This window comes from Mesoplodon mirus, assembly GCF_964341445.2.
Source record: "Mesoplodon mirus genome assembly, chromosome: 3".
In the NCBI taxonomy this organism is placed as follows: Eukaryota; Metazoa; Chordata; class Mammalia; order Artiodactyla; family Ziphiidae; genus Mesoplodon; species Mesoplodon mirus.
In genome coordinates this window covers 146,451,612-146,587,709 of record NC_138978.1, presented here as the reverse complement: position 1 = coordinate 146,587,709, position 136,098 = coordinate 146,451,612, and the positions used below count along the sequence as shown (strand labels likewise).

At 43.8% G+C, this 136,098-nt stretch overlaps 5 protein-coding genes across 11 annotated transcripts; 3 read left to right on the top strand and 2 right to left on the bottom strand.

Annotated features, from left to right (window-relative positions):
* The first annotated feature begins 12,574 nt into the window (after positions 1–12,574).
* G0S2 (G0/G1 switch 2) lies at positions 12,575–13,580 on the top strand. The gene is made up of 2 exons (XM_082615573.1): positions 12,575–12,717; positions 12,876–13,580. The coding sequence occupies exon 2, from the start codon at positions 12,907–12,909 to the stop codon at positions 13,216–13,218; it is 312 nt and encodes a 103-aa protein (XP_082471699.1). The 5' UTR covers positions 12,575–12,717; positions 12,876–12,906; the 3' UTR covers positions 13,219–13,580.
* Positions 13,581–35,399: 21,819 nt separating this feature from the next.
* HSD11B1 (hydroxysteroid 11-beta dehydrogenase 1) lies at positions 35,400–67,563 on the top strand. Of its 2 annotated transcripts, XM_082616008.1 has the most exons (6): positions 35,400–35,583; positions 36,327–36,457; positions 37,206–37,317; positions 37,448–37,639; positions 65,274–65,417; positions 67,027–67,563. In XM_082616008.1, exons 1-6 carry the CDS (start codon positions 35,496–35,498, stop codon positions 67,242–67,244), a joined length of 885 nt encoding a protein of 294 aa, XP_082472134.1. In that variant the 5' UTR covers positions 35,400–35,495; the 3' UTR covers positions 67,245–67,563. The 2 variants fall into 2 exon arrangements, with proteins under 2 accessions (XP_082472134.1, XP_082472135.1); XM_082616009.1 differs by lacking the exon at positions 65,274–65,417 and having other exon boundaries at positions 35,401–35,583.
* Positions 67,564–78,215: 10,652 nt separating this feature from the next.
* LOC309799734 (TRAF3-interacting JNK-activating modulator-like) lies at positions 78,216–105,326 on the top strand. 3 transcript variants are annotated; one of them, XM_082613217.1, is made up of 16 exons: positions 78,216–78,322; positions 80,716–83,269; positions 84,232–84,339; positions 86,810–87,195; positions 88,831–88,978; positions 89,111–89,174; positions 89,445–89,469; positions 89,732–89,761; positions 89,855–89,950; positions 95,383–95,454; positions 97,726–97,866; positions 97,989–98,126; positions 99,927–100,062; positions 102,160–102,219; positions 103,266–103,399; positions 104,852–105,326. In XM_082613217.1, the coding sequence occupies exons 4-16, from the start codon at positions 86,869–86,871 to the stop codon at positions 104,966–104,968; spliced, it is 1,488 nt and encodes a 495-aa protein (XP_082469343.1). In that variant the 5' UTR covers positions 78,216–78,322; positions 80,716–83,269; positions 84,232–84,339; positions 86,810–86,868; the 3' UTR covers positions 104,969–105,326. The 3 variants fall into 3 exon arrangements, with proteins under 3 accessions (XP_082469343.1, XP_082469344.1, XP_082469345.1); XM_082613219.1 differs by lacking the exon at positions 78,216–78,322 and adding an exon at positions 100,593–100,655 and having other exon boundaries at positions 80,412–83,269; positions 104,152–104,941; XM_082613218.1 differs by lacking the exon at positions 104,852–105,326 and adding an exon at positions 100,593–100,655 and having other exon boundaries at positions 102,160–103,393.
* LOC309799735 (UPF0739 protein C1orf74 homolog) lies at positions 104,999–107,479 on the bottom strand. Of its 3 annotated transcripts, none has more exons than XM_082613221.1 (2): positions 107,132–107,479; positions 104,999–106,433 (listed from the first exon to the last, which is right to left on the bottom strand). In XM_082613221.1, the coding sequence occupies exon 2, from the start codon at positions 106,336–106,338 to the stop codon at positions 105,547–105,549; it is 792 nt and encodes a 263-aa protein (XP_082469347.1). In that variant the 5' UTR covers positions 106,339–106,433; positions 107,132–107,479; the 3' UTR covers positions 104,999–105,546. The 3 variants fall into 3 exon arrangements, with proteins under 3 accessions (XP_082469347.1, XP_082469346.1, XP_082469348.1); XM_082613220.1 differs by having other exon boundaries at positions 107,136–107,479; XM_082613222.1 differs by having other exon boundaries at positions 107,058–107,143.
* A 3,791-nt stretch (positions 107,480–111,270) lies between these two features.
* Positions 111,271–126,220, bottom strand: LOC309799869 (U3 small nucleolar RNA-associated protein 25 homolog). Of its 2 annotated transcripts, XM_082613475.1 has the most exons (11): positions 126,046–126,220; positions 125,324–125,739; positions 124,881–124,920; positions 123,940–124,173; positions 121,772–121,942; positions 119,310–119,398; positions 117,196–117,606; positions 114,992–115,211; positions 113,845–114,237; positions 113,012–113,130; positions 111,271–112,352 (listed from the first exon to the last, which is right to left on the bottom strand). In XM_082613475.1, the coding sequence occupies exons 4-11, from the start codon at positions 124,013–124,015 to the stop codon at positions 112,128–112,130; spliced, it is 1,704 nt and encodes a 567-aa protein (XP_082469601.1). In that variant the 5' UTR covers positions 124,016–124,173; positions 124,881–124,920; positions 125,324–125,739; positions 126,046–126,220; the 3' UTR covers positions 111,271–112,127. The 2 variants fall into 2 exon arrangements, with proteins under 2 accessions (XP_082469601.1, XP_082469600.1); XM_082613474.1 differs by lacking the exon at positions 125,324–125,739.
* Positions 126,221–136,098: the final 9,878 nt, after the last annotated feature.

Genomic DNA, 136,098 nt, shown 5'->3' with positions numbered 1-136,098 from the left:
CCGGGGCACGAACCCGTATCCCCTGCATCGGCAGGCGGACTCTCAACGACTGCGCCACCAGGGAGGCCCTCCCTGATTTTTTTTTTTTTTTAATTTCTGATGCCCAGGTCTGACCCCAAGAGAATTAACTGGTCTGAGGTGGGGTTGTGAAACTGGTATTTTTTAAAGTTCCTTGGATGATTCCAACTTGCAGCCAGGATGAAGAACCACTGACATGGGGCCTTATAGACAGTCAGAGACAGAAAAGTGAATGGTGGAGAATATGGACCCTAGAATCAGACAATCTAGTTTTGAATCCCATTTCTGCCACTGACTAGCTGTGTGATCCAAAGCACATTATTTAAGCAAAATGGAGACAGTAGTTTACTTATTCTGTAGAGTTATTTGTAGGATTAACAAGCTAATACATACAACGGTCTTAGAAAGCATGTATTAAGGATGCAATGACTTCTAGCTTTGGCTGCTCTATGTGAGCGATAATGGCAGCTTGGCGCAGGTTGGAGGCACTGGAGGTGAAAAGACAGAGTCAAATTATATATTTGGAAGTAGAACAAATGGGACTTGCTGAAAATTGGCTGACAAAGATGAGGAAAAGAAGGGAATAGCAGGCTTCCCTGGTGGCGCAGTGGTTGGGAGTCCGCCTGCCGATGCAGGGGACACGGGTTTGTGCCCCGGTCCGGGAGGATCCCACGTGCTGCGGAGTGGCTGGGCCCGTGAGCTATGGCCGCTGAGCCTGCACGTCCGGAGGCTGCGCTCCGCAACGGGAGGGGCCACAGCGGTGAGAGGCCCGCGTACCACAAAAAAAAAAAAGAAGGGAATAAAGGATGGTTTCCATGTTCGGGACTTTAGCAATTGAAGTGGTAACATTTTACCAAGATTGGGAAGACTAGGAGAGGAACAAATTTTGACGAAGAAAATCAGGAATTTCATTTTTATGTATTAAGTTAAAGACACTCTATTAGATATCCAAGAAGAGATACCTATTAGACAGCTTAATATGTAATCCTGGAGCTCAGAAGAGGAATAAATTTCAGAGTCATTAACATACAGTGCTGTGCTGTCCAATATGCTAGACAGTAGCCACACTTATAAGGTTATTTGATTTAAATTTAGATTAATTAAAATAAAATTAAACATTAAGTTTATTAGACACTTTAGTCACATTTCAAGTGCTCAACAGCCACAAGAAGCTAGTGGCTACCATCTTGGACAGAGCAGATACAGAACATTTCCATCATTGCAGAAAGTTCTATAGGAAAGTACTGAGTCTCAATCCATGGAACTATAGGAAATCATCTATGAAGTGGTTCACAATTCTGGCTACACATTAGAATCACCCCAGGAATTCAGAATCAATTCATCTTGGGGAACTCTCAGGCAATGGTAGTTTTTAAAAGTTCCCAGGATGATTCTGAAGTGGAGCCAGAGCTGAGAACCACTGATCTAAGAAAATAATGTTGGTAGGGCCCTAGGGTACCCCAATATTAAGGGCAGTGATTCTCAATCTTGGCTAAACATTGGAATCACCTTTAGAGCTTTAAATATTACTAATGCCTGGGTCCTGCTTGGAGAGATTTCTGATTTAATTGGTCTAGTGTGCAGCCTGGTCTTCAGAAATTTTAAAAGCTCCCCAGTTATTCTAATGGACATTCAAGGCTGAGAACCACTGATTGATAGAGGAGAAAGGTGTAATGAAGAAGAGCTAAGAAGAATAAAATAATGCAATACGATGAAAAACAAGAGAGTGCAGTGTCCCTGAAGCAAAAAGAAAAAAAGTGTTTCTAGAAGGAAGAAATGGTTCTATCTGTTGAATACTAAAATTCAGTTCATTTAATAAGCATCCCATTGGATTTTGTTGGGGTAGTGCTAATGGGAGCCAGATGGGAGTGGGTAAAAGAATGAATGGTTGATGAAGAAATAAATACAGTGATTGTAGACAACTGTTAATAAACAGTTTCAGTTATGAAGAGGACCAAAGAATGCTGGCAGCAGTGGGATAGTGATTTGGGGTTATGGACTAGGTTTTTTAAGACACAGATATTAGAGTATGTTTGTATGTTGAGGGATACTATAATAAGGAGAAAATGATTATTCAGGAAAGAGGAAGGATCTGGCAGGAAGTTGACTTCCTATCCAAAATCCCTACCCTCCTTCCTCCTTGCTTAAAGATCCCCAGTGTTTTTCAAGTCTTCAGGGCTGTTGTTCTTTCCCCAGTTCAAAGATTAGCCTTAGCCAATGGTTCTCAAACTTTAGCATGTGTCAGAATGACCTACAGGATTTTAAAAACACAGCTAGTCCTGCATCCAGAATTTCTGATTCAGTAGGTTTGGAGTAGGGCTCAAGAATCTGCTTTTCTCACAAGTTCTCAGGTAATGTTACTGCTCTGGTCCCAGGAAGAATCTTTGAGAACCACCGGTCCAAGTTCATGAAGGTTATCCTTTCCTTCATAAGTAGTCTTAGGGATGGGCATTTAATGCAGTTCTGGCCAATGAAAGGAAGTCTCTAGGAAGATTCTAGGAAAGGTTTCTTTGCTGATAAAAGAAAAAAAAAGTCTCTCTCCTTTCACCAGATGTTATCATATTGAAAGCAATGCCTAGAACAGTGGCAGCTATCTTAGAAACATCATGTGAGCCAGACTGTGCCAATCTCCACAAGATGCTGAAGAAAATAGACTAGAAAGATGGAAATAACCAGGTTTTTTTTTAATAATGTTACACTACTGAATTAATCCTGGAAACCCTGTCTTGTGAAATAATATACTTGTCTTATTGTTAAATCATTTTGAATTAGATTCTTACTTGCAACCCAAAGCAACCTAAGTTTTGTGTAGATTCCCAAGACCTTAAATAGTTGAGTCAGGATGAGATGTAGGGGCACCTCTATATAGAAAGAATGGAGGATGCTTCCTCCCTAGTAACGTGACGGAAGGTAGAGAGTGTGGGTACTGATGCAGATAGATTTGGTGGTTGAAAAATGAAGTAGCTCCTGGCTGATTCCTTCTATCTTACCAGGGCAGGAGGTATCAGGGAAGAAGAGGATATACCCTGTTTAAGAGGTGGGGAGAAAGTGTGGAAAAGTCTTTTTAGAGAATAATAAAAATAACTGACTGGGAAAACATAAGTTATAGCTAACTGCTCATTTGAGATTTGTGATCTTAAATTTATAGAAAATGAGCAGTCAGCCTAGTTTGACAAATTTCTCCAATTTCTTGGGTGTAGATTGATATAGAGCAGATGGCTGACTCTACCACAGTTAAGTCTTTCTGGGTAAACATGAAAGAAACAGAGAGGACAAGGAAGGACAAGGTGTCTTCAAAGAAGTGCTTATGAGGATGGACCATAGAATCAAAGCCAGATTCTCCTCATCCCGGGGAGTCTTCCCCAATCTCATCAAGTTTTGACTGGGTTTTTCCCGGGCATCCCAGCAAGAGCTCCTAGCATACTGCTTGTATTAGTTGTCTATTATTGCACAGCAAATTACCACAAACTTAGTAGCTTAAAACAACATTCAATTATAAGCTTTCACTTCTGTAAGTCAGAAGTCTGGGCACAGCAGCTCAGGGTCTCCCAAGGCTAATATCCAGGGGGCTACATTCTCATCTGGAGCTCAGGGTCTTCTTTCAAGTTGACGTAGTTGCAGGATAATTCAGTTCATTATGGTTGTAGGACAGACATCCCATTTTCTCACTGGTTGTTAGCTGGGAGCCACTCTGGGAGGCCACCCACATTTCTTGCCACATTGCCTCCTCCATCTTCAAAGTTAACAAGGGAGATTCTCCCTCACTTTGAATCCCTCTCACACTTTGAATTTCTTCTTCAGGAAAAGCCCAATTCCTTTTAAGGGCTCACATAATAGATCAGGTCCATCTGGATAATCTCCCTTTCTTAAAATTAGCTGTGCCATGTAACATAACCTAATCATGGGAGTGACTATCCAATCATATTCACAGGTCCTGGGAATTTTACAGGGCTTGTTCACCAGGGGCAGGAATCTTTGGGCCATCTTAGAATTCTGCCTACCACACTAGAAGAGAGTCCTTTTAAGTGGGGGAGAATAGACAAACCTGACAGAAGAATCCCAGATAATGTAGATACTCTCCCCTCCAGGAGGTGGAACATAACTCTCTGTCCCTGAAATGTGAGCCATGCACAGAGACTTCCTTTTAATGAGTACACTGGAGAAACCTGACAATCACTACCTGAGCCTGAAGGTCAATGTCAATGTCAACAGTGATAAGTCACATTGATGTCATGTACCCTTGATATGCTGTGATGGGAATGTCACCTTACCTTTGTGATCTTCCTCCCCCAAACCCATAACCCCAGTCTAGCCATGAGTCTAGCCATCAGACAAATCCAAATTGAAGGACATTCTACAAAATACCTGCCCAGTTTTCTCAACACTGTCAAGGTCAATGGAAACAAGGAAAGTTTGAGGAACTGTCACGGTCTAGAGGAGCCTGAAGGCATATAATGACTAAATGGATTGTGATATTCTCATGGGACCCTGGAACAGAAAAATGACATTAGGCAAAAACTAAGGAAATATGAATAAAGTATTGGCTTTACTAAAGAAAAAAGAAAAAGAAAAAAGAAAGAAAAAATGAAGGGAGAAGGAAGGAAGGAAGGAAGGAAGGAAGAAAGAAAGAAAGAAAGAAAGAAGGAAAGAAAGAGAAAGAAAGAAAGAAAGAAAGAGAAAGAAAGAAAGAAAGAAAAAGAAAGGAAGGAAGGAAAGAAAAGAGTACTTTATCACAAGAGGGCTTCTGACCTAGATTCTGGATATGAAGGGAGAAAATCAGATTTTGTGATACATACCCCTAGAACTGAACTACTCTGGAAGCTGATTTAGGAAATAAAACCTATGGCTCTGCTTCACTACCAGCCTTATGCAAGCATCGAAGTTTCCTCAATCTCCAGACTTCCAACCTTTCCCTCTTCTCTCTGTCCCTTCATGGGGTGATCTCTCCCATTCCCAAGATCTCATCCATCCTCAACTCACTGAAACCTCTCAGATCTTCAACTCCAGACCTACCCTCTCTCCAGAGCTCCAGATTCATGGTTTACATACAACTCTCTGCTGACCATCATTGCCTGTATGTCCCATAAACAGCCCAAACTTAATACATTCAAAATGGAACTCATTCTCTTCCTCACCAAATGTGTTTTTCCTCTTCTCTTCTCCAAGCCTGGGAGTTACCTCCAACTCCTCTCTCTTCCACAGTCTGCCAGTTTCACCTATAATTTATGACTCAGATCTTTCCCTCTGTCCCCACTGCTCTGTCTTGGTCCACTCCCTCACCGCTTCCTGCCTGAATTATTCTAACAATACCCCACTGGCTGCCTCTAGCTTGCTCCATTCTCATGTATTCTTCACTCTGCCATAGTTATCTACTTAAAATGGCAGCCTTGTTGAACTCTTTTGCTGCCTAAAATTCATCAGTGTTTCCCATTGCCTGCAAAATAACCAATTCAATATAAGACAAATTGATAGTTATGATTAAACACCTCAAGGAACTATGCATTGTGCTAGTTCTGAGAACAAGACAGAGGTAGTTCCTTCCCTCATAGAGTTTACAGCTCTGTAATGGAGATAGATGATAATTATGAAAGGGAAAATGAGGTGACTGTGTGGACGTGTGTAGCAAAGAGAACTAGCCTCGTCTAAGCAGTAGGGAAGGACTCCCTAAGGAAGTGGGAGTATAGTGACACTTGACGGATGAGTAAGAGTTCACCAGGTCAAAGGAAAAAATGAAGGAAGTGTTCCAAGGGGAGAGAATAGCATGAGGAAGGATCTGAAGTTGTGAAAGAAGACAACAGTGTGGCTGGCACCTAGAGAGCAAAGGTTGAAGGAAATTATATATATAATGAAACTGGGAAAATAGACAAGGACAAGATCATGGGTGAGCTTACAAGCCATGCTAAGAATCTGGGACATAATCCAAAGGGCAATGTGGGGATCCACTGAAGGGTTTTAAGGAGAAGAGTGACACGTTTTGCTTTTTTTTTTTTTTTTTAAGATTGCACTGGATTGGACTGGATTGGATTGGGTGGGTCAAGACCCAAAGCAGAGAGATCAGCTGTGAGACCAGTAATAGTCCAGGTGAGAGGACAGGGGCTTTGACTAGGAGGATGACAGAGGGGATAGAAAGCAAATAAAAGCAAGAGATACTTAAGAGGTAGAATGACAAGTCTTGGTAACTGTTTGCATATAAGAGGTGACAGAGAGAGAGGAGCAAAGGATGGCTCCCAGGCTTAGGATCTGAGACACTAGGTAAACAGCAAAGCTTAGACTAAGAAAGATAATGGTGCAAGTTTATGGAGTAGAAATATTGAATTTGGCTTTAGACATGGTAAGTTTGATACCTGCAAGATATCCAAATGGAAATGTAGACTAGGCAGGGAGACACACAGGTCTAGAGCTCAGATTTGTATGTCATCTACATAGAGGCAGTAATGGAAGGCTTGGGAGTAAACTAAATTACCTAAAGAGAGTACGCAGAATAAGAAAAGAGGCTTCGGGACTTAGTCCTCAGAAATGCTGACATTTAGAGGTTAGATAAAAAGCAAGAGTGAGAAAAAGAACTAAGGAGTGTCCATAATAGGACAGCAGGAAAACTAAGAGAATCTGATATCATGGAAGCCAAGGAGAAGGTATTTCTAGAAGGGAGTGGTCAACAGTTCCTAGGCATGGCATACGTCGTGATCATTTACAGAATTGTTCATTACCTGCCTCCTGCATACTACTTCCTCCTCATTTCCTGCCATTTCCCCAAACCCATCCTTTATGTTCTAACACCAATCTTGTCTAACTTCTCTTGGACCATGCAATGTATTCTCATGCATCCTCCCCTTTTCATGTGAAGCCCTCTCTCATTCCTGAATCCCCACCCCTGAGCCCCTCCTTTCCCCACCAGAATCAGCAAACTCTATCCATCCTTTAATACTCTAAGCTGCTCAGACATCATCCACTCTTAGGCCTTCTTTGACCACCTCCTCCCCAAAATGAATCAATACATTTCTCATTCTATTTGTTTACCTGGTATATAGTTCTATGATTGTGCTTATCCTAGTATTCAATATATTGTCATAACTTATTTAATGTTTGTGTCCTCTACTTGACTATGAGCTACTTGAGGGCAAGGAGAACTTTGTATTCTGCTTTTTTTATAGCTATACATGACATAGTATCAGACACACAGCTGGCTTCAACAAAGGCTCTGGACCCTATTGCTGCCTATACCACCTAGGGAATGCAAATGTCTTGGGCTAGGATAAAGGACCACGGGAATTGCTGACATGGAGCAGGAAGCAAAGACAACTGAAGCATAACCAAATAATAACTGAACCAACTGCTTCATTGGTGCCAGACCACTAAGCCCTTCATAGTGCCCTAGCTCAGTATTCACCGCACCCCTTAGTTGGTGTTAGCATCATCCTCACTTTACAGATGAGGAAATGGAGGCTAGAGAAGTTAAGTCACTCATCCAAGGTCAGACCCTGACAAGAGGAGCCAGGACTTGAAGGAACGCAAGTCTGTTTGACTCCAGAGCCCCATACTCTTAAGTCCAGCTAGCACTTGAGCTTGAAGGAAGTTCCTTGCACTGATTCAAACTTGTGACAGACAGTACTGGGCTTGTGCTATGTGGGCATCAGGGTGCCACTGCTCCCAGCCCACGCTGCCCGCTCCAGCAGCTAGTGGCTCTGCTTGGCCAGAAGCTGTGAGGGACAAAAGCAAAATGTCTGTGAAGGGTCTCTCCCTTGGTATTGATTTGTCAAGGCCCTGGGGTCCCGGGGGCAGGTAGGAGGGATTCCAAAGAGTAAGCCAGTCACTGCAATGTCAGACATGAAGTTGGGAATGGAAGTAAAAGGTGAGGGAGCCAGAGTGGAGAGGATCGAGCCAAGTTGCCAGGTCTTGGGCAATTTCAAGCCCAAGGCCCTGAGCCAAGGACAAGCCACTGTGCCTAAAATAACCTCCCAAGAGAGTCTTAACTGACCATTTTGTAATCATTATCCCAGTTCTGACTTTTAGGTCAATGTCATTAGCATTGATTGGACCCTGATTAGACGTTAGCACCGTGAAAGGTACAAAGACCTGGTCTTCTGCAGAGACAGGGCAAGCGACAGGACACAATGAGAGCGCTGTATAAAACAATACATAATGCAGCGCCAACCTGTGCGGTCCCAGCCACAAAGGCAGCTGGAATTCACAGAAAGGAAAGAGCAGAGTGTGCTGGCACAGGCAGTGGGGGCTTCTTGGAGCACATGAAGGAAGACAGAGTAGAAGAGAAGAGCTTTTCGGGTAGGAGGAAGAGGGGGAGCAAAGGTGACGCGGCAGCAATGAGAAGGAACTGTTTCTTGGGCTGTATGAAACCCATCTGTGGAACAAAGGATTCTTGTTGGAGAAGAATGGGATCTGAAGTTAGATGAGTAGGGAAGATCAGATGATACAGGTCCTGGATCCAAGAATATTGATCAAGTAAATTTAACGTGCAGAATCCAAAAGTTCGTCACGTGGGCAATGAGAAATCATCCGGGCTTTGAAAAAGGCAATTAAGAATAAAAATTTAATTTGAGGAAGATTTATTTGGTGGTAGTGTTTGAGATGGATTAGAGATAAAAGGACTAAAGGCAAAAACAACAACAAAAAAAAAACCAAAAACAAAAACAAATAAATCCTGAATGCTTCTTGGGTATACACTAAAAATCTGACTGCATGCAAACTTAATAAACATAGTCTATCTCCTGCCAGTCCAACGAGGAAGACATTCATTAATCCCATAGTTACCTATTAAGGACCTGCTATGTGCCAAGGATTATACTGGGTCCTGGGGATGCAGTGAAGAATAAAACAAAGCTCTGGCCCTCATAAAGGTTAGCCTCAGGTGGGTGTGGAAGACAACACAAAAGCAAACCAATAATTACATCAATGTAAAGCCAGGTACGAAGTGCTAGGAAGGAAAATAAAGCAGGGCATTGGGCAGGGAATGGTGTGATAAAGAGGTCAGGGAAGACCTCTAAAAGAAAATGTCACAATATTTCAAACCCAGAGAACAGGCAAAATGGAGATGCCACCACTAGAAATAAGAATATTGAGAAGGTGACTCAGTTTGGAAGAGTATAGAGAAAGTGGGGAGTCTTGTTTCAAGTGTGGCAGGCTTGTGTTAAAAGCAGGATATCCACACAGAAATGTCAGGATACTAGAACTCTAATGTACAAGATCAGAGGAAGATAAACATTAGCCATGTAGATTTTAAAATCATCCATTGATATTTCAGAGATAAGAACCTTCTCTCCAAAACTAATTGACATGAAATGTAAGTAACTCAAGGACTGAAAAAATTGGAGTATAAGATACACAAATAGTTTTACCATATCTCCTGTGATGATCCCCATGCTCCAGCCTCCTGGAACCTCAGGAATTGGGCAGTTACTATTTTTTTTTTTTTTTTTTTTTTTTTTTGGTACGCGGGCCTCTCACCATTGTGGCCTCTCCCGCTGCGGAGCACAGGCTCTGGACACGCAGGCTCAGCGGCCATGGCTCATGGGCCCAGTCGCTCTGCGGCATGTGGGATCTTCCCGGACCGGGACATGAACCCGTCACCAGGGAAGCCCTGGGCAGTGACTTTGATAGGCAGCAAGCTAGTAACAAAATAATAATACTAATAATTGAGGCTTATACACAACCAACCATCCAAAAGATGTCTGTCCCCTGTTCCTTCAAACCCCTAAGCACGGTTGCTGGGATAGCTCTATCCCTCTTCCGTACTGACTCCTTGGACCATATGTTGCCCCTTTGTGATTGCTTCTTCTGCTGACAGTTCTGAACATTTTAATGTTTGGGAGAAAGGGATTTAGCAAGCAAAATAAACAAATTTTAAACTGACCAATCCTGCCTTCCTAGAAATGGCAGGAATTAACGTTGGGATAGACTCATAGGCTCCAGTTTGCCTGGAACGGTTCCAGTTTCGGCACTGTAAGTCCCATATCTTGGAGAAACCCCTCAGCCCTAGACAAACTGGGATGGTTGGTCACCCTACAACTGGTATGAACTTGACTGCTATACCCTATGTCTGACCTGCATGATGCAACACAAGGCTTTACATCTCTAAAGAGAGAAGAGCGCAGTCATATCACGTGCTTAGTTTCCCAAGCCCTAGCCAAACTGCTACCCTAGAAACTGGGTACTCTTTCCCACCCAGACAGAGGAGCTGTGTCAGAAATTCCTAGGCATGTGGTGACCCTGGATTCCTCAGCCTTCTATTCCCACCATCTCACACTCAGCTCCAGCTACCACCTAAACAAGGAACACCAAATCCACCAGTGACCCCAATCCATGGCACTGGCCACCCTCTCTGCCCAGCCCTGGACAGCAAGCTGGTAGGGCCTGGGGGCGGTGGTCAAAGTTGGATTATCAGAGAGGGAAAGAGGGGAACCCATCTGAGATGGTGACGTGCTGTACCACAGCAAATCACAAGAAAGGGGAACCCCTGGTAAATTACAGTCTGCTGACGTTGGGAGACGTGCAGTTTGCGTCTTTGAGTTACAGAAATACTAGAAATGCTCACTGAACAGTCCATTTCGGAGTTTTGGGTCCAAAGCTCCAAAGGGCTGACTCACCTTCAGATCAGAAACCACGTGAAAGCCCTGGTATTAAGGTGTACAGCATACGCTCATTCAGAAGCCGTAGTATTTGAAACTCACACAGATCTTGGGATTGCTCACAGATCATTTCCGCCAGTTATTAGAGGCTTCTCCAAAATTATAAGGAAGATTCAAAGAAAATGCCAAGACTGATATTCATCCCCCCTTGTAACAGAATTTTCCTGCCTCACGAGGTGAAAAGAATAATAAGCAGGGGACACAAGCCTCCAGGAATCATCCCTATTTGGCCCTTTGTCACCTTGACTGCTTGTGTACATATTAAAATGTAGAATTTCAAATAAGCTCTTTAGGTATCCTTGCCCACTCTGCACACACAAATCCTATTAACTGAACTACTAATAGCCAAGGTGAAGGGTAGGCGTAATTGTTGCCTTTTTAAACTGAATTGTCTAGGAAATTACCTCAGACCCCAAAGAAAGATTACTGTTAAAATTTCCAAGGACCCAAATACGTGAGCCCTGCCACAGCCGTTTCCTGGTCCCTCCCCGCAAGGCTCAGCCTGACTGACTTCGCTGTTGCAAGATTGCATCACTGACTTTTGCAATTTTCTGGCCAGTCCAATTTCCCCCTCCTCTCTTTGCCCTCTCCCTTTCTCTGCTTGAAGCGCTTTTAGCCCAATGTCTCTCCTTTCCCCTACTTGCTAACTAACTCTGGTGTATGGATAACCAAAGCTACCCCAGAACACCCGCCGCAAAGGTGATGAAGTTTAATCCTAGTTGAAATCAACCCCACCCTCCTCATGCTTCCTAGAGCGCTCTCTACTCTTTCGCTTCTTACCCAGGCTGCCTACTCTCACTCTTCTGCCCCTAAACTGTTTCTATGCCAAGTGGAGCTGGTACGGTGGTGTTGCCCCCCAGATCCAGGGAAGTGGCATATAATTACTGAGGAAAAACCAGCAGACAAACTTTTACCAACGACCCCCCCTCCATGTTCACCTCTCCCTAGACCCCAACTTCACTTCTCAAGTGGGAGTGGGGACAATTTGGATTTAATGGCAGTTCCCTGATACACAAAAGTACAGATACAAACACCTACAGGCACAGAGACTGACATCACTCACACACACACACACACACACACACACACACGCCCCCATCTGTGCATAAAGGGCACCCTCAGTGAATAGTTATCTATCAAGTGACCCTAGCAATGCAAGCACCTATGAATAAAACCAGTCAGACCAGAAATAAACAGTATAAGCACAAACTGCATTATGCAGAGCCTGGAGACCCGTTCTGATCATTACCCGGATCCCTCCCCCTTGCCTTCTACCTCGGATCCCTATACGTGTGGGAAGACGACAAACCTCCCGAATAAAAACTAATTTTTCAGTTAGGTAGAACCCCAGGTGTCCTTATAAGGGGTCCTTCCAGGCTGCCCCGGACGAGGGAAGCTGTGACCCACCCACACGATTAGGAAAGAGGTCAGGGGCTTCCCTGGTGGCGCAGTGGTTGAGAGTCCGCCTGCCGATGCAGGGGACACGGGTTCGTGCCCAGGTCCGGGAGGATCCCACATGCCGCGGAGCGGCTGGGCCCGTGAGCCATAGCCGCTGAGCCTGCGCGTCCGGAGCCTGTGCTCCGCAACGGGAGAGGCCCGCGTATCGCCAAAAAAAAAAAAGAAGAAGAAAGAGGTCAGAAATGGACGTGCATACCTCCCTGGGCTCCGGGTCCTCACCCTTGTACACCCAGGACCGCCCTCCCCCGCACCCCGGGCTCACACGGCCGGCGCGACGTGCACATCTCGTGGCTGACTCCCCCAGGGTCCTTGCCCCGCTCCTCCCCCACCCTCCTCTTCCCGCCCCCTCCACTCTCTGGCCGGTGCAGCACGGGCCCCAGCCCAAGGAGCCCAGGAGGCGGGGCTCGGAGAAAAACATATAAGTGGCCCCGGGGCGCTGACCAGGTGTCAGTTGCGGAATCTCCATCCGGAATACCCGCGGCTGCCGAGCAAGGGGAGGAGGAGGCGGAGGAGGAGGAGGAGAACGCAGAGCCGCGGTACCCACGCACACCGTGATCGCCCACCCGGCTTGCGCTGCCTGCTGCTCGCTCGACGCCCCTAGGTGAGCCCGGCGGGGAGAGCGCGGCGGGGCGCGGGGTCCAGGGTGGGCTCCCCTCTCTGCAGGCCTACCCCGAGAGAGCCGAGTGAGGGCTGCTCGGGAAGATGCATCCGTCTTTCGGTGGTTTAAAGGCCCCCTTTTCTGCTCCGCTTCTCCCGCAGATCACTCCCACCCCGAGAGCCCGGAGTCGAGATGGAAACGGTCCAGGAGCTGATTCCTCTGGCCAAGGAGCTGATGGCGCAGAAGCCCAGCCGGAAGCTGGTGAGGCTGTACGTGCTGGGCGGCGTGCTGGCGCTCTTCGGCGCCGTGCTCGGCCTGATGGAGACCTTGTGCAGCCCCTTCACGGCCGCCGGCCGCCTGCGGGAGCGGGAGGCAGCGGTGGCCGAGCTGCAGGCCGCCCGGGAGCGACAGGCCCTCCGGGCGCGGGCCCTGCAGGAGAAAAGCAAGCAGCTGGAGGCCGTCCAGGGCTGCCGGGCCCCGACCAACCGGTTGCACGCCTCGTAGAAACCCTGGGGGCCGGCGGAGGGAGCGGGAGAGAGACACACAGGAAGAGGAGAGTGAGGCAGAGCGCGAGGGTCGGGCTCGAGTGGGCGTCTCGTGCTGTTTGGACTTCCGAGAAACTACTGACTTTAGAATTGAACTACCACGTGGATCCACCAAAAGGCGTTTGGGATTGAGTTTTGCTGCTGTGCAGCACTGCAGAAGGATGACATGTCCAAAACCTTCCAGCTCTCTGACTGCATCCAGCATTTTGCACTAGGGTGAACGGAGGAGAAATGCTTTTTATATTATTATTGTTGTTATTGTTATTATTATTACAGTGACCACCATTTTGCATTTTGAAATAAAAAACGTTTTGTACTATATCTCAGCATCTGATTCCTGAGGGGCACGGTTTTCTGGGGTGGGCAGCAGGGAGGGCGGGCATTTTGGCGGAGGGGGTCTTACGTGAGCCCAGTGGAGAGAGCAGTTTCCTGAAGGTCAGGCAACACTTGCTTCAGGGCTCTGGACTCATATTGATGTTACATGCTTATAAGTCTGTTGAGGATTTGTTTTTGCTTTGTGTTAGGAGTGGCAAGAGAGAAACTTTTCTAAGTCCCACCAGACTCAGCATTTTAAGATCAGAAGATAGGGCTTCCCTGGTGGCGCAGTGGTTGAGAATCTGCCTGCTAATGCAGGGGACACGGGTTCGAGCCCTGTTCTGGGAGGATCCCACGTGCCGCGGAGCAACTAGGCCCGTGAGCCACAACTGCTGAGCCTGCGCGTTTGGAGCCTGTGCTCCACAACGGGAGAGGCCGCGATAGTGAGAGGCCCGCGCACCGCGATGAAGAGTGGCCCCCACTTGCCACAACTGGAGAGAGCCCTCGCGCAGAAACGAAGAACCAACACAGCAAAAATAAATAAATAAATTAATTAAAAAAAAAAAAAAAAGATCAGAAGATAACTCAACTTCTGATCTAGAGTAAGTGAATGAGAGATACTGATTAATTCTAGGGCACAAAGCCTATTTGCCATCTCACACCTGTGCACCAGAGGATCTCATGGTTGATACCTCTTTCTTCCTAACTGTATTTCAGTGGAGGGGGGTGGGGACAGTGAGGGGGAAGGAGGGATGGAGGGAGGGAGGAAGGGAGGAAACTAGCTAGCTGGTAGGAAAAGAGGGAAGGCAATCTCCCAAGAACATTTAATTGTATGTCTAGCTCTACCAAGCCTTTCTCCTCACAAACTGAATCACAGTAAGAAGTTCTAGGTTAGGAGGGGGAAAGACCGGTTGTCACAGTCCTGAGTCATCTTCCTCCAGGGACAGAACTTGCTCTGTGGTAATAGCTAGTCCAGTGGCTCTATAGGGCTCAGCATAGGGAATTTTAAACAATGGCTCTTAAAGAAGTAGTTAGGGGCATAGGCCTGATGCCACTCCCCTAGTGATTTTAATACGTCTCCTGCCCTAACCAGGTACAGACATTTCCCTCTCTCCATCCATGGCTATGCATTTTTGCCAAACATAGCAAGGTGCGTGCCATCGCCTCTGACCAGACTCTCTCTCCACCACCACCCTCTTCCCTCACACACACCGTTCCATTTTATTTCTGCCAACTCAAATCCTACCCAGTGTTCCTGGCCCTGATCAAGTGCCATCTCTGATATCTATCCTTATCACTCCAAACAAGAGAGCAGTCAGAATGGGGTGAGATTAATCAAGGGAAAAGACACGTATTTAAAGGAAAAGAAGAATACCAGTGGAACCACTGTTCTCGCAGTTTCCAAAATGGGAAACTTGACCCTATATTAAGGTGACATAACCTCACCTTAATTGTCCAAAAAACTTCTCAGGAATTCACCCCATCTTATTCTTCACTTTTCCTTCCCAAGTGCCTCTCCTATTATGTCTATTATTCTTCCACCCATGCAGCCACCCTCTGGTCCAGCTGTCAGCATCTCAAACCACCTCCTGCACTCTCTAGCACATTCACCCCAAAACATCCCTGCCAGACTGGGGATTGTGACCTTCCTTCATCCTGCTGCTCCTCCCTCAAAAATGTCAGCGCCCAAGACTCCTGTCCAGATTTTCCAGTGTCTCCGTGATCTGCTCGCATCTCAGCCCTCCCAACTGACGCTCCGCATGAACCCAGGACCTTCCTAGTCCCTTCTGGTCTTTCACACCTTTGTTCACATTACTCTTCCCACCTGAATGCCCGCCCACCCACAATCGCCACACCTTCTGAAGCCACAGACCTCAGATTCTCCAAGAGAGGGATAATTTCAAATATTCTGCCTCTTGTCAAACTGTATATCAAATCATGTACTCCAATTTTTGGTTTAGAAGGTAATGCCTATATTTTTTGGTTTGCCTATATGTAAAACTACATATATTTTACATATTTGCCTAAATATATAGGAAATGCCTATGTATTTTTAGTTTCGAAGGGTATGCCTTTTACCTATACGTGTACAAACTACCCAACCCAATCAAATCCAAGCTATCGAAATCTTTTCTGTCCTCACTGATCTTTTCACTTCTCTGAATTCCTACAGGACATTCAGTCTGGGTCTCATACTGGATCACACAGTAATGGACATTTTTGTCCCAGTTGTTTTATGGAGGTGATCATCTCTCTCAGAGTATAATCTTCTTGATGTATTTCTCTTTAGTGTTGAAGAAAACGAACAAGTCCTAGGCAAACAGTAGATTCTTAATATATACTTGATTTCTCGATTAATCTACTTATAACTTTAGAGCGGTGGCTCTCAATGGGAAGGGGAGCAGTTTTGTCCTCCAGGAGACATTGGAAAATGTCTGGAGACATTTCTGCTTCTCTGGTAGTGAACGAGGGGCACTCCTGCTGGCATCTAATGGGTTGAAGCTAAGACTGCCATTAAATATCTCATAATGCACAGGGCTGCCACTCACAATAAAGAATTCTCCAGTCCAAAATTTCAATATGGCTGAGATTGAGAAACCCTGGGTTAAAGGAAAGTAAAGAAAAAGGGTTTGCTTAATCGTTTCAGAATCCAGGTTTTGAGGTGGTCTCGAAAGACTATGTCTGATTGTGATGAAACAAAAGTCCCTCTCTCAACACAGGGACAAAAAGGGTCCTTGGCCCTATCCTGTTTGGCAAATTTTATCAGCAACCTAGGAGAAGTGACAGAATTTATACTTATCAGTTCTTTTTGATGATGCAGAGCTGAGATAGAGTCAGGATTCAGAACAACTCAACAGGCTAGAACCATGCACTGAGGCTAACCAACTGACACTGAACACGAAAGAAGATACAGCACAGAATTCAGGTCCAAAAATCAGTTGCATGACCACAAAATTAGACTTATTCTAGCATGTGGAAAAGACCTAGGTATTTTCACTGATTACAAGCTCGGTATAACCCAATGAGTTTTGTGATAGCGCTACTGAAATAAACTAACACCTTATTAGTAGAAGTAGAATGACCAGAAAAAGGGAAGGAGAGGTGGTTTTGTTTTACTTTGCAGTCTGGCAGGTGGGAAACCAAAGAAGTTAAGTCAGACTGCCTGGATTTGCTTGGGTTTGACGCCTCTATTTGCTAGCTCTAAGACCTTGGACCAGTTACTTGTAAACTCTCTGCCTCAAGTTACTTCAATTCTTTCCTCATCTATAAAATAGTACCTTCCACATGAGATAATTTTGCAGATTAAATGAGATAATGCACATAAAGTGTTTACAGTGGTACCTGGCATATAGTAAGCTTTCAGCCAAAGATAGTTGTTGTTATATTTCTAGAGAGACCTTGACAAACAAAAACCTGCTTAGATCAGAGTAACTTGGGCAGATAAAAGTCTAGAACTCCTGCCATACACAGAACAATTGAATGGATCTAGAGAAGATAAAATACAGTAGTGTCACACAACAATTTCCTCCAAATATTTGAAGGGCTGCCATATTGGTCCAACAAAGTCCACTAAAATACACTTATTTTATGTGGCTTGAGAAATGCAGAACTAGAGCTAGCAACTAGGAGTACAAGGAAGCAGATCATAGGTCATTAAGAAATCAGAGTAATTCAAAACATAATGAGTTGCCTTGTGATACATAGTAAGCTCTCCATTACTAAAAATGCCCAAGCAAAGGATGCCAGGGATGGGATAAACTGGAGAGGAGATTTCTGTACTTGGAGGGAGGTTAGTTATATGACTTCTGAGGTCCCATCCAATTATATGATGCTAGGATTCTGTTTAATATAACCACCAAATAGAGAATGTATTACCCATTCCAGCCTGCTTCTCTAGAACCCACCCCTCCTTCTCTATGTTTTCAGTGCTTCTTTGTTCTTTTTCTTAGCATGTTGACAAATATTTTCCTTCTGGCTCAGTGACTATTAGAAGTAATTTAAAAATAAACGATTTCCTGATTAAGTTCATTTAATTTAAAAATAAACTATTTCCTGATTAAGTTTACTTAACTAATGCTCTTGTCTCTTAGAAAATACCTTAACTTCATAGTTGAACCTAATGGTCCTCACAGTTAGTCATAGTGAAACACTTATAAGTCACCTTTTTTTATTTTTAGTTAATTAATTAATTTTATTTTGGCTGTGTTGTGTCTTCATTGCTGTGCACGGGCTTTCTCTAGTTGCGGTGAGAGGGGGCTACTCTTCATTGCAGTGTGTGGGCCTCTCACTGAGGTGGCCTCTCTTGTCATGGAGCACAGGCTCTTAGGCGCATGGGATTCAGTAGTTGTGGCGCCCGGGCTTCAGCAGTTGTGGCTCGCAGGCTCTAGAGCACTGGCTCAGTAGTCGTGGTGCACGGGCCCAGCCGCTCCGTGGCATGTAGGATCTTCCCAGACCAGGGCTCGAACCCGTGACCCCTGTATTGGCAGGTGGATTCCCAACCACTGCACCACCAAGGAAGCCCACTTATTAGTCACCTTGCTCTTTACAAAACACCACAAAACTCTGATCTATTAACATAAATAAATATATATACATCATTTTGTGCTATATCAGATGTGAACTTGTACTACTTTCTAGTGAAAACAGATACTAGGTATCAACTGTGAGAACATTTAAAAGTTTCACACTTTCTTAGGAAAAGTTTGATTGTTGTGTAGTCATGGTAACCAGAACCAGTTTTAAACCCATTGGCTCAATCAATCACAACTCTCCTCAGGTAACACACTTTTACAAGCCAACCAATCAGTAACACTCCCTCACTTCTAAGGATCATTTAACCATGAAGTGACTCACCCCCATAAATATATTTCAGAGTGCCAACCAATCAACAAATAAATATGCTTCTACAGATATCAGCCCACCAGGAAAGTACACCAAACTCTGAACTTCCTGCTTTCCCAAAACCAAAAGATATACTTACCGGGTTCCTTGTGTTCAGACTCTATTTGTCCTTCAGATCTGCTGCCAGATAAGTCAGTCTCAACTATAATCTGAATCTGATGAGTTTCACTGAGTTCTCATGGCTTCTAAAATTTCTAACCAAGTACACCTTTGTATAAAATCATTAGATCTCAGTCTTTGTGTAAAGTAAATAGAAATTTTAGTTTACAGATGTACATTCTGGTAAATAATTATACCTAGGCCTTTGTATATGGCCATTAGACATTTTTGTCTGGGAGGTATACTATTGAGTAATTAGACATAGGTCTTGTATAAGTTCATTAGACTCTTTTTTTGGAGGCATACCATTTGATAACTGTATTTGCCATTAAACTGCTAATTCCCTGCTGCTCACTTTGCTTTTGCTTTTGTTTATCTATATTGTAAAGTTTTATTTTATGTGTTTTTGTTTTGTACTGAAATGCCTTATTTCTGATACACAAATAAAGAAGTGTTCCATATGAAATGGCCCAATAAGTCAACAAGCCAATCCAAGCTGGTCCTAGGGGACAAGAGTTGGAGCTCCATTAGATTGGTGACCAATTCAGGAAAAGGTAAATGATCAAACTTGGCTTTGGGTCTCCTTAAAACTTTCTTGAGAGCACTCTCTATCTATCTCACCAAGGTGTAAAAGAAGGTCACTTTTAGTCTGTATTCTGAGGTCAAAGACTGTCAGGTCATTGATTACATGGCCCTTTCCTAACTTTTGCATAGAAAGGGAACCCAACATACCATTCACAGGCACACATTCTTACTAAGTAGCCTTTCTTGTCTTTCTTGGGTTCTTCTACGTCAAATCTGCAAACTCCTCTTGGAAGAACTCCTGCTTCCTGTTGCACTATAATCCCAGTTCTTGCACTTACTTTGATAAAGAGCAAAAACTTTGAGTTTAGAATAACTATGGTCAACATGAGGGAACTTTTGACATATCAAAATCAATAAATTAATTCATTTGAGGAACCCCCAAAGAAATTAATACATTTAAGAGGAACCCCAGAAATCTAAAGAGTCAGTAGTTATCTTCTTTGATTAGTATGCTGAGGCCTAAAAAACAAAATTCTAATTCCAGCATGGTCTCCCGCAAAGACTCTAATACCTTCTGAGATCCACCCTAATTTCATTTCTCTCTCTTCCACTCACCTTTCTCTGACCTTCTATATGAAACACCCTTTTTTCAGAGTTTTCTTTAGAAAAGATGCAATTACACTGTAAATCTGCTAAACCAGAAGGTATCCCTAAAGAAGTTAAATTTAAACCCTGATCTGGAGCCATATTAAGGGTTAAAATTAAGGATTTTCCTAAATCTCAGGAAGCCAGGTAAAAAATTTTTATATCATTTAGGATTTTATTTGGTACTTATTCTTCTGGACTCGATCTTTACCAACTAGTTCAGTGAATTGTTAATCCTTCAGCTGGAGAAAAATATTTAAAAGCAGCAGGGTAAGAAAGGAAAATTTTAAATAAGTCAGCTGTGTAAAATGAAAAAAAAAGTGTTTTAAGGGGGGCAAGAACAAAAAACAGAAAACACAGTACAAAAGACAATTCCAGAAGCCTTTCTTTTAAAGATACAGTGGACAAAAATACAAAATTGTAAGTTAAAAATGAAAACAGACTTCGGGAAACTTTCAAAGAGCATTCTGGAGTAAACAAGTATTAACCCAGGGCCTGGCAAGGAGCAAGTATTCATTAAATATTTGTTGAATATAGAATAAATAAATGGATGAAGAAAGTAAACTTTCTGATGACCCATTGTTATCCATGCCTTAGTCCAAAAGAATGGAAACCTCTGAACTGGGATGTGACCCTCCATCATTAGTTGGTGTCAATCAGGCTGGAATTACTGTCCCTACTTGTGGAGACCCTACCCCATGTGGATCCGTCTCCTCACTGCCGTCCACTCCACACTCCCGCTGATGTGATCACCATAATGGTCTATAAGTCATCTCGATGATTCCTAAGGAGTTTATAACTAAGAAATGCGTAGACACGCAGCCTCACAGAGTACATTAGATTGCTGGTCTCTCTTGGTGGGAAAGGAAAATCTGCCCAAACCCAGCTCTTGTTTTAATTATTTCCTTTGAGGCAAAGCCAGGAATCTGAGAGTGAGCGCTTGCTAAGGGTGGGACAGGGGTTCTGCCTGGTGTGCCTCTGGCATGTTCAGAGCTAGCAATAGTAATAGACAAGTCTCCAGGGCAACCAGGACCACTTCCAAGCATTCCCACCGTGGGCCGCTGCAGGGGCCCTCTATTCTTTGGGGAGTCCTGATGCCCAGTGCCCAGGACTGGGCTCATCTCCCGGTGCCTCCTGGCTGCAAGCTCAGTCCTAGCATGTGGGCTTTCTTCCTTGGCCCGTGTTTCACCTTCTTGTATCAGGTGGCAGACCAGCTGGTTCCAGTTCCTAATCAGATCTTCTGACTCCTCCCAGAAACCAACCACCTTCTGAACAGGAAACCCTGCCCCTCCCCAAAGAGTGGGAAACTGCAGAGGAAGAGAGAGATGAAACAGAAGGGAAAGCAGAGAAGGAGGGAGAGGGAGAAAAGAAGCAAAAGGAAAAACGAGATCAATAAAAAGAAGTCAAATCTGGTTGAAACGCTAAGGTAAGACTTTTTTAAATCACAATAATATGTAATAGCATCACCATTTGTGTAAGGGCCTAGTCCATAGTAAATCCTCAAAAAACCGCTATTGAAATAATGCATCTATTTGGAATAAACTGGAGGGCTGGGCTGAAAGAGATTTCAATGTCAAATGCTGGTCAAAACAAGAAACAAAAAGAAATGCCCGATGAGCTTTGCATTCTTTTTTCTTTTTGGAGCTTTGCATTCTGTAGGAGGGAAGATGTGATAAAACACAGATGGAACCAGATGTCTGTTACTGGCACTGAGCACATTCTGATCATTTTGGGACAGAAAGTTAAGTTGAAACAAAAAATTGCAAAAATATTATTAAAAGTGTCTGCATGTTCTTTTGAAATCATACAAAGATTGCAGGTCTTAAGCATTTTTATAAAGCGGCTTTAAAGTAATGACAGAGCACAAACACTATGCTGTATCTTGGGAATTGCTAAGAGTGCAGATATCTGCCTTTTGCATCCAATCATCAGCTAGTTTCACATTTTTAATATTGAGATCTAGAGCTTTGAAGAAGGCATGTTTTATCTCAAGGAGTCTTATTCAAAGGACCAAGGGAGGCCTAAAGTTGTCATTCAAAATTCTTCCTGTGCTGTTCATCTATTCCTTAATCCCAGTCCAGCCTGCTGCTCAGGATACTGACATTCTGAGCCTTAGAAGGGTCTAATCAGATTTCAAAGCCCCTGGTTTTAGGTCCATTAGAGGAAACCTAACAGGAGCAAGAAATAGCATTCCCCACTCTCTACACCCCCATTTGCCCAAACCTTCCCTTGCCATTGACAGCTAGTACCATCCAGAAGGTTGCAGTTTACTGATCCAGTCACTTGGGGGAATTAAAATAGTTAAACTCACACTTTGGAAAATGCCTATAGACCATGGTGGTGTGTTTTCACAACACTTGGCTTTGAAGAGTCTTGCTCCCCCAACCTTTCCAACAGAGCTTACCAATTCAAAGGGACACACTTGAAGTGTTTATTTTTCTTTTAGTGCCAGTATTTTCCTTTAGGTTTTCTGTGAGTGCATCACAGACGGAAGCTGAAAGGAAGGCGGGAGAGGTAAGGAGAGATGGAAGAATCTCACTTCTGCTTGCTTGCCAAAATTTGGAAGGAATTGCCTTTCCCTCTTATGTATGATATGAAAATAAAATCCAAAAATCCTAGCTCTTTCTTGATACTAATTTCAGTACAGCTAAAAAGCTCCATGCATCCAATTTCTGAGCTGGAACAAATCTTAAAGGTAATCTAATTCCCATTGTTTGCCAGGTGAAGGAATTGAAGCCAAGACAGGGGCAGGGTCTTGCCCAAGGTCACATATATGTCAGTGGAGGAAGGGAGACTGGAACTCAATTATCTCAGTCCCACCCAGGGGCCTTGCAAGAAACTTTAGGCAAAAGTGCCCCCAGATACCCAAGGACACATAAACATGGCAACTCCTGATTAAATAAAATAAAATATTCAGTTAAAGATGCTCAACTAATCCTTACTTGGCAGAAATGGAAAGTGGGAAAAGATTTTCCTAATAGTTAAGCTTTTCTAGATCTGTTTTGAAACTGTTAGGAAACTGGAGAGAGTAGAAGGATTCAAGACAGATTTGTCATGAAAGAGCCAGAATATTTTACATTCCTACCATTGATCCAGCATTTTACATATCTTATCTCTTTATATAATCACATAGTATCCTCCTTTTACAAGTAATATTTTTTTAATTTGCTCAAATTCACAGAGAGAATAAGATATTATTATTTCTGCATCTTTCATTAGTAGGTCCAGCATCATGCTGTGGACTAACGTGAATATTTATATTTCAGTGGCTGTTACATTCTTACTCAGGCCATTCCCCAACATGGACCCCTGCTCCAGCCACTTCAAACTACTTGAAGTCGCTCTGACATATCAAGCTATTTCTAGACTCCTTACCTAAACACATATAGCTCCCTCTGCTTGGTATGGCCTTCCCCCAATTTCTTCATCTCCATAACTTGTACTTATTCTTCAAAACTTAGCCCCAGGGTCACCTCCTCCCTGAAGGCTTTCCCACTGCCCTAGGATGACTTGGCTGCCCTACTCTGTACTCCGTTAGCACACTATGCACATTATTATTACACTATTGTGCTCTTTGATTTACTTGCCTACCCTCCTTATAGTTAACTAGAATCTCCTTGAAGGAAAACATCAGATATTGATCAGCTTTTACAATATATTCCTGGCACCAAGCACAGTTTTGGACATTTATTAGTGCTCAATAAACATTTGGGGGAAATGGATGAATGAACAAATGAAAGATTTCCCCTCCTTTTCTTAAAAAGTCTCACTCCCACACTCCTGACTTTTGGGTATCTTGGAAGGAATAGAAGATGGCACTACTATAGACTTCTTCTCCTTTCAAACCTGACAGGCTGCTCAGAAGCACTCTCTAGGGTTATACGTGCCAGTTGAACAAACATTCATTTCTGCTCCCTTACAAAATGCACTGATCACAGTACAGTAGAAGAATGTGCATGCTATAAATCACAAGGACAGAGAACCAGAATGGAGACAACAACAGATGAGAAATGTCAATACCCTTTCAGAAGATGGAAAGTGGATGGACGAGGGATAAGTGACTTAGCAAACTGGAGACTGCTGAAGCCCAACAGCCCATGGAGGCCAACAAGAAGCCACAGAGCCCAGGAGAGTCCCAGGGATCAGGCCACCAGAAACCTCAATTCAGAGGGAGAGATGGGAGCAAAAATAGGAAGAGACGCTCCAAATCCCCTTTCTTTCCCTCTAAGAAGAAGGAAAGTTTATTTTCTGGAGAAATCGGCCAAAGAGATGCCAGGCTCAGGGACATCAGGCACAGCAAAGGGTGGGCTTAGGCAGGGAGCTAGAAACAGAGGATTAGAGGAAGACACCATCCTGAAAGATGAGACTCCCCAGCCCCTATCCTGACTCAGATCCCAGAACACGCACAGCCCTCTACATTCTCCTTATTCCAGCCCACCCCAGGCAGAAGAATGAAGCATTCCTCCTTGTAGAAAGTATACAACTAAAGAAAAAATGATTACAGACACTGATATTTGGGGGTCCCCCAATGATACTGCCAACTTCCCTCTGGGTTACCCTGCAGTGCATTCCCATAGTTGACAAGCCCTGCCCTCACACACAAAGCTTCCAACAGCCAAGGAATTGACTCCAAAGATCACCAAGCATAAAATGAAAGCCCCTGACATTGCCGATGGAGACCCTAACACAGGTAATCCAGGGAGCAGAAGAAATCATTAACAATAGCCCTGGCAATGTCAATATCCCCCCAGAGATAAAGGAAGGCAGTGTATACATCAGTGAAGATCAGGAAGTCAGTGTTTTTAAAAATAGTGGAGAACAGAAAGGAGCTTTTTAAAATAAAAATACAACTAGAAATTTAAAAATTAAAAAGAAGTACTGGAAGATAAAATTGACAAAATCTCCCAGAAAGTAGGACAGATAGGTTAAGAGATGAAAAATAGGACAAAAACAATAAGAGACTTACAGGATCCATCCAGGAAATCTGACATCTTCTAATAGAATTCCAAAAAAGAGAGCACAGAGAAAATGGAGGGGAATACATTAACCAGAAAGATAATTTCTCCAAAATTTCCCATAATGAAAATTTGAATTTCCATATTGAAAGGACCCAGTGGGTGCCCAACACAATGAACAACAACAAAAAAAAAAACCTCTCCCCAAAGCACATAATTAGGAACGTTAGGACACCAGGGAAAAAAGGATCCCAAAAGTTCTAGAGAGAAGAAAAACAGTTCACAAACCAAGGATCAGGAGTCCAGACAGAAATTGAACTTCTCAGTATCAACACTGGAAGCTAGAAACCGAAAGGCAATAATACAGCAATGTCTTCCAATTCCAGGAGAAGATAATCTCCAATCTTGAAATCCTTACCCAGCCAAACAATGAATCAGGGAGAGGGTAAAGTAAGGACAAGCAGGCAGGGCTGACACACTGGGCTGTATGTGGCCAGGGTCTGATGGACTAAAGCCCATGTAAAGATGTTCAATGTAAAATAGCACTCCTGCATCCAAGGTCTCAAAAAAAGTTCCCTACCATCATGAAGAAATAAACCAAGAAAAAGTCGGGGTTGCCAGGTGGATGGCAGAGGGAGGTCCCATCTACCAGCCTATCAAGCTCCTAGTCCAGATTGGAACAGGAAGAACGGGGCTCCAAGATGGATGTCTCCAAGGGAAAAAATAGATAGCCTATCCAATTAATTTGACCAATTTATTTGAGTTGTATTGCTCTTACTGGAGGATTTGGAGAACATGACAACTGAGTAAGCAAACAAACAAAAATGAGGTGATTATTGACTCCCCAGTCGGGGGTGGGGAATAGAAGAAAAGAAATGCAATCATAGTACATTATATTGCTGAGCTGCAAAAAATCAGTCATAATAATATGAACACTGACTATTGATTTAATTAAAATTGTAATTTAATAGTGTTAGGAATCTAGAAGGAAGGGAATGAGCATCTGTGTGTGCTGTTTAAAAAAAACAGGAAAAGTCCTAATATTCCTTAGTGGAAAATCAATAAATAATCTCTAAAACTGCAAAATCAAGAAATAGCAGTAAATGTTTTTAAATATGCAGTTAATTCCCAAAGGAAAGAAAGAAGATATTAAAACGTGGTTGCCTCTGAATGGGACTAGGGCATGGGGAAGGGAGAAGCAAGGATTGCTGTTATCATCATAGGCCTTTTGATATCATGTGACTTTGTAACGCCTCTCATGTATTATATTAATAAATACAAAAAGAAAGAAAGAAAGAAGGAAAGAAAGAAAGGGAGGAAGGGAGGGAAGAAGAAAGAAAGATGAGAGGAAAGGGCTCAGTTATAACAGCATTCATGGATTACATTCTACCTACCACTCAACATGTTGATGGCTGGAGCCATTAAATTCAGTCTCAAACAAGCTATATTTAAAGTATTTACCTAATTACCCAGAAGAGTTCCCCAGTCTGTCTACCTAAAAGTTACTTCAGAATCACCTGGGGAGCTTTGCAAAAATACAGATTGCTGGGTCCCACCCTTGATGGTTCCGATTCAACAGGCCTTGGTGGGGCTTGGGGATCTGCCCTTAGTTCCCCCAGATGATTCAATTGCACAGCAAGTTTTAGGAATCACTGGACTAAAGCAGAAATTGTGAGTGCGTGTAGGGAGGGGTGAGGAAGGGGGGTTTATGTGATTTGTGTGTGTGTAACTGTTTCTGTGTATATGTCGGTGTATTGTGAGTCTGTCTTCCTCCCTCCTTCCCTCTTTCATCTTCTTTTATCTTAACGCATAAACCCCTGAGGACTGCTGAAAACAATACGAGAAACAAAGACCCCATCCCCATGATTTTAAACCCCAGCAGTTTGTGCTTTCTCTCTCAGCCCTGGGGCTCCCTCTTCTGGCAGAAACCTGTTAAAACTCGTAGAGTCCTAAACCTAGAAATTCTCCCTCCGTTCCTATAAGGCCATTTTCCCAGGTGATTTCCAAGCCCTCAAACTTCGTGAACCTCCCATCAGACAGAAAAGGAAAAATTCAACCACCCTGGGACAGACTTTCCTGCCTTACAGGTGTGAATGCTCAAAGATCAGGAACGGCGCAGGATGAGGCAGATATGAGGACAGAAGTTACATACTGTGGCCAAATCCGAGGAAAAGGAGACCTTAAGGAGTTCAACTCCCCGCCTGCTTCCTCGCCCTCCTCCAAGAGAGGTGGACACATGGGGAAGCCTTAGCCATCTGCTTCTCAAAAATCGAAGGAAGGAAACACGCTGGGCTAAAAAGCTCATGGAATTTAGAAGCAGACCGCAGGAGTTCAATAGCCACCCTCACCTTCCTTCCTTGAGTCTCCTTTTCTGGAGCCACGTGCCAGATCGTCGGGCCCTGTAAATCGTGTCGCTCCAGCGATTCCGTCTATGGGCGCTGTTGGATCTTTCCCAAACGCTGAAAATCTGCTCATCCCAGCACAGTGTCTGGCACAGAGAAAATGCTCGAAAACATTCGAATGAAACCTTAACTCACTGCTATCCTAAAAATCAGAACCCTCCTTCAGATCTGCGTGCCTCCCAAGCTACTCGAATGTCCCCCTCCTCCACACTCACACTAAACATGTCCTTTCCTTCTGTACATCACTCCTCAAACCATAGCATCCTAGCTTTAGTGCCTTCACGACTGTGACAGGACTCCAGCGATTCCTATTTCCAGACCCGATGTATTTTGGTCGCTTCTCATCCTCCTTGACCTCTCAGAAGCTGTGACCTCTCGCATCTCGTAGAGACCACCCTCCGCCCACCCCCACCCCTCCCCCAGGTTACCTGTTGCCTCAGGTCCTCCGGCTGCCTGTTCCTGCTTTGCTCCTCTCCACCAGTTCTCGTCTTCTGTGATATCCCACTGTGCCCTTCACCCACTCCCTGGGGGTGTCATCTGTTTGCTTTTAACTTTAACTTATATGATTTCATTCTCCCAAATCAATATCTCTAGCCTAGAGATTTCTCCTGACCTTCAAATACCTATCAGACATATTTATTTGTATGTATAAGAGTCTGTTTCCATTAAGCACTCAGAAAATGCTTTCTAGCGCTCGCACCATGTGCAAGCACCGTGCTAAGCACGGGAGATACACTGGTGAGATAGATCAAGCCTCTGCCCTCTCAGACCTGTGTGTAATGGGAAAAACAGACAAATGGGCAACTGTGAGTACAAAGTGATGGGAGCTATGATAAGAGAAATACCCAGTGTTTGGGGATACGTTACATGTCCAAGGGAGGGCAGGGAGGGAGACTTCAATGGGTAGAACCTAAAGGATAAGAAGGAATGGGGGTAGAGTGGTGAGAGGTTCCTGGGAATGTATTTCAAAGCTTACAAAGAGCTTGTTAAAGCTAAAATAATGTGTTTGGACTTTATTCTAAGAACAATAAGGAGTCACTGAAGAATTGGGTGCACTGAAGCCCACAGGGCCCTTCCACAGTGTTGGCAACAGTCAGGTCTTAAGGTGGTTGGTAGGCCAGCAAGGCTTTTGCTTCATTATCATGCCCCCTAAATTGTTCATGGCTTCATCTATTGTTTTGTGAATATCAAATGTTTCACAATCTTTTTAAAAAATAAATCAATGGGGCTTCCCTGGTGGCCCAGTGGTTAAGAGTCCGCCTGCCAATGCAGGGGACACGGGTTCGTGCCCTGGTCCGGGAAGATCTCACATGCCGCGGAGCGGCTGGGCCCGTGAGCCATGGCCGCTGAGCCTGCGCGTCTGGAGCCTGTGCTCCACAACGGGAGAGGCCACAAAAGTGAGAGGCCCGCGTACCGCAAAAAAAAAATAATAATAACAAATAAATAAATAAATAAATGGATTGGAGAGGGTGGGATAGGCAGAGAGAAGAGTGAGGATAGTCACAGCAAGGGTGAGGACTGGGACATGGTTCTAGAGATATCCAGGAGGTAGAATTGCCTGGGCTTGGTAAGTAATGGAATGTGGGGAGATGGGGAAGCAGGAGTAAAGAAGGACTTCCAAGGTTCTGGAGCATTAACTGGATGGATGGTAAAGCCCTTGATTGAAATAAATCACAAAGTCATTGAAGAACAGTTTAGCAGTTTCTTTAGAAGTTAAATATAAATTTACCTCACAACCCAGCAAGGCCACACAAAGACTTTCACACCAATGTTCATAGAAGCACTATTTGTAATAGCGAAAAAGTGGGAAATTCTAAATGTCTGTGAATTAGTGAATGGATAAACAAAAAGTAGTATATCCATACAGCAGACTATGATTTGGCAATAAAAAGGAACAAAGTACTGATACATGCTACAATACGGATGAACCTCAAAAACATGATAAGTCAAAGAAATCAGGCTCAGAAGATCACATATTATGTGATTCCACTAAAATGAGAGACAGAAACTTAGATTATTGGGTGCCCAAGTCTGGGGATGGGGACAGGGAGTAATTGTAAATGGGTAAGATGAATCTTTGGGGGGTGACGGAAATGTAAAATTGGATTGTGGTGTTGGTTTCCCAACTCCGCAAATTTATTAAAAACCATTGAACTGTACACTTACCACGAGATACTCTTCTGGTATAAAAACGATACTGGGCTTCCCTGGTGGCGCGGTGGTTGAGAGTCTACCTGCCGATGCAGGGGACACGGGTTCGTGCCCCGGTCTGGGAAGATCCACATGCCGCGGAGCAGCTGGGCCCGTGAGCCATGGCCGCTGAGCCTGCGCATCTGGAGCCTGTGCTCCGCAACGGGAGAGGCCGCAACAGTGAGAGGCCCGTGTACCGCAAAAAACAAAAACAAAAACAAAAACAGTACTTCACAAAAGCTGTTAAAAAAAATAATCAGGGCAGTTTCGGCATGTTGAGTTTGAGGTGTTTAGGAGGCATTAAGAGGGAGAGGGAGAGTAAACAGGTGATTATGCTGCCTGAAATTTAGGATACAATGCGGCCCAGGAGATAGAGGTTTTTAATAGTCATCAACTTAAAGATAGCCATTGGAACCATGAGAATGAGGGAAATCGCCCAGAGAAGATAGAACGGAGGAAAGGGTGAGGACAGAATCTAAAGAACACCAAGAGGAAGTAGTCTGAGGAGTAGGAAGAAAGCCCAGAGACTATATATGGACAGAATCCAAGGGAAGAAGATGCTTGGGAGCAGGGGAGAGAGGCAAGAGCAGAAAGGGCTCCTGAGACATCAGATAAGTAAACAGAACCAAAACGCGGAAGACGTGGTAGGAAAATCTACCTGCGTATGGGTTGGGGAGCCCAGGAACATGGCTCAGCAAAGCTTCAGAGCTGCAAGCTGCCAGAGGATGAGGCCAGGCCCAGCGTGGCACTGGGAGAGTGAAGTGTTGATGGAGGGAGGGGGGCTGGATTGATGAGCCCGAGGTGGGCAGGGGATCCAGAATTTTCAGCATAAGGCTGTGAGGGATGCAAAAGGCCAGCGAACAGGCAGAGTTCTGGGAAGGCATGAGGGTGCAGAGGCTTCATGTCTGGCAGTAAATGCCAGAACAACAGATTCCAGCAGTAAATGTGTATGGCCCTCAAGGATGTGGTTCCTGCTTACTTCTCCTGGCTGATGTCGCCCCAAGTAACCCCACCCCTTGAAATTCGGTGATTCTGCCATGTGGAATTGTTTGCAGTTTCCCAAACACTCCATTCTCTTCCACACCTCCTTCTATTTTCTCACACAGCTTCCTTTGCATGGAATGTTCTACAGACCAACCCTCCTCTCTCTCCCACACACTCTGGAACCCTAGCAATGCTCCCTCCTACCCTTCTTCACTTGCCTGGAGTATTCCTGCTCTTGCTCCAATATGGATCAGGGTTGACCTCTCCTCTGAAGCCTGCCCTACTTGCCCATCCCCCACTTTGAAAGGGCTATTTCCTTCTTTACTCCCCACCGTAGACTTCCATCACAGCACTGACAATACTTTGCACGTTTCATTTATTGCCATGTCTAGCGCCTACTGGGACTTGGAACGCATTTGTTCTTTCATAGGTCATAGGATCCGATCGGTAGTACAACCCAAATAAATGAAGTCACTCAGCCAACATGTGGCATGTACCCTTTTCCTCCTTTGCTACTTATAGCCCTTTGGGAGCTGTCTGTGGCCGGGCAGCTGGATTCCATTGCGGGGAAGGTACTCGCCTCTGCTATCAGTAGCAACGGTCAAGGATGCTTTGTCCACACCTAAGGTACAATTTCCCAGCGTTCCCAAAGTTCTGTGCCAATTCCAGGGTTGCCAGATAAAACTCAGGGCACCCAGGTAAATCTGAATTGCAGATAAACAATGAATAATGTTTTAGTGTTCGTATAATCCCATGCAATAGTTGAGATTATATAAATCCTCAAAAAGCATTTGTTGTTTATCTGCAATTCAAATTTAACTGGGTGTCCTGTCTTTCTATTTGCTGAATGTGGCAACCCTACTTCGCCCCAAAGGGAAGTGGCCTCCCTCTAATGCTGTAGTCACTGGCACCCTAAGAATCCCACCTGAAGGGGACAGGGTAGGGGAGGGAGGGAATCCATGTTATTAGACAAAATGACGTAAAATGATAGTTGTGTCGACAAAAAATGAATCCGTTGATCTAAGAAAGAAAAGGAAATTTTTATTTGAGTCAAATTTGAGGGTTACAACCCAGGAAGAGCATCTCAGAAAGTTCTGAGAATTGTTCTGCCCGTTAGAAGTCAAGCCACAGTTATATAAGTTTTTTGAGACAGAGGGCTGTATTATTGACGTATAATGACGGATTATTGACAATTTACATAATCCACATCTAAGCACCATGAAGGACTGTTGTCTTTAAGGAATTGTCTTATTGATGCTAGCAGAACATCGCTCTTATGGTTGAGCAGGTATTTCTGTCGATGGGGAAGGTTTGAGCCATGCATAATACAGAAATACAATGCACAGTGGGAGGAGAAAGGAGGCCAAAGGGTAGAGAAGATTTTTTTGTTTAAATTTTTCTTGTCTTGCCATAAAATGAATTTCATGAATTTCATTTTACAGTTGTCTCCATGGCTAGAAACAGATTTTGGCAGCCATGGCACAGACTGAGGAGTTCTTAAAACAATCGGACCAGAGGAACTGGATTGGGGTGGGGAACAGGGGGCGAGGATTGAGGAAAGGGGAGAATTTTATGCGTTCTAACATTATGCTAAGATCCTTTCCTGTCTCAACCTGTTGGTGCTATTTTCCCAGAGAAGGCAGAGCCTCGGAACAGAGAGGGTTCACCCACCTTTTACTCCAAGGTCTGCCCGCTGTTCCACGGGCAGGATTAGTTTTCACAAGGAAGAGACAGCTTTCTTAACAAAGCTACCAAACAGTCCCAGAAAGCCCTCCAGATGCCGCTGCCTCAGAAATGACAGGTGCTCCTTGCATGATCTACATTTTATGCCAAATGCACAGGAATTCCCCTGTGGCTGCTCCCCCTCACGTGTTTGCCACTTCCTGTGAGTCCTCCCAGATCTGGCCCGTCCCTCCGAGGCCCTTTCCCATTCAACAACCCCCGCACATCTTCTCACCGGCTCGCTTTTCTTGACCCCGTTTATTTAGGTGGGGCTGATCAAGTCGGAGAGAATTCCTGGCTGGGCTCAGCCATGCACCTCCAGCTGAGAGTGACCCATGCTACGTGGGTTTTTGAAAATGACCAGGTCATGTTGAGGGCATTTCACTGAAACCCTGCTCTACAATGTAGGTGGTCAATGCCTTACAAAGGAGGAACAGCGTGAAGGAATGAACAGCTCAGTTCGTTGCTATGGCAGTGAAAGAAACTTTACTTGATCGGTGAAAATTTGTCCAAACAAATGCTAGGTGAAGTGTTCATATTTCCTTTGTCTTTTTTTCTTTCTTTTTTCTTTTTTTTTCAATTTGTTGAGCACCACCAGAAGAGGATTAGGGGGCGGGGGTTGATCAGATCTGGCCAGAATGCTAAATCTCAGTGACTTCCCCGGATTAAATCAGGCTCCAGAAAGACAGCAATTTTCTCATCGCTGCAGTGCCTCGGAAACACTAAAACAGCAAAAGTTCACTGAATGCCTATTTTGGAGCAAAGCTAGAGGGAGATGGAGAGAGATAAAGATGAAAAAGACATAGTCCGTGTCCGAGTTGACAAGCTAATGAGAGAACCAGGCATGTAACTATAGACATACAGTGAATCCATGTGTATTACATAATGTGGTTCAAGTGTGGTCTCCTGGGTCCCTGAGACCCTCTTGGGAGTTTGAAAAGTCAAAACTGCTTTCATAATCATACTACAACATTATTTGTCCTTTTTCCTTCTCCTTCTCTCATGAGCTTCCCCAGCCTACAGGATGTGTAATAACACAAAGCTTAATACATGGATGCTTATGTATTCTTGAGCTAAAAAGAAATTCTCTGTCAATTTCTAATACATCCATGTCAATAGGTAAAAACACATATGCAAAAATTCTTTGAGATCCTCAATGATTTTTAAGATTGTTAAAGGGATCCTGAGACCAAAACTTCTGAGAACCTTTAAGATTGAATGTCATCAACCATTACACAGTGTCCTCATTCTCATTGATGCATTTTATTGATTAAAAATTATGTCATCAGGGACTTCCCTGGTGGTCCAGGGTTTAAGACTCCGCACTTCCACTGCAGGGGGCACTGATTCGGGTTCGATCCCTAGTCGGGGAACTAAGATCCCGCATACCACGCAGCCAAAAAAAAAAAAGATATAAAAAAAATTATTTCATCAAAGTCCATGAAAATTATTTTCTTGGATGCTCTCTCTGTGTGCTTATTTTCCAACATGATAGCTCTTTGGCCATCTAATTATTAATCTATTTGCAGGTTTTTTTATGTGTCTGCATTTAAGTGTGTCTTTGGGGGCAGCACAACATAGGACTTCATTTTTTTTTTTTTTTACATCTGTATTGGACTTCGTTTTTTAATTCAGCCAACAATGAGCAATAGTTGACTTGTTTGTTTTATGTTCTGTCACCTACAGTTCCTCCTGCTCATTGTTATTTTTGCTTTCTTTTCATTTATATTTTCTGTAGTGCACTTTAAAATTCTTTTTGTGTGTGTGTCAGGCAATAAACTTCCCTAATCTGTTCCTCTTTCTATCATTTTAGCATCATCAGCTTGGAAAGTCATTTTTCATTGTTTCCTATATTTTTGCTATTAATAGTATAGTATTAAGAAAATACAACTTAAATTCCTTTTCCTGTAGAGATGAAAATGGAGTCTAGTGTGTCACATATCTTGGTGGCATAAAGTCCTTTATAAAACTATGCATATAGATCTTGTAGTTCTGACACTATGTAATGTAATTTTCCACTTGATTTTTAAAAAACATGTTTTCTATTTTGCCCTCCATGAACCTTGAGCTCTATCTAGCCCTCAACGGTTCTCAAATCTGCATTGTTTTCTGGAAGTGAACTTCACAGCTGTGGGCCTTTGTTGACAAATTATTTCATCTCCTCTGGGTCTTAACTTATTTTCCCTTGCTCTGAAGTGAAAATTCAGTGAGTGTTTCCAGATACTGTACTTGGGGTCATAATTTGATTTCTCTTAATCTTGTGTGAAACCTCCAACCCCCGCCCTCAACCCACATTCCTCCTCCAAAGCACAGGTACCTATGCTTATTGTCATACCTAAATGATTTTCTTGGCTACACTGGTAACTTGCAGAATTCTGGATTTGCTCTGTGATCGGGTAATGTGTATGGTTTGGTTAGTTGTTTTTAAGTTGAAAAACTTAACAATACTATATCTTAAATTCTTTCTTTGAAGATTGATCCTTAATGAATTCTTGCTACAGACATACCAAGGTGGTTATTTCTATATTTCTGTGATAAATTCTAAATTAGTAGGGGTTTCTCCCCCATCCCGGTCCTTGTACTGTTACTAGATCAATTTTTAGCTGGATGTGGGCTTTTCAGGATAGCTTTGCTTCAACGATGCAAAGCTTTTTTATTCTACATCAGGTCCCCTCTTCCTACCATCCTCTTCACATTCTTGGTCCTCTGTCACACTTATAAGACCTACTTTAACAGCTTAATGCCTTTTTTTCTTGGCACTCATTATTTCTTCTTTATTTGCTGTTAAGTGTACATTCCATTGCACTTGCCTGAGAATCTTGACCAGTCATGGGTTTCCCGCCATCTGGGTTCTGGCTGGTTTGCATTCCCCTTTGATGTTGTAATATTGTTCATTGAACTTAAGTGTGGGATTTATAGGGCTTCTTTGCTTTTTTTTTTCTCCAAAATGTGCACTTTTTTTTTTTAACTAAGCTTATTTTTCTGTTTTGTGCTGTTATTTTTAATTGCTTCCGACTAGGAGGTGGGGCTGAGAATGAGACTTGCTTGACTTTGGCTCTCTTTGCTATTACTCACACTTCCCCAGAAGCCCCGTGCACACTTTCTCTCTGCCTTTGATATACCACTTTTGAAAGGCCGTTGATTCCTGGAGTAAATGGTATTAAGAGGAAGACGGGCTCAGGGTAGGGATGCTCAGGAATCCAGTCCTGTACAATCATGAGCCTGGCCATCTGGAAGTCTCTTCTTGCTCAATGAAATGGAGTAAACATTGTCCATTATGAAATCCACCACACAGGCTGCCAGGGACGAATGGGATCCCACCCAAAGCCAATCGCTGCTCTGACAGGGAAATTGGCTAGGACTGCCTGAGACTAAACCGGCCTCCCCCATCCCTGATGTCACAATTCAGAGGCCGCTGCCTGCCTAGGAGGTTGTAGAAAGCTCTGTAGGTTCTCTCTGTGTGTCCTACAGGGCTCCTTGGGCCAGGTCCCTGTCTGATGGCTTTTATGAAAAAATATCTCCTCCCCATTCTGGGGATCTTCTTGGCCTACTACTACTATTCTGCGAAGGAAGAATTCAGACCAGGTAAGTACCAATGTGTCTAATTTTGGAGCAATAGATTTTAAAACCCAGGGATGGCTAGAGTGTTTCTGAGGATAAAAAGGTGTTCTTGATTCCCAAAGTTGCTGGACAAGAGGGGACCCTGAGGTGAGACTGTGTCTCTATGTCTTCCAGCCACAGGCTGGTTAATAGGGGTGTAGGGAGGGGTAATCATCGCGTTAAAAGATTACCAAATAGTCCATGTTTTATTTGGCACCTTTGATCAAAAGCAATTTCAGATATCTTACCAAAAAAATGGGGTAATTCCAAAATTCACAACTTAGCCAGATAATTGGGCTCTGTGGAGAGATGGATAAGTGGGAAACAAGAAAGAATTCTGGAGTTGATGACTAAATAGAAGTGAGAGAAAATATCTGGAATCTCTCTGAGCACATTTGTTTTGATGACTTTTTGAATTTTATTTCAGTTGAGCAACTGGATGAATCCAGAAATGTCTGGAACTCCAGTGTTTTAGCTGAATTCTCTTTCCATAGGGGTTTTCAAAAAAGGACAGCAGGAAGGCTTGGTTTTGAGCAACCAAAGCAAACTCCCATTTCAGAGAATGTTTACGGAAGAGTTGATCTGTTCCTTCATTGATTTATGCAATTTGAGATGAGTTGATCTGGGCTCATAACCTTTAGACACTGAGATAAGGCTGTCCACCTCTAAAGTGGGAGGAGGAATGTTGCTGCCAGCTATGGTCCTCACTTTCTTTTGGGGTTTCCCAGAGATGCTTCGAGGAAAAAGAGTGATTGTCACAGGGGCCAGCAAGGGGATTGGAAGAGAGATGGCCTATCATCTGGCGAGAATGGGAGCCCGTGTGGTAGTGACAGCGAGGTCAGAAGAATCTCTAAAGAAGGTGAGGGTCCTGTGCCCACAGCCATAGGTACCCTCACGTGCCCAGATGTATTCCTATGTATGCTCACATATACATGCCAACACACAGAACTGGCACACTCAGACATAGATGCATATACACACACACACACACACACAGAGGATTCAAACACCCAGACATCCACAAGAATATAAAAATATGCATTTAAGTATTCATTCTCATGCATACATATCTAGACACAAAGCTCTTGGGCTCTATCTCTATCTATGAGATAGACATGCCTATTCACACACATTTGGAGTCACAGACATACACATATGTGCTCAGATACCAACATTCCAGTACCTACTCATGAATTCATACTCTGGTACCCATGCAGACACATGCTCTCTTATATACTCAGACTCACAAACCCAAGGATACACAAATATTCACAAACTTAGGGCTACCCACACAGGAGCTAGCATCTCTACCAATAATGTGTTCAGAAACATCTGTTTACAGAAACTCATGAGCACAGACTTAAACTCCAGCACAGAGATTTAGCCATTTATACCCTATCTTGTTCCAGACAGTATTTCAAACAGGGGACTAATATTGTGTCAGTTGCATTTAACAACACACACACACACACACACACACATACACACACACCCCCCTACCAAAACAGGGCTGTGAGCAACCTCTCATTTAAACCCCCATTATGTCAGAGACTGCCCCCCAAAAGTCTGTAGCCAAGATTGACACCATGGCCGCTGTGCCTCTGCAGGTGGTATCCCACTGCCTGGAGCTTGGTGCATCCTCGGCGCACTACGTTGCTGGCACCATGGAGAACATGACCTTCGCAGAGCAATTTGTTGCCAAAGCTGGAAAACTCATGGGTGAGACAGCTTCTCCTCTCTCCTCTTCTGGACTTTGCCCTAGGGATCACCAGGGAGCTTTTGAGACGGGGAGGAGGGGAAGAAGGTATCAACCTCAGATGGTTTCTCTCAACACAGCCGTCTCTTACAGGGGGACTAGACATGCTCATTCTCAACCACATCACCAGCAGCAACAATCCTATGACTGTATTTATTGATGACATTGACCACGTGCGCAAAAGCATGGAGGTTAACTTCCTGAGTTATGTGGTCCTGAGCGGGGCCGCCATGCCCATGCTGAAGCAGAGCAACGGGAGCATTGTGGTTGTCTCCTCGATAGCTGGTGAGTGGGGCAGGGGCCAGTGTGGAAGGCAGGAGTGGCAGAAGTGCCGGGGATGGTGTTGGGGGCTCTGCAGTGAACATGCATTTTATCAGTTTCCATCTTGAGAAGTAACACAATGGAAACTGGAAGTTGAAATGCTCACAGTGATATTAAACAAAAGCTGATTAACAGCTTGCCCATATGCGTGGACAGGCAGATGTACGAATAAGAGCCTTGGGTATGGAAACTCACCGAGAAGCATGCATGCTGAGTAAAAGACACAGTGTTAGGAACAAGTGAGACCATAAAAATGAGGGCTTGTTCAGGATGGATAGACTACAAGATTCCTGGAAGTAACGGAGGAAGAGCAGCAGTTCAGAGTGCTTCCCTGAACTTGCCTGGTTGTTTGTGATCAACAAATGGGAGTCCAAAGGGTCATCGAGAGGCTGCTGGAGGGACAGCCTGTCCTGAGTTTCAGGGAGAGACCTGGTCATCACAGATAAACAAGATTTTGCTTCTTCCATGACCAAGAGCTCTAGGTTGGTAAAGTCAGTTGATACAAAGGTAGAACTGAGAGGTGAAATGTTTTAACAACATACAGTTGTCTGATAAGTGGGTTGAGCCAAGCCAAAGTGAAATGGACAACAAAAACAAACACACCATACTATAACAGACCTGCCTATATTGGGGTGTTCTCCAAAATCTGAACTTGCTACATCAAAAGTCCATTTTAATCCACCAACAGGGTAGGGAGAGAGTGTGTACAGAGAAATATAAAGAGAACTCTGTGTGATCAAGAGAAGTCCCCTATGCTTTGGATGGTGACAGCATTCGAAGTTATCACCAGTGAAAAGCCAGAGAGTTTCCAGCTTGGGGGATGCCTAGGCCCATTTCATTATGGGTCCAGTAGAGAATTTCCACACGTATTTGTCGATTAGTCAGTTAGAAGGATGTGCCTGGAAGATGCAAACACCAGGGTGAAAATTAGCCATCTACATGGGATTCCTAGCAATGTAAAAACAAATAACCTAGAAGACTTTGTAATTTCTTAAGTACTTCACAAACATTAGTTATTCCTGTAACTCAGAACACCATCTATGCTGTAAAGAGTTCTACTTCCAGGACGGACATAGTGATCAGTGATTAGATAAAAGGGCAGTGTGTCTGTTCTACCCGCCAAACGGGGTGATTGATATGCATCCCTGTGCTTCCTGGACAACACAGACTCCCCTACCCCTCCCCAGACACAGCCTGTCTCTGGGCTGAAAGGAAGGGAGAGCTTCTGGATGCATACTGAGTGAGAGGGTGCTGGGCACATCCCCAAACCATCCTAGGGCATTGGCCAAAACCCTCGCATCAGTCATGATGTAGGTGGCTTTAATGATCTCAGTTGAATAAGTAATATATCCACTTTAGGCAAAGGGGGTTTTACAGCCTTACAACATTACAGCCTAAATGTCCTCAGAAGGAACAGAGTTACTATAGAAGTCCAAGGGTGTGATGAAATTCTGATAACCTCTGCTTCCACACGTCTTCTCCACCTACCAAATGTCACCTCGTAATTTCTATGGACTCTTGGAGGGAGAAATCTAGCTGGACTACTAAACTTCGTGTCTGTTGTTTGTATAGCCAGAAGTTCAGCCTGTTTTTTTTTTTTTTCCTAAAGATTTTGGAGCCTTGGTTTTATTTTTTAATTTTATTTTTTTAATACATTTATTTTATTTATTTTTGGCTGTCTTGGGTCTTCGTTGCTGCGCGCAGGTTTCCTTTAGTTGAGGTGAGCAGGGGCTACTCTTCCTTGCAGTGTGCAGGCTTCTCATTGCGGTGGCTTCTCCCGCTGCAGAACACGGGCATAAAATGCACGGATCTTAAGTATTCAGCTGGGTAAATGTGAACTGGAAGTCCCTCGTACTGGTCTTGCAACTGTTCTGTTGCCGTGGTTGTTCGTCTGCTCTGTCTCTCTCCGCCTAGCCCGCGAGCCGCTGGCCCCTCAGCCCGCCCAGCAGGCCGCCCGCGCGCCGGACGCCGCCGCCCGAGACTGGCAGCGCCCGCGAACCGGCCCGAATCCCCCGGGCAGCGCCCGGCGCCGTCCCACCCTCGCCGGCCGCAGGACCCGCCTCCCATCAGTTCAGCCTGTTTGCTTTGAAGCATGTCTGTGAATTGGCAAAGTACAAACGCTTTGCCTTCTCTCCCTAACTGAAGAATTTCTCTGCTCTAGGCTATATTCTTTTTTAAATTGAAGCATAGTTGATTTACATAAGCTATGTTCTTTCAGACAGTCAGCAAATATGTTCCTTAATCCTTCCTCCGTAAAATCTGAATTCCACAAACATGGGATGCTAAACCGCAGATTGATCCTAAGGTCAGCCAAAGAGTGTTGAGATGGCTTTTTAATAATTCTTTCCAGGGACTGAATTAAGTGGTTTATTGAATTGCAGTAATCAGCAATTGTTTTTATCCCCAGTGCATTTCTAGGTATTGTGTTACATGGAAATCCCATACTTTTAATACATTCTTTAAAACCTCAGCTATTTCTTTAGCATCATCAAAGACAGTATGGCTGCCTCTGGGAATTTCCTTACAGTCCACATCCATCCACCACTCAACACTGTTTCTGGCACCTACTGCTCAACTTTCTATGTATATGTTACATCGATTAGTCTCCCCTCCTTCCTCCACATGCTAGTTTGGATATATTTTGAGCTACTATCAAAAAAAACCTACATTTACAACGGCTTAAACAAATAGAAATTAATTTTTCTCTCATGAAACAGCCTGGGGTAAGCAGTTTAGAGCTGCAATGGGAGTTCTGCCCCATGGAATCGTCTAGGAACCTTCTATCACAAAACCACCATCCCTGGGTGTTATCCTCACCTGTATGTCCAAGGTGGCTCATTATCATGTCAGAATTCTAGCTAGAGAAAATGGAGAAAGAAGAATACAACTTGAATGTCGTATACTTCTGCTACAGCTGATTGCAGTTGTGGATTTTATTCAAGGTGAACTTGTGTCCAGCTGAAAATCAGGGGTTCTATTTCTATAAAAGACATTGATGTTGACTATTAACAGTCTCCCCCATATCACCCATGCATATAAGACCAGAGGCAGTATTCCCTCTAGGTCACCCCACATGTGTACCTCACACCATACACACATATCCCAGACCCAATCTCTCTCACATTCAGGTCCATCATGAAAGCAAAACCCCTTCCACTGATGCAGGAGACAGTGGGGTAAGAGAAAGAATGGGAAGAAAATACCTAGATGGTATTTGCGAAACAAACTGAGACAGGGAGATTAACACTCCAATTTGCCTGAAAAAAATCACTGGATTGGGCAGAGAACATTTGACAACATCTGGAAAAAGTTTATTTGCCATGAGTCAAAAAGGTTGTCTTAGGGTCAATTTTAGAAAAGGAAAAGTCATTCCAGTTTTGAATTCCCTGGTTCTGTGAACCCCATAACTATGGTAGTTACACACATGACAGCTGGACCCAGCATCTAATACTGCTTCTCTGCCCCTTCTTTACTCCCCCTCAGGGGGATCATGGACAAACCTGTCACCCCTACCAACAGCCCCACCTTTTTTCCTCTAAGGATCCATTTAACCTCACCTCCTATGAAGACTTTTTCAGTCCTCACCAGCTTCCTTTAAACATTTCCTCTTACCTACTACATTGTCCTAAGTTACCTTTAGAAACCCTACTTCCTCTCTATTTCTCTTTTCCAGCTTCATTGGTGACACAAATACTAGCAACGGCAATTATAATACAAATGCCAACCACACTGGGTCAGTACAAGTGTAAGGATGATGATTCGTCTGTATCAAGAAAAACCCAGGGTCTATCTTGAAGTGAAACTAGACAGAATAAAACACTGGGTTTCTTTAAATATTCAAAGTGAAAAACACATCAAAAGGAGTAAAAGAGCCTTGCCAATAACCTCTGAATGCTCAGACCTCTCTTTGGAAGCTCCATTAAATGTCTCCAGTTACCTATTCATTTTTCTCCAAGTAAATCTTCTTTTAAAAAGATCAACTTTTATATATATTATATATATAATATATATAATATATAATAATATATATATTATATATATATATATAGTTTTATAGTTTAAGTCTTATTTAAATGTATTCCTTTCCTGGTTTACTCATTCCCAGCATTGTTTCATACTATTTTTATACAAATGTGTAGTATTTCAGGCTCATTATAAGCTGACTAGCCAGAGGCAAATACCTTGTAAGACAATGCTTTTGTGGGAAAACTCAAACCAATGCATGAAGTCACTTGTTGGACCTTAAACTGTTTGTTGGTTGAGGGTTGGCTGTGCAGTCCAAACCTATTTCAAGAATTCTACATTACAAAGAGGAAAAAAAAAAACAGATTTCTCAACTACACAGATCAACTAACAGGATTTGGAATATGCAAAATGCTGCTCTGCATAAAGACAAGAATGTACAGGTGTTAATCTCATCCCCCACCTTCGCCTCTGGCACACACTTTTTCCTAAAAGATAGATCAATGCTTAGTTTATGGATATAACTTGAGTGCGGGAGAGAGGGTGGCAACCAAGGTCTAAGATGCAAAAGAGACTAAGAAATATAGTAGAATGGGGTAGTTTATCCCTCACCCAATTGTCCTAATTTTTCTAAGAAAGATGAATCTTTACCCTTAAACCTGATTACCTCAGAAGTAATTTTCAGGGACCACAATTTCCAAGGTAAGTGGAAGTGTATGCATGTGGATACAGGTATTTACATGATGGGGGAGTGCTGCAGATTTGGACTGTGTGGAGGGGCGTGGGGAGAAACACAGGGAGGTGAGGCATGTGTGTGTATAGATTTGGATTGAGATTACTATGTTTTGGTACATTCATTAATGGATGTTAGTATATGTATTGCTGTATAAAAACACTCATTGCTTGGGAAAATATTTGTAATAGAAAAATCATGCTACAAAACAGTGTGCCATACTTTTATAAACAAAATATTTATGTATATAAAAAAACTGGAAGGTAACTGGAGTTAAATGTATATTGGGTGATGGAATTATACAAATTTTCCTTTCTTAAACATATTTTCCAAGTTGTCTGTGCTAAGTACGTAATTAGAAACAAATTAATACAAAATGTTAAAGCATTAAAAAAAAAAAGGAGATCAGAGTAAGAATCAACAGCCTGGACATAAAAATTTCAGGAGTCGTTGTTACCTAAATTCAAGAGACTGGACTCAGGCAGAATCTGGAGGATTGAAACAACTTGATGCACTCGACATTGGAGTTCAGTGTTGTATCTGCCCCCCAGGAGGGGTGACTGGAGATTTTAAAGGGGAAGAGAAGACTCCCTGCTGATGACAGTGACAATTTAGTGCAGGTTGAGAACACTGAAATGCTATCTATGTGACCATTACTCCGTTTACTCCCTTGAAAGGGGTGGGTGGGAAGAACTTAAATAGTCATGGCTCCTTAACCCTGCTGGACCATTATTTTTGTTCAAGTACTGTTCTTGACAAAAATAGCAGGGTTCTACCATCATCCATGCCTTTACATTCACTCACCAAGGAGTTTCAAAAGGCTTACAACAAATACACTCTATTTGGAAACACCCAAATAAAAAACTAGGTCTTAAGAAAAGAAGAATATAAAAACACCAAAGTTAAACTCAACATAGAAGCTGTGCTTAAGTTTCTAATTTGGCTCTTGAGTTTCTTAACAAAAAGAAAAAAAATAGTATCAGTATATACACAAGATTATATTCAAAAGAAGGAAGCACTGCAGGAAGCCAATATTTTCTGAAATAAACCTCTCATAAAAGATTATAAATTTAAGGCACAAAATAATGGAACTAGCAAGGCCCCTCACAACTTTTTTAAAATGTTTCTGTGATTATAAAAGCTACACATACACACACATTATGAAAATTGGAAAAATGAAGAGAAGCACAAAGCTGAAAATAAAGATCATCCATATTCATGCCAATATTTTGGAAAATTTCCTTCTAGGTCCATATAGATACAGAACAATTATTTTCCTACTGCCAGATATTTAGGTTATGTTACTGAACCAAACTCAAGTCTACTTACCTGTCTCACAGCAAAGCCAATCTACTGACACTAGGTTGTGGTGAAGGAATGTACAGTGTTTACTGCAGGTCACCCATGCAAGGAGAGCAGGCAGTGCATGCTCAAAAGAGTCAAACTCTTCATTGGTTTTTTTTTTTTTTTTTTTTTTGGCCAGCATGAGGTATCTTAGTTCCCCGACCAGGGGTTGAACGTGTTCTTCATTGGCTTTTAGACAAGGGTTTTTAAAGACAGTGCTGGGGAGAGGGTCATAGGATCAGCTTGAGGACCTTTTTCTGGTTGGTTGATTGTGAGGTAACAGGGTGATGCTTCTGAGATCTCAATCATCAGCCTTCTGGTTCCAACCGTCTGGGGTCCACGAGCTTGTGGCCAGCATGTAGTCATCATCCTCCACCGGAGTGAGGGGCTTGGTTCCTGCAGAACAACTCAAAGATATGCATCAGATCATTATTTATATCCCTTCAGGAGGAAAGAGGAGTCCTGTGACTCTTGTCCTAATCATTAATGGCTTGAGTCTGCACTTTGGAACTTGGGGAAGGCCTAGGAGGTGAAAACCTTTTTTTCTTCAAACAAGAAATGGGGGACACGGAAGGCCCCAGGAATGCCCCTCAGGGTCATGCTTGGTTTCAATCCCCCCTTTTCTTTGATGTTCCTCAATCTTGAGGGGAACAAGGGTAGGACAAGAAAGGGAATAAAGTTTTGGATAGAAAGATTGTTAACTCAGCAGGGGAACTCAGTTTAAGGGGGACTTGGTTTCAGTTACTCTCAATGTATTTTAAAAATTCTAAACAAGTATCTTGCACATAAATCTGTGGCCTGGTTGATGATTATTTCCTTGATAAATTCTTAGTACTAGATTTACTGGGTGAAATGATGGAACCAATTCTAAGGTTGGTACATATTTCCGAATTGCTTTATATAAAATGAAAACTAAAGGCCCTGACTTTTTAAATATATAAAAAGAAAAACCAGTTTAAATGAATATGAACATCATGTCCCATTCCCACCCTGAGTATACATATGAGTGTTCATCTCACACTTGCTTTGCAGAGTTAACAAAGTTTTCAGCCATTGACAATTTTGTAAGTAAAGGAGAAAGGCGTTTAGTGGTTATAATTTGAATTTCTTTGTTTACTTATGAAATGGAATGTGAGGTCCCTGTCCCCTTGAGAGCAGTAGTGATCTCGGGTGGCCTCGTCCTGCAGCAGCTTGAAGCAGGGTTTTGGCTCCCGGCCAGTGATTGAGGTTGGGTCTCGGTGGTGAGAGCACTGATTCCTAGCCCCTAGACCCGTGATCAGTGACAAGGCCCTGGCCCTACAGCTCTGCAGAAAAAGAATTCCCACAAAGACAGAAAGTAGTGAAACAAGTAAAGTATTTATTAAGAGGAAAAAAGAGTACGTGTGGATAGACACACGGGCAGGCTCAGAGAGAGAGTCGCGCCCTCGTGGCAGTTTGAATCACTTTTATGGTGCATTTCTTCCAAGTTTCCTTTGGCCAATCATTCTGATTTGCCTGGTTCAAAGTCCGTATTTGGTATAGCTCAGGATTTTCCCATGTGTGCACGCACATCTCTTAGCCAAGATGGATTCTACTGAAGAGGCCTATGGGTAGTGAGCATTAGTTGGCATCACTCCCTTTTTGACCTCCAAGGAGCCTTTCTGCACATGTGTAGTCAGGGAGGTCTTCTGACTTCGAGAATGAGGAATATGTGGTCTCATCTTCTATCTGGGCAGGTGCCAGTCTCCTCTCTCAATTGCCCTGTTATTCCCGTTTCGGAGTATTTGTCCACAAGGAACGAACTCAAACCGTTTGCCCTGGGGGCTCATCTGTCTCTTCCCTTAGTAGTATTCTATTTTTGGTTATATTTATTTCCTTATTTCCTACAACAGCACCTGGCACATGGTGGATATTTCATAAAAGTCAGGTAATTAATGAATGAATGAATTTTCATGTGTTTATAGGTTATTTATATTTTCTATTCTGTGAGTTGTTTTTCTATGTTCTTGCCCATTGAGATGTTAGCAAAATTTTTCTAACAGTATGTACAGCAAATCAATGTCATATGCAGCTTCTTGTTGCAAACGTTGACAAAGGTATATCGTTGAGACACAGCTAAATATAAAGTTAATAAAGTGAAAAGTGAATTTGACATGGTGTGACTATATAGCTTTAGATGGTTGAGCTTGACCCAAGGAAGATTCCTCTTGAAATAAGCATTGATTTCAATGAGGAGAAATCCACTTAAGCTACTTCAAAATGAGGACAGGGGATTTCCCCGGTGGTCCAGTGGTTAAGACTCCACGCTTCCACTGCAGGAGGTGTGGGTTCGATCCCTGGTTGGGGAACTAAGATCCCACATGCTGCACAGCACAGCCAAAAAATAAAAATAATAATAATAAACATTAAAAAATAAAACCATCTAAAATTTTTTAAAATCTTTAAATAAAATGAGGACAGGTTGGGGAGAGAGAGCATCACTTTACACCTGAGAAATGTATTCTACAGATAAACTTGCACAAATGTTCCCCAAATACGTTCATTCATTTATTCAAAAGATATGAATGGAGGGTCCACTCTGAGCCAGGCACAGTTCCAGATGCCGGCGCTGTGACAAGGCAAGCCCTTGTCACCTTGGAGCCCACATTCCAGTGCAAACTGATTGCCACTGAATTGTTCGTGGTCATAAAAACACTAAAAACAACGTACATATCCACCACTAGGGACAGGTTTCTAAATGGTGGTGAAATACTACATAAATTTTTATGCATACTGACTATAAAAATCATAAGTTCAAGGAAAAATAATTTAGAGAACAGTATATATAGTATGAGCTCAACTGTGTCTAAAGAAAGGGTCTTTTACCTTTCATTTTATACACTTTGGAACTACTTATTGTACAACAAGCTTGGTATGAATTTTGTTAGAATAACTTTGTTAAAGAAAAGTAAGGGATCAGGTTCTTTATGGTAACCAAAAGCAAAATATTTCACCTCTCAGGATGACTGACTTCAGGACGACAGAGATTGTACTCCATCTCACAAGTAAACAAATAAATTCAAATGACTGAAACTACTAAAACACCAAATTCAAACTATTAAATACCATGGAGCGGGTGGAGGCATTGTTTTTTCTTGTTTGGTTTGGTCTTTTGTTTGCCTACAACATTGCAAATTGTTGCAAACTTTGTTAACTCCACAAAGTAGGTGTGAGATGGTGGGAAAGGGTATAGTTCTTTTATTCATTTTAACTGGTTTCACTATTGATTTTTTAAAGTCTAGTTCTTCATTTTTCATCTCACCTAAAGCAATCTAGCAATATGCATTCTATATGTAGAATATGAATATTCTATATTCAATATGTAGCCTTATGTGTTCCCATCATTTTGTTACCGAACTCAGGTTCGGCTGCTCACCACTCAAAAGCCAGTAATTCAAGAGGCAAGTGTCAGTAGAAAGGAAAGTTACTTTAATCAGAAAAACCAGCAATCTAGGGAGAAGGTGGACTCATGTCCGGAGACCAACTCCAAAGAATCTGCTCAGCCATGACAGTTTTTAAAGGGAAAAAGAGGGGGAAGAATCCCAGTGAATCATCGAGGCAGGAGGTTGGCTTCTGCATCATTCTCCATTGTGTGAGTGCAGGCTGGCTGACTCTTCAGATGTTACCTTGCCCTCATGATCTGCCTGCAGGATTGCTAAAGGGGTTATTGGGGGTAGAGAGCTAGTCACTCTTTAACCACTTAATTCTCCATTCTTTTTTTTTTTTTTTTTTTTTTGGCGGTATGCAGGCCTCTCACTGTTGTGGTCTCTCCCATTGCGGAGCACAGGCTCAGCGGCCATGGCTCACGGGCCCAGACGCTCCACGGCATGTGGGATCTTCCCAGACTGGGGCACGAACCCGTGTCCCCTACATCGGGAGGTGGACTCTCAACCACTGCACCACCAGGGAAGCCCAATTCTCCATTCTTAATTCTTTTAATCTAGGAAAAGAATCAACAGCTTAGGCAAGGCATGGTGTGCATTCAGGAGCACATAAGTCAGAAATTAGTTTAAATTGTCTAGTGATCTCATGCTTATAATTAGGTTCTTTCAAGGTTAGAGGGGAACAGAAATGGGCAAACAGGAAAGAGGCAAAAGAGCTACTTTCAATTCCCCACTGTCCAACGTCATTCCATTTCTATGGGATTAAGAGCAAAGGTCCATCTTCTGTAACTTCTTCATGCTCACATAGGGTGCCGTATTTTCAGAGTTGAAGATGTCAGCCTGGGTCTGTAGCATCTCTTTGCTGACAATTTTAATTGCCCACTTACAAATACAGGCAGGGCAAGCTATAATTATTTTGATGACCACAAAGATATAGATCATTATGAACAATAATGTTAATCCCATTCTCTTGAGGCCAGTTCTTGGAATTGTATTAGTCATAGATTTAGTACTGATCAAGATGGAGCAGCGTATGTCATGTTCTCTGGTGGCAGTTATAGTATCTGAAAAACAGCTCAGGAATGTGCATCAGACACTGAGTCTGTGACTCTATTGTCCTAATCTTTGACTTCTTGAGCCTGCTCTTTTGTGACTGTAGGAGGCCTAGGAGACTTCAGGTTTCCTACAAACAAGAGGCAGGGGACATAGAGGGGCTCTTGTACATGGGGTAGTGTGGAGTCTGCAGGGTTCTTCTTGGTTCCAACTTTACCCAGCAAATATAATGTTAAGAATCTGTCAAGGAATAATCATCAATCCAGTCATAGATATATGCACAATAACATTTGTTGTAGGATTTTTTTCAATGTGTCTATGCACCTACAAGCAAAGCTACCAATGCTGAAAATAGGCAATGGACATGTGCCTGAAGTCAGATTCCGATTAACATATGGCAGAGTTGAGTTGATTATATGGGTTTTAAATTATTTAACATTTTTCCATGAAGTTGTCTGGTTCAGGAACTTCCATGTAATAAGTGTATATAATAAATCCTTTACTTATAGCATTAGAAAATTAGTCTTTCCCTGTACTCACTAAATAATTAAATGTGAACAATATTTAAAGAATATTATTTGAAGGGCTGCCAAATTACTGGCCCACACATCTGTCTCAGTCTATCCCTGGGGAGACAACTGGCCTTGGGGGAACTGCAGCTGGGATATCCCAGAGGTAACATGGTCAGGTTATACCAGCCTCCCTCAGCACATCTGCTCCTCTTCCTTCTCTCCCTATTATGCTCTGCTTCATTTGGGATGGAGTTCAATCTGGCTGTTACAGTCCTTTCTCAGCATGACAGTTCTCAGTGCACTCTTGACTTCAACCCCATTGCCAACATTCTTGGTCTCTCAATTTTCCAACTCTAAACTTCCCCCCAAAGAAGGGGTGTCTAACTGGCTTAGCTGAATTTTATAAGTCAACCCCCCAAATTATTTATGAAGACCAGCCTAGAGAGGTACAGTCATTGACTCAGGTCTCATCAGCAAAGCCATGCTGAGGGAAGGCAGAGTTAGGCTAGAAGCAAGGTAGGCAGTGGTAGACATGTCTGAGTTGCTTGCATAGCCTTTGGATAATCTGGCATGGGGTGCCAGAACTAAGAGAGGCAAAGAGGGTATGTGCAAGGGGGCTGCAATGGGGCAGCCCAATGTGGAGTGAAGAGGGCATCTGTGTAGCCTGGCATGGGGGTGTCAGAGCCCAGGTACACTGGACAGGGCATCCATGTAGAGGGCACAGAAGCAACTGAAGAATACTCACATACAGGATCATTAATCAAATAAGTAGTATATATTGAGGATAACAGAAGCTAGGTTTTCACTTTTGGAGTTATAAATATGAAAATAAGAAAATTAGAATGAATCCAGTGATGTTTAATTGGAATTGGAGGTGTTGGTATGAATCAATAGTTTTTAATATACATGGATAGATAGGGAAATATAGGTATATGTGTCTATATATGAGTGCATATATTCCCTAGCTCTATCATCTGAGAGGCCCTGGAAGCACACTTAGCACCCAGATCTTAGTTTCTAAATATCATTCTTCACTAAAAGAAACCAAGACTTTCTGGAGAAAAGGTTGATTCCAGGACAATGGCCAGAAGGATGAACCTGAAAATCTCGTTGTGGCTGTAAGTAAAGAACTGCTCAAAGAAAAACAGGGACACGTTACTAGAACACAGAAACTTCTCATGGGCACTCACTAGCCAAATCTGGGACCACTGGGACATTCAAATAAACAGTAAAGATAATAACAGATTATAAACCATTACATACAATAAGAATTCAAAATGATATAAATAAATACATGAATAAATAAATGGGGAGAGAAGAAGCTTTTCCCATACAATAAAAAGCCAAGTGATAAATATAGATGGAATAATGAAATTAGTAAAATCACCATTTGGCAACTATCATAGTAATAATTTATCCAGGAAGCATTAATTGATGCTAAACCTAGTGGGTAAAAGTTTAATAAGAAACATAGTATTTACATAGTCTCAAAGTACAACCCTACCCAAAAACAAAAAAACAACCTGATTGAAAAATGGGCAAAGGACTTGAATAGGCACTTCTCCAGAGAAGACATACAAATGGCCAACAGGTATATGAAAAATGCTCAACGTCACTAATTATCAGAGAAATGCAAATTGAAACCACAAGAAGATATCACCTCACAACTGTTAGGATGGCCTATATCAAAAACAAAAACAAAAAATAACAACTGTTGACAAGGATGTGAAGAAATTGGAACCCTTGTGCACTGTTGGTGGGAATGTAGAATGGTGTAGCTGCTGTGGAAAATAGATGGAGGTTCCTCCAAAAATTAAAAATAGAATTGCCATATGATCCAGAAATTCCACTCCTGGGTATATACTCAAAAGAATTGAAAGCAGAGTCTTTTCTTCATTTTTCCTTCTTTTTTTAAGTTGAAGTATAGTTACTTTACAATGTTATATTAGTTTCAGGTGTACAACACAGTGATTCAATATGTTTAGAAAGCAGAGTCTTGAAAAGATCTTTGTACCCTCACATTCATGGCAGCATTATTCACAATAGCTAAAACATGGAAGCAACCCAATTGTCCATCAACAGATAATAGATAAGCAAATTGAATTGTGGTACATATATACAGTTCAGCCTTAAAAAGAAAGGAATTTTTGATATATGCTGCAACATGGATAAAGCCTGAGAACATTATTCTAAGTGAAGTAAGTCAGTCACAAAAAGACAAATACTGCATGATTAAACTTATATGAGGTACTGAGAGTAGTCAAGACCATAGAGAGAAAGTAAAATGGTGGTTGCCAGAGACTCAGGGGATGGGGGAATGGGGAGTTATTGTTTAATAGGTACAGAGTTTCCATTTTGCAAGATGAAAAGAGCTCTGGAGATAAAAAGTGGTGATAGTTGCACAACAATGTGAATGAACTTAATGCCACTGAACTGTAGACTTAAAAATGGTTAAAATATTTTTTTAAAAAACAAAAAAACAAAAAAAAAGTACCATCCTACAAAATACTTATTGATTACAGAAGAAAAAAAGAGTAATTTTACAGTGGAGAGACCAGACAGACACCACCTGAATCAAGTGATCGAAGTTACTTAACATCGCCAGTAATGGAATAAATCGAAATCATGTATAATTTTATGGGATACAGTGTGAAAAGAAGATAATTATTTGTATGATTTTGCCAAAAATATATGCCTCAATCAAATCATAGGAAACAGAGAAATCCAAACTGAGGGACATTCATCTGCAGTGAGCTGGTAAATGTTTACCAACTAGCTCTTTAGAAGGGGAACATTAAGAACTCTGCTTTGTAGCATTTCCATGGTGTAAATAATCTCTTGATAGCCATATCAAGATCAACCTGCTTGCAAAACTCATGAAAATTGCACAACCATCTCTCATGATCCAGGATAAACCAACTCCAGTATAAAATGACTGGCATACTCTTTGACAGTGTCAAAGTCATGAAAGTCAAGGAAAGACTAGAGAATGTTCCAGCTTGAAGGAAGCTAAAGAGTCATGCATATATGCAACATGTGATCCTCGACTGAATCCTTTTCTATAAAGAATATCATTGGGACATGTGACAAACTTGAATGGGGTCTTTGGACTAGATGAAATGGATACATCAATGTTGATGGAGTAGGTTCAATTGTGGCCTTCAGAAGATATGTCTACATCCGAACTCCCTGAACTTGTGTAGATGACCTTATTTGGAAAAAAAAGGCCTTTGACGGTGTGATTAAGTTAAGGATCTTGCAATATATCATCCAAGATTATCTGGGTGGACCCTAAAACCAGTGACAAGTGTCCTTATAAGAGACAGAAGAGAAGACAAAGACAGAAGGAAACAAGGAGAGGTCCATGTGAAGATAGAGGCAGAGTTTGTAGCCGTAAGGAATGCTGACAGCCATTAGAAGCTGGAAGACGCAAAGGAAGATTCTCCCTCCCCTAGAGCCTTTGGAAAGAGTGCAGCCTTGCCAACACTTTGATTTCAGACTTCTGGTCTTCAGAACTGTGAGAAAATACATTTCTGTTGTCTTAAGTCATCCAGCTTATTGTAATGTATTACAGCAGTTCTAAGAAACTAATAAATTACTTTCTTCATTTGGATGGTTATGTAGGAGAATGTCCCTACATGTAGGAAATGCATGCTAACATATTCAGGAGCAATGGGATATCAGGTCAGCAACTACCTAAATTATAGCAATTACTCTCAAATAGTTCAGGAAGAGGGGTGTGTCATTTGTACTATTCTTGCAACTCCTCCATAGATCTGAAATTATTTCAAAAGAAAAAAGAATCCCCATCTTAGGGCTCTATTGACTTGGAGGAAGTGAGGGTGGATTCTGTGGGGCTTTATCATGGGTTCCTCAGGGATCCCCTGAAAGAGACCCCCTTGGAATGAACAGTGGTCCCTCTAGCTCACTCCTTTAAGTGTCCTCCTCTGCTCCAGGGCTTCAATAAATCCAGCCTTCTTGACCCAGTCCACCCACCATCCCTGAGTAGGTGACCCCAAGCCAGTCCCCCTTCACACTTCCCAGGTCTCTGGGAAGACTGCTGTGTGTGGATATATTTGATCCCACAATGCACTCAGATTCACTCTCAAGCTACAGCAGTTCCAGCCCTGCCTCTTGCCTTTAGACTTCCAGGTGTGTGTCAAATACCAATCCCCAAACTCCAGGGATACTTGTAAAGGTCTCCAAAAAATCCTCTTGAAGTCCCTCTCATGCTGATTAAGATGAAGGCAATGCAAATGCCTCCCCTGACCCTTGGTGGATGGACCTGACCCTTAGTGGATGAACTGACCTCTGGTGGATGAACACATAGGACACTAACAACTCTCCTCTCTCCAAGTACAGCTATTTAGGCTGCATGTGGGAGATGTGGTGATGCTGGTGGAACTGGTTTTGGTCCACCCTTCAACTATGGGTGTTCTTAAAATCTATTCTTTTATTCTTGCCTTGGGAGATGCGCTAAGGATCTAAGGAAGAGCTACATTTCCCAGGTCCTGTACCTGAACAGAAATGCTCTTGCCAAAGTTGCCTTGTGAAATTTTACAGGTTTTATCTCATCTCTGAAGGATTTTGTGCTGATTCTACACCATACACTCCCTTGTCTTCAGCCAAAATCCTTCCCTGGGTTTCCTCTAGCTGCTCTGACTGCCTGTCTCAGTTCTCTCTTGTTGGTTTCCTCGGGATTCTTTCCATTATAAGCCCTTTGTCTCTTTTCCCCCCAGATATACTCTCCCTGGACAATCCCATCCATTCCCATTATTTCAATTATTATTGGATAATTGTGGGTTGTCTCAATACCTATGACTACACCTCAGTTTACCAAAGCTTGGAGGAAAGAGATGGATTTATCTTTAGCACCCAACTCAACCCAAACAACTAAAGAGTTTAGACCATGAGGGTCCTAGCTGAGAAAAAATATTCTAGGAAGAGCTAGAAAAAAATGGGCAGGACCCAGCCTTTGAGGCCTGATGAACCTCAAGCTGGGGCTTGCTCAATAGAGGATGTGGCGCATTTTCCTGGGGTCACTCTGAAAGTCTAAGGGCGTGCAGGAATGAAGCTTTGCAATCCTGTGCACTTTCTTCCGAGTTCTCAATTAAAGTAGTTTAAAATCTGCCTTTGAAATGGAAATAATTTCAAAATCTCAGCAAAGCAGTTGGGGATGGAGGGTGTGGAGTGGATGAACAAAAGCACCGAGACCTGCTTTTGACCTCTGCTCAGCTAACAAGCTCCAGCGCACAGCTGATCTGCCAGCTCTCTGGCTCTTGCTGTTTCTACAGTGGCTAACTCCCTGCATTTCTGGGACAGAGCTAATTGCAATCTGTCCCATCTATCACCAAGTCTGCACTCTTACTTGTCAGATTCCATGTCCCATATTTTGCTTCAGAAAATATGGTCGCCATAGCTCTTGTTCTTTGTGGTCTAAAACTTCCCAGAAGATAAACCTCACTGCGGGCTCCATTCTCCCTATGTAAACCAAAACTTAACCCTGAGCAAAAGCACTCAGGCTTCTAATCCCTTCACTTTCATGACTGAGTCATGCATATTAGAACAGTTTATTCATTTATTTGTTTGTTTGTTTTATTTATTCATTCATTCATTTATTCATTTGATTTAATTAGGTTCATATTCTGGCATATTTTTTATGAGCAATGGTTGAACGGTGGATCTTGTAAGGTGCAATCAGAAAACAAACTTATTCTTTGTTCATACCTGTTCTATGGGTGAGTTCTTCCCTGAACCTGGATGTGATTGAGGGCAGATGGCAACACTCTAGGATAATAAAAGATCCTCCACAGCTGCCTCCAGTCTCAGGAAAGGTCTTGCTTCAGTAATTAAAATGTCCATTCATTTGTAATTTAAGTAAAGCTTCTCCCCTCATCAAGCTTGAACCTGTTGTCATAGGAGACCTGGGATAGGAAAGATACATGTGTTCAACTTTTCCTCCTGTTCCCCATCTCCCTACTCATCAGGCTCCCTCTAGCCTCTCCTATAAAAGGAAAGGGAGGATGCAGGGAAGAAAAGTTCAGGGTAGGAAAGATCTTCCTTGGCTCGTACCCAGCTATTACAGCATCAGTCTCCTCTGGACACAGTGCATGTTGAAAGCTCATGTTCTCTGGACTGGGAGGATGACCACACCTGACTCTTCCACTGGGTGCTTTCATGGGTTCTTTGGAGGTCCTTGCTGGGATATTGAGAGTTCTTCCTGTGAGCTGGGCAGCAGTTGCTTATGTTATTTCCCTCAGACTCTGAGAATACAGCGGGAGTACAGGCGAATACACTTATCACATAGGGATGTCCTTTTGGGCAGGACTGGAAATGACTCTAGGGGAGAAGGGATGAGCCCTGGGACAAGACCCGCAGGTTGGCAAGCAGAGTGTGGGCTGGATTTCAGGCCCCCCACAGGGAGAGTTCCCTTACATAGGACACAATTTGCACTAGCTCTGCAGTGGCCTTGCCCGTAACCAGTGCCTCTCAGGTTGGGTCAAACCCCAGCCCTTAGTGCCCCTCAAATTTCTGGGGACAAGTTTTCCACGAGGTGGATTAACCCCTTCTTCTTGGAAGCTCATTGAGACACTGTTCTTTTCCTCTCCCTAATGCCTGTCCTTTCCAACCTCTTCACCTTCGGCCCTTTTTATTCCCTTGGGATGGTTAAGGGTCTACGTGTTGCAAGCTAGATTTTATTTTTAGGGTTTTGGGGGGGTTTGTTTGTGTTACCACATCTTACATAAGGTGCACAGGTAGTCTGGAACCTCCCTTCAGAATATGGAGGCTTTTGCTGTTTACTGTGTTCTCAGTCTTTGAACCTCAGCTGAAATTAGAGCAGGAAAAGTCATATTTTAACATCCTGTTACATATTATTTATTCCATTTTGACCAGGGCCCCTTAGCTCAAAGATCCTTTTTGAAAAATAAAAGTCTGTGTTTTTAGAGGGCTTTTGCCCTTTTCAGTTCTCTGAAACTTCGAAATATATTTTACCTAGAGCAGAATGCAAAGGTTTCCTCACACAAGCTAATTAGCATTATGTGGGGAGATGATTAAGAATAGTGCTGTGAAGAGAAAACAGACTTTAACAAAATGCACCAAGATTGTTTGGAATCGTGAGAACATAGGAGGTTTTTTCCTCTTTCCTCTTTTTTCTATTTTTTGATATGTTTCAGTTTTCCTTTAGCCAGCCTAGACTGGTTTACAATCCTTTATCTGCAATTTCCAAAAATCCAAAAAGCTGTGTGGGGTAAAAGAAAAAAAAAAACACTGAAAACCAAAGATTTAAAAAAAATAATTAATTCTATATGCAAGTAAATCCCCTACATATGAACCTTCAAGTTGCAAACTTTCAAAGATGCGAACATGCATTCGAATGTCCAGTCACGTAAGTTAGTTCACGTGTCTGGTGTACATTGCTACGTACATGCATCCTCTACAAGTGGTTGTGCTTTGGGGTACTTTACTGTACAGTACGGTTTATGTGCAACACGAGGAGCTTACTAATGAGGACCTGATGGTATTGAAGGTCCAGAAAAAGGACAAAGAGAGACAAGAGGAAGAGTAACTGAAGAACCAAAGAGATTCACGATGCAGGAAGTGGCAAGGGGATTTTCTTTATTTAAGGAGGCACTGTTAGTTTTGGAGGCACAGGACCCGAATGTAGAACGGTACATGAAGGTTGCAGCAGCCGTTCAGAATGCAATCCAGTGCCACCATGTCATCTATGACAAGAAAAAAAAGAGCTACTACCCAGACACTGGATCATTTTTTCAAGAGGGTAGATAGAACTGAATCCATCAAGGAGCCAGAACCTGTGCCATCAAAGTCAGGCATGAGTGAAATGGCAGCTTGCCCTCCGTCTCCTGTTGCTGACGTTCCTTCAGCTCTACCATCTCCCACCTCCTCTCCCTCCTTCAGTCAGTAACTCTTCTTGCCTGTTCACTCAATGCCAGCCCTGTATGCCAGCTGTTGTATTGTACTACTGTACCTTTCAAGGTATTATACTGTAAGATTAAAAATGTTTTCTTTTTTTGTGTGTGTTTGTTTGTTTTTTATGTATTATTTGTGTGAAAAGTATTATAAACCTATTACAGTACAGTACTATATAGCCGATTGTGTTAGTTGGGTACATAGGCTAATTTTGCTGGACTTACGAACAAAGTGGGCTTAGGAACGCGCTCTCGGAACAGAACTCGTTTGTATGTAGGGGACTTACTGTAATTAATTTAACTTGAACTAAAGTGAGGCTACTTAAAGCCTTTATCTCTGTGTGAACTTTCAAATATCTTATTGCAGAAATAATAATGTGTTTGCTTACAGGATGCCTCCCCAGGCCCTACTGGGAGTGTTATGTAATATGCTGTATAAGCCTCACACCATCTTCTAAATTCCAAAAATAATTCCATAACACATCAGGCCCTAAAGGCTTTGGATAAGTGCTTATAAGCCTATACTTCTACAGAGGAGAAAATATAATAAACTTCGTTGTTATTTTTCTTGTTCCATTGGCTTTTCATTGTAACTAACTCATTCCCACCTCTAGTCTTTGTACAAACCGTTCCCCCACCAACCTGGCCCTTCCTGCACTTTCTTTCATCCAAGCGGAGTTCAGAACTTACCTCCTGCAGGTGAAGTTTCCTGGTTAGTCCAATATGTTTCTTCACCTGAATATCCACTTTAGATTTGGGACAGATGTTTTCCCTGATCATACTAGTATGAGCTTTAAAGAGATCCAACAACTCATAATTTACTGACGGCTCATCCAATTATCTTTGTGAGAGACTTCAGCCCCTTCCAAAGACCTTCCCCCTCCATTTCTCCTGTAAGTTCCTAGATCAGGTTCAGTAAGCTTATGTCGCCATACCTTCCCTTCTCCCATATCCACCCTTAAAACCATCCTAGATATGGTTTATGACCCTCTTTCCTACTGAACCCTTCAGCACATCCTCTACCCCAAAACATCAACTAGAAGACTCTGAAGAAGAGGTGGGTTCAAAACTGCATGTTCTTGACACATGGTGCTTATGGGAATTAAATATGAGAACTACTGGTTTAAAGGTTTGCAGATCAGTGGCAGGTCACAAAATTTAAGAAATGAAATATGGTTATAATGAATGTCAATGACAGCTGCAGCCTTCAGCTGAAAAACTGACAGTTCCCATAGGTAGTTAGGTTAAAGTGTACCTCATGCATAATTTTCATGATAAAGATGAAAAACTTTCAATAGTCTGTTCAGTCTTGACCCTTGTCTAATAGTTCACTATTTTGTGTGTGTGTGTGTGTGTGTTAGTTTCAGGTGTACAGCAAAGTGATTCAATTATACATAATATACCTATTCTTTTTCAGATTCTTTTCCATTATAAGTTATTACAAAATATCAAGTATTGTTCCCTGTATTATAGTAGGTCTTTTTTGGTTATTTATTTTATATATAGTAGTGTGTATATGTTAATCCCAAACTCCTAATTTATCCCTCCCCACCTTTTCCCTTTGGTAACCATGAGTTTTCTATGTCTGTGTGTCTATTTCTGCTTTGTAAATTAGTTCATCTGCATTTTTTTTAGATTCCACATATAGACAATATCATATATTTACCTTTGTCTGACTTACTTCACTTAGTATGATAATCTCAAGGTCCCTGCATGTTGCTGCAAATCACGTTATTTCATTCTTTTTATGGCTGAGTAATATTTCATTATATGTATATATATTTCATATATACACACACACACACACACACACACACACACACACACACGTACTACGTCTTTATCCATTCATCTCTCGATGGACACTTAAGGTGATTCCATGTCTTGGCTATTGTAAATAGTGCTGCAGTGAACATTGGCATGTGTGTATCTTTTCAAATTAGAGTTTTCTCTGGATATATGCCCAGGAGTAGGATTGTAGGATCACATGGTAACTCTATTTTTAGTTTTTATGGAACCTCCATACTGTTCTCCATAGTGGCTGTACCAATTTACATTTCCACCAATAGGGTAGGAGGGTTCCCTTTCCTCCACACCCTCTCCAACATTTATTATTTGTAGACTTTTTAATGATGGCCATTCTGACCAGTGTGAAGTGGTGCCTCATTGTAGTTTTGATTTGCATTTCTCTAAAAATTAGCAATGTTGAGCATTTTTTCATGTGCCTGTTGGCCATCTCTATGTCAATTCAGTATTTCTCTTCACCATTTAAAACGTTTTTTGAAACCATACAGCTATCTGATGAATTTTTCAAAAACTCTTCTGCCATGGCTCCTTCCGTACCCCTCTCCTTTCTTCCTCTTTCCCTTCCTCTCTTTTCTCACCTTCCTCTCAGGAACAACAACAATGAAAAAAATCTGTCCCTTTTCTCCTGCCAAACAACTTAGAATCCTTTTTATTATTTTGAGCGTTACCTAAGTGGTAATCAAGAATAGAAAACGGAATACACTAAGCTCCATTAGTGGGACAAAAATCACTGCTATGAGAATGCAGACTATGGGTTCACATGGTCCCTTGCTTCTGCGTTTTTCTTGCTACCTGGACATATATATTATGAAATGCCATAGTCGATATCTTTATCATCATCTAGAATGGTATAATGGGCTGAAGGGTGACCCACCCCCAAGCATATGTCCACCTGGAATCTGTGAATGTGAGTTTATATGGAAAAGGGTCTTTGCAGATGTAGTTAAGGATCTCAAGATGAGATCATCTCAGATTATCTAGGTGAGCCTACATTCAATGAAAAGTGTCTTAATAAGAAGAGCAGGACTTCCTTGGTGGCTCAGTGGTTAAGAATCTGCCTACCAATGCAGGGGACACGGGTTCGAGCCCTGGTCCAGGAAGATCCACATGCTGCAGAACAGCTAAACCCGAGTGCCACAACTACTGAGCCTGCACTCTAGAGCCTGCATGTCGCAACTACTGAGCCCACGTGCTACAACTACTGAAGCCCGCACACCTAGAGCCCATGCTCCACAACAAGAGAAGCCACCACAGTGAGAAGCCCGTGCACCCCAAAAAAAAGTAGCCCCTGCTCACCGCAACAAGAGGAAGCCCATACACAGCAACAAAGACCCAACGCAGCCAAAAATAAATTCAAAAACACTTTTTAAAAAAAGAGCCACACATTTTACAAAAAGAGCTACAGACACACACAAAATTTTGAAGATGGAGGCAGAGACTGATGTATCTACGAGCCAAGGAGCACCAAAGATGAGGAGCAGACATTAGAAGCTTGAAGACAAGAAAGGTTTCTCCACTAAAGTCTTTAGAGGGAATGTGGCCCTGCTGACACTTTGGTTTGGGACGTCTAACCTCCAGAACTATGAGAGAATAAATTTCTCTGTCTCAGCCTCTAAGTTTGTGGAAATTTGTTATGGCAGCCCCAGGAAACTAATACAAAGTGACTAGGAGTAACTAGCCCCATCTTTTTACGGGTACCCTCATCTGTCAGCTTAAAAGTGAAAATATTGGGACTTCCCTGGTGTGCAGTGGTTAAGAATCCGCCTGCCAATGCAGGGGACATGGTTTCGAGCCCTGCTCCGGGAAGATCCCACATGCTGCAGAGCAACTAAGCCTGTGCACCACAACTACTGAGCCTGCACTCTAGAGCCCACGAGCCACAACTACTGAGCCCGTGTGCCACAACTACTGAAGCCTGCACGCCTAGAGCCCGTGCTCCGTAACAAGAGAAGCCACCACAATGAGAAGCCTGCACACTGCAACAAAAGTAGCCTCCGCTCGCCACAACTAGAGAAAGCCCACACACAGCAACAAAGACCCAACGCAGCCAAATAAATAGATTAAATAAGTAAAATTTTTTTAACTGAAAATATTTCTGCTTTTCATAAATTTTGCCTATTTGGGGCTTAGTTGTCGAGTAGAGAGAATCTTCACCCACTCAGGAATGGCTGGATTTGACACATGGCTCCTGAGAAACACTCATATAAAGAACGATGACTTATGTAGAGGAAATGCCACCTTGTGCTTGAAAGTGTGGACCACTAGAGTCAAGTTTGAATGCTGATTTGAATCCTAGTTCTCCAACTCATTAACCATGAAACCTTAGGCAATTATTTAGCCTTTAGACTTTAAACTAGTATATAAGAGCTAAATATATGTTAGTAAATGTTAGCTCTTATTTAGCTCCAACTTTTATGATTATTTTGTTTGTCTGCTCCATGTGGCCACTTATTTTGTCTGTCTGTTTACTTATCCTTTTCCATGACTGGAAATGGCTACCCCAGTCCCAATCTTACATGATGTTTTAGTTCAAAATCCACAGGGCCTAATTAGAACCCTGCTGTTGCTTATTTCAGTTTCTTGAGAGAGACACCATGATACGTGTTCAAGCCATTGTGCATATTAACTACCACTGACCCGACCTTCTGTAGATGGAAAGACAAAATCTTTTTGAAGGGGATGTGTGTAGGAAGGCAATGGCAAGCATTTCTAGTACACTGAAGCTTTTTAAACCTCATATATTCAAACCTCTTTATTTCTTCCTTTATAGCATATGCTTTTGATTTCATTCTTTAAAAAGTATCTCTTGGGGTTTCCCTGGTGGCACAGTGGTTGAGAGTCCACCTGCCGATGCAGGGGACACGGGTTCGTGCCCCGGTCCGGGAAGATCCCACATGCCGCGGAGCGGCTAGGCCTGTGAGCCATGGCCACTGAGCCTGCGCGTCCAGAGCCTGTGCCCCGCAATGCGAGAGGCCACAACAGTGAGAGGCCCTCGTACTGCAACTATCTCTTACCTTGAGGTTATATATTCACACATATTTTATTATTTTATTTTCCACATATATTCTCTAATATAATTTGAATTTATTTATTAGAATGGCATTTTTCTTTTCTCCAAATAGCTAGCTATTTGTTCCAACGTGATTTTTTGAACAGCTCATGCTTTTCTCACCAATTTGAAATACTAATACTACTAATAATAGCATTTACTAAGTGTCAGTTTGTGCTAAGTCTATTACATGGATTACTTCAGCTTAGTAATATTGTTATCCACGTATTACAGCTAAGAAATGGCATACTTGGGATTTCACACCCAGGTCATCTAACTCGAGAACTCATAGTTTTGACAATTATGCTATTCTTATAAAAAACTTGGATCTATTTTTGACTTAAACAACAGGAAAATTATTGACATAACTGGAAGTCCAGATGCAGGGCAGGCAACTGACTTGGCTCAAGCTCAGTGTCCCCGTGACTCTCTTGGCTCTGCTCTCTTCCATGTGCGGCTTCATCCTCAGGCTGACAGTGAGATAGATGTAGCAATTTCAGCCCCCATATCCATACACGGAAATGTCCAACAGAAGAGAAACAGGATTTCTACTTTAAGAAACTCTCCCATAAGGACAAAGCACTTTCCCAGACACTCCAACAAGATTCCGCTCGAGTCTCATTGGTCCAAACTGGGCCCCATGCCCATTCCTGTAACAATCATGGGCAAGGAGGATGGTATTAAATAAATCATACAAGCCACCCTTAGAGTTAGAGATGGTATCAGCTTTCCTTTGGCACATGGGCTACATAAAAGTGAAGGAGACTCTCAACATGGATTAGGTGAAGCTCTCTGACAGAAAACCTAAAATAACAGTGGATGTAATAAGTTAAAAGGCAAATCAAGTCTGGAGGTAAGCAGTATAGGGCTAGGATGGCAGCTCCATGGTCACCCAGGTTCCTTCCTTTTCTCTAAATGCTCTGCCATTCTCAACATATGGCTTCTACTTCAAGGTCCATGATAGTTCTGGGGTCAACCTTCAGGAACCAAGAAGGAGGAAGGATTGAGAAGGGAGAGACTGATATCTTCCTTTAAGGACATATCCCAGAAATCACATGACACACCTTTGTGTACAACTTATTGGATGGCACTTAGTCATTTGGCACAATCTGGCTGAAAGAAGCTGAGAAATGTGGACTTTATTCCAGATAACTGAGCCCAGCTACAAATCCAGGATTCTACTGCTAAGGAAGAGGGACAGAAGATATTTGGAGAGAATACTGCAGTCTCTGCAACAGGTGGAAACATGAATTCAGTTGAGGTTCTGATACAGAGGAAGAAAAGGGAACTGATTTCTTGTTAAACAACAACAATGTATCTTGATGCCCTGCTTGGGTCTTTGGTCCAGCCTTAGACTAGTCAGTAACCCAGGGTATCAGAAACTCTGATTGGACATCCTGTGTTACACACCCCTTCCTGGAACTTGACTGCAGAGTTATCTCAAGCCAAAACTCATGATTGAGGATTGAGGATGGAGTGTTTCCCTACAGAGATTTGTATTTTTTGAATTTTTAAGAGTTCTTTATATACTAAAGATTGATGATATTAAGCTTTTGTCTGACTGATATGTTGAAAATGATTTTCTAGTTTATCATTTACCCTTTACCTTTATAGTGAAATTATTATAGCTACCATTTTGACATATAGAAATTTTACATTTTGTATAATAAAATATTCTTTGCCTTTACATGTTTTTTTTACTTTTATGTTGGAATGATTTTTCATAAACAAGAATCTGGTAAGTGTTTGCCTATATTATCCTCTTTCTATGATTGAATGTTTTAATCAGTCAGGAGATTCATTCTGCTGCACATGTAACAAAAACTGCACTTAAAATGGCTTAACACTAAATGGGGTTTCCTTTTCTCAGGTAATAAGTTCAGGGCTGGTTTGATGGACTTACTATATCTTCAAGAATCTAAGCTCATTCCACATTTTTGTTCTATAATCCTTAATTATATAATTAATATACAGCTTTTCCTCAAGTTCGTAAATGACTACTGCAATTTTAGGCATCACATCTGTAGTCTACTTAGAAAGAAAGTGAACGGGCAAAATGTAAAAGCTGCATGTCACCTGAATCCATCTATTTTATCAGGCAATCAATATCTTTCCTGGAGACCCCAACTGCTAGATTTCTCATTGGCCAGGTTTAGATCACATGACTACCCAAAAGAGCAAGGGAACCTTGAAGAAGTAAATATTTTTATCTGAATACATTGCTATCCTGAACAAAATTAGATTCTTTTATTAAAGAAAGGAAAAAAAAAGAAAGGGAAATGGATATTGGGTAGACAACACCATCTGCCATAATTTTCCACGTATCATTTTCTGATATATGACATAAAGTAAGGAGCTAACAATTTTTTCCAATTAGTTAACCAACTTTCCCAGCATCTTTACTGAATAAATCATTCTTCCTTCATTGATTTGGAATGAAAATTCATTATATTTTAAAAACTCACAGAGGTTCCAATTCCAATAATGGCAGGGTAATACCTAATAGACCAACCTTCTCCAGATAACAAACTTGGACAAAATACAGAAAACAACCATTGAAAACACTGAAGAGAAGAATCAAAAGAAGAAACTGGAGAGTTGTTGGCACTTGAAAGAGGGAAATGACACTAGATGAGTTTCCCAATTTTGTAGCTTGTGCTCAAGGGCAGACCCCAATCAGTGTCATTTTTAGGATTGAAATCTGCCATCTTACTACCTTGTAAAAGCAGAAAGAAGAGTTTGGGGTTTCTGTAACAGCTGGAAAGTGAAGGGAGACATCCCAGAAAGGAAAGAGCCACGGTGCAAGAGCACCAAATTCTGTATGTAAACACCCTTCTCAAATCTCTATTTGTCCCCTGAAATACTCACAGGGCAGTGTAGATACCAAGAAGCCCAGTTAAGATTCAAATAATTAAACAGAGATTTCATCTGGTACCTACTGTAAGAGACACAGAGTTTCAGCCAAGTTAACTGCCCACCAAAAAATAAAAAATAAAAATGAATACTCTTTGGAGGAATATGACAGAATCCAGAGACTCTTACAATATCAAGGATACAATGAAAAATTACTGCACATCCAAGAATAGGAATATGTGACCCATACTCAGGAGGGAAAGGCAATCAATGGATATCAGTCCTAAAATGACCCAGATTTTAGAATTAGCAGACAAGAATTTTAAAGTAGCTGTTATAATAATGCTGAGCAAAGAGTCTAAGGTCTCAGGACACCACTACTCTCTCCTCTTGGAAAGGGTATAATGAATAGGTTATGCTATCAGGCATATGTCCACATATCCTCCAAAAAACTGAGTGAGAATTAACCAGGCTGATGAAAGTAAGAAAAGTGATATGGAGTAGAAAACAAAGACAGGAGTTTTCATTCCCCTTGCATAGAAAGTAAATCAGTGATAGGTCTCTGTGTAGACAGCCCTTGCCAAACCCTTCCAGTGCTCTTGGGTCAGAGGTGGAAAAGTTAGCAGCTGTGGAATTACATGGCTCTTTCATAATCCACTTATTTACCATCTTTACTAAAAATCTAACTAACCCCTCTTCAATGAAGGCTTTCCTGCAGCCCACTCCACACTGCATCCCAGTCTCATCAAAGAGAGTTTCTTTGATACCTTAATGTTTTTGTCTTTCAGAAATTCAACACAGCATAATAATCTCTTTGGGGAGTAGAGAGAAACTAAGACTCAAAGGGTAAAAGGACTTCACAGGGGTTACAAAGCCTGCTACTGATAAAACACAGATCAGCTCTGTCAGAGTTGAAATAGGTCCCCGTGTTAACCCATCTCTATATCATTTAGGGAAAATAGCTAATCCACTTATTGCTGCCTATTCTGCAAGCAAGTTTGCTCTGGATGGGTTCTTCTCCTCTCTCAGGGTGGAATATGCAGTGACCAATGTCAATGTGTCGATCACCCTCTGTATCCTTGGCCTCATAGACACAGGTAAGGTCAAGAGATTGGAATAAATGGCCTGTAGATGGATTGTCTTTCTTACCATTGTGGGTAAAGAGGGTGCTGAACTCCCTGATATCGTCATGTGTCATGCACTGAAAACCAGTGACAGTGCTAGTCTCCCTTTAATGAGGGGGCTCCACTGTCATTAGTGGAGCCTCTGACTGCTCTTTGACCCTTCTTTCCATTCTGACCACCAAGTGTTCTGAGTGACACCACACTCATCATATGACCCTATTCTGAACACCTTATGTCCTCATGACAACTCAGTGGCCATTATTTTCCTATGTGAGATTTACCAAATGTGAGTTTGTTTTCCTTAATAATATACCAGTAATAAGACCTAGATATCATGAACCCTTTGATATGATGCACTGAGAAGGACACAGTATCATTTGGGGGGTATTCTTACCAAAAATTCATAACCTCATTCTAATTATAAGAACAGTGGACAAACCCAAATTGAGGGGCATTACACAAATCAATTGAACAGTACTCTTCAACAGCATCAGGGCCATGAGAGACAAGGAAAGACTGAGGAACTGTCAGAGATAAGAGGGAACATAAGAAGAAATTACTACTAAGTGAAATCCTGGATAAGATCCTGGACTATATAAAGGATATTAGTGAAAAAATAAAGCCTGAAGTTTAATTAGTAAGGTTGTTCCAATTCTATCATATCTATTGTTGATAATCGTACAATGGTTATGTTGTTGTGATTGAAGGATATAAGGAAAAACTTTGCACCATTTTTACGACTTTTCTGTAAGTCCAAATGCAAGGTTATCTAAAACATGTGGCAAGTATGATAAGGAAACTTTATTTAAGGGACTTCCCTGCAGTCCAGTGGTTAAGACTCCACACGTCCACTGCAGGGGGCGCGGGTTCTGTCCCTGGCTGCGGAACTAAGATCCCGCATGCCGCGCAGCCAAATAAATAAATAAAAATTAAAAATTTTTTTAAAAGAAAACGTTATTTAAGAGTCACTGAGTAAATTGAGTAGTAGTTACAGAATGAGAGAGAGAGAGAAAGACAAAGAAACACAGTGAAACAAGGATGGAGAGAGAGAGAGAAGCTGGGCAAGAAGGACACAAATACCTGGAGGAAGAGAGCAGGTAACAATAGTTTCCTTCTAAGTGAAAGTGATTGGTGCTGACAAGGGAGCAAAGGTCTGGATTCTCGTCCATCATTTCCTTTTACAAATCAGTAGTCGTTATCATACCTCACTCTGGTTTTGCCCACTGACACTTCCCATCACATGACCTCTATCCTCATTCTGCTCCCCCATATTACTCCCTCACTCCAGCCAAAACACCCAAGAGAGGAGCATGATTCAAATCTCCCAACAAGTAACCTCCAGCTGCCTCCACAAATCTTCATCCATTTAGACGAGGCCCATATGAACACTAAGCCTCTCTTTGCCCAATAGGCCCTAAACATACCCAGTCTTCTCCACATATTCCTGCCAGGGCCCGTGGACCTTGCCGAGCAAGCACTGGCCAACAGCCCCTAAAAGCTAAGCTGTTGGTGTCTGCAGGCCTTCTATTGTGTAGACTGTACTAGTCTTAGATAACCCCACTCTTCTCTTCTTGTTCTACAGAAACAGCCATGACAGGAACTGCTGGGATATACCATGCAGAAGCATCTCCAAAGGAAGAATGTGCCCTGGAGATTATCAAAGGGGGAGCTCTGCGCCAAAAGGAAGTGTATTATGACAGTTCAGTCTTGACTCCTTTCCTGCTGGGAAATCCAGGGAGGAAGATCATGGAATTTCTCTCCTTACGAAATTATAATATGGAAATATTTATAAACAACTAGGCACTTCCTTAGGGCTAGGCATGATAAGGGGGCTTGGAACAATTCTGCCTGATATTTACATGAGCTCCATCATGAAGGTATCTCCCCAGAGAGATATGGGTGTTCCCAGGGGGTTGCAAGTCACATATCACATCTCAAAATTTAAAGAAGTTCCTCTAACACTTATACAGTAGAAAGTGTACGAATGTCATGAACCAGCAATTGTGAAACTGATAGTAACAACAGATATAATTACAAGATAGTTATATCATGTGTAATAATGTTATAATGCTTAGTCAATATTAATTATAATAAAGGTCACATAAACTTTATAAATTCATACCTCATGGCCGTAACTTCAGTTCATTCAGTACGGCTCCATTAAAACCATAACCTATACATGCTAAGTTTTGCAGTGTACATTTCTTATTTTGTGATATGGACCTTTTATCTCTTTTTGAGTTGAAAAAAATCATCCTACTCTTCATTTAGTGAACATCGTGTCTTTACCATTTTGTATATTTCAGATACTCTTTATATTATTTCATACTGCTCCTCTGGGAAGGAGGACATCTGGGTATGAACAACCAGGGCAAATCTAGAGAAGTGGAGGTTCCTGGAAACTGGAGCCACACAACCTACACTTGTTTATTGTACTCAGAGTGCATCAAGCAACTGTACTCTACATGTGAACGCTCAGTAGTATATTAGAAGTTTGTAGAGCAGGGGTTGGAGTTCAAATCCTGTCACTCACACATTTAGTCATTCATTCATTCAACAAATATCTATCAAACACTTGCCAGGCATCACTTGACTACAACCAAAGAGGAAACAAAATATTAACAACTCAACAAAGCCCTATATTGGCCAGGTCCCCCAACAGGTAAGAGTGGCAAACTGGATAATTTTAGTAGAGGTTAATGAAAAGGAGATTTTTTACAAAAGTGTGGGCAAGGTTATAGGGAAATCACAGAGGTAATGTAGCATCTCAGGGTTAGTTACAGCTATTTCCAACCCTAGGCCCACCATCAGGAAAAGAGGTGAGAACTGTTATAAAAGCCCAGATAGAAAGAAATGTTTGCAGGAGCCATGACATTCAGTTAAAGGATACCACCAGCCCATCAAGGACCACAGGGGAGGGATCTGGGGAAAAAAATATACCAGCCTCATTCACTTCCCTCCCTCTGGTTTCTGGCTGGTATTTTCTATTAGGTGAACAAAGGGGCAAAGTGTAGATTGATATAAACCATACAGGTCAGCCTACCCATACACAGAGCGGGGTGGAAAAGGATGGAGAGTGTTTGGAGGGATAGATGGTATATATCCAGCACAAACCCAACACTCCCAAATGTAGAGTTTCCATGGGAAGTAATGCTGGGACACAAGACATGGGTCTGGAAGTATAGGGTAAATTTCCTTTTCTCGCTTCTTAATCTAAATGGCTGGTCAGGAGAACAAATTGGCGTCCATTGAGCTGCCAGCCGCATGGACAAGAAGCTGGATCTGGGAGTGTGAATATGGCTGGACTTTTCTCAGTCCATAACATGGACCTTCCCAGGTTATGTCCAGGGCAAAGGGAGCAGGAGAGACCTGACTGAACCTGTGTGTGAGAAAATGGACCAAAAACGTGAAGTCTGGTTTCTGACTATATAGCATAATACACACACACACACACACACACACACACACACATGTAAAATGAGGTCTAGTAGATGTCTTGGTTTCTGACCAGTCAGATTAACACTCCTCAGTCTCCTGTAGAAATGAGGCTCCCTCTTCACAGACTTTGTTGATGACATAGAGTGCAATAATTCCTTAACTGAAGGGTGGGGACAATATTAAAAGCGACTTAGAATTTGCTTGGGTAGAGGTTAAACGTCTTACTACATGAGGTTTTCCCCAGAATCCAAAGGGGATGATCTCAGAAATTAGGTCTGAGAACCAATACCATTGACACCCTCATCATTTGCTGTCTTCACTAACCTGGACATTACAATTCCTTTGTCTTCAGCAGCATGACCTTACTATTCCAATCAATTTCTGTCCAGGAAGATAAGTGTTGCAAACCCATTTAAAAATGCTCAGCTTTTCAATAGACAGCATCAAATGGCTATTACTCTTCAAGGCTCTTTGGAACCTTATGTCAAAACCCTGTCATCACCAATCTGAAATGTTTGCATCACGATCCTTCCCCAATTCTAATCAAACCACCACATTGAAAGCCCACCTTAAACTAGACTCCAACACTTCATAAATACCCCAACTTTGCCCTCCCCATTCTGAAAGGCTGCTAAGTCTCCATCCAAGGTAGTACTTCCCCTTACCTGAGTGAGCAATAAACTCAGCTCTTTCTCTCACCCACAGGTGGGGCCCTAACCCAGCCCCTTACCTGGCTCCCCTACCCCTAGATATCTGCCCACTGTCTCCAGAGGCAAGGTCCAATTTCAGTGATACCAGCAGTCCAAAGGTTTTTGTCATTGGATGAGTTCCATGTAAGAGAATCTGGCCTGCCTAGCTCACTTCATAATGAGCTCAAAAATATATATGCAAGGATGTCTGTTTTCACCCACAGTGACACGAAAATTCAGCATTCCTTTGTGGATTCCAAAAGCAATTCCACTCTCACTGAACGTATTAGTGAGCAATGTCACCTTTTCCTAATATTTCAGAGAGGGGAAGGAAGACTGGGTTTCCATTCCATGGGTGGGCATCACTTAACTCAAAAGGCCCCCCTGGGCCAGGTCTCTTTCAAAGTGCTTCCTCCCCAGCTCCATGTCTTCCCTGACTCAGACCCCAGAGCGCTCAGCCCCCACCCTCCTGCTCCCCCATTTATCATGAAAAGTGGATTATGACTCCACCTGGAGGTCACCCAGCAATATTTTTTTAACAAAAATATTCTCTTACCATAAGGAATGACTGTACTAACTGTTAGGAAAATTTTAAAGTCACCAAACATTACATTTGTGGTTAGGGCTAACCCTAACCAAAACACTGAAAACAACTTTACTATCTACCCACAGGCTATCAATACTATGAAATCACTATATCATGATAACAAGGGATGAGGTAGATTTAAACGTACTCATATGGAAGGACCTTCAGGACATACTGTTAAGTGTATAAGACAGGTTGTTTACAAATGTGTATAACATAATCCCATTTATGTTAAAATTATATATATAATATTTATATTATATATATATATATATATATACACACACACACACATAATGGGAGGCTTGTGCACACGTACGTGAGTGTGAGTGTCAGTGTGAGTGTATGGAATGGGGAGGCTAACTTGCATGAAGCACTCTTCTCAGACCTGACAGAATTAGGAATGGCTTCCCTCTGAAGAGCAGACCTGTGTTTCTTGCAATGGCAGTGTTGTGGGTTGAAGTGTGTCCCCCTCTAAAGATACGGTGAAGGCTTCATCTCCAGTACCTCGGAGAAACATTTACTTCACTCATGAGTCTGCAGTCTGGGCAGGGCTCAGAGGGGGACAGCTCACTTCTGCTCCACTCAGCACAGCTGGGCTGGCTCAAAGGCCAGGCACTAAATCATCTGCAGGCCCCATCGCACATGCAGCCTGCGCCTGAACCGGAAAGACTGGGCTGGCTGGAGCCTGGAACAGCTGAGGGCTCCTTGGGCATCTCTAGCTTTCTGTGGCCTCTCCGCGTGGTCTCTCAGAACAGCAGCTTCAGGACTGCCGGACTTCTTACATGGTGGCTCCGGGCTCCAAAGGCATGTGTCCTGAGAGACAGAGCCAGGCAGAAGCTGTATTGCCCATTACGACCAACCATATGCTATTAGTGAAGCAGTTTTATGAAGATCCACCCCATTTCAAGGACAGGACATACAGACCCCACCTCTTGATAGAGGGGTGTCATGTCACATCGTAAGAAGAGCATGTGGTGTGCTCATAAGGAAGATCATAAGGTGTGTGGATGCAAGTGAGAAACTGCTGTTCCAGACCCAGAATCGGGGGCTTCTGTGGGTGGCACAACTGGGGCAAGAAGCCAGGTGTGCAAGAGCTGAGGCCCTGTAGATTGTCGACAGGATGGGGGCAGGAGGCTGATGACGTGGAAAGGAGACGAATGCCAAGACAGGGGCTCGACTGGATGACAAATTTACAGCCAAATTCAGATTAAAATTAGTTTTGCCTTCAGGCTGAACTTTCAGGGCTCACCTTAGGCCCAAAGACATAATAAGACTTCAGTCTGGGACTTCCCTTGTGATTCAGTCGTTCAGAACCCGCTTTCCAATGCAGAGGATGTGGGTTGGATCCCTGTTGGGGAACTAAGATCCCACATGCCTCGGGGCAACTAAGCCCATGCCTAGAGCCGTGCACAACAAAAGACCCTGCATGCCACAACTAAGACCCGACACAGCCAAATAAATAAATAAGTAAATAAAATTCAAGGATCTTTAAAAATAAATACATAAAAGACTTCAGCCTGAGTTCAGTAGAAATCAGCTGCTTCTTGATTCTGCTCACTTATAACTTATTAGACAGCATGGGGAAAGCAGAGAAGCTATGAAACAATATTAAGGTAGTTAGTAAACTAAACTTGTGGTCTTTCCAAGGGTGTGTTGGTAAATACTTAACAACTGGCTCTCCCGAAAAGAAAAAAAAAAGAAAAAAGCCCTGATGTGTAATATTTGCCTACTTCCATGATACAAATACTCTCACCATGGCCGATTTGCAGCCACCAGTTGCCACCACTGAATTTGTATTAGCGGAGCTAAGCACCATCCGTTCGCTCAAACCTGCACAGCCGGCTCCAGCACTCACCCTGACTTTCAATTTCCACATTCTTAACAGAATTAGTAATTCTTAAAGGGCCAGCTCAATGCCTCTCTCCTCTTCCAAGGACTTGCAAGTAACAGGACAGCTTGTTTCCATCATTGCTGGAGAAGAAGAGGGAACAAGGGCTCCCTGAGACAGGGGACGCTCATGTTCTTCAACTCTAAGTACGTCAGCATCTTGCCTGAAGTCATGGCCTTAACCCAAGTGTCTGCGAGCCCTGAGTCCACCTTCATGTTCGCTAGCACTACATTCCCCTGGGAGCAACAGAAAAACCCCTGCAATGGCTGAATCAAATAGAGATTTCTTTTCCTTCCATAACAAAAAGTCTGGGAAGAGCAGACCAGCACCTCCGGCAGCCAGGCTCCTTCTATATCTCCAATTATCCATCTTCCTCCTTGTCACAGTGGGGTCACAAGACAGCTGCCCCACCTTCAGCATCATGCCAAAAAAAAAAAGAGAAATGTGAAGGGCCAAATGTGTGCACCAGCTGATTCTGACCCCTAATAAACAGCCAATGGGAAAGCCCCAGCCAGGACTTCAGCTTACATCCCCTGGGCTAGGGTCACATCTTGGGACCACCTCTCCCTCCAAGAGAGGTTGAGAAATGGAATTTTCAGCTGAGCACATGTCCACCCCAAACAAAAATGGGGTTCCGTTAGGCAACCACAAGTATTTGTCACAAATGTAAATCACCTCGGAAACAAGTCTGAGATACAGCCAGAGCAGAAGGACACAGTCCCTAAGATGCCAGGCTCCTAACCATGGTGACAGGATCCCCTCCCACTGACCATCTGCAAAGTCCTAATCAGTCACAGCTCCCCCCATGCTGGAGAATATCCTAGGCCTCTCACCTCTTCAAATTTCCCTTTGAGAAACTATGAAACCTCTCCTCAGCAAAGAATGTAATAAAAGGCCCTAAGATATCAGGTAGCAGGGGACCCTGAGGTGACCTCAAAGGCTGTGACTCACATGGGCATGGGGGACAGTCATCCAGCTACTGTTTCTGGAGAGCTCCCTCTCAAGGACAACTAAGTCCCACCTTGCTGCCAAGTCTGTCCACACAGGCTCGGCCTTTCTCCTCAGCTGGGCTGCTCTGGGCCAGCACCACAGGCCTCCGCTAGAGTCCATGGCAAGCTCCAAAGTTTCTCCAGAGCAGTGATCTCTGAAACTTTGGATCCCACACTTCATCATTAAAAAATGATTAGGCATATGTATTTCTAATAGATATATAGCTACTATTTATATAATATATGCATGTAATATTTACTAGCACAAAACATATGCAAAAATAGAAATCTTAAAAAGACAAGATAAAAAAAATAAAGAGAAATTCTAATATTTTTCTCCCTACACGCCAGTAGTCCCTGCAACACATCCCCTTTGGAGACTAAGGCTCCAAAGTTGTGTGAGAGGAAGAAGTCAGCGTATGTCATGCTACTAACCAGTCCTTTGGGACCTTAGTTACAGGCCTAACCTTCCCTTGGTTCAGAGTGTGCTCCTGTTCCCCTCTGAGGTTGCTACATGTTGGGTAGAACCCTTACCCCTTTTGGCATTGTCTGCTGTCCAGGGAATTTGCCAAGAACCCACATTCTTCTTCTTTAGTGCCCATCCCAGAGCACAGGGACACATATGCTAATCAAGTCCCAGAAGCATCCCTTAATTTCTCGAGGGAGGTATGAGAACCAAACTAGCTTGCAGCATTAAGGGAAAAGAAAAACACATAAGTACCCATGCTGCCTTACAATGTCTCCAGCAAGTCTGCCTCAGTGTCAGCCTCTCAGCACCCCTAGATCACCAGCCCACCCCAGAGGGTCACCAGTTCATGAAGGATGCCAAGAAAAGTCGGGATACCCCTTACTTGCTATATCCTCCCCCGCTAGTTGTTAGACTTTAACTCCTTTAACTTCTCTAGTTGTTAGACTCACAAGTTTTCTAGTTAGACTTAGAATATGTCTAAATTCTCTGGTTTTTATAGGTGGGGGAATGGGAGACAGGGACGAAGACAGGGCAAATGTGAAAAGAAAAGGCAGACAAGAAAAGAGAGAATTTTTTAAAAAGGTAAAATAGTGCTTAGAACTACAACGCCCAGAGGCAAAAAAGCCAGGAGAAGTAGAATTAAGTCTGCACAGATCCGAACACACAGGGTGAGGACACAGACTCACAGCGAACAGCAATGCCACAGGAAAAAGGAGAGGGGGAAATGGATTCCTAAAAAAGAAAAGTCCCAGATGAACACCTGCTGAATGGGGAGGCTTTGGAGATGGGAGTTACTGGGAAGGAAAATAAGGAAACAGAAGCCAAAGGGAAGGGGGTATTGGCTCATTGCAGGACCTGGAACCAAAGGGTGGAAACTGGGGACAAGTCAAAAAACACACGCCGACCAGGGGTGAGGCCTGAAGGACCCGAAAAATGGCAGTGTTGGCTGATCTGGGACTGTTGGGTCGGTGTGCTTCCAGGCTTCCCTCACACTGTCCTTGACCAGTCCTGTGGCACCCGAACTCCAGGTAACAGAGTGGACGCAAAAGTTACCCCACCCCAAAGCAGCAAAGCAGTCCTATTCAGAGACTTACCCTTTTCACAGGCCTCCCTTTCTGCGGTCAGTGGTGGCAGCGCCACCCAGTGGCTGACTGCGGTGGTGTGGTGGACCGCACTTCACCACAATTCCTTCCCCAAGCTTGCCCAGGTTCTGCTCAAGGGCTACCACCACCTCCTCACTGCGTGCCTACTGTAAGTCACCTCTCAGGACGTATGAACAGACCCAGAGGAGGCGGGGCACACTCAAGCATCTGGTAGGGCCGCCGGGAGCTAGCAACCTAGGACACCACCATTCGCCTTTAGCTGCGGGAAGCCAGATCTGTTCAATAGCGACAGCTAGTGGTCATCCTCAAAAGCAAGGTGCTCTGAGCCTCCAGGGGAAAGAAATGTCAAGGTATGGGGAAATCAAGACAGAGTCTTGGCTGCAAACGGAGGCTAGCATATACCCAAAGCCATCCTTGGGTAAAATGGTACATAGAAAACCTAAACTCTTTACAGTGATGTGCAAGGACCTCGGCCACCTCCCCAGACACACCTCAGGTCACCTGCCATGCTTTGGATTCCCTGAGCACACGGAACCGCTAGCCCTCTGAAGGCACCCTGCTATTCCCACTGTACCTCTACCCAGGCCACCTCTTCTGCCCGGACACTCTTCACTCTCCCCACAGTCTGCTTAAATCCTGCTCACCCTTTAAGACACAGCTCAACCACTACCCTCTCTAGGAAAACTTGCCCCCTTCCGCCAGGGCCCACCCCTCAAGGCTGGGATGGGTACTCTCCCACCCCTCTCCCATGCTTCTATAAATTTCCGTATTTGCCTATCACTTGAGTTTACCAACTCTAAATTTACCTTTTAAATTGTCTTACATGACTACATCAAGGGACTTACTGTCTTTTACTCATTGTTGCATCCCTAGTACCAAACACAGATCTTGGCATGTATAAGGTATTTAATTAACATTTCAGAAATAGAGGACTCTTAGACCCTAATACTGGGAAAGGCTTTAGGGGAAACTGAGACCCACAGAGACAAAACAACTTTGCATTTCAGGAGAGAGGCGTAGATGGATGTAAAAGTCATTTCTCCAGATTCCAGACCATTACTCTTTTCACCACACCACCCTGGTTTTGCCTCCGTGCCAACACCCAGCAGCACTGAGCTATCATGCTGGTAGGAGGACTCTCACCTCTCTGCAGCTCTCCTGACTTTGCCATCTCCAGCAGTGCCCTATACCTTAGCTCTTCTCCTTCCGGCCCACTTCCTGCAAAACTTTCTCATCAGAAGGAAACCACGTCTTCATGAAACCGCTCCAGCAAACCCACTCCTGAGATGTTCATCCTCAAGGATATATTTTAAAAGAAGAAAACGCATAACTGCATACATGAAGGTGCTCACTGGCAGCACTGTAGTAAAAGCTAAAAATTAGAAATGACCAAAATCTCCATATAAATAAAATTAAGTTCCTCCATATAATCTCCATATAAATCAAATTATCAATCACGTAATGCAAAAGCTAAAAAGAGTATCAACACATTGGGATGATTTTTTAACTTCATTTATTAGCCAACATTTCCATATACTCACTATGTTCAGACAGTAATCTACTGTATGAATATTAACTCACTTAGTGCTCAAAATGAGATAGGTGCTATTATGATTCCCATTATTTATGGCAGAACACATTTGATTTGGTCCAATAAAAAATAGAAGTTAAGTGGCCTACCAGACACTTATGTGGGGGGCACTCAATGAGGCACATCAAATATTTTTCTTCCACAGAGTAGTGTAACACATATACTTAAAAGAACCTGGTCCGTTGAGTGAGTTTTAAAAGTTATATATTTGGGCTTCCCTGGTGGTGCAGTGGTTGGGGGTCCGCCTGCCGATGCAGGGGACACGGGTTCCTGCCCCGGTCCAGGAAGATCCCAGGTGCCGCAGAGTGGCTGGGCCCGTGAGACATGGCCACTGAGCCTGCGCGTCTGGAGCCTGTGCTCCACAACAGGAGAGGCCACAACAGTGAGAGGCCCGCGTACCACAAAATAAAAAATTAAAAAACAAATTTTTTAAGTTACATATTTTATTAAACACAAAAAAATAATGATAATAAAGATATTTAGATTGTCAAAAGATTACATATTTTAACTTTTGCCATCATCTCATGGATGGAGAGGTCCCACATGTTTATTGGTCTTTTGAAGTGATAACTTTAAACATTTTTATCCTATAGATATACTTATGAAATTATACCAGACAAAAACTCACTGAAACCACTTCTTCATATTCACACAACTGCAGATCCAACTGAGGATCCACTACCTCCACCACTGACAGGTCACAAGGGCTAAAATAATAGTGACAGCTAACATGTACTGAGTACTATATAAGTGTTAGGTCATATAATCTTTAAATAATCCCATAGGGTAGGGATTATCATTATAGTCATTTTACAGAGGAAAAAACTGAGATGTAAAGAGGTTAAATAATTTACTAAACTGAAACAGGCAGTAAAGGTGAAGCCAGGCTTCCAACACAGGCAGGCCTACTTTGGAGCACCCTTGCTGCTCTATTGCCCTGGGCTGCCATTCAGGGCAAAACCCTTCAGAGTGAGCAACAGGACGTATCAGATATGATACATAAAGTAATCTTGTTCCAAAGTTGAAAGTTATCCCAGCTCTGAATTTATCATTGTAATCACAGAAAATTATAATATTATAACTCATAGTTATTTTTATGTCTATTAAATGGTATTAACCAGTGGTTAATCATTATCCTGAGCAATGCTAGGGAGGCATGGCTGTCATTCAATAATAAGGAAATTATTAAACAGATCATAGCACACTCACATTATGAAAGATTGTGACAACACTAAAAAGTAAAAATGTGAAAAAAGGTAAAAACATGAAAACTATTTATAATACAGTATCAAGTGGAAAGAAAACACTTAACTGTAGATTCACAACACAAAATCTATATTTAAAAAGAAAAAGATGTGTGCATACAGGCAAAAACTAGAAGGGAATGTAAAAAATATGAAACTAATTTGTGTTTGGGTGGTAAGATGAGGTCTTTCTTTTTCTATTTTAAAAATTCTTTTAAGGGTATCAGATTACCCCTTTATAGAACTGAAAAAAAAGAAAATGAAAGAAAATCTGAAGGCCTTCTGACCCATTTCTCCACCAAGCTGCTTTCATTATTGGTCTTCAGAGCCCTGGAATGCTCTCTGCAGAGCAGGCTGACAGCCATCTAACATGTCAGCGCTCTGGTGAGATCAGTCTGGGTTCATTTTACTGCATCAATTCAAATATTCTCTGTTATGGATAATAGATTGTGCTGAGTATAAAACAGATCTGAAAAGTTAGGGTAGAAATGTAGATGTAAGATGTATTGAAAAGGCTCTGGAGGACATTACAGTTTGGGAATGTGAGGCCATCTGTGAAATAATTGGCATTCTTTAACTGAAGCTGTGGCCAAAAAATGACAATTTAAACTAGGAAGGAAAATTGTCAGTTTCAGAAAGAGGATAACACTATCAAATAACCTAATCTTACCAGAGAGCAAACGTCTCTGGAATTACAGTGTTAGTGTGTACGGTTACCATGGTTGAGGTTCTTAGAATTCTTGGCTTCAGACAGTTACTGGCTCGGACGACCCAGGCTTGTGGACGTGAAGTAGAGTAAGTGGGAGCACGTTTTAAAGAATAGAAGCTTCATATTTTTAATTTCTTCTCAAGTGACTTTTGGTAGCTGAGTAATTTAGGTAAGTATATTGTTTTTAATAAATAAGGTGGCTTTTTAGTGATAAACTAGAAGTTCTCAGAGTCCTGTTATTGGACAACTCACCCTGGGGAGAGGAGGGCAGTGCTTTAATTGAACCCTAAAAAGCAGTAGTTTTTAAAGTTCAGAAAGGGGTATGGCATACCTAGGGGATAACTCATGATGATATTTGATTCGGAGATAAGCCTTATTTTGTATTCTGACAGGCCCAAAGGGACACAATCCGAAACAAAGTCTAAAGGAAGAAACTAAGTTGCTCTGAAGACTGACACCCAGTTTTTCCTTTTAGTCCAAACAGATTGGTTTCTGGGAGGCCCTCCTTTTCTGGCCTACCTTCTTCTTCGCTTTTCTATCTGTCCATTCTAACACATACACACACACACACACACACACACACATACACACACACGCATGCACACACCTTCCACCCCAGCCTCAAGTTTAAAGTTGCATCCTGTCTGGGCCTTTCCAGGTCAAAGTCAGTGAGATGGTCCTTCTCAGGAGCCTCAGATGAAAAGTAACCTGTTCCTTGCTCAGTGCTGAGACCCACAAGAATGGATCCACAGTTAGCTGTGCATTGGGGTTAAGCCTTTCAGATTCTTAGCGTCTATACAATAGATGAATCTCATGCCAATATTGATCATCTCTCACAGCGTAACTTGGAGGTTTTAGTACAGTAAAAGGTCCTCTATCAACAATGATGACACAAAGCAACAAAAAAGAGGACTGAGACTTCTGTCCTGCCATGAATGGGAAGTTGTAACTCCACTGTTAGAGAAGCAAACTTGCAAATGGACAAGTTCAGAAGATACTTATCTTCTCCTGATGAGTTTAGACTGTATCACCTCTGAGAATGAATATTTGTCCTAGGGATGTTTGTATGGACATCCGATTAAACAGTTAGCAGCTAGACACTTGGAAGACTAAAGAGGAAAGTCTGCAAGTCTGCACTGGGGAAAACTTGAATGGGAACAGACTTAAGTATGCCCACCCTGAGCTGCTCTGCAGGACTTAGAGTTCCAAGCTCCCCTCACCAAACACCCCTGGTACCTTCGGCAAAATGTGGGTTGCCAAGGCCACCAGGTACTATTCTGTTGAATGTCTGCGAACTTATTCTAAAGTGAGTAACTTAGACTTCAGGAAGGCATTGCTGAGAAAATACTGGAGGGACAACTTCTTTTGAGCAAGGTTGCCATTTCCCAAAAAATGAATAAGGAGTCATCCAGTAGAGTGGAAAGGGGGAACAAGATTAGAACTAGTAGCACCCATAGGGGGCCCTCCATGGGTTAACTAGGGGTTAACTTCATAGTGCTGTTTCTTGGAGTATAGGAAAAGTCATACTAGCGTACAGTTTAAAATTTTTTCTTTCATAATTGAGATCCCCGGTCATTACCCCAACCCTACCATAAAATCTGATAATCCTATACCTCCCTGTGTGATGTTGTGAAGGGTAAAGCAACAGGGTTCTAAAGCATAGTGTTTCTTATCCTATATTCACCCCTTCATGGGAGCTCATAGAGGGCTCAGCATCTATCAAGGCGACCATATCCCAAAGTTCAGGATATGACCATCAACAAAGGGACCTGGAAATAGTGAGGAGAAGCACAGAATGCCAGCCAGTAAATGCCAGGTGGTCAACTCAACAGGGGCCTGATCTAAATCCTTCTCTTTACTAACCCACACTAGAGGAAGGGGACCCTCAGGTAGAGGCAAGCAGATGATTAGACTGTCTATCTCTACTTGAGTCTAATTTGGTAAAGCAGAGTTTCTTAAATCCATCTTATCCAGATTTTCAAAACACTAGCATAGTTACACAAATAACTCTACATTTATTTTAGTTTCCATTGAATTATATTTACTTTCCATGTATCATTTATACATTTTTACAGATACGCTTTTGCTTTTTTACATTGATTTGGCTTGCTAGTAGTTTATTTTACTGCTTTTGTTTTCTATTGGTATTTATACCTCTCTCCACAAACACACATGAGGACCAGTTCCTGAATTTATTTATGAATAAATAAATGAATTCTACTCTAAATTCCAACTTATCCTATTGCTTTCCCCTTTTATCTCCCTTTTATTCTTACCTCCTTTCTTTTTTTAGAAATTTATTGGAAAATAAATAAATGGCTAATTTGTTTTTAAACCCCCTTATTTAAGAAATGAAAATAGTTAAGACTATGCCTTGGCCATATCTCATAGATTTTGTTCTTAATATTCTCATTAGCATTGTTTTCAAGTCATTCTTAGTTACAGATTTGGTTTCCTCTATATTTCAAGAGCAAACCAGGAGGATTTTTTCCCCAAGAGGTTGAAATATTTATTTCTTCCAACTTTTGCTGTTTTTTTTTTTTTTTTTTTTTTTTTTTGCAGTACGCGGGCCTCTCACTGTTGTGGCCTCTCCTGTTGCGGAGCACAGGCTCCGGACACGCAGGCTCAGCGGCCATGGCTCACGGGCCCAGCCACTCCGCGGCATGTGAGATCTTCCCAGACCGGGGCACGAACCCATGTCCCCTGCATCGGCAGGCGGACTCTCAACCACTGCGCCACCAGGGAAGCCCTGCTATTTATTTCTAATTTTACTGTACTATGGTTAGAAAATCCTGCTGTAAGAGATAAAGTTGTTTTAATGTTTGCTTTTTTCTATATTCTTTTGTATGCATGAAATATAATAATTTTTATTGTGGTAAAATATACGACATAAAGTTTAGAATTTTAACCATTTTTAACCGTACAGTTTAGTGGCACTACTTAAGTAATTCACATTGTTATGCAACCATCCACCATTATCCATTTCTGGAACTTTTTCATCATCCCAAACTGTGCTTTTGGTGTCACATTCAAGAAATCATTGCCAAATCCAATGTCCTGAAGATTTTGCCCTAAGTTTTCTTCTAAGAGTTTTATAGTTTTAGCTGTTACATTTAGGTCTTTGATCCGTTTTGAGTTCATTTTTATTTATGTGATAAGGGTCCAACATCATTCTTTTGAGGGTAATACATTTTTAAACGGAAAGCAAAGGATCAGAAAATATCAGCTCCAGAAGGGGCCCTCCCCATTTACGAATGAAGAAATTGGGAGAGTAATAAAATAATAAGCCAAGCTCACACAACTGATTGAGGGCAGCAGCAGACTAAAAGTCAAATCCTGTCTATTTTCAATGCATTACACTAATGTTTGCTTTTTTTTAATGATGCTTGCTTTATGATCAATACGGTGAATTTTTTGACACTTCATGGGCATTTGAAAATAAGGTACGTTCTCTGTATTCAGAGTTCTCTGTGTGTGTGTGTGTGTGTTTCTCTTTCTTTCTGTCCATATAGATAGATAGGTATGACAACCTTATTAATTGTATTATTCTCAGAACATAGTGTTAAGAGCTCAGGCTCTGATGCCAGGCAAACCTGTGTGACCTTGAACTCACACTTGTAACCTCTCCAAACCCCAGTTAAAGTAGAGGTGGTATCCCATTGAATGCATAGCCCTAGAAGGGATTTCAATCTTCATACACATTTCTTTCTGACTTTCAGTGGAACCCAAATAGTTGGCCCACAGGAACTCCTATTACCGTCACCTGTCCTCTCTTATGCTCTAGCGCTCTAAACTCCCAGAACCTTCTCATACTTCTGTGCCCATAACATTCTCTTACTCTGCCATCTTGGGCTCCCCAGCCCCTCTGTCCTCATCCCCATTTCCATGTGCCAAGCTTCAGGCGCAGGACCTTGGGCTATTGTCTCTCATCCTGAGGGAATGTCGTTTCCCTTCAGTCCCAGTGCTTGAGAATCCATCCTCTTCATTTTCCCCTGCCTCCTCCTGTTCTCTTCTCCTCAGAGAATGGAGGCAGTAGTAGGCACCCGAGAAGATCGTGACATACTCCCAACCTCTTAATAATTGTTACCTTATCACAGCTATTTAAAAGTCTCATTACGTGCCTCACATGTGAAGTCTTAGACTTCATGGGAGCCCCATAAATCATCCATTCAGACGCTGAACGGACCATTCAGACAAGATGAATTGCACAAAGGTTACAAAGCTACTCAGTCAACTTGTCCCAATCCGGTTCCCTCTCCACCATCTTATACTGAACTTCTTGGAAATTTCCTGACTATCACATTTGTAATAGTTTCTTTTTAATGCACACAGATAAGTTCCTTTTAGTTTTTCCCCACATTTCCTAGTTCAGTGGACTAGGAAATATTTTCATAAGATTCTGCCTGCTATTGCTCCCTGATTTCCCAGCCACCCAACCACCATCTTTTCACCTTCCCCTACCCCCTGTCCCCCGTCCCATTGCTTCAGAAAGGAGGAAATTCAGAGCTGACCTCATTCCAGAATTCTGAAAAAAAAAAAAAAAAAACAGTACTTTAGAAGAGCAAAAAGCCTTTACAACACCAGGATTGGGAAGAAGTAAAGTAAGAAAAGAGAAAATCCTTACACAGAGAACTACCTGATACACATGAAAACCTACAGTGGAACCTCTCTTCTAGGTCAAAAAGGCCTTTTTTTCCTCTTCATAGAAACTGCAAGGTTTGACTCTGACCCAGAGACCCATCCTTGTCTAAGCTCGAAAGGGATTTTTGACTTGAAACTGCCCGAGAGCTCAGACCAATCGAAGAGCAAGAGAAAGGGTGGCTGGGATGCCCGCTGGTGGGAGGAGCTCCTGAGCCCAGCCCTGAAGGCCTCAAGGGTTCAGGCGCCCCTCAGATCGCACCAGAGAGCAAGAGAGAGGAACTGGGGTGAGCAAGTATTGTGGTTTCCTGTTTCAGCAAGGCTGCTGTACAAAAAGAAAGACAGTACCAAGAAGGGAAATGCTAAGGGGGCCCAGAGCCATGGATTGAGAGCTTGCCCCATTAGAGACCAGAGCCAAGATCTGCCCAGGAGCTGGGATGCTTTCCTGAGCTGCTTGGGTTGGAGCCTGGGACCCAAGGTAACTGAGGAGGAGGCTTTTGTGTCCAGGTTGGGGACCTCCGATTCTGGGGTGGGGCAGAAGAGGCTCTGTCTGTCAGCTTCCCTGGTCTGAAGGGGAGACACTGGAGTGGATGTTGTAGTTTAGAGTGTTGGGGGTGGGGTACACAGGAAAGTGTCCCGCGTTGGTCTCCAGAGGCACAGCTTCCATCACTCTCTGCTCCATCCATAAGATTAGATTAGCAGTGAGTCAGATGACTAAGGGTTCAGGCTCCCCAGTGATGGGGGGTACATTTTACAGCTCCCTTCACAGCAGGGACCCCATAGCACCAAGCTGCCTGCCCAGCAGCTTGGGTGCAGGCCCTTCTCTCCTAGCTCACTCTGAGAGCTCTCGGCTAGGAAGTCCAGACCGTTCATTCATGCAGGAGGCCATTTATCTCACACACAGCAGGGAATTAGGAGCAAAGACCGGGAAAGTCAGCAACAAAGCGCTGTCAGGTGAGGCCAGCGCCCAGATCTCCCCCTGTGGCAGTGAGCACAGTCTCCCCCAGCCAATACCACCCTTTCCCAGAGCTCCAGCTGGGCCCTGTCATGCCACCAAGGGCTGCCTGGGCAGTGGCCCAGGGACCTTTCTTTGAAGCACATGGGGACCCCTTCCATTTTCTTCTAGAGCCCATCTCTGTCAGTCAGCCGTCCACATGGCTTCTTGTGTTTAAGCAAATCAGAATAACCAAGACCTCCCGGAAAGTTGGGTATGATTCTACCCAGGTGTGCCACACCAAATCCTACCCAGTGTGAGAGTCTGGGGGCCTGAGAACACTCACATCTCTGAGGAGACTTTCCCACTGCAACTCCGAGCTTGGGTAGCAAGGGCTAACGTCTGCCCCCCCAGAAAACAGAGCAGGGCAGCCATGCGTTTCAGTGAACTAGCGTAGACACAGCCCACGCACTTATCTCTCCCTAACAGCCCTTTCTTCTTCACAGCAGGAGGCAGGAGGATTCTCCACAATCAAGGGATCTGCCTAGTCTACGAAGCCTGAGGGATTACCTGGAACCAAACAGGGAGGGGACCTAGCGCCCCACATTTTAAAGGTGAGAAGCAGGCAGTCCTCTCTTCTTTGCCTTTCTGCCAGGCCTAACTGAGATGGCAGTTGTATCCAGACCACAGAGTTGTCCTTTCTCCCTGTAGCCTACACCCAGAAGTCAGATGAACAGAGCAACAGTAAATATGATTTCAACCAGGGACCAGCATTGCCTCCGTGGGGTAGACAGTGCCCCTTCAAAGAGAAAGGGGGCGGGGGAATTGGAGGATGAGGCATTCTCAGTCCTGGAGTGCTAGGTTAGCTCGGGACATTTGTCTTATAGCACTGAGTCTTCGATATCCAAGATCTGGAGGACAGGAGTGGTAATAATCATATTATTCTAAAAAGCTAACATTTCTTGTGTGCTATGTCCCAGATGCTTGACATGCATTTTCTCTTTAATCCTCATAACCTTAGGAGGTAGGTTCCCACTTTATAAATGAGGAGACAGAGACATAGAGACAGTTAATAGCTTGTTTAAAAGCACGTGGGTAGTAGATGACAGGGCCAGGACAGGAGTCCACACAGTCTGAGTCCAGGGTCGGGGCACCTCGCCTCCCCCATTTACGGCAGAATAACTAGGGCCTATGGCTTAGGACACCACAAGTATAGATTCTGAAAGTGGAGTTTACCTGCACACCCAGTCCTTCATAATTGAATATGAATCGGCCTCTCAGATCCTTTCCTAAGTTTTTAAACAAAGAAAGTGGCAGGTGAGAAGTGAGGGGACCCTACAGAGTAGGAGTGAGGAGAAAAGCCTAAAGAGAGGGGAGAAGCACCCAGGGATGAGACGAGCGGACAAGCATTGACAACTTAACAGTTCTGCTTGGGGTCAGCACTGCCCAAGACCAGAAGATGCCCCTCCAAGCCTGGAGAGTCAGGCACTGGAGAGCGAACAGGGTCTGACTGTGTAAGACTCCCTCTCAGGGTGTGATACGGCCCCACCCATGACCCCACCACCCCCCGTAAGGAGTCGTATGACCAGAGAGAGAGAAAGAGAGCAAGAATCCTGCAGAGAATTCCAGACTGATCCAGGAGGAGCAGGGAACTCCAATGAAAGGGCGGAGAGGCTGCTACCTGTTGGGTCTGTCTGACTATAAATAAACCCGAGGGGCCAGAGCCAGCAAATGCCTCCTGGTTGGTGAAGCTGAGAAATCCCTCCACTGACCTCCCCGGGAGCTAGATTCCCAGGGCGGTGGGTAGTGAGGCTGTGGGACAGAGAGAGGCGGCAGCTGTAAGGGGAAGTCCCCCTCCCTTCATCAGTCTCCGGGCTGACCCCAGGGACCAGAATTTCCAGTGCTCAGAATCCAGCTTAGCCATGTCCAGCGCCAACTCAGCCAAGCTACCAGAGGATTCTAGGAGAATGAACAAATTTGCAGAAGGCAGGTGAGGGAGAGTAGGAAAGAGAGAGAAGGGCACAGAGAAGGCAGAAGGGGTGAGGGTGGGCTTATGTGAGTAGCAGGTAAGGCCATGGAGAGGGGCAGCAACTGTGGCCTCTACTCCAAGCCTGGTTCCCCTGGGGACCTTTGGTTACTGTTTTTGTTTGTTTGCTTTGGTTTCCTTTTTCTTGGCAATAGCCTTATTTAGGTATAATCCACATCATTGCTGGTTTCGATGGCACGATCTGTGTCTGGGCTAAGGAAAGCAGACTTGGCACCATACTTAGCCCTAACAGGGAGGTGATTCTAAAAAAATGGAACCTGCCACTTGAAGAGATACTGAGCTGAAAGCTCTGAAATGAGTTTTGGTCAGTGATACTCAGCCAGTATGGATCTGGGTGGTCCTGTACCTCAGAGTCAGAGCCCAGTCCTTGGCTAGGAGTGGAGTGCCAAGGGACCAAGGTCAGGACTCCATGACTGTAGGCAATAGCGTGGGGTGTCCCTCCCGAACCATGCCCCGGTCCAGGCTGGCAAGATAGCTGCTAAAGGCTAAGCAGAGGACAGTGAGTGCTGGCCATAGGACTGGTAGCACCTCGAGGGGTTTGGCTATACCTCCAGGCCTTGAGAAAAGTTACTCACCTATGTTAGTAACAACTGGGCCAAGAGAGCAGTAAAGATTCTGGCTTTCCTTTTAGATTGGGGATCAGGGAGCCAGTTTAACTGGTTCCTTAGAAGTCCCTGGAAAAGGAACACAGCCCCATCTGCCCTCCAGAAGGCTAGAAGCTTTTAGTGATTTTTATCAATTATTTCTCACGTTCCCCTAACTTAGAGGCAGGGTGAGATGTTTGGTCAAGGAAGAAGTGGCAGCCAGAGGAATCTCGCCACTTTGCAGAAGGGGAGATGCAGGCCAGAGAAGAGCAGAAATTAGTCTAGAGGCTGAATCCAGAAGTCCTGAGTTCCCGCATGACATCATCCCCTCTTCAGTTGTCAACCCACACATGTGGGACGCTGTGATATTTCTGCCCCCTCGTCCAGGGAGATGGCCATTTTTCGGCCCATCTCCTGACCCCTCCTCTTCGCCTCCCTCTTGGCACTTGGCAGATCCGGGCAGCTATTCCAGGAACTGGAAGCCAAGCACAACAGATGCTCACGAGGTCATCATGATCAACCCAGACCCTAGGCCTGCCTCTGGCTTGGCCTGGTGGGCTGAGAGCTACGAGGCCAAGTGCGAGCGCTGGCAGGAGACCCGTGAGAGCCGCCGCTGCCGCCCCAATGTGACCACTTGCCGCCAGGTGGGGAAGGCGCTGAGAACCCAGCAGAGGGAACAGCTCCAGAGGGCACGACAACAGCAGTTTTTCAGGCAGAGGAACCTGAAGGTGGAAGAGAAAGGCAAGGCACAGAGCCCGCAGGCCAGGGAGCCAGGCCAGGCGACTGACCTCAAGGAGCCCTTGTCTTGGGCCAACAGGATTTCTTCCCCCAGACAGCAGGTGGGCCATGTCGAGGGACACACTTCTCTGGAGGGGATGGGGTGCAGCACCAAGGCAGGTGGGTGGGCTCAAGTTCACTAGGAAGTGATTTAAATGAAGTCCCTCCTTCCTCAGTCATCATAAAGTCTCCCTTAGCCACTTACTCAACAGATATTTTTGTTGTTGTGTTTTGGGGGGTTTTTTTGTTTAGCTATTTTTTTGTTTTGCACTTGCCTTTTAGGAGAAAAAAGAATCATTTAAAAACAATTCCATAGCTAATTTCTAGTATTAGTTCAAATTCAGTCTATCTAGACGTATCTTCTACAGCATTCATTCATCCGTCATTCAACAAACATTCAATGAATGCTTACTGTAGGCCAGGGACACAGACCAATCTTCTTAACGTCTCCCTCAAATCTCACACACACACACACTCACACACACACACACATTTCTCATCTCTATTCTTCTGTAAGGCTGCTGCATCATCCACCTTCTCTCTTTCTCTTGGGCCATCCCAATTCCAATATCGTTCACCTAAGGCCGCATCTGGCCCAGGAAGCCCTAGCTTCCCTAGCTTCTTCAGGCCACCTCTGCTCTCTGTGGTTTTTATGAGGTTATAAATCCTCAAATATTGTGTAACTTTTAGAAGGCCCATTATTCTGCCCTGGGAAGGAGCAGTGCTGGCAAAACCCAGGGTATGTTGAAATGAGCTCAGCCAGCTAACCATCTGTGTCTTCCTATCCACGTTGTGAGCATGTGGACAGCAGGGATGGGTCCTCCGGATTCCCTGGGAGTAACTGGTATTGTACTGTCCCCTGAATAGGTGCTCTGTTGGGCCTTCTGAACCAGTGCATATGTTATCCACAACAGGAGGTGCTGTTCTGAAAAATGATCCTTGAGCCCAGCTGTAAAATAAAACCAACTGTGTACTTTCTAAGGCAAGAAGGTTTCTATGTGCTTTCGTTGAAAAAATAATTTTAAGGAGAAAAAGAACAGAAAACACAGTTACCTAAAGAACTCTTCCTGAGCCTATCAGTTATTTCAGGTTTCTTGAGATTGAGTTAGTCTGCATGATTAGCTGCCACAGGCATTTCCTAGCCTTTTAGTGTTATGTTACAAGCATAAAAATTTTTAGTTTGTAAGAAGAAAATATAAAAATAGCAGGCAAAATTGTGACAACTACTGCTGCATTCCTCCCTACAGCTGCCTAATTTACCTTCTCTTCACACAAAACCTCAACAATAGTCCAGCTGTTAATAAGAGGAAGGAAACCACCTCTAGAATAGGACGGCACCTTGGACACCATCTACTCCAAGCTCCTCATTATACAGCCAGGAGACTGAGACCAAGAAAAGGCAGGACCTGATCCCAGATCCCCTCACTCCCACCTCAGACCGGTTCTCTTTCCGGGATCAGGGACTCTAGAGAGAGTAATTGGAGACAAGCCCAGCTCCCCATTTGCCTGAACTGAGGAGGACCGATCCCACCAGCCAGGACAAGAAAGGGCAGGAGCAGGGATAACCTTGTAGCTTTGAAGGCTTGAATGGGGTCCTTTGGTTTTCTGGACCCGAAACGATCACTGGCTCATCTTTCTGCAGTCAGCTGGAGAATCCTGTTCTAAGAGGCTCTCAGCATCCCCCACTTGCTTTCCAGGTGTCAGGGACCAGCTCCGAGGTCTTTGCAACCCAACACCATCCTCCCTCAGGCGCCTGGAGGGATCCGGCTGACCACCTCCCCTCCCAGGCTGGGGGCCTTCCACCACAGGACTCTCTCATCAAGAAGCCACCCAAACACCACCGTGGTAAGAGCAGGGCCTTCCTCACTCACTGGGCCGAGGCATTTCCACTCGCTGGCGGTGGAGAGTCCCTATCCCTCCCCACTTCCCTCACTGCCTCTCCCATGGGCTCTGAATCACCCTATCCCTATCCCTCAGGCACTCAGACAAAGGCAGAAGAAACACAGCCAACAATTAAGAATGACGCCAGTCAGCAAACCAAGTGAGTACCTTTCATGTTCCTGACCTCAACTCCTTCACAGCCCATCCATTCCTCTCTTCTAAGCTTTTACCTGAACCCTCCCCCAGAATGTGGAGAGGAGCACAAGGAACTTCCACGTCCACCTTAATTAAGAAAAAGGAAGGCCTTCCCCCCGCTTCCCCATTGGCTCTTCAGAAGAGATCAGAGAAGGAATCAGTACTCTGCCTCCTGACACTCTTATTTCTTTGATCCATTTTCATTTTTGTTTTTTGTTTTTTTCTTCTCTTCCAGTTATGGAGCTGCAGTTCTAGACACGGTAAGAAAATCCCCATGGTGAAGGTGTTGAGTCAGGTGGCATCTAAGCTCCTCCAAGGTCTGACATTCTGGAATTCCACGGTAAACTCAGCTGGGATGGAGGGGTACCCTCTTCCTGGATGAGCATAGACCTGGGGGCCTGGAAGGACCCTGAGCCAAGGAAGAAAGTTGACTCAGCACAAGCCAATCCTGGCTCGGGTTCCATGTTCTAGGATTTCAGGGAACCTACAATCTTCTTAAATACCCTTTTTCTTTCTCTCTAGAAAATCATCCAGCTTTCTGAGTACCTCAAAGTAAGTAACATGTGAATTCTCCCCTCAGCTCCTCCATCCATCTGCTCCCTTCTCCTCCAACTTAATCTTACCCTCTTGCATTTTGCCCCCCAGGAGGCCCTACAGAGTGAGCTGGTTCTAAAACAGAAAATGATGATTCTCCAAGACCTACTGTGTGCCCTGATTCAGGCCTCTGACAGCTCTTGGAAGGTAAGGGAAATCTTTGCTTGAACAAAGTCATGGACTTCTATGTGTGCCTATCTCATTCTTCTTTCCATACCATCCCAGCAAGAGAAGGGGCTTTTTCGCTACTGAAGAGGCCGAAGGTGGGGGATGGTGCTAAGACCTAGAGGTCAAACATGTCACAGTAAATATATGGGAAAGCTTGGCTCAATCCAGGGTGGTCAGCTGAGGACACACCCATGGAAGACCCAGAACCAAAAGAGGCAAGAGTTTCCATTCTTTAAGTTGTTGGAAGAAAGAAAGGACCGTCCCAATTCAGTTAATATTACTGACTGTGATAAATGCAACTATTTTCATATGGGATTCACACCAATATTTATTCCAAGTCATCCTACACCTACTAGTCAGCCCAGACGTGAATGTCAAAGCGGGAAGGGACCTTGGAGATTAGCTAATTTTCTCATTTTGCCAATGAGGAAACTGAGTGTCAGGGAGGTCAGGTGACTAGTCCACAGTCACACTGCTAGTCAGAGGCAGAACTGGAACTAAAATTCAGACCTCCTGATTTTAGTCCATTCATTCAACAAATATTCATAAGTCATGGTCTCTACACTGAGCACTGAAAATGAGGTTAATTAGACAGGGTTCCTGATGCTAGAGAGCTTGCGGTTTGGTCAGGGAGACAGATGCCTAAACAACGCAGAGATGTGAGAAATAAATGTTTTCAGGATATGGTAGAATACAAGGAGGAATGAATGACTCCACAGAAGGGGAGAACTAGGGCAATATTTATAGTTATATTAGTATTTTCCAGGCAAATGTGGGAACAGGAACTATATTCTGGGCAGGGGATACAGCATAGGCAAAGAACCAGAGGCATGATATAGGCTAATGCAGTGGGTCTCCAGCTTTTTAATCTCAGGACCCCTTTATACTCTTTAAAAAAAAATCATTAAAATCCAAAGAACTTTTTATATTTACCACTTTGAAATGAAAACAGGAATCTTAAAATATGTATTAATTTTAAAATAACAATAGTAAATAGATTACATGTGAACCTAAATTATATATTTTTGTGAAAAATAAGTATTTTTTTAAAAAAGAGTGAGAGGAGTGGCATTGTTTTATGCTTTTTCAAATTTTTGTTTGGTTTTGTTTTTTGAGTTTTTTTAACATCTTTATTGGAGTATGATTACAGTGTTGTTTATTTTCTGCTGTATAACAAAGTGAATCAGCTATATGCATACATATATCCCCATATCCCCTCCCTCTTGCGCTTTCCTCCCTCCCTCCTTATCCCACTCCTCTAGGTGGTCGCAAAGCACCAAGCTGGCAAATCTTTTTAATGTCTGAACGGAAGACAGCTAGATTCTCATATTTGCATCTGCATTCAGTCTGTTGTTAATACATTGTTTTGGTTGAAGCATATGAGGAAAATCCAGCCTCACACAGAAATGTAGTTGGAAAAGGGAAGACCTTGCAGATCCTGGATTCCCAGGGGTCCTTGGACCCCACATCGAAACCCCTAGACTTTAATGTTCAGGGAGCATAAGCAGTTTGATGCCACTGGAGCAGAAAGCCCCGGGTGCACAGAGAGAACACCCAACCTCCCAGCCTCCGTGAACATCTGACCTTACCACGTAGATGGCTGTGCTTAGACAGAGAGATGGGATGGGAGGACGTGGGACAAAACTAAGAAGTTTGCAGTGATGTCAAAGAGACTCCTAGGCTCAGCCCTCCCTCTTCATGTCGGTCACTGTATCCGGATTTAGGTGTTTATGTTCAGGGCTCCTGCTGGTTAAGGAAGTTGTTTTCATAGCTGAGTAGGAGCCTGAGACACACAGCTGTGCATGCCAGGTGGTTTCCGGTGCTGAACTAAACTGAGTTGTCTCACTCGTTTATTCAACAGACATCTGATAAGTTCCAACTATGTGCTGGCTTGGGTGCTCCAGGGACAGAGGTAGGGTCCTTTGTCTTTAGGAGTTCCAATAGCAGCCAGGAAGAGAGAGACAGGTCATAAATAACTCTACTGCAGTGTGCTAAAGCTGCAACAGCACTTTCTACAAAGTGACACAGAGAAAAGAGAAGGGAGCAATTCTTCTGCCTGAGGTGGTATAGGGTAGACTCCAAAGGAAAGGGACCACTTTAGCGGGGTCTGGAAGGATTGAATAGGAGTTTACCAGTACAGAAGCAGGAATGATGAAGGGAAAGAAGAAGGAAAAGGGTGCTTACAGTAAAGGAATCAGAATGATTACAGGCCTAGTTGTAACAAAGCATAGGGTATAGCAGAGTGTGATGGAAATGAAGGGACTGTGTCAGAGTAGCTCCAAAGATAAGACCGAAAGGGCCTCAGATAGGTCTCTAGAATTATGGTGCTTAAACATTTTCTGTTGAATAGAGTATCTGAAACTTAAATAGTTATAGATTCCCTCTTAAAGGAAAAAGTATATATATACACATACATATATATATATATACATACACACACACACACACACACACACACATATAAAATGAGAATGCATGCCACCCCAGTTTAAGAAACACTGCCGCAGGCAATAATCAGGGGAGCAGTGGGACCACGTTTTCCTCAGGTTTAAAGCCCTACACTTAGCAGTGTCCGGCCCATCCTGAGAAGGAACTTGTCCAGTAGCCGTGGAGTTGCACTCGCTTGGCAGCACGTGTACTGAGATAGCTGTGGTGGGACTTCCTTGGTGGTCCAGTGGTTAAGACTCCACGCTTTCAATGCTAGGGGTGCGGGTTCGATCCCTAGTCAGGGAAGTAAGATCCCACGTGCTGTGCGGCATGGCCAAGAAATAAATAAATAAGTGAAATGAAACGAAAAAGATAGCTGTAGAACTGAGTTGAAAGCGATTGATCAGATCTGTGTTTTATAAACCTTATAAAAGGTTCTCTGACAACAGTGAGGACCCTGGCTTCGAGTGGGTGTAGGGGTGGTGAAAGCTCTTGCAATACCGCAGGTAAGACACAATCAGAACTTGAATTACAGCCAGCGTGGTGGGAATGGGGAGGATTTATTAAGAGACATTTCCAAGGTAGACTCTTAGGGCAGTTTCCCTCCATGCTCCTGCGGGGGGCAGGAGTTCCTCCAGCTGTGGTTTTCTCCCTCCCTTCTCCCCCCGCCCCCCCCTCCCGCTAATATGAGCCCTTTTTGTCTTCTTCCTCCCCACCAACCCCTCAGCTTCCTGTTTTTAAGAAAAATAGTCTCAGATTTTTCAGTTAACAGCTCTTGCTTCCCCCAAAGCAAGACAATTCAATCCCCTACCCCTCCCTTGGAAAGCTCAACTTCAATGGAAGGACAGTCCCTGACTGCAGTACTTGGGGAAAGTAAGTGGAAGAATGTGGCCAGAACAGGGACTCCGATATTCAGCCAAGTTCAGGCCTTTATTTTTTTTCCATTTGGCCTCCCTAATTTGAAGCTCCAACTTCACATGCAGAGAAGCTCACGACAAACTCTATCAGAACACCAGAGATCAGCTCCCTCTGTTGCCTCCACCTTCAAGCTGACTTTGGGCCTTTTGGATGTGACAGGCCCTGGGGCACAGCAGAGACTCCTGAGCTGGGTCCAAGCTTCAGAGCAGAAACAATTCCGGCAGTAGAGAAAGTGAGCCCTCAGTATGGGGCAGTACAAACCCAGAGCAGGGCACACGTGGGTTTTAAGTTCTGCAAAGTGGAAATGAGATCTTAAGATGACAGCGCAGTGGGGGATTGGCTGCAGGCCCTAAGCAACCTCTAGTAGAGCAGAGAGATCAGAAGTGGGCTGGTGCTTCTGCGGTGAGGCGGTGGTGTTTCTGGAGAGCAGATCAGAGACAAGCCAAGCAGAAGCAGAAGCTGAAGCCCTCAGACCGGCACCGGGTGTGTATGGCCTCCACCTTGCTCCCTTTTACAAGCGGGGGTACTATGCTCTCTGAACCCTGGGTTCCTGGGATGCAACTGCGAAAAAAGGTCCACAATGGCCTGTAAAAAGTGCTTCTTTCCCCATACTGTACCACTGGGCTTCACGTAGGGAGAGCTGGGGCTCAGACCAGGAAACCACATGCCCCATTTGCAACAACTTGGCTGCAAGTTTCCTGCCTGCCTTGGGGAGTCTGGGCAGGCAGAGCTGTGGATCACAGATGTTTTCAAGCCCCAGACTTGGGTGGCCCTTCGTCTCCACTGAAGGGGCTAGCCTGAATTGTCTTCTGTTATAATGTGAATGGAAAAGTAATCTGGGGTGTGGCTAAAGCACAAAACCAGTTGGAAGAGGCAAAGACACTGGATAAAAACCATACTAAGGAAGGAGAAGGGAGCTACCCAGAAAGGGTAGGAGACTGGGGGAATTGTAAGAATATTGCCTTGGGTTTGTCTGTTTTCTTCTGAAACTACGGCAAGATAAACTGTCAAACTTAGTGGGTTTGATTGCATCCTGCAAATTAAGAGTTTAGGCAAAGGAAAATACACAGAGTCAGACTCTCTGAACCCGGAGCTGTGGTACAGGTGGAGGGAGCTGATTTCAGGACTTGTGGATTAATGATGAACAGGCCATGCAGGGGAGTAACTTTTCCCAGTTACTCCGGAGCCCAGAACAGTGGAAGTCTTTGTCCATCTGTTCTATCTGTCCCAAAGCCCTGTGGTTATTGCAGATGCCAAATCCTGACTCTCGGCTCTCACACCAGACATTATGAAAAACATTAATAGCAGGAGGCACTTTGAAAAATGATTTTTGGCAAAGGCTTTTGCTTTTGCAAGGCCCCGCTGAGGAATACTGGAAGGAAAAAGGGTGGAGGCGCCTCCTGGCTCCCAGGGTTAGAAGAATTAGCCAAACAAGGTCAAAACAGGAGCTGTGAGATACCACTTCCTGCCTCTCCCAGGTGCCCTGAAACTCAGTGAGGGGGACAGACCTCAAAACAGAGGCTCGGGCTTCCCTGGTGGCACAGTGGTTGAGAGTCCGCCTGCCGATGCAGGGGATGCGGGTTCGTGCCCCGGTCCGGGAGGATCCCACATTCCGCGGAGCGGCTAGGCCCGTGAGCCGTGGCCACTGAGCCTGTGCGTCCGGAGCCTGGGCTCCGCAACGGGAGAGGCCACAACAGTGAGAGGCCCGCGTACCGCAAAAACAAAAAAAAAAAAAAAAAAAGAAGAAGAAGAAAAGGAGAGCTTAGAAGCTTTCCTTCAAATGGGCCCCTCCTATGATACCCTGAGCCATTTGATACAAAACCCCAAGGTACACAGAAGACTTTGGGGACCAGTCTGATTCTTCCTTCTCCTATTGCAGAGAAAGAGGAAAACATCCTTTTCTTTCCAAACATCCATCATCTCTCCCCCTCTCTACCTCCTGAAAGAGCTCAATTCCACATACACTGTTTATTCTAGGCAGTAGGCTGGGAATAGGGAACAAAACTCTTTGCATGCTATATTCTAGCCCAAGCTGTATTCTGGCTAACTCATCCCATTTGCTCCAGGGCCAGCTTAATGAAGACAAATTGAAGGGCAAACTGAGATCTTTGGAAAACCAGCTGTACACCTGTACCCAGGTAAGCATTCTGGAGGACACTTGTAGCCCAGGAATCTAGAATTAAGGGAGAGAATGCTTGAACCTCAAGCTTACTCTCTAGAAACATCACCTGCTAGAGATTAATGCACCCACCCCTACTCACCCAGTTCTGGCCTTTACCATTTTCACTTTGGTCTCCAATTCACCAAAACACTATCTGCATCCCCCTCTCCCTTTCTCCTGGTGTCCTTCACTTTGCACCCTAGGAAAGGAAGCCCAGCACTAAGCACTTTGCCAGCTCCGGGGGAACCTTGAGAATACCTGGAAACGTAGGGAGAGGCCGTTGGTAAAGATTCAGCTCACCTGGATACAACTTCACAGGCCCTAATATTTGAACAGATGAGTTGGATATTACAATGAAGTCTCGCGAAATGATTTTCATCCCATGGGCAACTTTTATCTAGCAGCAATCCCTGGGAGAAAGTAAAAGACTGTGACTCCTGGCTTTCTGTGGCATTGTTATCCAGCTCCAGTAATCTCTTGATTGGCCTGATCTTGGATTATATGAGATAGAAAAAAGTCAGTTTTCACACTCGAGAAGTGATAGATTTCTGACAGGCGGGGAGATAAGTCAAGAGAACGAGATGGACCGGCCAGACTGCTCCCACTTGATGTTAGGAAGATAAGGTGGCCATGTAGTTAGAATTCTGCAGGGGAACATAGTCTATATAGTCTATGGGTTTGCAGATCCACAACTTTTATTTTTTCAGTAATGCCAACCAAGCTCATAAGAGACTGACATATAATCCAGAATGCCAGTCTACTCATTTTCAATGGGGGATAAAGCTGGTCAGTGACCAGCATGGTTAAGTCCAATAACCTGGACATAACCATTATGATCTCAACCAGTAACTCCTGTATCTGGTTTCTAATGACAATTCCAAGAACATAAGACCCACTCAACATTTAAATCCAAATTTTCAGATGGCTCCAAAGCTAAATGGAAATGATTTGATATTGAACTCTAAATTTGCATTATCTAGACTATCTCTTACCCAGTTGGGTAACCCAGGATCGATAGTAAAAGACTCCTGCTTTCCCCAAAATCACAGGGCATAAAAATGAAAAGCACTGGAAAGGCAAGAACCCCAGTGAATTTGCAAAGCTGCTCTTGTGTCTTTTTCTTTTTGACCTTGAAGCCAGGAGAAATTCTAAAAATACAAATGTATTAATTTTTAAAACCTGAATTTACTGAATATTGTTCAGATCCCCAAGCCTACAAAAATAATTTTATTTTTAAAAAAATGCTCCCTGCCTCCAAGGAGTTTACAATCCCTTAAAGGAGACAGATGAGTCAACAGATTAGAAATATAGATACTATGTGAACACCAGTAAAACTGCCTAATCCATAAAGAGTCGGGGGGTAGGTATGGTTGGCCAAGTTTATCAGAACTTATGATTCTAGGGCTGAATCTTGAACATGGGTAGAAGTTAACCAGGTGAAAAGTGTGGGTCACGATACTCTAAGCAGAAGAAGCTTTATGGGCAAAGGCAGAGGCTGAAAAGCACAGTGCTTAGGGGACCTACAAGCAGTTCAGCTTGCGTGGAGGCAGCATGAGATGAAAGTCTGGGCTTGTGAGTAGGAACCATGCCAAGGAGTTTGGACCTGATTCTTAGAACACTGAGAACCACTGAGAGATTTAAGCAGGTTGTGATGGGATCAGATTTAAGTTTTAGAAAGAACCCTCTAGCTGCAGGACTGAAAAGGGTTTGAAGGGAGGCAAGGCATGAAGATAATACATAGTCTCTATATAATCCATATAATAGTGTTACTAGGGTCTGAACTAAGGAGGAGGCAGTAGGGATAGAGGATACAGGTAATGAGCTGTTAGAGATGTTGACTTGACAAAGCTTGATGATGAACTGATTCCTTGAAGAAGGTGAGAGAGAGAAAACTAGGATGATTCCCTGGTTTAGGGTTTGGGAGACTGGGTGGGTGGTGATGCTGGCCACTGAGATAGGAGCAGGTTTAGAAAGATGATTTCCCTTTGGAAATGTCGGATTTCAAAGGCCTGCAGAAGGCCTAGGGGAGAATGCGCGGCGTGCCCGGAGCAGTTATTTATCCCCACTCACCTCTCACATCACCTGAGGGACTCTCCCTGCCTGCCTCCAGCCTGGAAGAAGGTCCACCAGATTACTGACATCTCTGCCCTGTGGGCAAGGACCGATTTCTTTTCATTTCTGTATCCCTGCTCAGGCTTTAGCACACAGTACATCAATGTGTATTTGTTGAATTGCCTCAAATTTACAGAAGTACACTTCTCGGGGAATGAATAAGTTGCTATTAGAGATGGAAGACCAGAAAAACAGCTATGAGCAGAAGGCCAAGGAGACACTGCAGAAAGTGCTGGAGGAGAAAATGCGTGCAGAACAGCAACTGCAGAGCACACAGGTGTGGGGATGCTCCATAATCCTTGGGGCTGGGAACCCTGGGGCAGTCTGGGTGGCAAGGGAGCCAGCTGCGCAACTCCCTGGAACCCCCAAGGCACCACCCTCTCCTCTGATCTCCCTCAGCGGTCCCTGGCTCTGGCCGAGCAGAAGCGTGAAGAGTGGAAGAGCCAGTACAAGGCTCTGAAGGAGGACTGCAGGACCCTGGGGACCCAGAACAGGGAGCTGGAGAGCCAGCTCCACGTGCTTCAGTCCAAACTGCAGGTACCAGGCCCTGGGGGTAGGGAGGTGGGGAGGGAAGGCAGGTTTCGGGGAGGGAGGTGTTGACAGCAGTGATGAGAGAAGCTGCCGCTGGGCAGGGGGCCCCAAAGTTAATTTTGAGTTTAGCAAGGATATCTGCACTGCTCATGCAAATGACCTAAGTGTTCATTGAAATGACATCATCCAAATGCAGAGCTGGGCTGGAATAGTCATCAGCCTACTGTCATACCCCAACCCACTCTCTGCACCCCATCCCAGCAGGGCATCCAGTTCAGAAATGCCCACTACTGGGGCAGAAGAAATGTCACCAGTTTACTTACAGTTTGAGTATCAACTAACACATCTTGCCAATGTGTTTTTTAAGCCATTACAGTAGACCCTTGGCATTCTCAAGGGTTCCATCATTTCCAATCCGTGTTTACCTTGGAGAAGTTCACTAACCTCCTAAGCCTCAGTTTCCACATCGGTAAAATGAGGATAAATAATGGTACCTCTATCATAGGATTGTTGTGAGGATTAGGTGAGGAAATCCATGCAAAGCACTTAGCACAATGCCTCGCACATATAAGCTCTCAATAAATATTGGCTATTGTTTTTTGCAGATTTTACTTACTTGGTTTGGAATTTCGAGGACCCACCTCAAAAGTGTCTCTTTATACTTTTACTGAAGCTGGGATCTGAGAATCCTAGTGTGTGCCAGTTCTAGAAATAAGATCAATTAAGTGTGAAAGTTGTTTTTGTTTGATTTGTTATGTTTTTTAACAACCTAAACCTTAATGTGTGGCTCTAAGGTGAGCAGGGAGAAAGGGGAACATTTTGAGTGATTGTAAAGAATTTGTTGGGGGGATGGTGGTCCAGATATCAATGTGTTTGAGTTTTATATACAATATCCTATTATTAGCAATGAAGAAGAGTGCAACTCTAGTTCAAAGTCATTAAAAAGACATTTGTAATTCCCTTATTACCTCGAGCACTTTGTACTCATTGACATCATATTTGTTTATGAAGAATTAATGTGCCAAATGTAGGAAAAGGAAGAACAGATCAGACAGAGGAATGGGGGTTAAAAACATTTAAGATTTATCTATAGATTTCCTTTCAAATCTATTACAAAACAGAAACCTTAGAATTTATTTCCTTCTCGCTTTTTTTGCTTCTCACTTTTTATATTCTTATGTACAAGTTATTCTTATATTGTTCTTTAATTTTTTATTTTAAAAGGCAAAGAATTTCTCAAAGGACGTTAAAATTCTTTTTTTTTTTTTTTTTTTTAAAGCCCATTTGATAAGAAACAGCAAGTGAGTCGTCTTATCACAGGAGGGAACCTTGCTGGGCGCTGCACCGCAGCCACATCTCACCCACTGTTCTCTTCCTCGAATCACCTACAAGGCAACTCTCCTGAAGGCCCTTTTCTTTTTAACCTTAATTCGTTGTGAAAAATGATCCCACCCGCTGCCTCCCCCCACCCGCCGCCTCCCCCCGCCACCCCAGATAGCGTGAGAATGAGAAGTAAAGACAAAGTGAAGACATCTAGAAAAGTGATGATTCAGTATTCCTTAATTTGGGCATTTACCCAAATGTATCCCTTGTGAACATCAAAAATCTAATGCACTGTTTGCTGTAAGCATGAGGAATAGAGCAAAGCGAAGAATTTAAAAACTTTTCCTATTTTTCCATTTCCCTAAGGCTCCTTCCAGCTCTAAAATTCCACAATTTTCTACAGTTTTCCTCTTCCTTGGCATCTGCCCCCCACCTTCACCCTAGCACTGACCTGCTTGTGTCCACCCCTCCTCCTCCTTCCAGGGAGCAGACAGTAGAGACTTACAGATGAACCAGGCCCTACGGCTTCTGGAGAATGAGTGCCAGGAGCTGCAGGCCAAGACTGAACACCTGCAGGGGGACAGAGACCTGTGCAGCTCGGATACCCAGCACCTACAAGGTACCCTTCTCCTTGGAGGCCTCTGGCTGAAGGAGCCCAGAGAAAGGAAGCTGGGTGCAAATGCTTCAGTCTTTCACTTGTTCCTTTGGTTGACTTGGCGATTTCATTTGACTTTGAGAAAAAGTCAAGGCTGTTTTAATCATCCAAGACAAAGGATCCAGCCCATCCCTCTAAGCCAGAACACAGCAGTCACGTGTCAAGGCCGCATTCCTAATTTAAAGGGAAAGGTCAGTTGAAACACAAGGCATAGTGAAGGTTTCCCAGTCACAGCCTCTGTCAGCTGAGAGAGAACCAAATTATGTGCACATATAACCCTTAATTCAGCCCACTGTTGATGCAGATGAAATCCCAGGTAGTCGGGTTCTGGTTCACCTCTTCCAAACTGGGACAAGCAGAAGAAAGAGCAACTTCCACTTGACACTGGTCAGAGGCCATGGGCAAGACAGCATCTGTTACTAATTTCCAGCCTCAGGGGTGAGCTCATTAAGTCTTAGGTTCTTCTGTTTTGGTTTGCATTATTTCATTTTCAGATCAACTAAAGAGGTCAGAGGAGGAGAAACTTGCCCTGGTGACCAAAGTACAGCAGTTGCAGAGTAAGTCCCTTTTCCAGATTCTGAAAGTAGCACAGGTGGCTTTTTGGTGTCCTTGGGGCTCCTGCCCCACGAAAGGCACCCAAAGAAGGGATGGGGAGCCCGGTCCCTGGCATATCCTCTACCTCTGCATTTTCAGACTCTCTTCTTGTGCAGTGAGGTGATTTACAGCTCTTCACAAGTTCCACATTAGCCTCTGGGTTTTTTTATTTCTACTTTTCTCCACCATGTTCTCTGACAACCACCTGCATTTCCCCCAGAACTGCAGATTTCAAAACGTGTCGAGTTTTATAAGGTAGTTCTTATTTTATTTATTCTAATTTATTATGTACATATGTCACATAGACCTCTGTCACTAGGAATGGTTCAGAAAATAAGCTCACACTACCTATGCCTCAGTCCACTTCAAAATTACATGTTGAGGCCAAAGAAGAAAAGGGACGTCTCAGAAGAAAAGCAGGCAATTTCTGAAAAGCCGGAGAACCTGATTCAATTAATAGCTCTGCTGGTTGCCCAACACCTTAACCTCTGACACCCTGACAGGGAAGTTTCATGCAAACAGTAATGAATATGAAAACAGCAAGACAGCCACAGGGGTAAGGGAAAAAGAACACCAGCAGAAGCCGGGCTCCTACACAGTGGGAGCTGAATGGGCAAGTCACTTCCAAATCATGCCTTTATTTCTTCAATACATATTTATTGAGCCCCTACCAAGTGCCAGGCACCCTAGACACACACTGGGGATACAGTAATGAACAGAGCTGGCATGGTTTCTTCCCTAACAAAGCTTACATTCTAAGGAAACACTGCAGTGGACTACGGAGTTTCTAGGAACAAATGTGTGTCAGGTATTAACAACGGCTACAGAGAAAAAAATAAAGCAGGTTAAAGAGAAAATAGTTGCTATTGTACACAGGGTCATCTGGGGAAGTCTTTCTTCTAGGGTACCATTTAAGCAGAGACTTAAATGTACATTGTAGGAAAAGACATAAGGATGGTGTGTTCATAACACAGCACCACAAACTGGGTGACTTAAAGAACAGACATTTACATTCTCATAGTGCTAGAGGCTGGAAGTCCAAAATCAAGGCGTCAGGCAGGGTTGGTTCCTTCTGAGGGCTCTGGGGGAAGGATCTGTTCTAGACCGCTTTCCTTGTTTTGGAGATGGCTGTCTTGTCCATCTCTTCACACGTCTTCCATCCATCCACATCTGTGTCCAAATTTCCCCTTCTTATAAGGACGTCAGTCATATTAGGTTAGGGCCCATTCTAATGTCCTATTTTAACTTGATTACCTCTGCAAAGGACCTATCTCCAAATAGGGTCCCATTCTGAAGTACTGGGAGTTAGGGCTTTGACATATGAATTTGTGGGGGGCAGCGGGGGGAGACACAATTCAACCAACTACAGATGGGAACACAATCATTAAGGTTCTAAGCAAAGTTCTGAAAGGATACTCTTCGCAGTAAATATGCTAGCACAGAAAAGTTCCTTGTGTTTTCCAACAGGTCTGCTTCAGAATCAATCCTTACAGCTTCAAGAACAGGAGAAACTCTTAACAAAGAAAGGTCAGCAAATTTATTTCCACAAATTCTAAGATACTGCCCTTTCCTTGTCCGCCTAGAGACAGAGGGATGGACTACATGACCTCTTGGAGTCCCACCCAGTTCTGGAAGTCTGTTAGGTCAGGGAGCTAGAGGACCATTTTAAGGACTCGTCACTGGCTCTGAGAATACTTTAGTTAGCCTCCTCTCCTGAGAGGTATATAAACCGTGAAAAGGATTTCTACTCCCTCTGAAAACATATGTCTGTATTGAATATTTCAATAAATTGATTCTGAACTCAGGGTTTTATGTTAATTTTTACCCTTAACTTTCCAAACCACATCCAGCTCCCCAAGTAGAAACCACGTCACATGCAACAGTCAACCTCACTCTCAGCCCTCAAGTCTGCTGCCCTAGCTTCCCGAGAATTCATCGTACATCTGGAGGGGCAAAAGCTCCTCATTTATCCACTGCACATGGCCCTCTGTTTTGTCATCACAATCACTGGGTAAAATATAAAGAAAGAATTATTATGCCCACATAGGATGGATAAGAAAATGAAGGTAAATGAAGGTCTGTGGTCATACAAACTAAGGACACAGCTATGACAACAATCCAGAATTTCTGACTCCCAGTCCAGGGCTCTCTTCACCAAGATGTAGACTGTCGGGTGGCATTCTCATCTCACCATTTTGAAACAAGGACAGAAGGAAAATGGAGTTATACTGAAGCATCCAGCAAACCTCCCAGCCTAAAAGATGTGACACGCAACCAAAGAAACTAAATTAATAAGTATTTTCTAAAAGAATCTGGCTTTAGACAGGACTAGAGATACAGAGAAAAGTAAAATGCCAACCTTGCCCTCAAGGGGCTCAAATTCCCGCTCTCTGTCCAGTCTGGGCAGGGTCCCAGTGGATGTTCTTTAAAGGTCAGAGAATTGCAATCCACACAGTCTGGCCAGGGACAGGCCCTTCCTTATTCCCTCCCGCCTAGGGGTTCTCTCAGTGTGTAGGGGCCATTCCTCAGAGGTATGGGCCTCACTATCACTGTGAATCTGGCTGATTTTTCAGATCAAGCTTTGCCTGGGTGGAGACCAAAGCCCTCCCATAACGAAGTGGAGCCTGAGGGTCCAGGGAAGAAGGACTGGAATTTCAGAGACCAGCTCCAAAAGAAAACTTTGCAGCCCCTGGCCAAGGAAACGGAGGTGAGATGGTGGCCTCAGATAGTAAGGGGCTCATCCTACAGTGATAGGGAAACTGCTGGGAGGCAGCCAGACAACAGGCATTTCAGAGCTTAAGTTGTGATTGGATGCCTGCAGGTATTCATTTAGGCCTGATAAAACATCTTTGCTTTCGGGTTAACTTGTCAATCTTTTCTCTTATTTATACCAACCCTTATTCAAGGTTTTACTAAAGAGTTACTTTTCAGAAAGTCAACCTAAACTCAAACACATTTAACAAACACATTAACTCCTCAAACTTTGTCCTACATTGAGTATCTTAAAACTTTATACAGTGTCTTTTAAATAACAAAACTCTTCCTATCTGTATACTCACAGAAATACGTAGCTCCAGAAGTGTTCACATGCAACTAGTCCCCAGCAAAGAGACTTGCACTAAGATCACTTCCAGGTTGTGTGTGCTATAGGAACTTCATTTCTGTGTGTCTCCATTTACAAAGCACTGGCACATACAACTGTCACACATGTATAATATATAATAGTATGCATTATGATCAATCATTTAAATGAACACATTACAAACAAACTAGGTGAGACAGTCAGAAGGCAAACTGAAAGCTCTGAGAAAAGCTGGGGAGGATGGAGGTAAAAATTCCAAATGTATGACAGGGTCACTTACACAGGGCCCTCTCCCCTACCTGGGCTCTGTCCCTGACGGAACTGTCTTGATGACCTTGGTGGTGTTCTCCCGCCCACCCCTCCCCCCCTCAGCACAGTGCAGAGAACTGCATTCAGAATTAGACAACCTCAGTGATGAGTATCTCTCCTGCCTGCGTAAGCTGCAGCATTGTCGAGAAGAGCTGAACCAGAGCCAGCAGCTGCCTTCCAGAGTTAGAGGGTCTATCCTCCCAGACAGCCCTAGGTGATCGTGGGACGATTCCTCCTTTAGCCAAATCTCGCCCATAAAATTGTTCAGCCCCTGCCAACATCTGACCAGCCGGCCCCGTTCAGCTTGGTTTATACTGTACTGAGAGTATAGCAACCATGTAAAGAAACACTGGCTCATGCCTCCAAGCCTAATTTTCATGGAACGCCTGAGCCTGAAGGGAAAAACTTACTGAAACGGTGTTCTTTTAGTCTATTATGGGCATAGTGGCAAGGACAGCGTGACGAGAAAAGGAATATAAACAGAGGACAATTTTGCTGAATTATTTTCCACTTTTGATTATTCATATCAGTATTTAAGTACCTGGCCCCTGCTGGCTGTGGTTCGCTGGGCCAGCGACCGTTGGAAAGTGGTTTTATCCCGAGGGAGGTGGCAAAGTGAGAGAGACAGATATAAAAAGCTTTTTGTCTGCCACCAACCCAAGGTTTTCCACTGGGCTAGAATGGGAAGAAGGAAGATTCTTTTTGCCTGCATCTTCTCTGACCAACCCGTGGCCTCTTTCTCTTCTCTCCCCCTCCCTCCTCACAAAGGCAATGTGGCCGAAGTTCCTGATGCTGATGGCACTGATGGCTATAGCAGTGGCAGTGTTCCTGGCCAATAAGGACTTCCTGAAGTTCGGAAGAACTGGTGACAGCTGCCTTGGGTGAAAGTCAGACGCAAGAAATTCAGTAAAAAACTCAGGTCTGGGTACTTTAATGTGTGGGTTTTTCCAACTCAACTGAGGTTTCTGACCCTCATTATTTTTTTTTTAACCTGCTGTAAAAAAAAAACAAATAAACTGGGGGGCTTCCCTGGTGGCGCAGTGGTCGAGAGTCCTCCTGCCGATGCAGGGGACGCGGGTTCGTGCCCCGGTCCGGGAAGATCCCACATGCCGCGGAGCGGATGGGCCCGTGAGCCATGGCCGCTGAGCCTGTGTGTCCGGAGCCTGTGCTCCGCAATGGGCGAGGCCACAATGGTGAGAGGCCCGCGTACTGCAAAAAAAAAATTAAAAATAATATGAACTTCGCCTGATGGCCTCTGTTCCAAAGAACTCTGTTTATTCCTAAAGCATCCTGGTCTACTCTCCCTAGTCCAGTTCAGTATAAAAATGGCAAATTTATGACAGCATTCTTCCCTAGTGTCCTCGAGATGCTTGGAATTGGCACTTGAGATGATTCCTATTTGCCATCTCTGACCTAGAGCTGATCATTTACCGAGCTCCTCCTACACAGGAAAAGAGTTAAAGTCAGAGGGCCACAGCCGGCAGTGTGACTATCTCAGAGGAGATGCTGAGGTCAGCGAAGTCATTCTGAGTCCCACATCGAGTTCTAAGGTCCTTCTCCCAAGTGTTTAGAATGTTCCTCAAGGATGGGAACAAGCTCTCTGGGACACTAAAGGAATAGAGCAAGACTGGTGGTTGACCACGTAGCCATGAGATCCGGGCAGTGAACACCCGTAGTGGAGTCTGGGCTAAGCAGTTGTCATCCCCCTGGTTCATGTGAAAAGTATAGGGGACAGGATAGCCCAGGAGGATCCCAAACACAGTACAGAGATTCCAGTCTGAGGAACGGAGCCTGCTGCAGGAGACTGCCAGGGATCGGTTCCTCCGTGGCCCCTGCAAATGTGTGATGATCTCAGCCACGAGGGCCTTTAAGTCCTGAAGCTGGTCCAGGGAGCAGATGGAAGGGTGAAGTTGAGAGCTGGAAACATCCACAAAGACTGTGGTACCAAGCAGCACCTGCTCCAAGTGCCGACACACATGCTCAGGAAGGACAATCAGGCTGTTTTCTCCAATCTCAAGGATGTGAAGTCCCTGGGTCGGGAAGCCCAGGCCCTGCAGCTCCTCCAGATAGCTCTGGAGCTCTGCTGCCCCTGCACAGTTGCAATCATAGAGCAGAGCTGGCTTCAGTCCCCTGGCCACAGCCAGCACCTCTCCGGCTAGATGAAGGCAGACAGCTCGGGGTGGGCCTCGTCTCTTTCCTATGCCCAGGGTCTGCTGAGCAGCTGCCACCAGCAGCTGAGGACTTGGTGCTGACATGGGATCTGGCAGCAACAGTAAGCATGGCCTCCTCAACTAGTCACATTTCCCTCCCCTGGGCTGCATCTCTGAGCTCCAGACACTTGAAGAAGGGCCTAAAAACAAAGCAGTAGCAGGGGATTATTCACACCAGCTAGTGACATACCAGGAAACCTGCCAACAACTTTCCCTTAAGTCTTACAGCATCTTCCAGAGGCCATTTCCCCCTCCCTCTGCTTTGGAATGCTAACCCAGCCCAGACAAGATGGGGTCACCGATGCTATCTGATTTTTTTGGTTGACTTGGCCTCCATTAGTCCCAAATTCATGTGTCTTTCTAGCCTACGGCTAGATTTATATTCTCTCTGGCTGAATTTTGCCTGTTTTAATTTATTTTCTCTGATTCAAACGTTAAGGAGTTTGGGGCAGAAAGGAAGCAGAGGAGTTTTGGGCAAAATCCTGAACATTTCACCTAAAACTGCCCTCCGAGATAGAGTTCTAGGTTCCAAATGCACTGTTTTCACGGCCGACTCCCCCTTCTCTCCCCGCCAATAGTTGGAAGAACAGCAATCTGATTAAACTAATATACACTAGAATGTGGACTACCAACCATCTCACCCTGAGACAGAAGAGTAAATAAATGAAATCGGGTAGAATCGCAAGAGGGTTGTATTTTAACTTCTGCTGGTCCCGCCTTCCCCTACTAGTGGACATCCACGGACCCTCGGACGATGGGCTCACCTCCACCCCTACACCGTTTCCTGAGCATAGTATCGTAATTTGTTAAATGAGGCAGAGGTCTCTCTCACACATACATACGTTCTTCTACTTCCGCTGCACGTTCAGGCTCAGCAACTCCTGCCACTTTCCTGCCCGCTGCCCAGAAAGCCGCTAGGCGCCCGCCCTCCGCCACACGACTGCCACACAACTGGAAATCCCACCGCGTGGGCAGGTCCTTTAATGCCGGCGGGGCCAGGGTCGGCGAAGTCGATCTATTGCGCATGCCCAACACGTCCCCCGTCCCGCCGCCTTCCTTGACGTCACCCAGTCCGCTCGCGCGCCTCGCGTTAGAGCTACCCGCAGGGCAGCCCGGCTGAGTGCCGGAGGTCTGGGCGCCTGCGGCCCGGCCCCTTCCGGCCCCTTTCCATTCCTACGCAGATGCGGGCCGCACCCGGCTGCTTAGGAATGGAAAGAGGCGGGAGTGGAAGGAAAGAGGCGGGTGAAGCTAGTAGCCCGCCGCCGCCCTCCCTCGGCTCCGCCGCTTGCCCTCCTTCTGTGTTAAGTCCGGTGTCCCGTTTGACCCGGAAGGCAGAAGCAGGGCACTCGACGTAAAAACACGCTTTGATTTGTCTCTGGAGAAATGTACTTTCCCCTCCAAACGAAACTTATCTCAAGACAAGCGACGTGTTTTGCATAATACCCTCACCTGTGGGTGCTGGAAAGTTGTTTTTGTTTGCTTCTTACTTTGACCTACCTCAATCCTGAGAGGCTGAATTCCGAGAAGTGGGTGGACAGGTGTCCTGGCCAAAGTTTGTCATATCTAAGCAGGGTGTGAAGTGCATGAGCATTCACGCCGAACAAATGTGTGCTAGGTATGCTTCTGGGCGCTGGAAGTATTACAGCGTAGAAAACAGACAAAAACCCCACCTTCTTGGAGCTCAAACTGAGGAATTCAGTTTGCTGACTTCACATGAGAAATGAGAGGCAGAGGTGCAGAAGCTTTTCAATCAGGTCATTAGCAAGAAAAAGTTAGTTCACTGAAAGGTTAACTACCAGTGATAATGACCCATACCACGAAGGGAAGGAATTTCTTGAGAAAATTCGTATCTGAAGAGATAGCCCAAATTTATTGATACATGGGCAGGGCAGAGGCTAAGGGAACTGCAGTCACCTACACTGGAAGTTTCACTCCTGGCTGTACCTTGGTGGCATCTTCAGACTGTGAAAAGAGACCACTGTAGAGTAAAGGTGGGGCCAGCCTGGAAGGAGGTCCAGCTTGTAGGGGCTCCCACACTAACGTTCTTAGCTCAGAGGGAGTCAGAAGCAGAGCAGAAACTAATTTCAGAATTAGAATTTTAGAATTTTTCCATCCCCATATTTACTTTATTTTCCCATGGTAGTTAGCAATCAGTTTCTGAAATGAAGGACGTATTGAGTTAATGCATTTATTCTAACAATAAATATTTGAGAACATACTATGTACCAGACATTGTGCTAAGGGCTGACAGCAAAGTCCAAGACAAACAGTCCCTACCTCCAGCAAGTCTGTAGTCATGCAGGACACAAACTGAGCAATTACAAGGGAATTGATTATTCTGAAAGAGGAACTATAGGGTGCTATGGGAACATATAGCCAGGGACCTAAATATGTGGGCAAGGGACCAGTCCAGATCCAACATTTGCCCTCCCAATTTACACCTACAGCTAATCTAGTTTAGTGGGGTGGACAGTGAAGAAAATGAAAAGCTGGGGACCCCACCTAACTCCCTTCCCAGTCTTAAGCAAGGTGAAGGCAAGGAAGTAGAAAACACCAAGGGAATGAGTGGTGTAGCCACCAAAGGAGAGAGCAGACTGAGTCTCCAAGAAAGGACACCTGGCATCAGGACCAGAGACGGAGCACGGAGGGAGATCAGTGGAGAGCCCTGCATGCACTCTCCCAGTGTTCTGAAAAGGATAAAGAACAAGGAAGAAACTACACTACTGGGTTAAGACCACATAAAACCACTCATCCATTCCTCTAACATATTCATCAGCTTTTCATTACAATCACATACTACATGTTCAATCCTTCTTGGCACTTAAGAACACCGTTCTCTACACCCTTTGCCAGCTCACATTTTCTGGGCCCCCACCCAGGTGTACAGCCTGGCTGTTAGCGTCTCACAGAATAAGGGGAAGAGACCAGCCCAGATCCAGCAGTTGCCCTCCCAATGTGTTTTCTGTGGATTCTTTTTAACTTTGAGCTATGCAGATACAGACAGAGGCAGCCAGACATCAAGACCAAATCCCTCACTGCACCCACTCAACACAATGCCCCCAAAATATAAAGTTCCTATACCTTGCATGTTTCTTGGTCTCTAGAAGCCCAACTTCTGCTCACAGCTGAGCCCCTGAGCACCCAGATTTCTCTTGGTCATGCTTTAGTAACAGCAGATTCTACTAGGTCCCTTAGAGACCCTAAAACCACAGCTTAAGCTTTCTAAATAAATAAGTCCCATTGCCACTTGTGATTGAGGGGTTTTTGAAATAAAGCTAGCACAACTTTACAGCTAGCTCAACTTCAGTAGCAAGTAGGAGGTGGCTTGCTTTAAGGGTAGCAGACCAGACATGGACTTTCTTAATATGGCATGGCACACATAGGTATCAGTACTCAGGAGGGTTGGAACCTGCAACCAGGGATAAGCATCTTGTTTTCCATTTAGGTCCTGGGGTTTAAATTATGTATAATTTCATCCTAAAAAACAAAACAAACAAAAACAAAAGAGAGTCAACGGGTCAGGGACAGAGCGAACGTTAATAGATCCGACCAGTTTGTGGCAGCCATAGCTGAAATGTTCTACACCTTAATTGTAGCCATAGCTGCAATGTTCTACACCTTAATCTACACTCTTCACCTTAACTGTTCACACCCAGCTACCTCCACCAGGAAGGGAGACAAGCAGGTTTGTGCTAGGTGAGCCATTTCCAGAAAAGCACTGCTCGGCCCTTCTTCACCTTGACCTTTACACATTTAACACCCCACTTTTCCCATCCACAAAATAGCCAAATGACAGGAAGACTGTAAACATCTCCATACAAGGAGGAACTGTCCCTGTCTCCTCTGTGGTCACAGGAGTTGGTCCTGGATGCCCAGCTCACTCTCAGGTCTTCCTCAAGGAAGGGAAAAAAGAACAAGAGAGCTCTGTCCTCTCCAAAGGCTATCACTGAGTTATATACTGTCGTCTACCACACACATACAGTGGTACAGACATACCTCGTTTTATTGTGTTTTGCTTTATTGCACTTTGCAGATACTGTGTTTTTTACAGATTGAAGATTTGTGGCAACCCTGCGTCAAGCAAGCCTATTGGCGCCATTTTTCCAACAGCATTTTTTCACTTCATGTCTGTGTGTGATGTTTTGGTAGTTCTCACAATACTTAAACTTTTTTATTGTTATGTTTGTTATGGTGATCTGTGATCAGTGATCTTTTTTTTTTTTTTTTTTTTTTTTTGCGGTATGCGGGCCTCTCACTGTTGTGGCCTCCCCCGTTGCGGAGCACAGGCTCCGGATGCGCAGGCCCAGCGGCCATGGCTCACGGGCCCAGCCGCTCCGCGGCATATGGGATCCTCCCAGACCGGGGCACGAACCCGTATCCCCTGCATCGGCAGGCGGACTCTCAACCACTGCGCCACCAGGGAGGCCCTGTGATCAGTGATCTTTGATGTAACTATTGCAAAAAGATTATGACTTGCTGAAGGCTCAGATGATGGTTACCATTTTTTAGCAATCAAGTATCTTTTTTTTTATTAATTAATTTATTATTTACTTTTGGCTGCGTTTGGTCTTCGTTGCTGTGCGCGGGCTTTCTCTAGTTGCAGCGAGCGGGGGCTACTCTTCATGGCAGCGCACAGGCTTCTCTTGTTGTGGAGCGCAGGCTCTAGGCATGCGGGCTTCAGTAGTTGTGGCATGCGGGCTCAGTAGTTGTGGCTCGCGGGCTCTAGGGCACAGCCTCAGTAGTGTGGCACACAGGCTTAGTTGCTCCGCGGCATGTGGGATCTTCCCAGACCAGGGCTCGAACCCATGTCCCCTGCATTGGCAGGCAGATTCTTAACCACTGCACCACCAGGGAAGTCCCCAACTATTTTTAATTAAGGTATGCACATTTGTACTTTTAGACATAATGCTATTGCACACTTAACAGACTACAGTATAATGTAAACATAACTTTTATACGCACTGGGAAACCAAAAAATTTGTGTGACTTGCTTTATTGCAGTATTCACTTTATTGCAGTGGTTTGGGAATAGCCGTGCAATATCTCCGAGGTATGCCCAGATTTCAGTAGTGGTAAGTTGAAAACCTGACAGCCAATTCCTCTACAGAATCCCTAAGCCTTCTACATCAACAGCTTCCCTTTAGAAGCTCAATTTGTGAGTTTTTACTCCACAGGCTGGGTGACTTTCAGACTTTGGCACCTATTTCTATTTAGATATCTAGCTTGGTTCCCAAGCAACCAGCCGGTGCCCCTCCCTCCCTCTTCCCCCATCAGGGAGCCAGCTTACTATACTAGCAGAACAGGTCAAACGGAGATCAATCCTGGACAAATCAGTGCTTGAGGGAACTTTAATGAAAGCAAAAAATATATATATATATATGGTGCAAGAACAAGGCAGAAATGTTCTGTTCCAGGCAGTTTTGCCTTGTACAAGTAGAATGAAGTCACTGAGTCAGAGTTTTAAAGCTGGCATTATTTCAGGCATCATTCCAGCTCCTTCATTTTACAGTAATGAATCTGAAGCCCAGAGGCTAAATGACTTGGTTCAAGGTCACACCACTGGAAGCAAAGCTGCAGCTAGAACCCTGGTGTCCAAACTCCCAGGCCAAATCTCCTTCTACTACATTACACTACCATGGGGAGGTTTAAAAAAGAAAGGGAAAGTATGAAGGGTGATTTTTCCATAAATTAAATCAACTTTAAAAGGCACATCTGGAGAGTCAGAGAGTACTAATATTGTTAGAAAGAAGAAAGGTTTAAAAGCTGGTTAAATCTAATTTTAAAAATCCATATGTACAATATTGTAAAAAAGAGAAGGAAGATGGCATTCATGATTACTGGGCTGGCAGGGTAGGGGACAGTTGCATGCTGGGGGTGGGCTGCATGGGCTGCCAGCTTTCCTGGGTTTGCAGGATGCGGTACAGCTGCTTCAGCTGAGCAACAATGTTATCCTTGATGTCTGGCGTTGAGATCTGCAGGCGGACACTGCCACTGTCAAAGGATCGTGTGAAATCACCAGAAAACATCTCATAGATCATCCGAGCCACCACCGGAATGACCTGTTCAGGACACAGAGCACACAGCTATCCACTGAGGAAAGGGTATTTTTAAACAGCAGGAGGGGCCCAAGATTGAAGGAAGGACCAGTGAGGCTGTGGGGAAGCCCACCACTTTAATGTCTAGATACAGACTATGCCTTCATCTCTCTGGACCATCCTGCCAAGGTTCACTTTAGAATTTGGTTCAAATGAAGGTAAAGAACCTAGAAGTAGCATCACATCACATGCCTAAATAAATAACTGCTTATTTAGCAGGACTTTTATCCAAATTTCATCTACTGCCTGTCTTGATGCACAAATCCACAGCCAAACCCAAGTGGTCTTGCTGCCACTTTCCAGAATAAGAACACGTTCTTAAAAGTACCTCCAAAGGTTTTTCCAAAAGAGCTAGAAAGAGTCATATCCTATTAGGTTTCAGCAAGACTCTAATATTAGTCAGTAAGAGAATAAGGTCTCCCCTGAATCAGTCACTTGCTTTGAGGACACTGTATTCTCCAGCCTGGTCCTACTGTACAATGTACAAAGCTCAAGTTGCTACATCTGATGGGATTCAAACCCGCAGAGGCTGATGGATCCTCACTCAGGGCTCAAGTCCAGACCTAGGGGCTAAAGCATTGATAAAAAGGCAAAGAGTTGTTGACACATTATTATCTCCTCACCTGAACCAAGATGAGTTTCCTTTCCTGAGGTTTCCCATCTGGCCATTCTTCCCCAAAGCATAAGTAGATCTCAAATGGTGGCTGTTTCTCTATCTGTCCTTTCTGGTGGGCAATGAGATCTGCAGAACACGGAAGAGCATGGAGTTTGGGGTACTGGGCCATTCCACACCTACTCAGTAAGCACTTTCTTTTACACTGTCCAGAATAGTAGCCACTGGCCACATCATGTGGGTATTGAATTTAAATTCATTAAAATTAAGTAGTTCCTTAGTCACATTAGTTACATCTACATACTCAATAGCCACATGTGGCTAGTGGCTACCATACTGAACAATACAAATATAGAACATTTTCATCATTGCAGAGAGTTCTACTGGACACCGCTTAAACCAGACTTAGGGTTCAAATCACATTGGAAAATTCACATCTCAGTGCTCTCCCTAAATATGTCTGCTTAAATTTGCCACGCAAATATGTCCCAAATGAGAAGAGTATATGTTTTGCTGATTATGATAAACAGGGTCACCTTCCAAAGTTAAGGATAAGCTGGTAGAATGTGGGGAGCAATAACAAGGCTGTCTCCTTCTTCTGCCAATAAAGGGGCCACAACCACCTAAAACTGGCTTCAAATGCATAGCTTTGGAGTGGAACACCCTTCTTTGTTGCCCAGGTCACTTTTATTTTTCAGAATCAAGGTCCCCTTCTACCTTGACTTCCTCCAGAAGAAACTGTTTGGTTAAGATCTTTGCAGAGCCGGGAAAGGGGGGCAGGAAGGAGGAAGACAGACTTGCAGGGAGCAGTTCCCACCATCAATCGTCTGAAAAAAGACTCACCACTAAGGAACATTTCCAGACAAAACAGTTTGACCTTCTTTTGTCTCTCGATCAGGTTGGGGGCAACAAGCGATGGGGCACATGGCCCAGACCAGTACACCTTGCACTGGCACAGCCTGATGGCATAGATGGCATGACCGCTGACCTCCAGGATCAGTCCTCTGTCCATGACGTCTAGCAGCTTGCTGGTGAACAGCTTCTGCTTCTCATTGGTGATGTGCTCCGGACCTGGGAACTTGACCTGCTCCAGGCTGACGGGACCAAAGAGCTCCTCCTGGTCAGGCATGGGACCCAGGTCTCCATAGAAGAGCCGGCAGCCCTGGGGGTTGCTCACCGTCATGGTCTGTGCATACTCCTTCCCACGGTACTGAAATTTGATGTCCAGGTCAGTCACTGCAAGGTGAGGGGGGGGGGGGGACAGTGAGAGTCCTGCTCTGCTGCTCTGCCCGTCCATCCCTAAGACTCATGCAATGCAAGTCCATCAAGATCAAGCCACCTTTCAACCAGCATTCAGGAAGGCCACTGCCATAGTTATCCTTCCTGCAACAAAGGGAGACATCAACATATCCCTGGAATATTCACTCAAAAGGCTGCCTTGAAGCAAATAGTTCAAATTCCATCTATACTATCACTGTTCAGTCACCACACCCTAACAGCTAGAATTTCTCCAACCAAAGTTCTGGGTCCCGGTCTCCCCATTTTGTACTGACTGAGTCTTTACATCAATAGGCATTGGAAGGAGCTGAAAACTAAGGCAGCATCTGGTTTGTGTATCTTTTTTTTTTTTTTTTTTTTTTTTTTTGTGGTACATGGGCCTCTCACTGTTGTGTCCTCTCCCGCTGCGGAGCACAGGCTCCGGACTCACAGGCCCAGTGGCCACAGCTCACGGGCCCAGCCGCTCCACGGCACGTGGGATCCTCCCGGACCGGGGCACGAACCCACGTCCCCTGCATCAGCAGGCAGACCCCCAACCACTGCGCCACCAGGGAAGCCCTGTGTATCATTTTTGACTCACTGTTTAAAGACACCAGAGGAACAATAAGAAGACCCTCTGAAAGAAAGCCTAATTCCAGGCTTCTAGCTTCCAGCTATGTGCACCTCACACCTCAGGTCCCTCAGGGTCTCAGTTTTGACAAGGAGGAATTACCAGTCCTGACGTGGTCATCGATGTTGCCGACAAATACAGCTTCATAATCCTCAGGCCTCTTCAGGTTGGGTGGTCTCTCCTTGGGATCTGAGCCATACTCTCCATTAAACCTCTTTTTGTTGCTTACAATTATTTTCTTCTTGCTGTCGCCCTCAAGAAGACTGATGAAGAGCTGTACCACCCGCAAAGCAGCTTCCCGGAATGGCACCACTATCAGCACCTGTGGAGGGAGTGATGGGCAGCCTTGGAGGGGCAAGGGGAAGGAAGGACAGCTCGAGGTGAGCCTGCTGGGGACCTAAGGAGCCCTCCGTTCCACAGCCCCTGGCCAAGGACCACATCCGTGTCACCCCCTTTACACAGGACCTGGCTCAGTACTGAAGGCTGAGCATCTTTCCGACCCACAGCACCATGTCCTATGGACTTCAATCTCATGGCTCCTTGGGGTGGGGGGCGCAATTCTTAAGCAGAATGTAGAATTTTTTATTTGTTTGTTTATTTATTTATTTATTTATTTATTTGCGGTACGCGGGCCTCTCACTGTTGTGGCCTCTCCCACTGCGGAGCACAGGCTCCGGACGCGCAGGCTCAGCGGCCATGGCTCACGGGCCCAGCCGCTCCACGGCATGTGGGATCTTCCTGGACCGGGGCACGAACCCGTGTCCCCTGCATCGGCAGGCGGACTCTCAACCACTGCGCCACCAGGGAAGCCCAGAAATACTTTTTGAGGTAAGTCAATGCCGTTAACAGAGGTGTCCATTAGCGAAAACCCAAGGGCATAACCACACAAAGCTCTTTGAGGACAAGAAATGTTACTCATTTCTGTCTCCCACAGAACTTAGTTCAGTATTTTGATCCGTAAGACCCAAGGAATATGCTGAACAAATGAATTAGATGTATTGAGAATAAAGCTGGTAAGGAAAGGACTAAAGCATCATTACTTTTCTAGTACATTTCCTAGTACATTTTTCAGAAATGATGATAAAGGATTTCTGAAATAAGATGATATTTCAATGGGAAATATAGGATTCAGTTTTCCAAACATTTCCAAAAGTGTTTAATTTTAACTGTTGAGGAAAAAAAACAGAAGATGCTTAACAAATGATTACCTTCTAACTACCCTTGTGTAAACAATACAATCAATGGATATAACCCCAGTCAGATCAGGCAATTCACCAAATTCTGAATGTGATTCATGGGTAATCTACCTCATATTCTATTTTGCAATTCTAAATGGAAACAGATAATCTTATTACCCTGATGTTCAAGATTCTGAGGTAGTTTCTCAGAAAGGCAACCAGCACAGCCAGAGGGGTGTAGTGATTCATTTTGGTACAGTGCAGGGATGATGGATCAGTTTTGAAGAGGGCCAAGTTACTGTCCCGGCTGTCACACTAAGTAAGTGTCTAGGCTTTGGTTTCCCCAACTATCAAACAAGAGGGTTGGACTAAGAAATCTCTAAGAGCCATATCAGTATTAAAATCCTAAAATCCTATTAAGCCCAATGAGAAGAATCTAAGAAGATGAGGCTTCTTCAATACAGACACAGAGGCTAAGGGGTAAGGGGGTATGGGTGGCACAGTATCTAGCTCCAGGACATCATGAAAAATGTAGACAGAATTAAACGATCTAAGCTCCCAATCCACTGGAGCTTAGGCTTATGAGCCACATAAATGTAATCATCACTTTAAGCAGTAATAATGATACAATGCAAAAACAGGGATTTTGTTTTCCAAGGTTTACATATTTATGTGGCTTAGTGAAGAGAATCCTTGGTTCTAGTCCTGTCTCTGCTACTTTTTCCCTGGTTCTCTTTAGCAAGGTCCTCTACGAATCTGGGTCTCTGTCCACAGGTGTAACATGTAGGGACTGAATAAAAGGCTCCTTAAGGTCCCATCCAGCTCTGACAATCACAAAGAAGAGATTTATAGTGGAGTGTTACTTATGTAGGATCAGGGTTTATCTTTAAGGAGAGAATTATCATGGAGGTACCTCCTACTCCAGTTTCCAGTTAGATCTGCTGTTAGACAGTCCACTGAGCTGTCTGCAGCACTGCCGTGACATTACCTGGCCCATCTAATATGCTCATTCTTGGACTCATTCACTATTCCAATCATTAAAACATGTGAGAACCTGCTAAGTGCCAGGACCCATATGTTAGAGCCTTACAGCCTCCTTGAGGGCAAAGTTCTGCTGCTGACACTCACCTTGGGCCTCGTTAGCCCTTGGTCCCTGAAGTCATCATCATCACCCAACCCAAGTTTCTGGCTTCGGCATCTGCTGTTGTTGGCAAGCACCTGGGCATTGGCTTTGAGAACGTGATTTATCACATGCAGGCAGTACACGTGGCGGATCTCTTCCCCTTTCTTCAGGGCAGCCCTTTCTGGGTAGAACAGGTCCCGGTAAGAATTCATAATTAAGAAGAGCTCTTTCCGGAGGGGTGTGAAGGGGCTACTCGAATTTGGGGGACCAGAGAGGAACTGGCTGTTGGTCTTGATCCAGGTGGATTCCAGAGGCTTCTGGAGATGAAGTGACTTTAAGTCAATGTCCTTTGGGGGTTTAAAGGTTTCCAACTGTTGAAACCTGGATGAAAAGACAAGCTGGCCCAGGATGGGCCACTGTGGGAGAAATGATCAAGAACTAAGTTAGAAATGAATTATAGTACCTTACATTCATATAGTGCTTTATAATTTACCAAGGCCTTTCACAACTTACAGATCCTCTCACTTTATCCTCACAACAACCTTACAAGCTAAACACTATAATGCTCTTCTTGCAGTTTAGGAAATGCTGAGGTTCAGAGCTTATAGGATTCAGACAAACAGAAGAGAACAGAGCTAAGGGTTAGAGCCCAAGGTTTCTGACTTTAGAAACCTTGTGAGCTCTTCACTAGATCAGTGGGTCACAAACTGTCCTGTGGACCACACTGTAAGAAGTCAAAATTTACTCTAGACAAAAGAAAAGGGGGCCCAACGGTCAAATAACTTCGGTAACCACCACAAAACCTAATCCCCCTCAGGGAGAGTCACATGCAGATTGGACACTAAGGTTCTGCTGAGTCCTGTAGCAAGGACTCCGTTCCACTTCATTTGACCCAGAGTTTTCCAAATTTACTTGGACATGGAACAAGGTTTTTGTTGTTGTTTTGGATTTTTTTTTTCTTTTTGGAGACATATATTAGAATCGTAAAGAATAATATTTTGTGGAATACCAGTCTGGGAATTTTTGCACTGTAACAAAACTGCTGATCTTAGCAATAAAGAAAGGATGACCTCTGCAATAAAAAAGAACTAACTATTGATATATGCCAACAACTGGGATGAATCTCCAAGGAATTATGCTGCGTGAAAAAAGCCAACCTGTATGATTTTATTTATATAACGCTTTTGAAATAACAAAATTATAGAAATGGAGAACAGATTAGTGGTTACCAAGGGTTAGGAATGGGGGAGGGAGGTGGGTGTGGTTATAAAATGGCACCAGGGAAGAGGAGGGATCTTTATGGTGCTGGAAATGCTCTGTATGTTGACTGTGGTGGTGGCCAGGGCAACCTACACGTGACAAAGCAGTATAGAACTAAATAACACAAAGGAGCAGGAACAAAAGTGAGGAAATCTGAATAAGACAGGTAGGTTGTATCAGTGGAAATTTCCTACTTGTGATATTGTACTACAGTTTTGTAAGATGCTACCATTGGGGGAAACTGGGCAAAGGGCACATGGGATACCTTTGTATTATTTCTTACAACTGCATCTATAATTATTATCTCAATAAAAATTTCAATGAAACAAGGATGACCAATTGTTATGAATAGCATCAGTGGTGAAAAAAAAAATCACCGAAAAAAGAAGCAAAAACTGCTCCATACTGAATAATTTAGGTGTGAACTTATCTCAGATATTTCAAACAAATGAACAGCAGTAGCTACTGTTTGACTGAACACTTCGTACATATCTTCCAGTAAACTAAATTACTTTATTTTGATGCAGGCATTACTGTCCCCCTCTAACAGATGAGAACAGTGAAGATTAAAAAGGTAGATTAACTTGCCTTAGGTCATGAGATAGCCCCTTGCAGACGTTGGTCTAAACCCTGGTGTACCTGTCTCCAAAGCATTCTTATCTTATTGGTCCCCACCATCCAGCTTCCCAGTGCCTTTTCTAGCTATGCCTGTGCCTTACTGGGCTCTTCCAGTCTTCCTCTGTCTTGCTCCCTATCAAGCCATCTGCCACGGGTGTGTATCATACATTCAGGGAGACCACTAAAACCCAAGACCACTGCTTTTCTCCATTTGTAACTGTGATGATGGAACAATGCTTACTTTTAGCTGGTGGGTAGTTTTGGGATTTGTGGCAACAGCCTGGATTTCTTTTTCTTTCAGTTCTTTATTTACAAGTTGTGCAAATGGATCTAATTCAGAAATAAAGAATATTAGAACACTTAGGGCAAATGACAGGGATTTTCCAGTCTTCCCCTGTGAATGACATCCTGTTTTCATGATGTTGACTCATCTTTTTCCCCATCAACTTTCCCCATCATTTATCCCAGTCCAGAGCTTAAAAGTTTCTGACAGGTCCATCTCCCTAAAGCATTTCTTTAATCACATTATTCCCCACCTCAAAAACCTTTGAAGAAACTTCTCGGTCTGAAATTCAACATACACCTCTAACCTACCTCTCTAATGTAATTTTTGAATTACGTGGCTCTCAAATTCTTCTGCCACTGTGGCTTTCCTTCCTTTAACTGAAAATTCTATCCTCTTGTTCACCACATTTCTATATATCCAAATAGTATTCGTTGAATGTTACCCCCTGACTCACAATAAATAACTATTTCCCAAGAGCCTACTGTGTCAGGCACAGTTCTGGCTCCAAAGAAGCCATCTCTGGTCCCCTATAGACAGTCATCACTTTCTCTCAAGCGCCCCACCCTGCCCTCAGTTACCCACACCAACACATATATGTGCATGTCCTACCTCACCTAACTAGACTGCAGGATCCCTGAGGGCAGGTTCCATATCTGATTTAACCTGCACTGGAAGACAAATATAAATGCTCAACACTCAACTGAGGTGAACAAATGATCAAAATGGCAGGGTCAGTGCTCTGCACTGGCCACCCAACCTTCTCTTCCAGTTCCACTCATGTAAGAAGCAAAGTTAAATGACCCATTCAGGGACCCAGGTAGTAAAACTTCAAATGCAGTGCACCTTATATTAAGACCTAAGATAAAGGTGAACAACAGGAAATAAGAATTCTAGGTGATAATACATCAGTACAGACCAAACAACCAGAGAAACTTTAGGACAGTCAAGCCTCCTAATGTTTCCTCCAGGGTTTTTTTTTTTTTTTACTTTTTTTGAGTTCAGAATGCGGTTTTTGCCCAAATTCTACCTGCTACTTCTTCCTCTTGTCTAGAATAGCTAACAGAACCAAATGAGGATTAAAATTTCAACTTCAGTGGCACCGCTGGTTGAAGAATGGCACTGGGACCAAAAAAGGCAGTCAGGACACAGAATGAGACCAACCTGACGTGCCCACCCAGGCACAGGCTAAGACACAGGACCTGAGAGACAGCAGAGCCCTGCCTCAGCCTACCACAGGCTTGTCTAAGTAACAGTCGTGGAGACAGAGGCATGGCCCAGTGTTCTGTATCTTGACTTTGGCGATGACAATATAAATATACGCATTTGTCAAAACTTATCGAGTTATATACTTAAAATGGGTCCACCTTGTTGAATGTAATTCATACCTCAATAAAGTTGATTTTAAAGTTAAATTAAAAAGTCGCCTATGGGGACTTCCCCAGTGGCACAGTGGTTAAGAATCCGCCTGCCGGGCTTCCCTGGTGGCGCAGTGGTTGAGAGTCCGCCTGCCGATGCAGGGGACACGGGTTCGTGCCCCGGTCCGGGAAGATCCCACATGCCGCGGAGCGGCTGGGCCTGTGAGCCATGGCCACTGAGCCTGCGGGTCCAGAGCCTGTGCTCCGCAACGGGAGAGGCCACAACAGTGGGAGGCCCGCGTACCACAAAAAAAAAAAAAAAGAAAAAAAGAAAAGAATCCGCCTGCCAATGCCACGGAGCAACTAAGCCCGTGCGTCACAACTACAGAGCCTGCGCTCTAGAGCCCGCGAGCCACAACTACTGAGCCCATGTGTCACAACTGCTGAGCCTGCGTATCACAACTGCTGAAGCCCGCGTGCCTAGAGCCTGCGCTCCACAACAAGAGAAGCCACCACAGTGAGAAGCCCACGCACTGCCACAAAGACCCAATGCAGCCAAAAATAAAGAGAGACTGGGGAGACAGGGTGGAGCTTTCTGGCTTCTGAGGTGCTTCCTGGTAATAAGGACCAATCAGATTAGCCACTGCCAGGTCTCACAAATCTGTAAAATTACTACTCCAGTAAGGAAGAGCAAGTGAAGGATAGAGAGAAAAATGCAAAGTACTTTTCTCCTCTTTCTCTCCCTTCCCTGCTTGGGGAAAAAAATCAGAAGTCTTCCCCTGACCCCAGCTGTGGATCGTGAGCTTTGAGGAACTGGCCTTCCCTGCTATCATTGTTCAACTGTTTGTTCTCACGAACAGCCGCGCCCACTCGCAACACTGCCTAACCCTGAAAAACACAAAAGATCTTGGAGAAGCATTTCTTTCCAGCTCTACATCTAGCTGCTAAACTATCTGTTTCTATTACTGCTCATTCCAATAACAGGAGATTTAACAGGTATTAGACCACAACCACCCATACTAAGCACCAGCTGAATTCAAACAACATGAGCTGTGCTCTGACCTTGTGATGCTTTCAGAGAACAGTTGCCTCCTCTTTCCTCTTCGAGAAAGTTGGTTTCTAGGCTGAAGAGTGACTCATGTTTTGCATCTGTAAACTCCTCTGGGGATTCCTCTGATGTGCCAGGTGGCCCGTGCCCATCTTTTCCCTTAGGGTCAGCAGGTAAGGCCGCATCTGCAGTTTTAATAAAACATTTTGTGAAATTATTTATTACTCATAAATATAATTACACTTCTGTTGACAAATGAAATCTAATTCCTTAGGCTATCATTTACTTTTAAGCAAATTCAGGTAGAAGACATAAGTTTCAAAATTGAGCTTGACTGCTGACCCGGTACGTGTAAAGATGTTCAAATCAGCGTTGATATAACAAATAACTAGAAAAAATGATTTTGTCATTTCTATCGAAGGGGTACTAATTAAATTACCACATATTATTTACAATGGAATACTATGTGATCAAGCTAATGTGAACCCACAGTTACACACGTTATATTATTAAAGAAAAACGTAACTTACAGAAATGTATGAGGCCATTATGCACATACACACAAATATATATTCACTCATATATCCATAAAAAAGTAGTCTGGAAGGTTCTATAAAATGTTAAAGGTGTTCATCCCAGGGTGGAGGAGATATACGTTAACTATATTACCCTCTTAAATTTTTACAGTAAATATATATTACTTTTATAATTTAAAAAACCAAACTTTTCATTTTTAAAAACCTAAAACATGAAAGAAAACTGGAAAACCAACAAAATTAAAGAAGTCCCTAAGTCTGAGGAAACGATTTTTTTATCCGAGTACAAGTGATGAATGAAAACACTAAGAATGGTGTGTGACACCTTAAAGTATAGAAAAAAATACAGTAAGGCAAATAGGCATTAAAATAATAGAATATAAAAAGTTACCCAGATATATTCAGACAATGGACTACTATTCCAGTAATAAAAAGAAATGAATTACTAATATGAACTACACGGATGAGTCACAACAACATGAGGAGCCAAAGAAGCCACATGCAAAAGGGTACTTATTGTATGCTTCCATTCATATGAATTTCTAGAATAGGAAACACTAATACATAGTGAAAGAAAGCATGTCAGTGGTTGCCTGATGCCAGGCCTGGGAAACTGACTGTAAAAGGACAAGAAGGAACTTGTTGCAGGTATTGGAAGTGTTCTGTATCTTGACTTTGGCGATGACAATATAGATATACACATTTGTCAAAACTTATCAAATTACATACTTAAAATGGGTACACTTTGTTGAATGTAATTCATACTTCCATCAAGTTGATTTTAAAGTTAAATTAAAAAGTCACCTATGGGGACTTCCCTGGTGGCACAGTGCTTAAGAATTCGCCTGCTAACGCAGGGGACGTGGTTTCAAGCCCTAGTCTGGGAAGATCCCACATGCCGCAGAGCAACTAAGCCCGTGCGCCACAACTACAGAGCCTGTGCTCTAGAGCCCGTGAGCCACAACTACTGAGCCCGTGTGCCACAACTACTGAAGCCCACGTGCCTAGAGCCCATGCTCCACAACAAGAGAAGCCACCACAGTGAGAAGCCGGCGCACTGCAACAAAGACACAATGCAGCCAAAAGTAAATAAATTAATAACAATTGAAAAAAAAATAAGTCACCTAGATGTCTGAGTGAGACAGAGTTCCTTTAAGCTTTCAATCCCAGCTCTTCTCTGAAGCCTCCCCTCATGTACCCTGGCAGCATGTGACCACTTTGCATCTCTTTAACACTTTATATTTATCGGTTCCATTCAGATTTGATGCTTGAAAAGTTTTGTATATTTTATGTCTCTCTTCCGTTAAACTTGGTTCCTCTAAGGCAGGAACAATCATCTCTTTCATAAATTGAGACCATTACAAAAACAGAATTATGTTCCCTTTCCTCTCAATCAGGGGAATTTGAAGTAGGATTGATGAAATCCTGGAAATCTTAAGCAAAAATGTCATTTCTGCATTTTTATAGCCAGAGGGTCCTGTGTTTTCATCAGATTCTTGAAGATATCACAGAGCCCAACAATGTTAAGAATCTCTGCTTTGAATCCATGTGCTTTCACCCAGCTCTATGGTACAAGGCACCCTGCCCCTGGGGCAATCTGTCTGTGGTCCCTGCAAAGATGATAAACCCACATCAAAGACACTTACTCTTCTGCATGTCAGTAGACTCTACTGCCATCTCTTCCTCCACAGTGATGTCACTATCGCCATCTTCAAGATTCATTTCTGTCGCATCTATAACACTGTCTTCTTCCTCTTTCTCCTCCTCATCTTCCTTGGAAACATCCTTTAATGTGGCAAGTAGTCTGTTGTAACCAGAAACTTGTTCTGGTTCACTCTATGCTTCACTTTCAGAACTTGAAGTATCTATAAACTCTCTGACTAAAAGGAAAATGGGGATTTTAAAAACAAAAATTATATTGTTCTTGTTGCTACCCCACGACTATCGTCAGGCCCACAGTGGAACCAAGTTCAGACTTTTCTAAATAAAAACTAGCTTTTCTGCAAATATGCGATCCTATCTATTCAACCAAACCTAGCACCAAATTTGTTTAAAACAGCTAATCTAGCTATGATTCTAGAAGCGCTTCCTCTTCTTTGAACTGCTAATGTTCCACATGGGAAGACAGCAAACTAAACACATGGAGCTTTAGGTTATAAGGCGATCTAACCTATGTGTCAGACATTTGGCACCTTTAAAGGAGCAACAGGAAAAGTTACAACAAAAAAGTGTACTTTATTTCTGAGTCTGTGGTAATAAAATAATAAGACCTTTGATGATTTTGCACTCTATTTTATGTGAAGCAAACATGACATTCCCTCTTAGGATTCACCAAGAGCCCTCTGGGAAGCCTCCTTAACAGGTTCTAACAGGCTAATCTCTCAGGACAGTTTCATACTCTATACTATATTAGTTATCACAATGGCATTTTAACAGACACCTGCACTTAAAACTAAGCAATATTACTAAAACATAGCTTACACTTAAAATCAAAAAGAGTGGAAATGTAGCCAAACTTTATTACCATATATAATCTTAAAAGTAACAGTCCAGAATCTACTATCATAAAGAAGGTATAAAGCATTACCAGTTGACAAGTCTGTGGTTTTGCTTCCTTTCTGGAAACCCTGAGAAGAAACAGGCAATGTTAAACTCTAACTACTAGTATGTAGCAATTAGGAAAAGTCTAATGATACAACTTTAAATGAACATGGCAGACTATACCGTTATAAATACATTATATCTATTGTCAAGTAAAAACTCCATATGCATTTGGACAGGTTTTGGAAGGATATGCCAAATAGATAATAAGAGACGAATGAAAAAGTCTAACAAGACCACATGACAAATACTACAGTCACACAGTAACAGGCTCTCATCCAAAAGATGGGAAATTTTGGCAAATAAAAGCCCTCGGGGTTCACCTTTTCTAGCAAATTTCTTAAGTAGACTATCCCTCTAACGGTTGATAAAGCAGCCCAAAGGGGTGGGATGAGCACTAAGATCATAACTGAGAGTCTGGACACTTACAGAGGAACCCACAACTACCCAAACATTAGTTTCCTCATGGTCATTGAATAGATAGGTGATGTCGAGGGTCCCAAGCAATTCTTTTCTTATTTTTTTTAACTTATTTAATTTCTTTATTTTTGCCTGCTATGGGTCTTCGTTGCTGCGCCCGGGCTTTCTCTAGTTGCGGCGAGCGATGGCTTCTCTTGTTGCGGAGCAGGGGCTCTAGGCTCGCGGGCATCAGTAGTTGCACCACCCTGGCTCAGTAGCTGTGGCTCGCGGGCTCTAGAGTGCAGGCTCCCTCAACAGTTGTGGCGCACGGGCTTACTTGCACCGCGGCATGTGGGATCTTCCCGGACCGGGGCTCGAACCCCTGTCCCCTCCGTTGGCAGGCGGATTCTTAACCACTGCGCCACCAGGGAAGCCCCCAAGCAATTCTTTAAAAACATATCAAACGAAAACAAGCTTATAAAATCTCGGCCCAGTCGCCACACAGGAGGCGTGCCGTCTAGCATAAAACTACAGGCTCAACAAAGGGTAGGAAGACCGGTGAAGAACCCCATCTCAGGCGGGAAGCCGCCAGGATCCCCGGGCGAGCTAGGCCGGCGCCGGGGCAGCGTGGGACGCGGCGGGAGCTGCCCTGTCACTACCCCCGGGGCACCGGCGGACCAAACGCGGGGACACGCGGGCTCCCACCGGGAAAGGACGCCGGCAGCGCCGGTCCCAGCCTTGCCTCTCCATACCTGTCATAGAAGGGATGCTCCTCGCCGAAAACCCTTAGATGCTTCTTCTGCTTTTTAGTTAGGGAGCTGAGCAGCTGGCTCTGGCTCCGGCTCCGGCTCCCGCGTTTGCCCATGGGAAGACGTCAAGTCAGCCAACCTCCAAGAGTCGCGTTTTTCACCTGGAAGTAGTCTCGTCAACCCACTCACGCAGGAGTGCCAACGGCGCTTTACGGCGGAAGCAGGGTGCCATAAAGCAGACCCGCTTTACGTCGCGCTTGTACGACAGGCGTTAGAACTTCCTGCTTCCCATTCCGCCCCCTAGCGAGGCTCTTTGGAAGCACGTGCACGCCTGCGCAGCTTTTCTCTGAGCCCCGTAAGGAAGGCAGGCAGGGAGGCTTCGGGCTTCCCCAGGTGGGTACATGGGTGGGTGTACTTTGTGCGTCTGTTTTGGCTGTGAGAATCAGCCTGCATAAACGTGTAGTGACTGAGATGGTTGAATGCAGTGCCTTTATATTATGCCATAATACAAATACCAACTAACATTTAAGGCTGCCGGTGCATCTCAATTCATCCTCACAACAACAGTAAACAAGTAGGCCTTGTTAATAAGCCTGATATTGGAGATGAGAAAGCTGATGCTTACAAAAGGTTACATACACACTAGCAAGAGAGGAGATGGAAACCTAATTCTCTCTGATGCGACCACAGGCTTTTCCCACTAGGATCTGCCACATGCGTGTGCCATGTGAAGAATGAGGACGCAAGGCTGAGATTCCCGCCCTTACCCTACCCCCTCATTTTCTGAAAGGATTGCAAGGGCCCTTGGTAACAAATCTGTTCTGGCACTTTTCATGTTATAAAAGCAAAAACACATCCAGAGAGGTAAAGTGACTTTCCTAAATCACCCGGAGAGTCGATGTTAGAGAAAGCAGTAAAACTCAATCAAGTGTCTCAAAACTGAATTGGGGCAAACTGGGATGGAAAACTTTTAAAGGGTAAGTAACTTTTCTATATCTGGGTCGTGGTGGTGGTTACACCTGGTATACAATTACCAAAATTAATCAAACTGTACCTTTGAAATTGGTACATTTTAATGCAAGTAAATAATAACCTCAATAAACAAAGAGGTAAAAACAGCACAGCTGGACTTAATACTCTAGAGACAGGCAGAGTGTGCAGGGATACTTAAAAACCACAGGATAGGGCTTCCCTGGTGGCGCAGTGGTTGAGAGTCCGCCTGCCGATGCAGGGGACACGGGTTCGTGCCCCAGGTCTGGGAAGATCCCACATGCCGCGGAGTGGCGAAGCCCGTGAGCCATGGCCGCGGAGCCCGCGAGTCCGGAGCCTGGGCTCCGCAACAGGAGAGGCCATAACAGTGAGAGGCCCGCGTACGGAAAAACAAAACAAAACAAAAACCACAGGATAAACACAGAGACACTTTGTTTCTAATAGTAACTTACAATGTCAGTCATAAACCTCAGAATTCACCTGAATATTTAACGTAAAATAGGAGCCATCAAAGATAGTGTTCACTGCCTCTCCTATTAGACGAGCGTCTGTGAGAGAATTGGACCTTTGTCCAATACCATGTCACACCTGTACAAGTCGCACTACAACTATTCAAATCCTAGTTTTCTCCTTCTGGGGACCATCTACTCCTAATTAGATTCTGGGAGCTTAGGGTGGGGGAGGGAGGATCAAGAAAATATGCAAACAGCAGGTAGTGCCAGCAGGTGGCCCAGCCAAGGAACCCAGAAACAAACACACAACTGTCTTCTGTCTCATTTCAACTTAAAAAGTACAGTCACTTACTTAAACAAAAGGCTGCTTGCAAATCTCATCATACATACTAAGGCACTAACCACAGTATAACCTGGCTATGACAATAAAGTCATACAATGTTTTGTCTCCTCCCACCCTGTTCCAAGTGCCCCAGCTTCCCTCCCCAGAGGCAACCAGTTTCTTGGTGTTCTTCCAGAGATCTGCTCTAAAATGCTATACCCTTGAGCACTTGATGTGACTCTTTACTCTCTCCTGCTTTCCATGGCATTGTAGTCCTATGGACAGGTCTAGACTGTTCCCAGGTTCAGACACAACTGTGCCCTAGCTCCACCCAAGTGGTCTCATCATTGGCTCACTGAGCCCGCTTCTGAAAATATTTATATTAGCCTTTGACAACATAAAAGGGGATGCCTTGTGAAATTTTAACCTGAGAGTTCGGAATTTCAACATATTTTTCATTCCTCCAGTGAAAGTTCTCTTAGTAAAACCCACACAAAGAAGATGCATGTGCCAACTAGTGAAGGCCCTGGGAAAATTGTAATAAAGGCAAAATTTGTTCTTCCCTTTCTTCTTCTCACGCTCAGCCCTTCCTTTTCCCTCCTGCAGGGTTTTCTTTGCCCTTTGCCCTCAGGGACTCAGTATTTTCAGGGGTAAAAACAATCCAGGAAATAATCTTTTATACTAGTTTGTAAAGAGAGGCTGATGAATTAATGTTCCTTGGGTATTTTCAATTCGGGGAGACTCCCTAGGATAAGGATCTCAAGGGGTGGGACGGGGTGGCTGTCCCTTAAGACAAGATGGTCAGAATATTCAGAAAAGTGTTCGTTTTTCTTTATTAAAAATTTTTCTTTGGACAATTTCAAGTATATACAAAAGTAGACAAAACAGTATAATACACTCCCATGTTCCCATCCCTCGGCTTCAATGCAACGCCATCTTGTTTCATTTATATGCCCACCCACTACCCCTAACTCCCGCCCCTGTATTATTTTTGAAGCAAATCCCAGACATTGTATTATTTTATCTGTAAATATTTATTTCTAAATATCTAAAAGATAAGGGTTCTTTCTTTAACATAGCTACAATGGCACTATTTCACCTAAAAAAAAAGATGATAACAATTATTTAATATCATCATGTAACCAGTCAGTATTCAGATTTCTGATTGTCTCATAAATGTCGTCTTTTTTTTTTTTTACACTGTTAGTTGAACATGTTCTGCTGTTCTCAGTGTTTCTCGCGAATACATTGTGGGATTTAGAACTTTGATCAGATTTCATTATAGCTGATATTTTATACTTCCATCAGGAGGCGTATACCGTCTGGCTGTCTTTCATTTTGTGATGTTACCAGTCATTGGTAGTCAATGTCTAAATTCGTGAATTCATTAGAGGTCACATTCTAATTCTATCATGAGGTGATATTCTAATTCTATCATTTCTTCTTCACTTACTTGCTGGACTATTTCTATGAAAGCAAGCTTTTCCTTCCCCTAAATTTTGCTTACCCAGCGGTACTGTTTGTATAGGAAAAGCAGAAGAAATGCTTGATTCTCTCCCTTCATTTACTAATTTTCAACACAAGGAGTCAATTCACTGGATCTTCTAATGTTGACCAGTCAAGTTTTTTTTTAAATCTTTACTATCATTATGAACTCATGGAATTACACAAATTGATGTGTTTTAATCCCTCGCAAATATTATGGTGTACATGATTGGAAAGAGCTTATTTGACATATAGTGATGTATTTGAAACGACAAACTATGTCCTAATACAAACCACAGAAAGTAAACAGGAGTCTATCTGAGATTCTCAACAGAGCAGGAATGGGAAGGTGGAGAGGGAGCACAATTTGAGGATACAGATCAGATGCTGGGGAGGTTTGAGTTTTGAAATTTATGTGATAATATAAGTGGTAACAAGGACACATGTGTTCAAGATATGTTGACAGGGAGCCATAAATAATCCAAAGGTATGACTCTCTAATTATGAAAGCTCCGACACCTCAGCTACTGATTTGGGAAGATTCTGGGGAAGGTGTGTGTGCACCCACACATCTGTCTCCTCCTAGATGCCTCAAATCAGACAGTCTCCTCCACCACATGTATGCATACATGTCTGTATACACCCCAAAGCCATCCAGCCTCTTCCTGAGAGTGCTGGCAGAAATCAGTCTCTCGCTACCTGTATAATGAAATGAGCTTGTTTATTCATTAAAAAAAAATGTACGAAACACCATGTGCCAGGTGTGTGGTAGTAGCTGAGGCTGGGGGAAAGAATAAGATCCATTCCAACCTCTTCAAGGAGCTCTCAGCCTCATCCAGGTATGGATAAGTATGCAGACTATTACGATACACTGTGATAAATGCTAAACTGATAGATGCTGGGTGCTAAGGAAGCAGCTCAGTCAGGGTTTTGGTGCTGCTGGGGGTTGGGGGCCGGGGGGGAAGGTCATCTGCTGCCTTTGAGCGTTTGTCAGCCTGTCACGTTCATTGAACATCGGTATTGAACTTGAGATTAATCTAGATTCTAGATTTTAGGCGGTATGAGTTGTTTCAGCTGACTTCATGAACAGCATGTGTGTGTGTTCAAGACAGGGTATGAGGGATATAGGGCAACAGGAAACTAGAGAGCTGAGTAGTCATCGGATTCCACAGCATTTATTGTGTAAGGAGCAATGAGCTTTCTAGGTGGAGCACGTTTTAGATAAGGAGATTATGTCTGAAAAGAGAAAAGCTTTGTAGTGCATTTCAATGCACTCTACATAACTTGAAAATGTAAAACACTATTATATATAGTGCCTACACTTTCTATTCATCTGTACCCAGAAGAACTATCCATTGTCAAACCCAGAGCCTGGCATAGAGTGACCTGTAATAATTATGTTTCCTCAAGCTTATCAGAGGTTGTTTTATATTAGGCCTAGCCTAAAACTGAAATATTTTATCAGATTATATTCATCTGACTGAGAACAAGGCTAAAATGCTACACTAGAGGGGATAAAGTTTTACTTCCCTCTCTCTAGTGGAATGTTGGTGTAACTACACTCTGTTTTTCACATTTTTCTGGCAGAGGCTTAGCAGGCAAACCTTCATTCATTTATCAAACATCTTCTAAACAGTTACCATGTTCCTGTCATAATGTTAGGCAGTAATGATTTAAAAAGCTCAGACATCAGGCTTTCCCCTTGAAAGACCTCGTAGTCTAGTTGGGGGAGACAAAGCAATTAACAAATAATTATGTTGTCATGGGCTAGATTAGAAGGGTGTCTACAAAGGGTTTTAGGAACCCAGAAGATAAAGAAGCTCCTCTTGCTGTGGAGGAGAGAGGAAAGGTCATGGGGAGTTGCACAGAGGATGCACTGAGTCAGGGTTTCCTGGGAAAGAAGGTTCCAGGGAGAGGGAATAGCATGAGCAAGGTGGAAAGATGTGTTTGGAGAACTGTCTGTGGACCCTGTTGCTGAGGTGGGTGGCTGGGAGTAGAGAGGTTGGAGAGACGGACAGGTGAGGATTCAGCCCACTAAAGGCCTTGCATGCCTTGCTGGGGCATTGAGGCCCAATCCCATGTAAGGTGAGGAACCCTTAAAGGATTTCAAGCAAGGGGGTTATGTGAACCGATTTGGACTTCAGCGAAATCACGGTGATGTCTGTACGGGTGACAAGGACATTAAATCTTCCTTTCCGACGCCTTCCTGGAGCAGCTGATTCGCTACTGATGCTGCCCACCTCCAAAAGACTTTGGAGACTTTTTCATGTTTTTGGTTTTTTTTTTCGGTACGCGGGCCTCTCACTGTTGTGGCCTCTGCCGTTGCGGAGCACAGGCTCCGGACGCGCAGGCTCAGCGGCCATGGCTCACGGGCCCAGTTGCTTCGCGGCACGTGGGATCTTCCCGGACTGGGGCACGAACCCGCGTCCCCTGCATCGGCAGGCGGACTCTCAACCACTGCGCCACCAGGGAAGCCCTTTTTCCTGTTTTTACCAAAGGCTTCCTCCCACTTCTCAACATTTCTTGAAACTAGTCTTTCAAGTCTCTCCTGATAGAATTATTCTCAGTTGAGACTGGAGTGAATTCACTTTGTGAAATCCACGCCATCCGTGCTAGTTCCTGTGTGGGGCATGGATACAACATGGGGGGATCATAGGGGCCAAGCTAATGGGCCCTGCTCCCCATCGCTGTTAACTGCTTCTGTTCTCCCTCCGTTCCTGTGGCTCAGAGACCCTTTTATCCATCTTGACAGATACTAAATGATCGTCTGGGTCAGTGCTGCCTTAATGAGAACATTTGTGCATTCTCACAAGGTAAAGTTTCCTTCCCTGTCATTTTGATGACTGATAATGCTACTGTAAATGTATTTGGTTTTTTGAAGCTCAGAGGGTATTAATATGTTGGAGCACTATGTAAACTTAAAGGAGTCATAAACAGCATTTATTACTTTGGTATATCAAAAAAAAATAATGTCAAGATCATTCAAATCACACATTAAATTTGAGGTTTCTATTAGACATCTAAGTGAAGAGGTCCTGAAGGTAGTCAAATATGCATGCACATCTGGGATTCAGGGGAGAGTCCAGGATGCCCAAATGGGAGTGGGCAGCATATGAATGAGACTGAATGAGATCACGACTTGTAAATACAGAGAAGGAGCCTGAGAACTGAACCCTGGGGGCTTGTAAATTTCAGGGGCGGCGGGGGGGATGAGGAAGAGCCAGCAAGGTGATGGAGAAGAAGCCATTTGGGGAGCAGGAAAGCTGATATCTTCTCCCATTTACTGATCAATCCGTCTCAGGAAAGGCAGGTTTACAAAGGGCTTAAGAATGAGGGTATTGGACTCAGTTGGATCTGGATTCAAATCTCCATCACAGTAAGTACAAAATGAGTTTACACTTCATGTATGCCACTGGAACTAGTATAGGACCTGGAGGGTATTTGTTCAGTAGTCACTGATTGCGCATTACTGTACACTGGGCATATATTGAGTGGCAAGGGAGTTTATGAGAAAGAATAAAACAGAGGCCCTGGCCTCAGGGAGCTCAGAGTCCTGAGGGAAGGAGGAGTCCTAGAAGCTGATGATTGTCCATGACATCACAACATGATAAATTCCTGAATGAAAGTAAGAGCCATGCACCGAGAGAACAGAGGTGGAGTGATTAATCCAGCCTGCGATGGCCTGACTTAAATGTGATGGGTTTTTTTTTTTTTCTCATTCACCTTTTACATGCCACTTTGCCCATAAAATTCATGACTTTTCTGAGCACCACCAGTTAACCTACATGACAGTTTATGAGAATGCTTTTCTTTAGGAGAAAAGAAGTGGGGGAAAAAATCCTCAGGATATAGACTACGGTCCTACATTTAAAAAAATGAAGTTAAGAATTACCATCTTGAATGAAAGTGAATCTATAATTGCCTCTTAGCTCACATTGACAGCAGCTGCTATGTTCTCCCACTTTTGACTGTTAGCAAATCACTCCCTGGTGTGGTTCTCCCATCACAGGCTTAACTGCCCAGCCTGTTACATCTGGTGTGGGAGGCTTCAGTGATCTTAATCTTTTTCCTTGGGCGCTGATTTACCTTGCATTTTGGGGGCAGCTTTTCTTATTCAGATAGTGAAGCCCCAAGAATGTCAGCCTTTCCCATATTGAACAACCATACATTTCTCATGAAGAAGATTTCTAGCATCTTCTGGTGGTTTTTATTTCTCCTTGTTTTCCTCTCTGTGCATTTATTCTGACTAGAATTAAAAATTTTAGAAATAAAGTTTGCGGCTAAAGATGTCCTTCGTGAGTTTACCATAAATTCTTGCACTGAAAATTCCACAAAGGCAGATTGCAAAGCTGCTTGTAAGTCAGTGTTGAAGGCGGACTACCTTCATTCTGCAGACTTAGAACTCCTCCAGCTCTGCCTGAAGAGGGGATTTTGGAGCCAGATGAATGTTTGGATCATTGTGTCCTCCAATCCTAAAGTAACTGTACTGTAGTCTCTTTGATGGCTGGGGTGGATGACTGTGAATGTATCTGGGACAAGGCAGGAAAAGAGATGAGGGCAGCATGGGTAAGTGTTGAGCACTGTCAGCTGGGATCCAAGGAGGACATTCTCTTCAACCAGCCAGGAATATACCCAGGAACCAGTGTTTGTTCTTCCCAAAACAAAAAGACCATGAAGACTCATTAAAAGAAAATAACATTAGATAACTGTGTAGCCCTGATTCAAAAATGAAGAAAACACTAGCTTTTTCTCTTAGAAAAGATAGTGAAGGTTTATTTCCCTCGAAGGGTATATATTATTTGAAGAATAACTGCTCTTCAAAGTTGTCCCTGTACTTCAGCCTTTAACTAAAGGGACCAAGTCTCTTTTAAAGTTGGAATCCCAACGACACTGAGTACAATGGACTGAATATTTGTGTCCCCACACCCCATTGCCAAATTCCTATGTCAAAATCCTAACCCCCAATGTGATGGTAGCAGGAGCTGGGGCCTCTGGAAAGTGATTCGGCCATGAGGGTGGAGCCCTCATGAATGGGATTAGTGCCCTTATGAAAAGGACTCCAGAGAGCAACCTCGTCTCTTCCACCATGGGAGGACACAGCAAGAAGATGGCCTTCTAAGAACTTAGAAGTTGGTCTTCACCAGGCACCAAATCTTCTTGGAATTCCCAGCCTCCATAACTGTGAGAAATAAATATCTGTTGTTTATAAGCCACCCAGTCTATGGTACTTTGTTATAGTAGCCCAAATGGACTAAGACACCAAGTTTCTCCATGAGTAGATTAGCAAGGAGTTCAGTCTTCCTTCTGGTTTGGCCAAGTCTCTCAATGATGTGGACCCAGTCCAAAGGGTCAGTCCTGGTTACATTCATCAGCAGTCACTGCTGAAGCCTGGCTGTGCTCCAGGGGGCAAGAGCAGACATTCTCCCCAGCCCTCCCTGTGCCCTCCCCAACTCCCCCCAATTTGTTATACTCAGTCTCAGGCATGCCACTAGCTCCCAGTGGTATAGCTCTTTAGGGTCCGAGTTCTTCACTTGATGAGTGCATGGCCATTTCCCTTGGCACACCCATAGTGTCAAGGCAGGTGGGTTGGAAGGAGGCTTCAGCATCAGCCTCATGCCGTTCCCAGAGCCAACTCACCCCTATGATGGGCTCCAGGCCCTAGGTCACTACTGTCTTACGGTGAAGGTCATTTCAGTGGCCTTGTCACAACTGTCTGTCATTGAGGCTTGTCAGGACCCCTCTAGTTCATCTGACATGTTCTGGTGACTCTGAATCTCAAAGAGACTAGATCTACAAAGTTCAATGTGAGCCATTATTGTTGTTGAGCATCATTTGCTGTCTAAGCATAAGTTCCTATTAAATTAAACTGAATGAAATAGGAAGGTGGGGAGGAGTTGACTCTGCCACTCGCAGATGAGTGTGTGTGTGTGTGTGTGTGTGTGTGTGTGTATGTTGTGGGGGGAGGAACAGGCTCTGAAGACCTGAGAGCGCATTCTACTGAGGTCCAGGACTCTAATTTTCCTTCTTGTGATTTCCTAAGAGAATCTAGGGTAGGACAATACCAAGGTGTTGAAGACAGATTTGGGGTGACAGGGAAATTTTATAACCTCTAGCCGTCATCAGAGTCAACTGTCTGAAGTTCTTGAAGCTTCAGCCAGTTTGGGCAGAGGCCTTGCACTGCCAGTAGTAACGACACAGAGCACTGGTGTAAGTTTGTACAGTCACGTGACAGGCCGGATAAAAATCGTACAGTAGGTGCCAGGAAACCCAGAGAGAGCTGCTAGGAGCCCTGGGAATCCGGAGAGAGGCAGGCATGCTTCTTTGGTCTATCACAAACATCAACTGTTCACAACCCAATTAGCAGTGCTGAGTATCTCCTCTATGCTACACCTTTAGGGAATGGAATGCGCTGGCTCTTCCTGTGCAAGAGTTGATCACCTCCTTGGGGAAAGCAGAAGGATGCACTCCTAGAAATAAATAATTAAGAGAACAGACTCTGGACAAGGCCCCTGGGCATGACCTTTAGCTACCCTGGTTACCACTGTATGACCAGCTACCTTCAGAAGGAAATGCTATATACCTCCCACATGGCCACTCTACATAGCAACAACCTGATTCCTGGCATTAAGGAAGAGTTGGCTCCTAGTGGTCAGGGCGTTTGGGTTGAGAAGTGAGATGGCAGCAGCTGGCACCCCTTCTGTCCGTTCCAGAGCCAGGGTAGACCATTTATCAAAAGGCTTTACTCCAGGCTTTACCATTCATCAAGAAGGCACAGACATCTCCCAGGAGAGGGTGGCTACTGTGCCT

Excerpts from the sequence above, each read along its gene's own strand:
- HSD11B1 (XM_082616008.1), top strand. The coding sequence starts at position 35,496 with ATGGCTTTTATGAAAAAATATCTCCTCCCCATTCTGGGGATCTTCTTG. Across the intron at positions 37,318-37,447 it reads CAAAGCTGGAAAACTCATGG|GGGGACTAGACATGCTCATT; the intron begins GTGAGACAGCTT and ends CGTCTCTTACAG. Across the intron at positions 65,418-67,026 it reads CCTTGGCCTCATAGACACAG|AAACAGCCATGACAGGAACT; the intron begins GTAAGGTCAAGA and ends CTTGTTCTACAG.
- LOC309799735 (XM_082613221.1), bottom strand. The coding sequence starts at position 106,338 with ATGTCAGCACCAAGTCCTCAGCTGCTGGTGGCAGCTGCTCAGCAGACC.
- G0S2 (XM_082615573.1), top strand. The coding sequence starts at position 12,907 with ATGGAAACGGTCCAGGAGCTGATTCCTCTGGCCAAGGAGCTGATGGCG.
- LOC309799869 (XM_082613475.1), bottom strand. The coding sequence starts at position 124,015 with ATGAATCTTGAAGATGGCGATAGTGACATCACTGTGGAGGAAGAGATG. Across the intron at positions 121,943-123,939 it reads GTCTACTGACATGCAGAAGA|ATGCGGCCTTACCTGCTGAC; the intron begins GTAAGTGTCTTT and ends TTAAAACTGCAG. Across the intron at positions 114,238-114,991 it reads CGATGACCACGTCAGGACTG|TGACTGACCTGGACATCAAA; the intron begins GTAATTCCTCCT and ends CTCACCTTGCAG.
- LOC309799734 (XM_082613219.1), top strand. The coding sequence starts at position 86,869 with ATGATCAACCCAGACCCTAGGCCTGCCTCTGGCTTGGCCTGGTGGGCT. Across the intron at positions 87,196-88,830 it reads TTTCTTCCCCCAGACAGCAG|GTGTCAGGGACCAGCTCCGA; the intron begins GTGGGCCATGTC and ends CTTGCTTTCCAG. Across the intron at positions 100,656-102,159 it reads CAAAGTACAGCAGTTGCAGA|GTCTGCTTCAGAATCAATCC; the intron begins GTAAGTCCCTTT and ends GTTTTCCAACAG.